Source organism: Perognathus longimembris, chromosome 13, assembly GCF_023159225.1.
Source record: "Perognathus longimembris pacificus isolate PPM17 chromosome 13, ASM2315922v1, whole genome shotgun sequence".
Taxonomy (NCBI): Eukaryota; Metazoa; Chordata; class Mammalia; order Rodentia; family Heteromyidae; genus Perognathus; species Perognathus longimembris.
In genome coordinates this window covers 14,299,105-14,441,451 of record NC_063173.1, presented here as the reverse complement: position 1 = coordinate 14,441,451, position 142,347 = coordinate 14,299,105, and the positions used below count along the sequence as shown (strand labels likewise).

The 142,347-nt window shown below is 42.9% G+C and overlaps 6 protein-coding genes and 1 pseudogene across 11 annotated transcripts; 3 read left to right on the top strand and 4 right to left on the bottom strand.

Moving 5' to 3' along the window:
• Positions 1-18,716: 18,716 nt before the first annotated feature.
• Positions 18,717-29,971, bottom strand: Cckbr (cholecystokinin B receptor). The gene is made up of 5 exons (XM_048360253.1): positions 29,794-29,971; positions 20,847-21,098; positions 20,422-20,671; positions 19,983-20,149; positions 18,717-19,813 (listed from the first exon to the last, which is right to left on the bottom strand). The coding sequence occupies exons 1-5, from the start codon at positions 29,948-29,950 to the stop codon at positions 19,275-19,277; spliced, it is 1,365 nt and encodes a 454-aa protein (XP_048216210.1). The 5' UTR covers positions 29,951-29,971; the 3' UTR covers positions 18,717-19,274.
• An 18,365-nt stretch (positions 29,972-48,336) lies between these two features.
• Positions 48,337-54,683, bottom strand: Cnga4 (cyclic nucleotide gated channel subunit alpha 4). The gene is made up of 6 exons (XM_048360796.1): positions 54,622-54,683; positions 54,389-54,490; positions 54,009-54,115; positions 53,126-53,771; positions 51,060-51,409; positions 48,337-48,983 (listed from the first exon to the last, which is right to left on the bottom strand). The coding sequence occupies exons 1-6, from the start codon at positions 54,681-54,683 to the stop codon at positions 48,541-48,543; spliced, it is 1,710 nt and encodes a 569-aa protein (XP_048216753.1). The 3' UTR covers positions 48,337-48,540.
• A 4,423-nt stretch (positions 54,684-59,106) lies between these two features.
• Positions 59,107-81,067, top strand: Fhip1b (FHF complex subunit HOOK interacting protein 1B). 6 transcript variants are annotated; one of them, XM_048359771.1, is made up of 14 exons: positions 59,121-59,215; positions 61,403-63,380; positions 67,114-67,151; positions 67,454-67,782; positions 67,914-68,555; positions 68,878-69,036; positions 69,218-69,304; positions 69,507-69,674; positions 74,179-74,258; positions 74,446-74,651; positions 75,061-75,852; positions 78,546-78,724; positions 78,887-79,049; positions 80,548-81,067. In XM_048359771.1, the coding sequence occupies exons 4-14, from the start codon at positions 67,645-67,647 to the stop codon at positions 80,904-80,906; spliced, it is 2,973 nt and encodes a 990-aa protein (XP_048215728.1). In that variant the 5' UTR covers positions 59,121-59,215; positions 61,403-63,380; positions 67,114-67,151; positions 67,454-67,644; the 3' UTR covers positions 80,907-81,067. The 6 variants fall into 6 exon arrangements, with proteins under 6 accessions (XP_048215727.1, XP_048215728.1, XP_048215732.1 ...); XM_048359775.1 differs by lacking the exon at positions 61,403-63,380 and having other exon boundaries at positions 59,124-59,215; XM_048359770.1 differs by lacking the exons at positions 61,403-63,380; positions 67,114-67,151 and having other exon boundaries at positions 59,107-59,215.
• A 234-nt stretch (positions 81,068-81,301) lies between these two features.
• Positions 81,302-86,401, bottom strand: C13H11orf42 (chromosome 13 C11orf42 homolog). The gene is made up of 3 exons (XM_048359777.1): positions 85,884-86,401; positions 81,793-82,602; positions 81,302-81,535 (listed from the first exon to the last, which is right to left on the bottom strand). Exons 1-3 carry the CDS (start codon positions 86,190-86,192, stop codon positions 81,407-81,409), a joined length of 1,248 nt encoding a protein of 415 aa, XP_048215734.1. The 5' UTR covers positions 86,193-86,401; the 3' UTR covers positions 81,302-81,406.
• A 4,565-nt stretch (positions 86,402-90,966) lies between these two features.
• Positions 90,967-92,285, bottom strand: LOC125361759 (olfactory receptor 52W1). The gene has a single exon (XM_048360362.1). It carries the CDS (start codon positions 92,270-92,272, stop codon positions 91,310-91,312), a length of 963 nt encoding a protein of 320 aa, XP_048216319.1. The 5' UTR covers positions 92,273-92,285; the 3' UTR covers positions 90,967-91,309.
• An 8,918-nt stretch (positions 92,286-101,203) lies between these two features.
• Positions 101,204-102,442, top strand: LOC125361560 (olfactory receptor 52B2). Its single transcript, XM_048360092.1, has one exon. It carries the CDS (start codon positions 101,379-101,381, stop codon positions 102,345-102,347), a length of 969 nt encoding a protein of 322 aa, XP_048216049.1. The 5' UTR covers positions 101,204-101,378; the 3' UTR covers positions 102,348-102,442.
• A 26,765-nt stretch (positions 102,443-129,207) lies between these two features.
• On the top strand, positions 129,208-130,136 carry LOC125362403 (annotated as a pseudogene).
• The last annotated feature ends 12,211 nt before the right edge of the window (positions 130,137-142,347 follow it).

The following is a 142,347-nucleotide window of genomic DNA, read 5'->3' as shown; positions in this document are numbered from 1 at the left end:
CGCTGCTCTGAATAGCTACATCATTGCACTCACTAAAATGTAGAGGCACTTTTTTTTTTTTTTTTTTGGCCAGTCCTGGGCCTTGGACTCAGGGCCTGAGCACTGTCCCTGGCTTCTTCCCGCTCAAGGCTAGCACTCTGCCACTTGAGCCACAGCGCCGCTTCTGGCCGTTTTCTGTATATGTGGTGCTGGGGAATCGAACCTAGGGCCTCGTGTATCCGAGGCAGGCACTCTTGCCACTAGGCTATATCCCCAGCCCCTAGAGGCACGTTTTTGATGATAGCTTTTTGTTTCCTATATAAGAAGCATGGAAAGAAGTTGGGGAAATCTGGAAGATAAAGAGATGGAAAATGAATGCTCTTGAAATTTGTGTCTGAATGAAAAGAATAATCAAGTGACAAAACTATTTACATAGCACATATTTATTTATTAACTTCAGAAGAGGATGGCCTGTATCATGATGTTTTACATAATAACAGAAAAATACCTATTTGTTTGTTTGTGACAAGGTGTTACTAAGTAATTCAGTCTGGCCTTAAACTATTGATCCATCTTCCTCAGTCTTTTGAGTGTTGGTTTTACCATCCCAGTTTAGAAAGTATTTTATAGGGAAGTGCTGTTTCACAAAGGAAAAACTTTTAATAGCTAGTTCATACTCCAAAATTCAATATGAACAGTTAAATGCTGTATCATTTTAAAAATGATATGAAAACATCTGATGTCTGAGATTAATGAAATAGTATTCTTGACTACCATCGTCATATTTTCTTGGCTATGTGAGGCTTTGGTTGTGTAACCATTTTCCCCCAGCTATATCTACCAAAAAGGAGGATTACATATTATTGAGCCTGTGCAAATAACAATATTGCTGTTAAAAGTAACCATGTTTAATAAGAGTTTCTGAATTTTGTGGGAATAGGGCAAGAAGAATATGATATCACCTACAGTGTTCCATTTCAGTTTACAAAGGCAAGAGGCATTAAGGTATCTCGGGTATTGGTAAGGTAGAGTGGTAGAATGTGCCTAGCACGCCTGAGAGCCGAAATTTAATCCTCAATATCCCTCCACCTCCATCACCACACCAGCTACAAGGAAGACAGTTAAAGTTTTGTAGGCCACATGACTTAAAAAGAGAGAGAAAGGTTTTCTTGTGTATTCAGAAAATCAGTCATCAAAACTCACCAGAATTCTAAACACAGCTGCAACCATCTCTTGTTAGTTAGTTCTGTCCTTGGTAATTAATTTTCCCCCTGATGGGTCTTGGGTTCGCAATATCATGAACCCCTTGTCTATGAAGTGTGTTGCAAACCCTGACTCAGCCCTAAAGTGTTTTAGGCAATGACGTCAGAAACGTGTACCCAAAATGCTCATTAAAGTGTCAGTCGTTTAAATCACTCGGTACAAACCTTGTTCACAGCTCTGGACTTTCCTGCTGGGTTGAAAACAAGATGAAAAGTCTGTAGTTGATTGCAGATCCTTTAAAGAGGCATTTCCAGCAGCACAAAAATCCCTGTAGATGTCAGGGACTTCAAATGACTATGGTTAATGGGTGATATTTTAAAAAAATAAATGGTCTGATGAAAGAAGGATGTTAAGTGACCAGAAACTTTCTTGTTTCTGTGGTTTGCAAGATAAATCTATCCAATCTCTTCAAAAAAGCTTTAGATAATGTGTTATACATTTAAGGAATATGGTAATTTTCAAAGAAGACAGTGAATATTTTACTTGATTTATGAAAATGGGCAAAGATAATTTTACAGGGGAAAAATTTTGAGATCTAGCATACAATTCTTGATTATATATATAAAACGAATGTGTGTGTGACTATACTGTAGTAGAAATATTCCAAGAATTATACTAAAAATACCAAGTCGAAAGGTACAGAATAGGTCCCAAGCATGTATTTTAGGGTAAAACACCATAGATAGCTCTAACATTTATTCCCATATGAAAACCATTGGCTTAGCATAAGCTGGACCAAATTAAAGAAGATTCTAATGAAATAAACATTTTGGGTGATAACCAAAATTATAACTGATGACTTTCTACAGTTGTTACTTAATATCAGACTAAGTACCATTGGACAACTATCATATGTTTGTCCTCATATGTGGAATGAATCTAGATTTAAATGCTAACAATAATGTGATATGTACTAGGTGAATTTCCTTTGGCATACCTCCTGTGGTCACTGTATATGATTTTGGTACACTGGATATTGTACATATGCTTATCTGAACTAGGGATGGGAAAGAAAAATGAGAAAGGGTATAACAAATAAGACAAGAAATGTACTCGCTACCTTATTGTGTAACTGTACCCCCTCTGAACATCACCTTGTCAATAAAATTTAATTAAAAATGATGTGTTATGACTGAAAAGAGGGACTATTTGTGAGGGAAAGGTGAGGGTGATAAGGAGTGAACATGATTGAAATACATGATGTACATGTATGGAAATAGCATAATGAAACCCACTAGAAATCACTCAAAAGGGAAGAGGAGGAGGAGGAGGGGGAGGGAGGCAGCTGAAAAGAATAATATAGAGGAAGTGAAACAAAGAATATCATACACATATATACATAATCAAAGAGTATTATATACATGTTGCAAATATCGAAATGAAATCCCTTTGAACAATTAATGTATGCTGATAAAACTGAAGCTGATTAAAAATGAGTTGAAAGTAAAGAGAGGTCAATGAACTGAAACACTGACAAACTTCCAAGAACTTCCAATTAAAACATATAATTTTTAAAAATATTCACATTAATAAAATTCTGCCTATGTAAGTTTAACCTAAGGAAAATGGAACATTTTTTTCTGGTTTGAAAACTTCTCATAAAACATTAATGGTAATACAATAATAAAATCTATTTTTGTGTGTGCCAGTATTGGGGCTTAAACTCAGGGCCTACACACTGTTCCTTAGCTTTTTCTGCTCAAGGCTAGCACATTACCATTTGAGCCGCAGCTCTACTTCTGGCTTTTTTACTGGTTAATTGGCAATAAGCCGTCAGCACCTGGTAAACCTAACTATTTTTAATTCTTTTGTTTTTAATACCAGTAACTGGAGTCACTAGAGATCCTCAGGGGTATTGCAAAGAAAGTTTTACAGGGAAGGAAATAACTTTATTTTATTTTGCAGAGAAAACTAGAGGTGGTGGCAGTAGATACCATTAAATACACATCAAATATCAGATTTTTTTTAACAGGCCAGCAGCTCATAAATACATGCAACCCAACATTTCATAGCCACACATAGCTCTTCCAGTTCCACTTATCAAAGGCCTTAAGGACCTCAGGGATTGGCTAGATTCCACCTAGCACAGTATCAAGGGTACAGAGGAGTCCGTTCATTTGAAAAACTTTGCTTTGAGAAGAACGCTCTTTAAGAGTGCTCTGTAACACAGTGATGTCTAGGAAAATATTTCTCCCCTGTCAGAAGCTAAGCAGGTAACCCAGAGGCTAGTGCAGCCCGTTGCTCCAGGGCGCCCGCTGCTGGCACACCTAGCACTATCCATGCAAGGCTGGCTTCATGGGCATGACAATGCAAGAGGTATAGGATCATGAAGGCTATCACCCAGATTTCAAAGAAAAGCCCATGAGTTCAGGCACCAAGTGACACGTTTAGAGCACCAGCAGGCATTGGGACAAGTTATAAAAAGGAAGCCTAACCTTCAATAGAGATCAAAGGAAGTCAGAGATGTCAGGAATGTGGAATGTCTGCTGAGGAAAGCTGCGGTCTATGAGAGAAACCATGTGGGCTGCAAGTAGCCAACCCATAGGGGTAGAGCTCACATCACAACACCACCTGCCATAGATGGCCAGACACAGACCTCAGTGATTTAATGTTTGCCCCGCTGGGTGTGGGTCTTTTTTTTTTTTTTTGGTTGGCCAGTCCTGGGCCTTGGACTCAGGGCCTGAGCACCTTCCCTGGCTTCTTCCCGCTCAAGGCTAGCACTCTGCCACCTGAGCCATAGCACCCCTTCTGGCCGTTTTCCATATATGTGGTGCTGGGGAATCGAACCTAGGGCCTCACGTATATGAGGCAGGCGCTCTTGCCACTAGGCCATATTCCCAGCCCCTGGGTGTGGGTCTTGCTTTGGTCTCCTTTGCCCTTTTTATGCCCCCATTGCTTCCTTTGGGGGTAGGGTTGAGGTCCTCCTGCCCCATGGCCAACTGCTCAGCCTCCAAGGATGCTTATACAATGAAGAATATTTCTTAAAAAGGGAAGAGATGGTGCTTTGGGGGACTGAAAGTTAACTTACATATGAATAAATTGGAGAAAAGTAAAAAAAAAACCCCAACAATCTTACATATGAGTATTTCTCAGATGTGCACTGGGGATGGGATTCAAGTGCAGGTTCTGGTTTAGAAGGGCTGGGATGGGCCTGAGAGGCCTGACAACCTCCCAGAGGAGTCACACTTGGAGAAAGGGTAATCACTGAAGAGGAGACAAAAACAGGGAAAGTGGAATGGCAGTGGGACAGCAGATTCCAAGCTCCAGTAGTCTCCTAGGACCCCAATACTAAGGCCACTTCCAGAGATGGGCTTCATCAAGCGGATCTCCTTAGTGAGCCCTTTGCAGAAGAACTCTTAGAGTAACCGTAGCGCTCGATTGATCCTGAATCTGTGGCGTAGAGTGGAGGTGCTTGTATGGGATGGGGAGGGGGGTAAGTTTGTTCTTATCACACTTGGGGGAACCATGGCTCCAAGGTAGTATGCTCACTCACAGACACCCCTAATCTTCCAGATCATCCTATGAGGTAGGGAACTGTTCTTGATTTTATAGGAAAAGTAAACTGAGATATAAGGCAATTTATCTATTGCAGCACTTCTGGAGAATGTTGACTGACATCAGGATTGAACCCAGGCACCAGCTCTGGCAGAAGACAGGAAAGGCAGTAAGGGGTTGAGAATGCTGAGCATCTTGGAGAAGGAGGTGTACTAAAGCCTTGAGTTAGTAGTTGTTAAGGTAGAGATTTCCTCCTCCCTAACTTTTAAAAACAAACAGTAACGGTAACAGAGTGCTGGGAGAGAGCTACTGATTAAAGAGTGACAAGGACACAAGGTCATGGAAGTTATGGTGTAAAGGGAGAGAGCAAAACCACAAATATGTGTCTTAGATATTTTTGGATATTATTAATCTAAAATATTTTAGATATTTTTATGGTCTGGGAAGAAAACCTAGAAAGGAATATATGAGATAATGCTTGGAGAACAATTTAAACTAAAGGAATAGGAAGGGATTTTTTTTTTTTTCCCCAGTCCTGGGCCTTGGACTCAGGGCCTGAGCACTGTCCCTGGCTTCTTCCCGCTCAAGGCTAGCACTCTGCCACTTGAGCCACAGCGCCGCTTCTGGCCATTTTCTGTATATGTGGTGCTGGGGAATTGAACCTAGGGCCTCGTGTATCCGAGGCAGGCACTCTTGCCACTAGGCTATATCCCCAGGCCCAGGAAGGGATTTTTTGAGTAAACTCTATTTAGATACAGACCTGTTACCTAAATGAAGAAGAGGGGGAACCATTTTGGGTAGCAGAAGTTGGTAATAAGAAAAATAAATTGTTCTTAGTGAAGGAACTGGCAAGATTCTTGAACAATGGATGGTGTTGAGCTGGGCATTGGTTTATTTACACCTGTAAGCTTAGCTACTTAGGAAGCTGAGATCCAAAGATCTTGGTTGGAAGCCAAGGCAGATAAATCCAGAAGATTCTTATCTCCAATTAACCAGCAAAAAAGTTGGAAGTGGAGGTGAGGCTCAAAGGTTAGAGCACCAGCCTCGAGTGAAAAAGCAGGGTGAGAGTACAAGGTTCTGAGTTCGAGTTCCAGTACCAGCACAGAAGAAAAAGCGAGAGGAAAGAAAGAGAAAGAAAAAAGGCAGAAAGAAGCAAGCCAGAAAAACAAAAAGGAAGATGCTGGAGCCAAAGGCACAGGCTGGTGCAGGCAGAGAAAGCGTTAGAAAGGAAATTGAAGCGTGTACTTATCTGTGGATGGATTAGACAGGGTTTTCACCATTTTGGAGTTACATATCTCAGGATTTGTCAGGTCAGTTATGGAGTCAGAAAGCAACCCTTGGAAGTGTGTTGATTGTTGTGAGGTTGGACTTCCGTGTCTCACAGTAGAGTCTCAGGTTTCTACTTCCTTTCTTCCTCATCCCTTCTCTCCCCTAATTTGATCAGGCAGAGTTTTCAGAGCATCCACTCACCCTGGCCCTCCCTGCTCTGTCTCGCCGCTCTCCACCAACACCCTCCTGCAAGAATGAAGGAATGCTCAATTCTGTAGCGTTAGCACAAGGCTTGGTAATTCTTTTTTTTAACCTTTCTTCATTTGCTCAAAACTTTTCTTGGAATATTCTCTCTCTCTCTCTCTCTCTCTCTCTCTCTCTCTCTCTCTCTCTCTCTCTCTCCCTCTCTCAATGGACATGCGTCTGTGATACAGGGGGAGATTTCATTCCTTCTATTATTAAGGGCTGGGCAACCTCAGCAAAGAAAACATATTTTTTCCCATTGCCCACTCAATGGAAGTATAGCGTGCTTATCTAAAAGCATTTTTTTTTTCTGCCAGTCCTGGGGCGTGGACTCAGGGTCTGAGCACTGTCCCTGGCTTCTTTTTGCTCAAGGCTAGCACTCTACCACTTGAGCCACAGCGCCACTTCTGGCTTTTTCTGTATATGTGGTGCTGAGGAATTGAACCCAGGGCTTCATGTATGAGAGGCAAGCATGCTACTGCTAGGGCATATTCCCAGCTCTATCTAAAAGCATTTTGTGTATACTTGTATCTTCTGAATGTGAATGGATCTATCCTATGGATCTGTCCTGTCCAGGCATGGAACATCGTATATCTATCTTCATCCATCTAGCTCTTCACCTGAAGTTTCTTTGCTGTAGTAGGAAGCACTGGCTCAGTCAGGTAGACCAGCAGCTAGTTTGAGAACCCCTAGCCATTGTTTCAATTTTTCATGAAGGTAAGAGTTACCTAAGTATTTGTTAAAAGTCAGACTTTTGACTTACTTTAAATCTAAAATGACAGATTGTCCAAGGGAAGAGAATGAAAAGTTATATTAGTAGCAAATGTCCAGGTAATTCTCATCGCCGCTGAGTCATTTTAGGTGAGGGAATTATCAGGAACACTGTAAGCTGGATGTTTGCTCCGCTCCTCTATCTTCCTGCAGTGGAGCAGGTTTGACCGGAACAGCACAGCCTTTTCTGAGGTTCCCCAGCCCTTTATAGTAGAAGGAATGAAATGTATTTTTGATACAGAAAACATGTTTAGCACTGTGAAGAAAGTCTGGGCTTGCAGACCTCAATTATAGAGTAAGTTTCCATAGAACAGACTAGAAACCCAAATTGGGGGAAAAACGTGCTCGCTCCTAGAATAGCATACCTAGTATATACTAGGAGCACTTGTAACAGCTATCCTGGGAGTGACACCCCCTGGCTTCTCCATATTCTCTTCATTAAATGGGAGCCACAGGTGTCTTCTGCCAACTATTGGAGCGGACTTTATGCCTGCTCACTACAGCCTCCATATAGATTCCCAGCTGTGTGGTGGTCCACCCTTGTACTCTCAGACTATAGGAAGTAAAGGCAGGAGGAAAGCAGGTTCGGGGCCTGCCTACATAGTGAGCTCTGAGCTCCAGAAACAAAGCACAGGATACCAAAGACTAGACTTTAGGAAATAGATGCAAATGCCTCCAGAGTGGAAATATCTTCTTAAACCTGCTGTCTTCCTTTCCCACACAGCCTCGCCTCCACCCCTCCCACCACTGCTGGTCCTGGGGCTTGAGCTCAGGGTCTGGGCACTGTTGCTGAGCTTTTGTGTTCACATCTAGCAAATCCACCCCTTGAGCCACAGCTCCCCTTCTGGCTTTTGGGTTATTAATTGGAGATAAAAATTTCAGAGACTTTCCTGACAGGACTGGTTTTGAATTGTGATTTTCAGATCTCAACTTCCACTGGGTGCCCGTGGCTCAGGCCTGTAATCCTACATACTCAGGAGGCTGAGATCTGAGGATTGTGGTTCAATGCCAGCCCAGGCAGGAAAGTCAATGAGACTCTTATCTCCAATTAACCACCAGAAAACCAGAAGCGGCACTGTAGCTCAAGTGACAGAGTGCTAGCCTTGAGATGAAGAGCTCAGGGATAGTGCCCAGGCCCAGAGTTCAATCCCCACAACCGACAAAAACAAACAAAAAACAGATCTTGGCCTGCTGAGTAGCTAGAATTGCAGGTGTGAGCCTCTGGCACAGCCTTTATTTCACTTCTTTGCATGATAATTCCTTATTGTTTTGATGTCACTTCATTGATTTAAAAGTATATCTTATGTTTTGTTCAGTGTTTCTTTTTAAAATTGTTTTCAACAGAAGGTTGATCCATGTAATCTGATTTTAGAAATGTGAACGTTCTAAAAGCTTCTTAGACTTATGTGGGCTGATGTTTGGGAAAACAAGCTTATAAGGATAAAAGTAGGAGGGTAAATTAGTGTTTGAAATAACCCGAGTAAGAGATGAGGGTCTGTTTCTAAGGTGACAACACAGCAAGAACTCAGACAGAAAGAGTGAATTGTTTTTAAATAAACCATTTAAAAACAAATTTAAGCTGGGCATTGGTGAATCATGCCTAGAATCTTAGCTACTTAGAAGGCTAATATCTGAGGATCATGGTTCCAGGCCAGCCTGGATAGATAAATCTGAGAGAGTCTATCCCCACTAAGTAGCAAAAGCTAGAAGTGGTACTCAAATGGTAGAGCACTGTGTTTGAGCATAAAAGCTAAGCAAGAGCACAAGGCCCTCAGTTCAAGCCCGCAGTACCACCCTCTCTCCTTTTCCCTCCCCTCAATTAAGTAGGTTTATATCAATCATTTTCTCCTAAGTGACCTAGTGAAGATGGGGATGGAAGAGAGGTTCCTCAAAATTGTACAATTCACAGTGTCATGTTACATTCCAGGAGTGTTTGTCTCCAGACATTGCCCTCTGTTGAAACAATACCAAACGCCAAGCAATCTGTTAAAATCCTATATATATTCCAGCTATAGAGGTTTATAGAAATCCTATATATGTTCCAGCTATAAAAGTTTACAGAAATCCTGTGCTAGTGAGTGACAAACTGGGAATTAAAGCTGTAACTCTGAGTTCTAGATGTATGTCCCAACTTCAGGGGCTCTATACACCAGGTTTGGTTACATACTCATTCTAAGAAGAAAGAAAAGACACAGGCTTTATGGATAAGGGGGGATTTTTTAATCTGGAACTATTTTTTTTGAGGACTCAACAAGCCATCTACTCTGTGTTATCTGTCCTCATCGACATTAATTATCCCATTATAATTATCTTTTACTTTAAACTGACAAATATTGGCCAACCTACTAAATATTTCTTCGACCATTGCAGCTGTGACTCTCAGCTGGTCATTTCATCCGAGTTTTCAACTCTTCACCCGTAGAACAGGAACAACATGCTCACCTCACCGCTTTGCTGCCAGTACAGGAACTGAGGCTGGAACAAGAGGGTACTCTTTGAAAGGATGAAGTATTCTTTGACTAAGAATTCTTGCCATTAGAATTCATTGCCTTTCCCGGATTAGAGGCAACCCAACAAGTCCAGCTGTGGGTGACAGGTCTTGTGAATGACAGCCGTAACCTTTTTGTTAGAACATCTTGGAATCAAAACTTAAATGTAGGCAGCTCCTTCCCCACTGCACAACAAAGTGAGTTTTGTTTTTTTTTTCCTAGCCTTGATGAAAGTTGCTTTTTCCTGGAGTAGGTGAACAGACAGGCTGGCTCCTAGTCCTTTCTTCTCTCCAACATAACTTCCATTCCCGTATCTACTTTCTCTTTCACTGTCGTGCACAATCTCTTCCCTGAGTGATCTGGGTTCTACAAAGCATGTCCACTCCCCACCCCCTTCCTTTTGTGATCTCACTTTGGTCCCATGCTTCTGGTCCTCCACCCTCTTCCTAATCCGTTCACTCTGTTCGCTCCTCCCTCCCTCCCTCTCTTCCTTCCTTCCTTTCTCCCTCGCTTCCTCCCTCTCTTCCCTTCCCTTCCCTTCCCTCCCTTCCTCCCTCCCTCTCTCCCACCTTCCAGCCCTGAGACACTGCTGACTTTGGAGTGCCCATCTCCTCCCACCTTCCCTTCCCAAGAACTAAGGAGCTCTGGGTGCAGAGTGAGCCCAGCGCAAGCTACATACGTGGTTAAGGTGCTCCGCTCAGTACCCACAGAAATAGGAGGGTTCTGTGGAGCTATCTGGCTGGCTACCTTGAGCCCACGTTCTTGCACCACCGCCACTGAATTGGTTTGGGCCAGTACACCTTCCGACCATGACCTTGAGGTGACTTTTAAGGAGGAAGTCTTGACAAAACAGACCTGGCAAGCAAGACCTGACACCTGTTTGTGGGAGATTTCTCCTTGCCTATGCTCGCTGTATAATTTTTATAGTTGTTAACTTATGATTAAAAGAATTATTTGAGGAATGGACTGAATTAGCTGGTATTCAAACTGGACCCATCCCCCAGTATATTTTTCTTTCTTAAAAGCCAAACTTGAACTCTCAGAGCAGCTTTATTAACTAAGAGGAAAACAAAGAACTAAGCAGAAGCCTAGGGCACTTTTCAATAAAGATTACATTTGGAACACAGGCATAAAGTTTTTCTCTCTTCCCCACTGAAATTATAGTGATGGAAATTTTCTGCCTCCCAAAGCATTTGTGAGTGAAGGCAGAAGGAAGTTGACGTGGATGATTTCCTCATCTACCAGAGACCCCTGTGCTTCCAGCTCCTCATTAGGTTTCCCCTAGCATATGCCAAGGATTGCTGACCTCCTGGCTGTGTTTAAAGGATTTATAGTACTCATGAGAGTGGGACTCATCCTCAGAGCCTTGCATGCTAGGCAAGTGTTTTACCACTGAGATATATTCTCAACCTAGGGCCTGCTTGCTTGCCTTCCTTCCTTCCTTCCTTCCTTCCTTCCTTCCTTCCTTCCTTCCTTCCTTCCTTCCTTCCTTCCTTCCTTCCTTCCTTCCTTCCTTCCTGCCTTCCTTCCTGCCTGCCTGCCTGCCTGCCTTCCTTTCTTTTTTTTTTTTAAAGGAACAAATCCCAAGAGATGATAAGATAAAGGAGAGGTGACAAATAGCCAATATTAAATGACAGAACCCTCAAACTTACTTACCTCTTTGAAGAGGTGGTTTAAGATATCTCTGGAAGTGAAACTTTGCCATGGAGAAATAAATACAAAAGCAAAAAGATGGATTGGAAGAGAAGATGGGTTTCTATATTCTCTTTGTAACTCTCTACTTCTTTCCTCTCAATAGACAGAAAGCTGATGATCTCCTGTCTGGAGAAAATAAAATGGAAGGGATGTTAGGCACAGTTGTGAGCAGAGATACCCTAAACCACCTAGAAGCTTAGGTGCTAAATTCCCAGTTTCATCTTCTTTCTGAATTTCAGCATCATGGCTTTTACTGTCTACATAGAAGTTGGAAAAGCTTTCTGTAGGATATCTGAACTGCCCCAAAGGGAAAACTTGAAGGGCTTGACATTTGAAGTTCCTCCAAATGGTCTAGCCAGATCACTCACTACCTATAGTGAAGCTCCTGGTTGGCGGTCTCTATCTCTATTCAGACCCTCTGATCAGCTTTCCGTATTCTCGTGCTGTCAGACCATACACCCCACTTTGAACAGGGGTGACCTGTGCAACCACTAAGATTTCAAAACCGACCATGTGCATGTTATCATACAAAAAGACGTTGATAGACATGAACAACAAGAAATGGAAACAAGATTTTTTGTTGTTATTTTTCTCCTTTGTTGCTGTTTTTTATTTCTGTACCTTTTGTCTGGTATATAAGTTTATCTGTTGGAGGAGGGTTAAGAGGGAGCACAGAAATGGCGAGACAAAAGGTGAACAAATGCAGCGATGATACTGCTAGACACTATGGCAAAAATAAACTATACAACTTGTGGTGGAGAGGGGTCAGGAGGGAAAAACTGGGAGAAAATGAAGGATGAGGGGACACTGTTCAAAACGAAATGTACTTATTACCTTACTTAGGTAACTGTAACACGTCTGTATATCGCTTGTACAGTAACAACACAAAAGAAAAGGATAAGAAGCCAAATATTTGACTTTGGATCTCATAAAAATAATACTTTCTAGACATTGGAGGAACATATTCTACTCTAGAATTATTATTTTTTTGTGCTGGTCCTGCTGTTTGAACTCAGGGCTTCGTTGCTGTCCTTGGGCTTTTGTATTCAAGGCTAGTAGCTCTCTCCATTTCCAGCTTTTTCTTTGTTTCTTTCCTTTTTTTTGGTGCTTAATTGGAGATCAGAGTCTTACAGATTTTCTTGCCTAGGCTGGCTTTGAACTGCCATCCTTAGATCTCAGCCTCTTGGGAAACTAGGATTACAGGCGTGAGCCACCAATGTCTCACTGTAGTCTAGAATTCTTGAATCTAGTATGAGGTTAGAATTAGATATATTTATACTTGCAAAACTTTAAAGATTTACCTTTTATGCACACTTTCTGAAAAAAGTTGCTAGACTTTCTGTGTGCCAGACATGTAAAATTAGTGAGATTCTTGCCTTGGCTATACAATTTATTGGGCATCTAAAACCTCAGTAATCAAAGTGTAAAGTATTTTCATAAATGTTCTAAGTTTCCTTTTCTTTCTTTATTGTTGTGGTGCTAAGAATCAATCCCAAGATCTTATGTATGATCTACTCTTGAGCTCTACCCTGAGCTCATATGTATACCGATACAAGAGATGCTGGGATTTGAATTCAGGGCCTTATACTGGCTAGGCAAGTGTTCTCTCACTTTGCCATGCCCCTTGTCCTTTTTGCTTTAGCTATTTTTCAGATAGGGTCTAAGGCTTTTGCTTGCACTTAGATTATGACCCTCATACCTATACTTCCCACGCAGCTGAGAATATAAATATGAGCCATGACCTGTTTGTTGAAACGGGGTCTCACTAACTTTTATTTTTTTTGCCAGTCCTGGGGCTTGGACTCAGGGCCTGAGCACTGTCCCTGGCTTCTTTTTGCTCAAGGTTAGCACTCTGCCACTTGAGCCACAGTGCCACTCCCGGCTTTTTCTGTGTATGTGGTGCGGAGGAATCGAACCCAGGACTTCATGCATGCAAAACAAGCACTCTATCACTAAGCCATATTCCCAGCCCTCACTAATTTTTTACCTGGGCTAGCCTCAAACCAATATCCTCAAAGTAATATGCCTCCTGAGAGGGCTAGAGTGTTGATCTACCATATCAAGACCCTAATCAATACGTATAAAAGTCAGAAGTTTAAAAAATCCCTAAAAAACAAATAATCAAAATATTCAAAAACAAAATATAACAAAGTTAGGATTAATGTAAGATGAAGCCAAGTAGACCAAACTTAGCGTTGAATCCGGTTTTAATTAAACATTTGGATATTTGGTTGGTTAGAGAGGTCAGTCTTCTGAAAGTGGGCTGGAATAGAGAGACATGAACACAAAGAACAAAGAGAATGTCACTGGAGTCATTTTGGAGCCTGGTTTGCAAAATACCAAGACTTATGATGTAAGTATATTGGGAATAAAAGAGATTTAGAGAATTCAGGAATTTCTGACTACCTGCTAGATAGTCAATAGATAATGCTGTCAAATAGAGAAGGCAGCCAAACAGTAATGTTGTTATTTAAGTATATGGAGATAAATATGAAGAAAATGAACAAGGTGTTTCCAATTGGCAGCAGGGAAGTGTAGCAGAGCAAGATAGGGAGCTGGAATGCTGGAATTCTGGGGCTATTTTTCTTGCTGATGTATGATAAGTGGCTCTTTATGTGTATGCATGACTAATAAACTTAACCTGAGCAAATCAATGCTTGACATTTCAAGAAGAGGGTGAGGTACTCACAGGAAGGCACAGGTTTATCATCAGACGTCATTACATAGATACAATGACTTAGTATTATTGTCATACTTGCATAAGGGGACTGTCACTCCTGGACACTCTAAAGAGTCTTACTGAACTTGACCATTTTGCAAGGGAGATAGCTACTTCGTCTCATGTAACCATGACAAGCACATAGCCAGCCACATAGCCACAGGTGACAGCTACTGACAGCTGAGGAAAACCGAGTGACAGATCCTTGTCAGTGAGATGGATGTTGATATCAGGCCCCAGTGCTTGCTGTCTGCACTGTAGCTGCTTGTTAGATTTTCTGGCTAGACTCCCTCGCCCACATTTGCCCTGCCTCATCATTCCAAGTCAGTGGGTATAGTTGCTTCCTGGCGTATACAAAGGTCCTTCACTTCTCTGGATGAAGTACTGCACAAGCTCTTAAAGTCCAACATTCCCTGCCTCAACCACCCCATTGCACACGCTCTTGCCTTTTCTGAGATGAACTGCAGGTCCACATGGAAGATAACATGGACCCTGTCTTTCAAAGGACCCTGACGTGGCATATGTCTCCAGCAAAAGCCAGTATTGCTACATTAGGAAGAATCAGGAAATCATCTCTGGTTTAAGGCAAGAGAGAAACTCTCCCCATTGCCCACAAGCCAAATGGCCTTGGAAGGCAGGACTTACTTCTGTCTGGGTAGGGCCTTCACACGGGCTCCTCCTACCTCTAGTGCTATAACCTTGTTTCTTGAAACATAATTGGGATCTTATATCCCAGTGGGGAATGTCATGAGCTTCTGTGTCTCCCATGTTGCTCCCAGCCTGCTCATTTTGCCTGGAGAAACAGGCCTTATCTTTCAAACCACCCTTACCACTTAAATGTATGCTGCTTCTTCTTATCTATTTCTCTATGCCTAGAGTTCTGAGGACAAAATCCATTTGATTAAGATCAAGTTTGAATTTGATGCTTCTAATTGGTTAATTATTTTCTGCCCTCAAGCTGTGACTACGTGGCTAGGCTAAAATTTTCTTTTCTTTTTTTTGCCAGTCCTGAGCCTTGGACTCAGGGCCTGAGCACTGTCCCTGGCTTCTTTTTGCTCAAGGCTAGCACTCTGCCACTTGAGCCACAGTGCCACTTCTGGCCGTTTTCTATATATGTGGTGCTGGGGAATCGAACCCTGGGCTCCTTGTATGTGAGGCAAGCACTCTTTCCACTAGGCCATATTCCCAGCCCTAGAATTTTATTTTCTAAAACCTGGATCCTGTACAGAGGGACGTGCTTAAGTTTTGTGCGTGTTGCTAAGGACAAACCAAGAACTGGGCTGAACAAGTAAGTGCCTTCTATACTTGGGAAACAGTGAGTGAACCTCAGAGAGCAAGCAACCAGAGGAAGAACCAGAGGAAGAATTTGCAGCCTGGTCTGCGGTTTCTATTGTTTCTAGGAGGGCCCCACTTCTAGGTATTATGTTTCAGCAATGATGCTTACGTACCAAATGAGACCTGCTTTCTTCCCCACTACTTTTACTTTCTCTCTTTCCCTTCCATCTATCCTCTCCTAGAGACAAAGGGACAATCCGTAAATGCATTAACCCCATACAAATCAGACCTAAGTAGAGCGTATGATTAGCTGAGATTCTGGCTGGACATGCTTATAAGAGGAGCCGGCTTCTGGCTCCAGGTGAATCTCATTCATATTCAATGGGGGTACACTCCTTTCTTTGGTTTGCCCCCATGTAACCTGGAGGTTTTGAGGCAGTGAGAGTTCCAGGGCTCCTTCTGTACTTCTGTTTTAGCAAGCTCTCCCAACTAGTTCATTCATCTCCAGCCCTGAATCATCCCTTTGGGAAATCAGAATCAGGATATTAAACACACACACACACACACACACACACACACACACACACACACACACACACGGTCCCTGGGGTCAAAAACCTGACTTCACTTTCTACTATCATTGTATAGCAGGCCTTGAACCTCTGCTTGAATTCAGACTTTTGTCCCTCTCAGTTATGGGTGTTAGCTTCTTGTTAACCATAACACAATACCTGATGTTATCAGCTCACAGGAAGCTCATAAGGATCTGGCTCAGAGTTGTGGAGGTTCTGGTCCATGATTGAAGGCCTTACTGCTTTTAGGCTGGTGATGAGGCAGTCATGTCATGATGGAAAATTCAGGGCAGAGCAAGGCTGGTCACCTCATGATGAAAGGAAGAAAAAAGGATAAGGGTCTGGGATCCAAATACTCCCATGCAAAGGCACACCCCAATGACCTAAAGGCCTTCTACTAGGGTCTACTTATTAAACTTTCTACCACCTTCCAATATCACCAAACTAGGGGCTAAGCCTTTAACACATGGGACTTTGGGAGAGAGTTCAGATCCACTGTCTATCTGCAAAAGACCTTATTTCAGCATTATTTCCTCCTGGTCTTGAAGTAATCTCCAGTCTTGCCCTTCTGATGCTAGGTCCCCAGTGCAATATCAAGAGCATCTTTCAAAATGACAATGTGAAGATAATGTAATTGTTTCCATTTTATAGCTGAGACAGCAACTCACTAAGATAATTTGCATAGAATCCCATAACTTTTCAAAGGTATGGAAGACAAGACTGGGCCCAGGTCTTTAAGCCCGAAAGAAATCATGACACCCGATAGAAGGAGAAAAGGTTTTGGAGTCATATTCTGGCTGAAAGAAACTTATTTAACTACCTAAGATTCTTCAGCTTCCCATTCCTTATCTGCTGAAAGAAGAGGAATGTTCTGTGGATGTATCCCAAGAATAAAATGGATTTGTGTATATAAAACACCTGTCACCAAGCCCCCAGGGGCGTCTCATCACCCCCTCACCTGCCTCAGCTGCTATATCATCCTATTCCAAGCCCAGGAGGAGCAAAAGCACTTGCTAGAAGAGAGAAAACAATAGGTGCTGTGCAAGCACATGAGCTTTCCAGAGTTACTAGGCAAGAACAAATCTGAAGCTGACATACTATGTCAGGTTTTAAGAAATGAAAAACAGATGGAAGAAGCCCAGGCTTCCACATCTGGCATTTGGATAGGTCAGAGAATGAGTGATGGAGGAAGAGGTAAGTTAAAGTTCCAGGTTAAGCTTGGCCCTTCGTGCTTGGGCTCCTACTCCGCGTTCAGAGAGAAGCTGGACTTAGCTCTCCTGCTGCCTCTGGGTGGTCACCAGGAGTCAGGCCTCACCGGAAGGGCTACCACTGGGGCAGCCTTCATCATTCTTTTAGAAAGGGAGCCTTGGGTGTGCTTGGGAGCCAACGTGCAAGTCTATTCCTGCCTTCCAGAAAGCTAGCATGACAGGGTAAGGCCAACTATCTCCCTTCGGCTTCTGAGACCAGCTGGGATTCTATTTTTAACCAGCACTGTCTTAGGTTGACAGCTTGGAACGCCTTCTCCCTTCTTTTCTTCCTTCTTCCAGCCTCTTGCAGCCTAGAATCCTATCGAAATGATGGACGGGGAGCAACACCAGAGCTGGTAAGCAGAGGACTCGCTCTCCTTTCCCCTGTCCTTTACTCCATCTAGCCTTTCTCCCAGAGTAGGTGGTGGGTGGATTTTGGAGGCACGTTGGCTGTGAAGCTAATGAGGCTTACATTTCAGGGATCTTGATTTGCATTTCCTATGCCCTGGTCAAGATCCTAGTCATTTTGAATTTATTAATTTTGTTTTCCTTTTTTAAACAAGGGCACCAAAGTTTTGTAGATTTTGGAGTTCACAAAACTGAGATTTTTTTCCCTCATGAGTGTGGTGGCTTCTTCCTCATATCTGTGTCTGTGTCATGTGGCTACATCTATTTTTCCTTAACTTATTATGGGACCATGGCAGCTTTCTTTCTTTAGGGCTGCTTTTCCTATCTCTTAGTAGAGGAAGTGTCAAAGACTACTATCTCAACATTTGTCTCTATCTCTGTCCCCTCTTGCTCTTCTTTGTCAATGTGTTGTGTTTGTGGATTTTTAATATATAAGTTTATTGTTATTATAATTGTATAGCAGAACCACAGTTTCATAAATCAGGTAGTGAGTGTATTTCTTATTGGACAATGTCACACCTTCCTTTGCTTTTCCCCAGTTTTCCCCTCCTGTCTCTGTCTACAAGTTGCCTAGTTCCTATTTCACACAGTATCTACTGTGTGTAGCTTTTCTGGCCTCTACCTCTCTTGGGGGCTAAATAAACGTGTTTTTTTTCTTGTGTGTGGTATTGGGGCTTTGAACTTAGGACTTTATGCTTGCCAAGCAGGTACTCTACTATTTGAACCACACTCTTAGCCCTAGATCAGTTTTATAGTCAAATGGGAGGCTTGGCTCTGAGACTCCTATCCAGTCACCCTACCCCCCCCTGCCCTCCAGACCTCTTTGTTGTTGTATTCATTAAGGGTGTTTCCATTTGGCAGAACCTTGACCAGGTTCTGACATTGCAGAAGAGCAAGTTTAAATATGTAGCTATTATAGTCTGATGCCTGGTGTTTCATATGCACACGGAAGAATCCAAATCTTTTCATGTAGTGTTTCTTCCTTTATCTTTTCATCACCATTTTAACAAGTACCCATTAATATAGTACCTTACCAATGCTACCATATGGGAAACCGTCTTGGATATTCCACCTTCCACCCCCCACTTCCAGCCACAATGGCACTGGAGTGTGGGCAGACCAGAGAGAACACACCCACTCCACCGCACTTCTGTCATTGGCTTTCTGGAAGAGGTTTGTATACAGGAGTAGACGATCATGATAGGGTCTTGACAGGAAGGATCTTGTTAAATCCCACACCATCTCACTTGCCCTCCCCCCCCCCAAGAAAAGCCCAGAAAGAAGCCAAGTTATTTATTAGTTTTTGAAGAGGTCTGCTGAGGGAGGAGTGGACAGGGCAACTGTCCTTAACTGGGAAGAGATGAAGGGACTTTTCAGTGCTAACCAGCTTGTTGGTCAGATAGGTATGAGATTAGGCCTGTTTTTATTCTCAATGCTGGCAGGGCAGAGTGAGGTCAAACGGGGGGGAGGGGCATCCTGAGTAAGTCCTGTGGCAGGCTCCATAGACCCTAAAAAAATCAGTGCCGTTAATGCATGAATAAATGCAAGGAACAGGTCCGCTTTTGCCAGAATCCATATTGTGTCCAGATAGTTCACTGCTAGGGATGCTGTGTGTGTCTGACCAAGATCAGTGCAAAAGTTTTAGGGGTACAACCTCAGTTCCATAATGGAAGTATTCCTCCTTCCCTGGGCTAGGTTCCATTCTTGTTTCCTCAAGCTACCTTTTCCCGTCTGCTGGGATTCATCCGTGCTGTTGGGTATCAGATGGAGTTTGTGTTTCTTGTGTGTCTGAATGAGTCTGTGCTGGTAGGGATGGTCTGTCCTACCTCATCCTCCATTCCCCCAGCCCTCAGGGAGGCCCCAATGTACTGATGGTGGTGTAGCTCAGCCTGGACAGTGAAGCAATGGAGGGGGTGGGGGGATCTTCATCGGGAAGAGGTCTGGGGCGAGCTCGTGGAGGCCTCGGACAGCAGCGGGCACATGTTTCTAAGCAGGCCTGGCGAAAGCGGCGGTGCATGAAGCAGTAGACCAGGGGGTTGACACAGGCCGAGGCATAACTCAGCAAATGGATGAAAGAGATGGGGGCCCCTGAGAGTGCCCGGTGTGCACCTGGGCCGTCAAAGGCACGCCATGTGTTGGCGCTGTATACCGGCAACCAACACAGGAAAAAAAGCACAACAATCACCAGCAACATTCGCACCACACGCTTCTTGGCCAACAGCTTGGCCTGGGTTGGTCGAGGGCCAGATCCTGGCCCAGGAGTGGAGGCTGTTAGTGCTGTCAGCTCCAAGGCAGGCCGGGAACGTGGAAGTTGTACATAGCAGCCATCGCTCTCCTCACCAGCCAGGCCAGTCTCAGGTTTGTTCCGCCCATTTTGGTGGACAAGACCTGGGCACAGAGGGTTCATGGTCAGGGACATCAGCCTTCTTAATTTAGAACCCAACCCCCACCTGACACCTGCCCCAGCCTTAACCCCAGGTCCAGCCTTCTTTCCACATCCCCCTCAATCGAGTCGCAGCCCTCCCCCCGAGCTCAGATCATCTTGGATTTCACTCACCTGGTGCAGCTCCACCTGACAGTCCTCCTTGGATCCGGACCCTGCTTTCACTGTCATTTTCACTGTCGAAGCGAAGCCCTAAGTAGAGTTCTCGGGAGATAAGCCCATAGGCTACAGCCATAACCACACCAGGGACAAAGAACAAGAGCAGGAGCAGCAGGACAGACCTAGAGACAGAACATAAACCCACCACACAGGTCCAGACATGCTCACAAAGAAGAGAGCCAAGGGGATGAGCTAGAGTTAGAATTTGGGGATGCCACTGCCTAGAACGTGAGAATACCCAGGAGAAGGGTTCCCAAACTGGAATTCTAGGGTGGTGAGTGCAGAATGGGGGTAATTCTTGGAGCAGCAGGTAGACTGTTGTGGGGAATGGGCATTAAGCATTTGATGGAGATGGAGGAGGGATTTCATAAGAAAAGGTCACGAGCGCCCTCACCAGGTCTGGCGGACCCGTGCGCTGGGCCAACGATGCACGCACTGCAGCACGCGAGGCCCCACTGGCTGCACAGCAGTGTACACGGGGTAGGGTACCATGAGCAATCCAGACAGCAGCCAAGTGGCTAAGATCACACGAGCTGCGTGGGAACGTGTCTGCCACACCCGCGCTTGCAGTGGTCGGCAGATGGCGCTGTACCGCTCCAGGGCGATGGCCACAAGGCTTAAGGTAGACACACTCACAGACACCCCTAAGGGAGGGAAGATGAACGGGTCACCTTGGAAAGTTGCATTACATACCCGCTCGTGTGATTTCCTCACCCGTCGTCCTCCACCCTCCTCCCCCTCCACCAGCTATGAGGAAAGATCCCAACATTTGTCAAAGACTGCAAGGAGGCCCGAGGGGGCCCAAGGGGTCTCACTCACCCATGAGGTAGGAAACCGCCTTGCAGATGACCGTGCCAAAGATGAATGTGCCCATGAGATTGGGCAGGAGAGTGAAGGGCATGCAAGCCACGGCCAGCAGGAGGTCGCTGACTGCCAGGGACAGCAGGAAGGCATTGGTGACCGTTCTCAGCCGGCGGCTCAATCCCAGGACCACGATGATGAGCACGTTGCCTCCGACGCTCATCAGAAAGATCACAGCATACAGAGTGATTCTAACGGCCAGTTCCAGTTCTGGACAGAAAAAGGGAGTCGTGGCAATAGGAAATCCGGCTTCCATTTAACCAGAGCCCATTCTCATTTATCCCCAACCCTCATTATCCGAAAAGATGCCTCTATCTGGAGAGCATCCCCTCCCTCTCTCAGCAGACCACTTTGTATGGAGACGGTCAGTCCTTTATCACTCTAAAGCTTAGTTAATTAACGTAAATCTGCCCTTCCTTATGAGAGCCTCTCCTGTCAAGGTTTGTTCCGAATGCTTGCTTCTCCTTACAGCCACACTTAAAAGCATTATTTTGGTCTGCCCAGGTAATTCGATCTACCATTCCATCTCTATCACTGTTTGGATTCAGATCACTGATCTATCACTGCCAAATCTCAGCCTACTCTATCAGATCTCTGTAGACTATTTGACATGGTTGGCTACCCTACGCCTTGTGAACTGTATCAGATGATGTCTGTATTCTCTAAAATATGTGGCTCCCCACCCGCTTCACCCCCCCCCCACATCAAATAGGGCGAAAAGATTCTTCACTACTCTGTGCTGTCTGTAACCTCTAAGCTTGTCATTGAGATCATCCCAACTGCCCTTCCTCCACCCACATTCCTGAACTGCACCCACTTAAGCCACTGGATGACTCAGTTGCTTGAATGCAATAGGTGCACTAGTGACTACATCACTGTTCAGATGGGGTTCTCAGCCCAGAATTCTGTCACCAACCCCCTACTTCCACATTCATCACCAACTTATTTTCTGTATCTGGGAAATTTCTTATTTATTCTTTATCTGTCCAGACTCAAATCTATTTTTTACCTCTCTTAAAAGGCCTCTCTGGACACTTCATTTGCTATTAACCTTCCCTTCCCTCTAACCCATGTATGTTCCCTAAACATCTATTAGAGCCTCATTTGCTTTCTGTTTTGTATTTTAATGATCTCCAAACAATCATTCATGCTCAATAAACATTTACAGAGGACTCTCTTTGTGCCAGGCACTGGAGACAAACTGGTGAATGTGACTAACTCCTTGCCACCTGACAGTTCACCAGGGACAGGGCATCACAGGAATGTAAACAACGAGTTGGCATGCTGCACGATAAGGAGTGAGGTTGAGAGGTATAAAAGGAGCTGGGGAAGCTTGCAGGAGAGTCACTGGTGCTGATGGGTGAGTCAGAAGGGCTGGGAGGTTGACCCCATTCACTTATGGCTTTGTCTATTGCGAAGTGGATTCATCTCTAGCCCTCCATATCCCAGCCATGCAGACCTACACAATGCTGAATTGAGTTGAACTCATCAGAGTCACCTGTACTTATGGCTTCAGTGTGAGGAAGATGGACCTTAAAGGCAGAGAAGGCAAGGGGCACAGCCTCCCAAGTTGTTGGGTAAGAAGGGCCAGAAAACACAGCCTTTTCGTTCCTAGCCCCATGCATTGGCTGATGGTTGTCTTAGCCCTCAAATGTTATACCGTTTTCTCACACCAACATGCATCTTATTTGGAAATTGCTATAGGCAGTGAGCAGGCGCTATTTATAAGAAATTCCCAAGTTGCACTCGGCAGTAACATTACTTTTTCTGGACCACACAGCTTGTAAGGGGCTGAATCAGAGCAGAAGCCAAGTCCTGGTACGCCCCCCCCCCCCAAATGCTTTGCCTTCCACAACTCCCTTATTGCTGTCATTCACCATACTGTTTTCTTCTCCCTGTCAAATTTCAGTCTAAGTACTTTTCTTCTTCCCTGCTTCCATGATTATGCTGTCTTTCCTTCTTTATCTTCCCCACTAGACTATGAGCTTCTTGGTGAGAGGAACAAGGTCTGCCTTATTCTCCACTGTATCCTGAGCACTCAGTCTAGTGTTGGGGACATGGGAAAGTCACCACATGCTGCTGAATGAATCTTAGAGGAGTCTGTATTTCAAAATAGAAATGCATCCGATTTCTCCCTCCTCACCATCCCTTATTTCTATAAAGATGCTCCAATACACTTTTCTACCTTTGTGTCTCTGGAAACACATGTACTTAGATAACCAATAACTGTGATCGTTAGATGCATTTCTTTTGTTATTATGTGTAGGTGATCTATGTCTCCTTTAGGAAGAGAGTCTCTGTAAGGATTACAGAAAGTTTATGTGTAACAAATTTGAGGGGTGTGTGTGTGTGTGTGTGTGTGTGTGTGTGTGTGTGTGTGTGTAGGAGGAAATAAAGAATTTCTGGAAACTGTCAGAGAAAGCTGGTGGTTTTTCTTGTATTCTCAGTGTCTGTTCCTAAATTCACCATGCCTCAATTTCTATCTTCTACCCTCCTCCTTAATCTCTTTAGTTCAGTTATCTGACTCACATATTCCTCTGGGTCTCCCTTCAACGAATTCTTGATGTAATTATCACACCTCAAGTTGGTATAGCATTTAGAAGCATGGAAAACAAAATTTTCATTCATTCATCCAGCTGAGGTATCCTGCAAGTGTTTCTTCTGTTTGTCTAATTGTAGTGGATCAGAAAGATAAAGCTATTCTTTACCTCTATGACATTTTTAATACGTGTGAGAACGCCTGCAAACTGGAAGTCAAAGTCTCAGTAAAAGGGGCTGACTATTGTATAACATTTGCTATTTTACTAAGCATTCCTATTTGTTATCTTGTCCCTAGTCATTGCTATTTCTCCAACTGCTTGCTTTTTATCAATTAGAAGACATGAAAAATTCTAATCAAAATCAATCTCAGAGCCACGGGCTTCAGGAAAGGAATGGAAGGCTAAATGAATAGAGCACACATTACTTTTTTTTTTTTTTTGCCAGTTCAGGGGCTTGAACTCTGGGCCTGGGCACTGTCCCTGAGCTTTTATGCTCAAGGATAGTGCTCTTCCATTTAAGCCACAGCTCCACTTCCTGCCTGGGTAGACTTTGAACCAAATCCTCAGATCTCAGTCTCTGTAGTAGCTAGGATAACAGGTGTGAGATACCTTGCCACTGGTACCCAGCATAAGTTATTTTTAAAGCACTAAAATGATTCTGATGCTGTATTGGTAGACACATGTCATAATACATTGTCAAAACCACAGAGCTACCCAACACAAACTACATAATTTAGTTAATGTGTATTAGTTTGGGCTCATCAATTACAACAAATGTGCCACACGAATACATGTTATTAATAATAAGGTAAACACTTCTGTTTGTGTATTTTAAATAAATATGTGAAAGCACTGCTTTCTGCTCAATTACTCTGTGAAATTATGACTACCAAATAGGTCATTCATATGAAAAATGTATGTGGAGCTGGGTATGGTAGCAAACATGTGTACTCCCAGCACTGAGGAGGTTGAGGCAGGAGGACTGAGACTTCCAGCCTGGGCTGCAAAGCAAGATCTTGTCTCAATTAAAAAAAATAGTATATACATACAAAATAAATCAGAATTAAGAGGTGTGTGTGGGGCTGGGAATATGGCCTAGTGGCAAGAGTGCTTGCCTCATATACATGAGGCCCTGGGTTCGATTCCTCAGCACCACATATACAGAAAATGGCCAGAAGTGGCGCTGTGGCTCAAGTGCTAGCCTTGAGCAAAAAAGAAGCCAGGGACAGTGCTCAGGCCCTGAGTTCACAGCCTAGGACTGGCCAAAAAAAAAAAAAAAAAAAAAAAGAGGGGTGTGTGTGTGTGTGTGTGTGTGTGTGTGTGTGTGTGTCCACCTGTGTTTCTGTGACCACAGTGGTTTCAGTGCCCAGAAACTGAAGTTGATGGAAGGATGAGAGATGGCAGATCCTGGCCACTAGCACTTTGATGGTCTCCAGGGAGGGACAAGCTTACTGGGGATGAGAGCAAAGGAGAAATCAGACCAGGAGTCTCTGAAGACTGGAGCCATTTAGTTCTTTTTCTGAGACCTAGAAGATCTGTATTCATTCTGCCTAGAAAATGGCAGAGAAGCAAGAGTACCCAGACACAGTTAACGTGACATAAAACAAAAGCAAGGTTTTCTAAGAAAGGACTCTACAGATGACCAAAGCTGCTGATGTCTCCAGTCCTGCTTTTCATTGGTGTGTTGGATCTGGTCATCCCTAACACATGGATATCGTCTGTGTTTCTGTGGCAAATGTGGATATAGCATCCAGTGGATTGTGGGTAATAGCTTGGAGACTAGGAGACATCTAACTGAGAAAGTGGCCGTAACATGCAAGAGCCTATAGCTAATACCACAGTCATCACTGGGTAATGGGTTAGCATTTGAGGTGGGTTTTGAGAATGTTATGAGGATGGGTGAAACTATCCTTTACTTCTCTCTGGGCAATATCTAGATGATACCATCTACATGTCAATAGGGAATATCAGACTGAGTGTGCATTACATTTAAGTTTAGAAAATATGCAAGCAAGTGCTGTAGTGCTGAAATAAGCCAAGACAATGTCGATGCCTATACACAGCATCTCATGTGTGGGCAACATCTTCAGGAAGCAGGGATTCTGTTTGGAAGTCTGTATGTGGATGAGGGGATATCCATTGAATGATGGTAATAGTGGAGAAAGTGGAATACTATCCATGTACCTGTGGGCAGTACATAAAGACATCAACATACTAACATGAAGTCCAATTCCGTGAAGACATTTGTCCTGGCAAGGTAAAACTACCCAGCACCTGAGTGAACGTGGGTAATACTTAGTTCTTTGCTGAGAGTATTTCTCTGTGGTTTTCTGGGTCAGATCTGGAGAAGAGTTACTTAAGCAAGCATTGGAAATATGCATTTGTGTGTCGACAGTAAATAAATGAAAGTGAGTAGAGTTTGACAGGTGGCTAACAACATCTAAATAAACAATCTTACAGGTAGTGTTGGTTATGTCTGTCTTTCTGGGGACAGTATCTGAGTGAACACAGGTAATACTCAAGTCTGCAGGTTTAGCATCATTTCAGTTGTTATTGGTAACACTGGAATGATCCTGAATAATATATGCACCTGTGGGGGTGACTCTTGGGTAAGCGTGGCTAATGGAGTCTTTGTGCACAATGCCTTACTGCTTGGGAAATATGGCAACGTGTGTGATCAACATCTAGCTAAGGGTAGTCTGTACTTGTGCCCAGGCTGTGGATCACTTCTCATGTATTTTATTCTCAGTGACCCTTGCTCTATTCTTCCTCTTTCTCACCAAAACTTTGAAACTTCTCTCTTGGTTCTTCCCCAACGATTTTGTTTTTTAAGCCAAGGGTAACACAAGCCAGTAGTCTCGGAGACTCTGAAGGCTGAGATAGGAGGGTTGCTCCAGTTGAGGGGACTAGCCTGGGAACATAGCCAAACTCCATCTCAAAAAAGTATTTATCTGGCATTTTTGAGTTGTCATATATTAGTAACACAAGGCAGTTTTATTGTGATAATTCCAAAGATGCATACAGTGTACTTTGAACAAGTTCACCCCTTCTGTTATATTCCCATAGTTGTCCTCTTTACTCTTCCCCTTTTCAAACAGTATTTGATGGGTTTCATTATGCTATCTCCTTATATATTTCTGTATCCATTATCTATCTATCCATCCATCCATCTATCTATCTCTAATGTACATTGAACTTCACCCCTTTTATCTTTTGCTTCCCTCTCTCCATCCCCCAACAGGTCACCTTTTACATTCCTATCCCATTATTATTATTCATCTCAAAATTATTTCAATGCTCTTATCTTTAGTAAATTGCACACACAGCACACACAGCACTATAGTATTTTCTAGCACTAGCCTGTTTTTCTTTTCTTTTCTCTCTCTTTTTTCAATCTCTCCCTTCCTACCACACTTTTCGGAAGTTTTGCCTACACACTCCTTTTCATTTCTCACTTCATTTCTCCCCTCCACCACGGGCCCAATCTGCAACCTATTGCAGCCAGACCCACAAGTCTTCCTAAGGCCTATCCTGAACAATGCTCTTCTGGATGTTTGGTTCTAATCTGATTTGTATCAGCACCATTTGACAACAGTTGTCCCTGTCTTGCTTGAATTCTCTTTTCCCTGGCCTTCTAGAATGACACAGTTCCGGTCTCTCTGACTTTTTCATCTGAATCTCCGTCATGAACTTTCCTTCCTCCGTCTGGCTTTTAAATAGTGGTTATCTGCAGGATCCTCACTCCCAACTTCCCCATGTAATGCAGTCTTTCTATGGTTGTATCTCTTGCCATGGCTTCTATTTACTACCTCCTCTAGATGATGACTTTTCAAGTCTGCATTTCAAGCTCAGACCTCTAAGGGAAGTTCCAGACCTGTGCACTCAACAGCTTGTTGGGGAACCCCACCTGCCTGTACCACCAGCGTTTCAAGTCAGTGGGTTCCAGATGGAGTTTACAATCCCTTCTTTGAAACCTGTTTCTGTTTGTTTACTATCTTCCTCATTACGTAGCACCAATGCACACTCAGTCCTCCAAGCAAAAAGGCAAAATTTTATCCTCTAACTGTATCCACCTCCTCCACTTCTAATCAAGCACCTCATCAAGTTCGGTCGAGACCACTTTCACAAGTGGCTCTCAGATCCATCCACTTCTTTCCATCTCACTGGCAGCACTGTAGTCTAAGCGAACATCATCTTTCACCCAGATTTGTGTAGTGTAAGAAGCTTTCTAAAGTATCTGCCACCTTTCATCTCATCCTTAAAGCTACTCTTTACACTACACAAGGAGTCCTGGCAGTGTAAACGAATTTTTCAGTGGTTTCCATTGCCCAAGGGATAAAATCCACACTCCTTAGCTAGGTATATAAAACTCTGTGTAAATATTCTAGGCAGGTTCCTGCCTTGGTACCTTTTATTTACCTTTAATGAGATGTGTTCCAGCCACCCAGAAATGGTATTCCGTTGAACAAAAGTGCAATGGATTAAAATTTTTTAACCCATCTATCCCTCTGCTTAAGATGTTTTGTACGTCTAACTGTTCGCTTGGCTGGCTCTTGCTATTCTTTTTATTGATGCGTCACCTCTTCAGGAAGCCAATCATCACTTTTTTTTTCTTTTTTGGCCAGTCCTGGGGCTTGGACTCAGGGCCTGAGCACTGTCCCTGGCTTCTTTTTTGCTCAAGGCTAGCACTCTGCCACTTGAGCCACAGCGCCACTTCTGGCCATTTTCTGTATATGTGGTGCTGGGGAATTGAACCCAGGGCCTCATGTATAGGAGGTAAGCACTCTTGCCACTAGGCCATATCCCCAGCCTGCCAATCATCATTTCTAAGAGCAGGTTAGGCTGGCAGTGTCCCTCTTGTGTCCCTTTTGTCTTCTTCTGTCAAGGCCCTTCCTCTTTGTGCTGCTGTTTCTTGCTCACTTGTCTGTCTCTCCCTCTAAACTCAGAGCTCCAGTGAAGTAGGAATTATGTCACCTTTGTTAAAAACCCCTGCTGCCTAGCACAATCTCTGGTTCTGTAAATATTTTCGGAATGAAAGAATCTAAGTGACAGTGTGTAAATAGATTGCTTTTGTGGTGTAAATACTTGGATTATGATTTATTCCAAATTTCCCTTCTTGAGTTTAGGATAATTTTCTTTTACTTAGCACTGTTCTCTCCTAGAATCCCCCACTCCTTTCTCTTTTGCTCACTGAACTCTAACTTCAAGACACAGCTCTGAGGTTCTGTTCTCTGTGAGATTGTTTTAGATCCCCTCTATATCCTTTGGGTGTTCACAGTTTAGAGCCTTTAGGGTCCTTCCAGGCTGATTGTGATTTTTCCTTTAGCCTGTCTCTCTGCCCTTGACTGTGGATCAAGAAGAGTGCAGACTGAGTCTAATTCATTCCTGTGTCACTATCACTAAAGCTAGTGACGACAATGGCAGTAAGCAGTGAAAGTAAAGAAAGGTGCAGGATGGAGGGCAAAATGTATTTGGAGAGGTTCCTTAACATAATGAAGATACTAGCTGAAGAGTGAAACTCACTCTGAGGACAGGACTGAAGTGGAGTGAAGGGGGAGAGAAGATGGTGACACAGAAAGTGGATAAAGAGTTCAGCTGACTCTAGGAAGGGGAAACCTAAGAAAGTCAAGCTGGAGACAGGCTTGGGAAAGGACTCAGAGGCATATTCTGAGAAAGAGGAAGGGCATAACGACTTGAAAAGAACTCTAACTCAGGAAGCAGATGGGTTTGGAGATGAGTGGAACAGAGAAAGGTGGATAGTCTAAGGAACATCCCCCAATATCTAGCCCCAATATCAGATTTTGTTTTTTTAATGCAGGCTGGGATTAGAATGGGAGATGCTTAACTTTTTATTCAGACCTTCCAGAGTACTCTCTCTCCCTCAAACATCCAGTCTCTTTCCTTTTCTCTCCTTTCTGTCTTCCTTCCCTTTTCTATTGTGGCTCCAAGAATATGAAAGAGGGTAGGGAAGGGAGAGGGAGGGAGGGAGAGAGGGAGAGGAGAGAGAAAGAGAGGGGTTGAGGAAGGAAGGGAGGGAGGGAGAGAGAGAATCTGGAAGGTCCTGTGTTTTGGGATGACCAAAAGGTCTGAGTGTGATGGGTTGGGAGGAACGGAACATGTGAGGGTTCTGACCAGGTAGTGTGTGTGTGTGTGTGTGTGTGTGTGTGTGTGTGTGTGTGTGTGTGTGTGTGTGTGTGTGTGATGTGTGAGGGAGAGAGTTGTTTCTGGGTTGGGGAAGGACTTTGAGGAGTGGGCACACGGTGCATGTTTGAGGAGGCAGTGTGCATATCGCCGGGGGAGCCTTGGTTCGTGTTTTGGGGTGCAGAGAGAAGGAGCTGGGGTGGAGGGTTTGGGGTGGTACCCACCTCTTGTAGTCGTTCCTCGGATGCGCGGGAGCTCACAGCTGAGGTTGCTGGGACTGCTGCCGTTGACGAGGGGGGCATCCGGGCGGCACAGAGTGGCTCCCAGGCCGGGTCCGGCTTCGGATGCGTGCAGGCTCCGGTTGGGCTTGAGCAGTTCCATGGCCCGGGTGGAGCCCGCCGGCCGTCGCACTCCTCGCCGCCCGCACGGCGCGCTCCCACCGCCGCTCCACCTGCTCACGCCGCAATTCAGGCTCGGGCTCCCGCCCACCCCATTCCTCCGCCCTCCCCACCCCCCGCCCCGTCTAGTCCCCACCCCCGGCCGGCCCCGGCTTCCGCCCCTCGGGTCTGATCGCCCCGCCTCGACTCCAGTCCCACCCCGCTCCCGACAGGTGACTGGGTGACTCCCCGCCCTCCTATCCGCCCGCCCGCTCGCTCGCTCGGGCGTTCCGCGCCCTCCAGGGTGACAGTCCTCCGGTCTCGTCCCCTCCCCTGATCTCACCCGCCGTCTCTCGGAGATATCTTTCCTGCCCACTTCTTTACCCGCGTCTCCAAATTCGGTGGGGGAGGGAAGGGGGGGATGCTCGTGTTTGCGCACGCACGCGCGAACGCGTGTCTGGGTGCCCGGGCGCGCTCGGGGTGAGCGCGCTGGGAGACCGCGCTGGGTGGGCGGTGGGGTGCCCGACAGCGCAGTAGCTAGGGGGGTGTGGAGGGGCTGAGGGGGGGGGGGTTCCCCGGCACCTTGTTCTGGGGGATCAGAAGATGTGAAGGCGACGATGTGGATCAAGGGTGCATTCCCCCCCACCCCCCACCCCCGGTCACCTTCGGCGGCGCAGGTGCCTGGCGCCGCGGTGACCTCCGTGTGCCGCAGTGGCCGCGGTGACACGCGACGCGGTGGCTCCGGTAGATCCCTGTCGCTCCTCGCGTGGGCTGGGACAGCCTCTGCATCTGCCCACGTCCACGCCTCCTATACGAAGCCCGGCACCCAGACTTCGATCCAAGGGTCCCCTAGAAAATGGGGCGAGCCCGAGGGGGGGGGGGGTGCGAGGGTGGCAGTGGCGCCTGCTGGAAGAACTGCCAGGTGGAACAATCTGGTGTGTTGAGGGTGGCGTGGGATGAAGTGAGAATGGTTTGGGATAAACCCGGCGGGGGTGGTGGTGGTGGTGGTGGTGGTGGTGGTGGTGCAGTGTGGGGTAGGGTTCCAGCGCTGGCTTCGGGCCAGGCAAAAGCCGGGAGGAGGCAGCTGGCGGTCTCCACGGTCTCCAGGCAGCGCCCACCTCCACTTGACATGCTCGCTCCCACTCCCTGTGTGCGCCCCGCTGGGCCGCCAGTGGAGCGTGTCGGGTTCCCACGGGAGGGGGCCCGGAAGGGGGCTGAGTCACTGGGGTTCAGGGAGCAACCGAGCTGAAAGCTGAAAGGTGCGTGTGGAAGACTGAAGCGGGTTCGGCCTCTGGAGGCAAGCCTTGCCTCCGCTACAATTTCAGCTAAGTTCTCCTTAGCTCCAAAGAGAATCTAGTGTGATCTGAAATCTTCCGGCCCCCGGAAGCAGGTGTAAGGATGGGAGGAGAAGATCAGAATAAGGACGAGCTCTGGATTTAGGGAGAACCCAGAGAATCCTTATCCTAGCAGTCTTGCAGAGACAATTTGGTCCAAGTAGCACGGTGTTTAGAGGGGCTGAAGCCCTGGAGGAAAGTTGAATCCTGGGAGCTATGGTGTTGTCATCATCTATTCTCCCCTCCCTTCCTCCTGGCAATGCCTGCCTTGCTCAGCGTCCTGGACCACAGCAGCTCCGGTTGCTGTTTGTTCAGCCCTAGCACAGGTGGAGCCTGTGATAACCTCCTAAACTTTTCCCACATTGGATGATGGTAGCGAGTAGACAAAGGAAATGTAGGGAGAGAGGGTTGGAAATGGAAGCAGAAGAATATTCACTTACCACATGACCGTCATGGCATTATATACTAGTTGGCCTACATAGTCTGTCCCTGAGCAATTGCCACTCTAATGGGGGAATTCCCCCAAATAAGCCAGTAATTGCAAATTATAGTTGGACGTGGGTCCATCAAGATGTACGAAGCAGAAACTAAGGGATCATCTTTAATGTCTTACTTCCTATGCTCTAAGCCCTATAGTGGAGGAGGCGCAGCTTCCTCTTCAAAAAAATAAAGGTTTTATTCTCCAGATTTTGAGAGTGATACTTAAAGATAATGCTCAACTGTTAGCTCTCTTCCAGGGTCCTCTGATCAGATGAAAACCAGTGTATCCAAGGTCAGATTGGGTGCATCCTGCACCCAATGCATTGGGTGCATAGAGGTATAAAGGTTCAGTTCCCTCACCACAATGAAGGAAAAAACAATTTGTTTTTGTGCTGGTCCTGGGGTTTGACCTCAAAGCTAGTTTCCTCAAGGCTAGTGCTCTACCACTTGAGCCACAGCTCCACTTTGAATTGTGATCCTCAGATCTTAGCCTTCTGAGTGGCTAGGATTACAGGCATGAGCCACTAGCACTAGGTTATCTTTTAAAAAAATTTTAAATAATCTAATGTCATCTTTTAAACTTCGTTTTAAAGCTCTTTAAAAATCTTAAGTAGTTATACAGAAGGGTTCCAGTTCAACAAATCAGATTATGAGTACAATGCATCTTGATCAATGGAAGGACAACTTAAGAGTTGTTTGTCCTCAACCCCCGAGCTCCTCATGGGATTGACTAAGGTTTGTGTTATGGCTCAGCTTCTCCTTTTGCCCAATCTTATTTCCATCCTTTTTCTGGCACAGGAGTTGACTCAAGTGCGTTCCTTAGTAAACATCCATTCTAGTAATCTCTGTTTTAGAGTCTGCTTCCTGGGGATAGCTACATCACTACCATATTCAATCCATCATGAAATCCTTGATTTTAGCTACTGTGTGCTCCTTGACTCTGTCTACTTATGTATCCGCAGACATTACCCTACAGTCTCTTACACTACACTTATTATGTTTTACTGATGCCTCTTCCATATTTGTCCATCCTCCACTTAATTGCCAGAGTGCCATTTTCACAACACAAATCTTATTACGCCAATCTTTTGATTTTGTTTTTTAGAAAAGAGAGAGAAAATGGGATCTATGATGCCTTTGTGACCAGGAGCCAGTTTAGTTCACATCACTGAATTTTTGCTTTCTTCACACCAGTCTAGACTAACTGGTTTTCTTTTAGCCCCTTCTTTACTATGAATCTCTTAGTCACATAGATTTTGTACATGCTTTCTGGAATCTTCTCTCTTCTTTCCTTCCTCATTTGTATGACCTCAGTTCAAGCAGCAGTTTCTCAGATATGTTTTCTCTTCTGGGGTAGGTACAATTATAGGATATTCCCCACCTCTCTGTGATTCTCATCCTTACATAATATTCTTGAGTCTGATTGGACCTGTGAATACAACAAGGCAGTGCTTTCATGATTATTTTGTGTGGTAAAAGGGATTTACCTAGGCTTAATAATACTCATCACTTGATTTCAAGATAGAGAAATTAGTCAGATAGTCATACCCAATTCATACTGGGCCCTTAAAAAGCCAAGAACTTTTTTTCTGGCTGGCTAGAGAGCAATAGAAATTAGAGAGATTTGAAGTCATCAATGCATTGTTGAAGACTTGAAGACAGAAAGGACCATGTGGAAGAATATGGCTAGCTGTTGCTAGCTAGAAATGGAGGAAGAAGGAAGCCAGTAAGGAAAAAGGGATTTTCTTCCCAGTGTCTCCAGAAAAGAATTCAGTCTGAGTGGTACCTTGTAAAACTCTGAGCAGAAAACCCAGCCACACTGCTAAGAGATAGGTTTTTGCTCTATAGCCCAGGCTGGTGTTGAACTTGAGATCCTTTTGCCTCTGCTTCCTGAGTGCTTGGATTATAGGTATGTGCCATTACAACCTGGCTAGAGAAGACATATTTAGAGAAAAATTAGTCTGTTAGAAACCAAGAAAGAGCAGGTAGAGGCAAAGAAGATGAAAACAAGAGAGGAGAGCATCATAAAGTGAAATAAGAAAGGTTGAGGGCTGGGGATATGGTCTAGTGGCAAGAGTGCTTGTCTCCCGTACATGAAGCCCGGGGTTCAATTCCCCAGCACCACATATACAGAAAACGGCCAGAAGTGGCGCTGTGGCTCAAGTGGCAGAGTGCTAGCCTTGAGCAAAAAAAAAGCCAGGGACAGTGCTCAGGCCCTGAGTCCAAGCCCCAGGACTGGCCAAAAAATAAAAAAGGTTGAAAGATAGGGCTGAACGAATTTAAACACTTTTTAGCTGAGAAAAATGAAGGTGGAGAAAAGTTCTCTGACGTAAGTGACTTGGAGATCTTTCCCAACCATTGGCAAGAGCCATTTTAAAGAAGTCTTTGCGGCAGAAAACAGGACGGATCCACTAAAAACTGAATGTGACTAGAGGAAGTAGAGTGACTTCAGGCAATTATTATTATTATTTATTTTTATTTTTATTTTTGGCCAGTCCTGGGCCTTGGACTCAGGGCCTGAGCACCGTCCTTGGCTTCTTCCCGCTCAAGGCTAGTGCTCTGCCACCTGAGCCACAGCGCCCCTTCTGGCCGTTTTCCATATATGTGGTGCTGGGGAATTGAACCAAGAGTTTCATGTGTAGGAGGCAAGTACTCTTGCCACTAGGCCATATTCCCAGCCCCTCAGGCAATTTTTTTATTTATTTGTTTATTAATTGAACACAAATTTTTTGACAAGGTGTTGTGCAAAAAGGGTACAGTTACATAGTAGGGAAGTGTGTACATTTCTTGTGATATCTTACGTCCTGTTTTTCTATCTCTTCTCTAGGTCAGGTAGACATATATACAATATACAATGTATCAAGAACATATACAGTAGCCACGTGGCCACGCCCAAGAAAGTTCACCTAGGGCTTTAAATGTAATGTCGATATTAGATCATATGTCGACAGTAGTCTTATATGAACGTATATACCTAGCTTTTGAGCTATTGTATTCCCCTGAGAGGTCAATTTTTGACCTTTATATGTTGAGTAATTGTTTGGTTTTAGTTACATACTGTTGGGTCGCTGCCCCAATCCTGTGGGGAATACTATTTGACAAGCAGTTTTTGGTTTCACAGGCTTGGTCTCTACTGTCTCTCCGTCTCCCTTTGTTAACAGTCATATATCAGGGAGATCATGCCCCTTTGTTTTCTGTGTTCTAGGCTTGTCTCACTCAACATTATTTGTTCAAGTTCTGACCATTTCCCTGTGAATAACAATATTTCACCATTCCTAATTGCTATGTAGTATTCCATTGTGTATAGGTACCATATTTTTTGGATCCATTCGTCTGTGGAGGGGCATCTGGGTTGTTTCCATATTTTGGCTATTGTGAATTGTCAAGCAATTATTTTTAAGGTATTTTATTTTATATTGTATTATTTTATTTGTGCTGTTGTTTATTGACAATGTGTCCTCTTTACATGGCCCAATTCCAATAAACTTGCTTTTAAAGATACTTACTTAAACCAACCAACAAACTAGCAGGATAAAGAGTTAGGAGGGAACCATCATAAGAAGCAAAAAGTTTTAGCATTTTCAACAAGGAGCTATATAATAGGATCCTGCCAACTATCTCAAATAAAGTTTATGTGCTCAACAATGTACTTCTTTTCATCTCTTCAAGAAACTTAGCTACCACTAGGCAAGTCTTTTAAATATCTGATTATTGCAGAAAGGAAAGAAGGTAGGAGAAGATTTGGAATGAAAAAAAATTAAGATGAAAGAACTTGAACTCTGGAGCAAATTTTTCATATGGAATTACTCCAATACATACAAAAGACTGAAGATAAAGGAGAAGAGTATGTTGGGAGGCGAGGAGGTAACGAATTCAGGGCAGAAGGGCAGGATCGTAGTTTTTAAAGGAAGTAATTTCAATTGTAAGCAATTAGTGAAGGAGGATAATTGTAGATGAAATTATGGCCAACCAGATATAATACTTGTAGATCTCATCCTAGCATTTAGAAATGCCGGGGCCATGGCTGTGATTGACAGTGGAAAGTACAGCTTCCAGGTCAAGGTTTTAAAGGAAGACACAGACTGTTATTGCTTCCTTGCCCTTTCCTGCAGGGTGATTGTGGATGGGAGGGCAAACCACCATTGATTATGCAGGGAGGGCAATGCACTCAAGGTGGAAGAGTGACAGGAAGGAATTTAGCTTGCCTTCCCTTTAACCTGAGATTTTTATTTTATTTTATTTTATTCTTGCCAGTCCTGGGGCTTGGACTCAGGGCCTGAGCACTGTCCCTGGCTTCTTTTTGCTCAAGGCTAGCACTCTACCTCTTGAGCCACAGCGCCCCCTCTGGCCTTTTCTATATACATGGTGCTGAGGAATCGAACCTAGGGCTTGCCTGTTTACCAGGCAAGCACTCTACCACTAGGTCATATTCCCAGCCCCCGCCCCTGATCATTTTTTAACTTGTCATATTTTTTTTAATTTTAATAGGTTCATTTAATTGGTTTAAATAGGTTCATTGTGATGTTTCTTTTTTCTTTCCAATTTTTAAAAATTACTTTTAAGTAGTTGTGCAAAGGAGTTGCCATTTAATGAAGCAGTTTATAAGTACAATACAATATGCACACAGTGCACATTGAACAAATGTACCCCCCCTTGTTCTTGCCATTCCTTGCTTTTTCACAGTGTTTGGTGGGTTTCATCACACTGTACTTTTACCCTCAGTATCCTTTTCTTTCCCTCTTCTGTCTCCTGCTGTGCCAGGTTTATTTCATCATTCTTAGTTTTTCTACATGAAAAAACCCAAAGCTACAATCTTAATTAAGTCTTTGTGATTTTATTTTCAATATTGTCATAGTAACCTAGTGGGCATCTTAACTAGGATTTTGAATTTGTAGATTTGGTGGAGAGTTGCAGTCTGAGAGTTTCTATTTCCTCTTTGAAGTTGGAGATCTGGTTACCACAGAATAAGTAAAATGCACGTGCATGTATGTTTGTGTGTGTGTGTGTGTGTGTGTGTGTGTGTATGTAGGACTGAAATTTTAGGAGTTAAGATGCTTCAAAGAAACTATAGTAGGAGACAGAAAGGGGGGAACAGAGAAATGCAATGAGATAACATGGAATTTATGGGAGACCCACTTGAACTGTGTTGTGGATGAATTTCCAGTGGCATCAGTTTTGTTTTGTTTTGTTTTTTTTGCCAGCAGAGCTCAGCTACTTGGATTCAAGCAGAGAGAATGTTAATGGGTAAGTTGGAAAAACAGAGGGACAAAGGTGAAGCAATGGGCCGTGAAATCTCAGCTGGACATGGAGGCGAGAATTACCAGAGCAGCAACAAAGCCTGACGGGAGTAATCATGGTCTCTGGAAGATTGGTGGTTATCAGCAAGAGAAGGGAAGAGGGTAACACAAGGGATGCGTGAGCTTTAGGCAACAGGGGTCCATAGAGAGCGAGGAGGAAACATTGGCATGTGCAGTGCCTGAACTCTGTGGCACAGGGGCTGTGAGAGATACAGATGGTCATTCCTTTCTACAGAGAACATACTATCCTTTAGGGGGGAATGCTGGTTTGAGTTCATACAAGATTTGCGAGAGTTTTCACCGAACTTGAGAATATAAGCAGATCCTGCTGTCAGAAAAGGTGATATAGGACAACGAGGCCCCTTGGAGAAGCTTTTATTTGATTACAGGTCTGGGTTTGGTGCCTCTTAGGAGTGTTTCTATAACACCCTGTACCTTCCAATATGCTAATGCCACAATTACATGTCTTGTAACTTTCTTTTTGCTTTTTTTTTTTTTTTGTCCATTAGCCTGGCTTCTGCTTTTGTGACCATTTGGAAATAGGGCCTAGAGGAGGTAATTCAGGTTAAATGAAGTCATAAAAGTGGGTCCCTAATCCAATAGAACTCGTGTCCTTATATTAAGAAGAGGAGACTCGAGATCAATCTGTCTCCCTCTGCCTTTGCACACATAGATCATATGAGGATACAGTAGAAGGCTTCTATTTGCAAGCAAAGAAGACCTTGAACTAGGACATTTGTGTCCGGCACTGAACAAATAGATTTCTGTTGTTTAAGCCAATTGTGGTATTTGTTAATGGCAACGCAGGCAGACTAACACATGCACCTTTCCCCAATAGTTTCTCAAACCATACTCCCACTTCCCTCATTCCTGAATTTCTAGCTTTTAATTCCCACATTCAGACTCTGCCTCCAGTTAGATAGTCAAACTTGGCTCCAGCAGTCTTGAATTGTTCACAATTCCTTGTATAGATCATATTGCTTGTCATATTGGGTCTTTGCTCATATTCGTTCCTCTAACTAAATGTAGGTAGGTAATGGAAGGTAAGGGCCAGGAGGTGGTAGGTGTAGAGTGATTTAAAAAAAATTGTTTAAGTAGTTTATTCATTAGCAGTGCTGGGGAAATCAAACCCAGGACATTGTACATACTAGGTTAATGCTCTACTATTGACCTACATCTCAGCCTGTGAAGATTATTTATAAAAAGGGAAAAAAATCCCAAGTAATAGCTACAGTGGAGAAGAGAAGATATCATGAACAGAAGAGGGAGTAGAGGGGATGAAAAATATAGTGCTAGAACAGTAGATGCCCATTTCTCAAAATCAGAAAGTTTCCCTTTGTCACTCAGCCTTTGGAGAGAATAGGATAACTTAGGGCCAGAAATCAGGGAGGCTTTTGATTGCAGTAAGGATGGAACTGAAAAATTGTTGTGGGCAGTCATAGGCAAGAGACCCGGATCATCTACTATGGATTAAGTCAGAACCCCAAGAGGGCAAGAAGCAAGTGCCAGATGTTCTGAAGTAGGACCAAGGTGCAGACCTGAGAGAAGCTGTCTTTCTAACTCAAGCCTGCACTTGCAAAGGTCGTGTGTTCTTTATGTTTTATTTTGTTTCTGGGCCATGAAACTCTACTCCCATGCTGCTGATCTACTGGCCCAAAGTTTGTGCGCATGATCCTTCTTTCAATATTCTCTATCACAACTGAGATAAGAGAACATTGAACACTTCCGTAGTTAGGAGGAAAGTAGTCTAAGAGAGGAGAATATGGTGACTAATGTCCAGTACCTAAGTATTGTTTATTCTAAATGGCTTGCAAGTCCACAAAATATCTACACTTTACCCAGGAAACCCAGTGTTCACACACACACACACACACACACACACACACACACACACACACACACACACAGAGAGAGAGAGAGAGAATAAGGTGAGAGTCTGGCAACAGGCTATGCCTCCTGAACTCATGGACCCAGAGGCCCAGGCATCCTCTTCTGCCATTGCCTTTCCTGTTTCAGAGCCTTAGCCTGTTTCCTCAGTGTCTCCCTTTACCAGCAGGTCATATAGGGCCCCAAAGGCTACTAGTTTGGTGGTAGTCACGGAAGCCCCTCTGGATGATCTTCCTTTGTGTCCTTTTTGGTGAGAGGGCAATGCTAGGGTTAAGCACAAGGCCTTGTACTGGCTAGGCAAGCCCCCTACTGCCTGAACTATGCCTCCAGACCTTTTCCACTTTAGTTATTTTTTTTCAGAGAGGGTCTCATGCTTTTGTCCAGGGCTGGCTTCAGATGATGAGCCTCATATTTACAGCCTCCTGTGGACCTGGGATGATGGATTTACACCAAGACACCCAACTGGATTGTCCAGACTGGCCTTCAACCGCAGTCCTCTCAATCTCTGCCTCCTTTGTAGCTGTGATTGCCTGCATGAGCGACTACGCCCAGTCTCCTTGGGCTCTTTGCGCCCCCTAGTGCAGCCCTGACTTGGCAGATCCAGGCTCCTCCTAGCTCACCTGTGAGAGGCCACAATGGAAACCAAGTCTGATCATCCGTCCAGAGCCAGCTCCTGGGAACATGCCTCTGCTCTCCCCTAGCACAAGACCCTGCTTTCTTTCCTCTGCTCATTATCCCTGCCTGCTCCAGCCTGCCTGTCTTCCCAGCCCATTCCTTCTTTGTTTAATTATCCCAAGAGAAGCGCCTCCTGCGTGGGCAGGCATTGTGTAGGCAGGAGTTCAGCACGGAAGCATATGTGCGCATCACAGAAAAGCAAGGAAGACCCTGAAAGCTGTGGAGGGGAGGCGGCTTAATCGGAAGCAGAGGGAAATGCCCAGTGCATGGGCATCCCAAGGACTCAACTGCAGCTGGTTTCTCTCCTACGGTGGATCCCAGCTCCACGTATGCTGGGAGTGAAAGCAGAAGGAAAGCTCTTCTGTGAGGCGTGTTCCTGAGTGTTCCCAGCCAGTCCATGGTGCTGACCTCAACAGAGCTGCTTTAGGCTCTCATTCAGTCATGTCTCAGCACCACCACTGATAGATTTCATTTTCATAGACCACTTCAGATCCCCATTTCCCAGTAGCATTCCTTTGTTAGAACCTTTGTATTAGCCTTGATTAGTTGTAAGGGAGAGGGCTCACTGTGATATTTCCATACATGAATAAAAAAGACCCTAATCAAACTCACCCCCTCTGTCCTTTTCCCTTATTCCATCTTTCCCATGTCTTAAAACAATTGCAACAGGTTTTGTTGTTCTAGTTTTATACGTGCAGATAAAGTGCTTAGGCCCCATTCCTCCTCACTCATTCTCTCCATTCTCCTTCCCTGGTCCTGTTGGTTCCCATCCCCCATCAAATCGGTTATACTTTCCCGTCACTCATTTCCTTGGTGAATATTAATGGTGCAAAGGAGTTACACTATGATATTCTACACCTGCACACATTGTAACTGGAGAAGATTAACCTTCTCTACTGTTTTCTTGCCTCACCCTGCTTTCCTCTCTATTATTCAATAGCTTCCAGTGACTTTTCTCCCACACAGATGCAATGCATTTCGATACCATTTGCCCTGTCTTGCTTTCTTTTCATCTCCCTCTTCCTCTCATCCTCCCAAACAGTCCCACATTATGGTTAGGTTCTCTCTCTGTCCTTTCACTCTCTCTCTCTCTTTCTTTCTTTCTTTCTTTCCTTCCTTCCTTCCTTCCTTCCTTCCTTCCTTCCTTTCTTTCTTTCTTTCTTTCTTTCTCTTTCTTTCTCTCTCTCTCCTTCCTTCCTTCCTTCCTTCCTTCCTTTCTGTCTACACATTTTTAAGTGTAGATTCTGCATATAAGAGAAAATATGCAATATTTGTCCATCTGAACCTAACTAACTTTCTTCAACATAATGATGTCCAGTTCCGTCCATTTTTCTTCAAAAGACATAATTTTATTCTTCTTTATGACTGAATACTACCCCATCGGGTTTATGTACCACGTTTGCTCGATTCCTTCATCAGGTTTAGGGGATCTGGGCTATTTTCATAGTGTGGCTATTTTGAATTGTGCTGCAAGGAACATGGGTGTGCAAGTGTCTTGTTTGTTTCCTGACTTACATTCCATCAGATATATGCCCTTGGGTAGTATTGCTGGATCATATGCTTATTTTTCACTTTTTTCAAGGAATTTTCATTCTGATTTCCATAGTCGTTGTACTAGTTTACATGCCTACCAACAAGTTATGAGTTTCTTCCCCTCCCCACACATCTTTGCCAGCATTTGTTGTTGTGTTCTTGATGATGGCCATTCTGACCGAGTGAGAGGAAATCTGAATGTTGTTTTGATTTGCATTTCCTTTGTAGGTAGGGATGGTGAATATTTCTGTATGTATGTATTAGCCATTTGTGTGTCTTTTGAGAAATGTCCATTCAGTTCACTTGCTCATCTATTAGTTGGGTTGCTGGTTCTTTGGAAGTATAGTCTTTTTAGCTCTCTGTATATTCTAGTTATCAATCTATTGCTGGATGTATAGTTGGCAAAGATTTTTCTCCCATTCTATAGGCTATTTACTTATTCTCATGACTATTTCCTTTACTCTGTGGAAACTTTTTTTGGGGGTGCAATCTCATATTATCACTATTTCAGATGATGAGTTATTGGAGTTCTAGTCAATTTTTTTGTCTATGCCTAGATCTTCTAGTGTTTTCCTGTAATACTTTCAAGTACTACATTGGTCTCCATTGAATTTATATTAGTACAGGATAAGAGACAGGGATCTGATTTCAGTCTTTTAGATGTGGTATCCAGTTTTCCCAGTACTGTTTCTTGAAAAAGCTGGTTTTTGTTCGTTTTATTTTTCAATGGATGTTTTGGAAACTTTGTGAAAAAACAGCTAACTGTAACTATGGTAGTTTATTGATAGGTGTTTTAGTTCATTAATCAAGTGTCTGTGTGCTAGTACCATTCTGTTTCTGTTGCTTGACTTTTGTAGTACAGTTTGAAGTCACATATCATGATATCTCTGGTGCTGCTTTTATTTTGCTCAGGATCACATTGGTTATTCATGATATTCTGTACTTCCATATGAAATTTAGGATTGGCTTTTTTGCCTCTGTAAGGAATTCCATTAGTATTTTGATAGAGCATTGCACTGAACATGTAGATTACTTTTGGTATTATAGCCATTTTCATAATACTGTTTCTGCTGATCCATGAGTGTGGGAGTTATTTTTTAATACCTTCTCATGCCTTCTTTGATTTCTTTCTTTAGTGATTTATCATTTTTTTGTGCCTCAGATTCCATTTCTCATTGGGTATTTCTGCAGCTTTTCAAAGCAATGCAATCCTAGTAGGGAGTAGGCAGAAGAAGGAAGGGTTGCCTTGCACCCTCTGCTGGCCAAGCCCGGCATCTCTTATGCAGTCCACAGGCCAGGAAAGACCTGGTCTGAGGAGCAGAAAAACCTATATGCCAGAACCCTCAATGGCAAACTGCAGCTAGAAGGATAAGAGTAATAGTCATAGATGCCACCATTATTAAGTCACTATCTCTAGACACCAGCAGGCAGTTTACATTCATTTACTCACTTATATTCAATCTCCAGCATTTGCTTACTCTCAGTACCACTACCATGTTCTTTCCCATCTGTCCTACTTTAAAACCAGCTGAACATTCTCTCTGATTTGGGCCATGTCTTCGATGCCATTTTTTTTTTTTTTTGCCAGTCCTGGGGCTTGGACTCAGAGCCTGAGCACTGTCCCTGGCTTCTCTTTGCTCAAGGCTAGCACTCTGCCACTTGAGCCACAACCCCACTTCTGACCGCTTTCTATGTATGTGGTGCTGAGGAATCGAACCCAGGGCTTTATGTATACGAGGCAAGTACTCTTGCCCCTAGGCCACATTCCCAGCCCCTACTTCTGGCTTTTTCTATATATGTGGTGCTGAGGAATCAAACCCAGTGGACTTCATGTATGTGAGGCAAGCACTCTATCACTAGGCCATATTCCCAGCCCTCTGATGCCATTTTTAACAGGCCATCTTTTGTTTTTGGCCAGTCCTGGGCCTTGGACTCAGGGCCTGAGCACTGTCCCTGGCTTCTTTTTGCTCAAGGCTAGCACTCTGCCACTTGAGCCGCAGCGCCACTTCTGGCCATTTTCTGTATATGTGGTGCTGGGGAATCGAACCCAGGGCTTCATGTATACAAGGCAAGTGCTCTTGCCACTAGGCCATATTCCCAGCCCCTTTAACAGGCCATCTTTGATCTTAGCATCAGGACAAATACCAGCTCACTCCCAATACCAGCTCACTCCCAAACCAGCCAGGATCCACCCACCTTGCCTCCTGCTCCTGGAATGCCCTAGCTCTCTCCCTGGGTTGAATTAGTCCCTCTTCCTGTGAATTTGATTTTATCCCAAGCTTGACACATTACTTCCATCTGTCTTCCAGAATTAGCATCCAAATACTAAGAAAGAAAAGGTTGGAGTGAGTCCAAGAAGCTTCTATAGGGGAGTAGCTAACTGGGAATGGAATATCCAGGAGTGCAAGTCCCAAATCCTAGCCAGGCCAAGGAATCCTGTAATTATAACCCAGGGAAGGAGTGGATGGGGACTTAGGAAGAGAGCTAAGCCTCAAGCTGCTGTGCTCTCAGCAGGAGGGCCTTTGAGTGGCCTGGATCCATTCCATGAAATCTAGCAGTAAAACCTCTGTTCTCTCACATCTGTGTGCATGGAGATGGCCCCAGCCTCCGCTGGAATTGGCAGCTCTTCCCCAGAGCAGCAGGTGGTCCCATGTCTGGCTTGCAGCCTGGAGAGGCACACTTCACCCCACTGGCCAGCCTTGTCAGTGACTCACAAACTTTGCCTTGCACCACTAGTTCCATCTCTCCTGGTTGCCATAGTTACTGCTCACAACTGTCATTCCAGCAGACAAAGAAGCTTGCCTGGTTCTGATCTCAAGCGGAGGCAGTCCTTTTCCTTATCTCCTTCCTAGAAAAATTATGACAGGTCTGGGTTTCACTGCATTTAACTTAGGAGCTCGATAACACTGAGCAAATGACAGATTCTCAGAGCCTCACTTTCCTCATTTCAAAATAGGGCAAACAATGACATCTTTCTCATATAGTTATAAGAATGGAGACAACGCACTGGATCCAGGAACTGGAACACATAAAGTTATTCTCAACAAATAAAATTCAGTGATTGTTTTCCCTCTGTGGGCTTCAGTTATTTGATTTGGGAAAAAAATGAGCATGATAATAATGGGAAACTTTCAACATTGTCATGAGAACCAAATGATATCATGTATGTATAAGAGTGATGAATGGTTTCATAACCATTGTAAAACCTTGGACATTTCTTGATTTTGCAATTTTCATTTAAGATTCTTTTATTTTTTTATTTTAAATTGTGCCCATCAGAGGGCTTGAACTTATGGCCTGGGTATTGTCCCTGAGCTTTTCTGTTATTATTGTCTTTTGGGTTTTTTTTTTTGCTCAAGGCTAGCTCCCTACCACTTGAGCCACACACAGCTCCACTTCCAGCTTTTTGGTAGGTAATTGGAGACAGGAGTCTCACACAGACTTTCCTGCCTGGGTTGGCTTCGAACTGCAACCCTCAGACCTCAGCCTCCTGAGTATCTAGGATTACAGGGGTGATCTTTGTGCACCTGGCTCTATTTAAACCCTTACCTACTTTTTGGGAGTGTTAAATCTCAATTGTGTTTTGTGGCATTTTTCAAGGGGGTGTTTGGGGGTGTTTGTTGAGGCTCTAGGTTCTGCTTTGGCATAGAGATCATTCTTCAGATTCCAAGGACTCACAGAGCTCTCTATCTTGAACTCACTGTGAAAGTGGGATCCAGCCTGTCTTCCCCACAGACTGTGACAGACAGAATTTTGGCTCCTATTACCTTTGTCTTCAGATGTGATTCTCATCAACATGGCAGTTGTAATTGAGGTTAATAGTTAGCTGACCTTAAAATAGAAAAACCATTATGGAGTATTCAAGTGGACCTAATCTAGTTAGATGAGCCCTAAAAAAGAAGAGGTCTTTCAGCCTCGCCATCGAAGTGGGACACTTGTACAATGAGAAAGATTTAATGTGCTTTGGCTGGCCTGAAAACGAAGAAACTGTATGTCAAGAAAGTAGGAAACTCATCTCTTCTATCAAAAGAGATAGAATTCTGGCAATGGATTGAATGGCCTGGGGAGCAGATCCGTATGTATGTATGTATGTATGTATGTATGTATGTATGTATGTACATACGTATGTATTTTGGCTAGTCTTGGGGCTTGAAACCAGGGCCTATGCACTGTCCCTGAGCTTCTTTGCTCAAGGCTAGCACTTTACCACTTGAGCACTTGAGCCATAGTGCCACTTCTGGATTTTTCTGTTTGTGTGGTACTGAAGAATCAAACCCAGGGCTTCATGCGTACTAAACCACATTCCCAGCCCAAGGGAACAGATTGTTCTCCAGAGGCTCCAGTTAAGAGTCCAACTTGCTGGACACTTTGATTTCAGTCTTGAGACATCTAAATAGAATCTGTGTTTGCGCCTCACAGAACTGACTGGGTGGTAATCAATTAACTTTTGGTAATATGTTACAGTAGGAAATAGAACAAAATAAAACACCTAATACCTTCAAGAATCTCATTCATTTTCTCATTCTTGGTATCCTTTCTTCTTAGGTCCATAGCTTGATTCTTCCATTCTAAGCCCTTGCAGATAGATATCATTTATCTCTAAATTAGTTGTTGGTGAAAAACCTAGGGTCTCTGGGCAGAGACTTTTTGATAACTTCTTTTGTTTTCTCTTCCCTCCCTCCCTCCCACCCTCTTTCTCTCTCTCTCTCTCTCTCTCTCTTTCTTTTCTTTCTTCTTTATTTATTTATTTATTTTTTTGCCCGTCCTGGGCCTTGGACTCAGGGCCTGAGCACTGTCCCTGGCTTCCTTTTGCTCAAGGCTAGCACTCTGCCACTTGAGCCACAGCGCCACTTCTGGCCGTTTTCTATATATGTGGTGCTGAGGAATCGAACCCAGGGCTTCATGTATATGAGGCAAGCTCTCTTGCCACTAGGCCATATCCTCAGCCCCCTTTTCTTTCTTCTTAAGCTGGTCCTGGGGCTTGAACTCAGGTCCTGGGTACCATCCCTGAGCTTTTTCACTGAAGACTAGAATTCTAACACTTGAGCCACAGCTCTACTTCTGTTTTTTTTTTGTTGTTGTTGTTGTTGTTGTTGGTGGTGGTGGTGGTTATTTGGAGATAAGAGTCTCACTGGCTTGCCTGCCCTGACTGGCTTAGAACTGAGATCCTTACATTTCAGCCTCCTCAGTAACTAGGATTATAAGCACAAGCCATTGAAGTGGCTACAATTTAAAAGAGTTTATGTTTAAGGGCTGTAAAGATTTAGGTAACTTCTCATGGTAAGGGGAGGGATAATATGTTTAAACCCCTAAATGACTATTTAATAAAATGTCTTGACGCATATTTCTGCCCATCCTGACTTAACTTTATTCCCTGGAGTAGCATTTTCTGGCAGAAAGAAAATGAATATCTGGCCTGGAAGAGTGTTTTTCTGTATTCTGTATATGCCAAGCAGCCAGCTGTCACTCAATTTGTGCCATAAACAGGGATCCTGAGGGGTAGGAGGTACTTCTTCTAAAAGAGCCCTCACTGGAGACAGATATACACCGTGCCATGTGTCAATAGAAAGTTTACTCTCAGTTCCATAAATTCTTCCGTATCATCAAAACAGTGTTCATAGTACACCCTTCTATTCTAGTTCAACAGGACTTGAAGGCAGAGATAGTAGAAAAAATCTCCTGAGAAATTCTCAAACATTTTCAACTTGAGGCATCTATCTGGTTCGACATTCCTCACCTTGGTTAACAAACAGTATTTGTTCTATTTTATGTACCTAATATGTGCCAGGCACAGTTTGGGCCCTAACAAGACATACCTAATGCTAGTCTTATAAATCTTACACCTTGTGAAGAAGATAGCACAAAAGAACTACATATTTTTAAATAATTTAAGAGAAAAGCAATCTCTCCTGCGACTTTTCATTCAGTTACACATATAAAGTTTAACTTAGAGTTGAACTGTTTACCTTACCAGTTGAACACCCCGGGGTTCTTTTTTAAAAATGCTACCAAGTTGGAAGTGGAGGTTTGGTTCAAGTGGTAGAGCATCAGTTTTTAGTGAAAATGCTAAGGGAAAGTGTCCTGGCTTTGAGTTCAAGCCCCAGTACTGGCAAAATTAATAATAACAACAACAACAACAATAATAAATAATGTAAAATAAATAGCATCCAGCATAGCTCAGACCTGAAGTCTTAGAAATGATGTCAAACTTCCTTAACATCTTCCCTGCCCCAAGCCAGTAACCTCCAAATGTATCAAGGTTACTCCAAAACTCCCAACACGTCCAACCTCGTCTTTAATGTCTTTGATCATGAACTCCTCTCCATGTAATCTATGTTCTCCCTCTTCTATTTTGGAATAACATTTTTAAAAAGAAAAGAAGGACTTGATGGTGGGCAGCCCCAACAACTGGGAGAGATAGGACAGGGCCAGGCAAGGATACAGAGAGCTATTGTCCCCCTGGAAATGACGCTGAATACAGGAAAACTTTGGCCTCGGGATCCAGGCCTGGGCCAGGAGAAGAAAAAAGAAGAGGTGTCTTCTTTGGCCCATAAATTATATGGAACCCTCAGAGTTCACCAAGCTGAAAACCTTTGCTGTAGTGTGGGATCTGATGGCCAGCACATGCATGTGACTATATCTATGCAAGAAGGTGCACATTTATAGCCACGACCAGAATAAACTTTCCTCACTTTGACTCAGTACGGATTCTCTATTCTCCAAGCTTTTTGGAACCTGTCCTATCAGCTACTACTCAGCTTGTACCCCTCACCCCATGACTCAGAATTCTGACAGAATTCATCTGGATCCACCGCGGGCTTTGCCTTTTCTTTCCAGTCCCACAGATGCTTTGTAAAGAGGCAAATACTTTATTGAAGTGCATCTTGAAGGGTACACTCACAGACCACCCACACAGGGAGTATTGAAAGGACATCTTGGACTGGGCAAGCTCTGGATGTGCGTTTGTGCCTTTATGAGCACCTGAACACGTGTGGAGGGTACCTGTGTGTCTATTGCTATGTGAGTGGCAGCAAAGGTGTGCTGAGGAGATGCATGATGGAATGTGCACATATTCTAGGCTCTGCGGGTATTAGACATGAATGCTCTGAGAGTAGGAACTGCAGAACACGTTGGTGGAATGCACAGTCTTATGTCAACATGTACATGTGAATCTTTCTCTGTCTGTCTGTCTGTCTTGTGTGTGTATGTGGTGACTGGTGAGTGTGAGATGAATGTGTGTTATATACTCACATCTCTAGCTGGGCATCTACCAAGCAATTCATTCAAGTCTCTATGACCTGGTGAAAGGATGGCAGAGTTTCTGTAGGAAAGCCTTCTTACAACTCTGGAGTCCCTTGGAGGCGGGAGACCTGGGGTCAGGCATGAATTTATTGCGGGCCTGGGGGTTTCTCTCCATCCTTGGAGGTTCCCTCCTCAGGCTCGCCCTCATCGTCAGCCTCTACCACGTACTCTGGCATCGGCCACTCTCGAGTTTGCCACTCCAGCCTTTCGATGCGGTAAGCGATCTTGAGTGCGCTGGATTCCAGCTCCGCCAGGAGGCGAGCAAACTTGGTCTGTAGATCATCAAGCTGCTGGTCAAGACCTTTCAGCCGGGACTCCGTGGCTTCCTGTAGGGCAATCTCAGCCGCCTCGGCATTCACATCCAATTTGTTCATTTTGAGCAGGATCTCACGGCCCTTTTCCTCCATGACAGTCTGGGCTTGTGGATACTCACTCAGCACCTCCCGCAGGTCCTCCTTGCTCAGACAGAACAGGTCAGAATAACCCAGGCTCTTGATATTGGCTGTACGGCGGTTCCCAGACATGTTCCCTGCGGCCCATGGACAGACAGGTGGGAGGATAGTTAGCAGGGGTGCAGGGAGGTGGCATTACATTCCACAATCAGGACCCCATTTTCTCAGTTGTGCTCTGAGCCTCTTTTTCTGCCTCATTAATTCTTTTATTCAGTAACGTACTGATGACCAGGCCCTGTGCTGTGTAGGTATCAGTAACCAGCCTTAAGAACTCACCATCTAGAGGAGATAGGCACTTAATGGGATAGTTACAGAAGAGTATGGCAGTTGCAGGGCAGACATGCAATGGGAACTGTGGGAAGAAGCCCTGTGCAACTGAAGGGCTGGGAATTTAGGAAGCCTGGGGGAAGGGATGCCTGAGTTAAGTAGAGGAAGTGGGTAGGAGGATGGCAATTGCATCACAGCAGCAAAGGGATACAGAAAAGGTGGATGTTAGCTGGATGCTGGTGGCTTATGCCTATAATCTTAGTTACTCGTGAGGCTGAGATATGATCAAGGTTCAAGGATCAAGGTTCGAAGCCAGGCAGTCAGTGAGACTCTTACCTCCCATTAACCACCAGAAATTTGGAAATGGAGCTGTGGCATAAAGTAGTAGAGTCCTAGCCTTGAGCAAATAACTCAGGAACAATGCCCAGGTCTTGAGTTCAAGACCCATGACTGACTGACCAAAAACAAAACGAACAAAAAAAAAAGAGAGAAGAAACGGTGCATATAGAAGACCTATGTAGTCCAGAGTGGCTTATGTACAGGGTGTAGGGAGAATGGAAAGACAGAGTTGATAGGTCTTCTGCCGAAGACAATGGAAAACTACTGGGATATTTTAAACAGGAGAGCTGTATGGGACGAGAGAAAGATGTTGGTGGGAATATAAGTTAGGCCAAATGACACACCGTCTCAGAGCTAGAAGGAGCTACTAGCACTATGTGGCAGGTACTATGCTAGGTGTCTCTCCAATATAAGCCACCAAACCTCACAATAACTCTGGATTTTCATATCATCCCCATTGAATAGATGAGGAAAGTAAGGCCTATAAAGAGAAATGACTTGCCCAAAGTCAAACAGACAGCCGCAGACCACATGCAAGGTGTGGAATCCGAGGGGTGTGGGAGACAGATGGAAGACCTGCAGAACCGCCTTGGGCTCGGAAACCCAGTCTAGAGCACATCTAGTCTCAGTAATGTGGGCTCATCCTTTCTCTTGTGGCCTCCGTTTCTTTCCCTATGATGAGATATAACAATTCCTACTACACAGGGTTGAAGAGAGGGGAAAAAAATGAACTACTGTATAGTATCTGGCCTGGCCTGCAGTTGATGATCTGTAAACAGGAATTTCTTCTCTTTCATCCTCCCCACACCCCCTCAGCTTGGCTGTGAGAAAGCTCTTCTTTGTACTGATCCTGGTTCTGTGTTCTTGATACTTTTGTAACTTTGAGCAAGTTACCAAGCCTTTCTAAGATCTTCCATTTCCTTCAAAATGAGGATTGCTAGTACCAAGTTTATAGAGCCATGTAAGAGTTTAATAAAATGATGCATGTGAAATACTCAGAACAGCGTGAGTGGTAAGCACGTGATAAATGGCCTGAGTCTGTCATCTTCCACTGGTTTGTTGGTGCCTCAGTTGTGACAGAACATACCTATTCTGTTTTCCTAGGTCCTGGCTTGCTCACTGACCTTGGTGCAGCTTCTTCTTGCGGAGCAGATCTCTCTCTCTCTCTCTCTCTCTCTCTCTCTCTCTCTCTCTCTCTCTCTCTCTCTCTCCAGTCCTGGGCCTTGAACTCGGGGCCTGCGTACTGTCCCTGGCTTCTTTTTGCTCAAAGCTAGCACTCTGCCACTTGAGCCACAGCTCCCCTTCTGGCCGTTTTCTATATATGTGGTGCTGAGGAATCGAACCCAGGGCTTCATGTATACGAGGTAACCACTCTTGCCACTAGGCCATACTCCCAGCCTGCCTCCTGAGTCCTGTTGTGACTCATATAAGGGGCAGGTTTCCTTACTTCATATGCCCTTAAAATACCATCATGTCCTATCATTGGGTTCTGCCATCCCCATTTTCTTCCCCAGTGATCTCCCTAAGGCAAATGCTCAGGGGCTTACCTTTGATGTTGATGATGCTGATCTCCCCAAAGTAGAGCCCTGCACCCAGTACAGCATACTGTGTGACACCGTCATCGGCTACCACAGCCAGCTGGCCCTCGCGGATGATGTACATCTCTCGCCCGATGTCCCCTTTGCGGCATACGTATTCGCCCGGGGAGTAGGTCTGGGGCTGCAGTTTCAGAACCAGTTCCTCCAGCAGGCTGGCCTCACAGTTCTGGAAGATCTGGACTCGGCTCAGAGTAGACAGGTGTACAGACACAGCCACTTCTGCTCTTAGGCGCTCAGGCAAGTGTTGTAAGATGGCTACTTCATTGGTCATCTTCTTGTTGATCTGCAGGTGCTGGTACCTGGAAGAAAGGCAGTGAGTGCCATTTCCTGACCAGTACTCTCCCTGCCTGCCTACCCTTTCCACCATGATTCAGTTCAGCCCAAAGCCCAACAATAGTGAGGCCTCCCAGGGGCCACAGGAATCAGTAAGAGCTGCCTGGTCTTTTCTTAGTCACAGACATGTTTTGACTTCTGCTTCACCTGAGGCATGGAAAACCTCTGTCACTTGACAATGAATAATATCATCATTGCTTCCCTAGCAGGCTCCACAGCTTCACAGTCAATGCCATACACCACCCCCACAGATTGCTGCTTCAGTCTCCAAGCTTCCATCCTCCCAGAAATCTGTTGTTCTGGCTCCCCAATTTTATGGCACTTCTTTTAATTCAGAACTTGGTATACCTTATTATCACAGAGTTAGCCATCCGTTGGCCAATCTCAGGGAACAGGGTACAGGGTTGGGGGGGTGGAGTAGGCACGGTAGTGGGATGAGGAGTGGGGGTAGGGTGGGGAGTGAAGAGTAAGGGTTGCAGGGGTGAGGAGTGAGGGGGTGGAAATGAGGAGTGAGGTGGTGGTGAAGACTGAGGAGTTGCAGGGGTAAGGGGTGAGGGTGTGGAAGGGTGAAGAATGAGGAAGGAACGGTGACAGTTGAGGTGGTAGATAATGTCCATTTTCATTAACTCCTTCCAGAGCCTTCTTTATGTTGCCCTTTCTCTCACATGAATTCCTCTCTGTATCAACAACTCACCAACCCCTCCCCCCAAGCCCAGATTCCCTTAGTGGGGGATATCCTTTTCCAAGACAGTTTCAGTAGATCTACCACTGACTATTGCTCCCCTGCCCACCCCAGTCTGGGGCTTGAATTCAGGGCCTAGGTGAAGTCCTTTAGCTTTTCACCTCAAGGCTGGTGCTCTACCATTTGAGCCATACCTCCTCTTCCAGCTTTCTGGATGGTTAATTGGAATAAGAGTCTCTCAGAGGGCTGGGAATGTGGCTTAGTGGTAGAGTGCTTGCCTAGCAGGCATGAAGCCCTGGGTTTGATTCCTCAGTACTATATAAACAGAAAAAGCCAGAAGTGGCGCTGTGGCTCAATTGGTAGAGTGCTAGCCTGGAACACAGAAAGGCTCAGGGACGGTGCCCAGGATCTGAGTTCAAGTTCCAGGACTGGCCAAAAAAAAAAAAAATAGGAGTCTCTCAGAATTTATCTCTCTGTGATTTTCAGATCTCTGCCCCCTGAGTAGCTAAAATTACAGGCATGAGCCACGTTGTGACCTCTTTGTGCTATAAGGTAAAGGGCTGGTCTGACCCTAAATAGGGTCAGGTTTGGGGGCAAGGTCACAAGAAGCTCCCAGTCCCAAGCACTTTACTGACAGGTTCAGTGACCTATAGACCAAGTGGCCACCCCTGTCTCCAGGGATTCAGGAACACCCATCGCCTGAGGGTGGGACTTCCCTTCCTCTGGGAATCCAGGCACACCCATGAAGACAAGCTGCCAGATCCTACAATTCATCCCCTAGGGCCCCGAGATGGCACTGGCCAGACCTGCCCTCCTTATTTCATCTGGAGGAGAGGCGGTAAGTTTGGGCATACACCTTTCTCCCTGGCCTGGGACCCTGCGGGGCTTGCTCTGGTTCTGGTGAACACACTGGCATAGACCCTCCAGGGTGTGGAGCCCTTGGTGCTCCAGGGCGCACACCTCCCAGCCTGGTCTGGGGCCCGGGGTGGGGCGCGCTCACCAGTCAATCACGCGCCTCTCCAGCCTGCGGTTCACGTGCTGGAGCTTCATGTACTTCTTGACCAGCGCGTGGTCGGGGTAGAAAGCCGCATCGGCGGTGTTCATGTTGTAGATGACCGAGCTCATGCTCCCCATGATGGTGGCGAACCCCATGACGGCCAGCAGGAAGTCGCCCACCATGAAGAGGTACTCCTCCTCGCGGGCGGGCAGCGGCGTGTCGCCCACGGTGGTGAGGATCAGGGTGGAGAAGTAAAAGCTGTAGAGGTACTGGCGTCGCAGGCGCTCGAAGCCAGGCTGAGCCGGGTCCGGGTACACCCAGGCATCGCGCCCGAAGCCCAGGTACCGGGACAGGGCGAAGTACAGGCAGCTGTTCCAATGGATGACCACGAAAATGTAAAGCATCAGCTTGGCGATGCGGAAGGCGTTGGGGTACGCCGTGCGGGTCTCGGTGCGGTCGAAGGCCTCGAAGAGACGGGGCACCCGGAGGAAGCGGTTCAGCCTCAGCGTGGGGACGTGCGGGCCCAGCCTCACGTAGGCCGCGTCGGTGGGGACCAGCGAAGCCAGGTCCAACAGGAAGCTCCAAGTGCGCACGTAGCGACCGGCGATCCTGCTCTTGTCCACCACGAGGATGCCCTGGTCTAAGAATCCTAGGGGAGAGAATGAGGGGATAGGCCTAGGCCAGGGCCGAGGGGGGAGGGAGAGGCAGGAGGAGGGGGTGGAACCCATTCCAGGGTTTGGGAGGCCAACAAGTGGATGGCAAGCACAGAAGAGGCCCAATGAAAGGCTGTCACAGAGGGGGACTCTCTCTCTTTCTCTCTCTCTCATTACTAACAGACTTTTTTCTTTTGGCTTGGAACAAAGGGTCAGGCCCAGGGCTCACTCACCCGTGTGGAAACGCACCAAGATATCGAGTAGGTACAGCAGGTCACTTGTGTAGTCCAGCACAAACCAGACCACAAGATAACCATGCTGCAAGTCAGGAAAGCAAGCTCTGCAGGGCAGGAACAGAAGGGACTGGCTTAAAGGTGGCCTTGGCCAGGTTCTACAGAACTCTGCCTTGGGCCTTTCCCTGGTTCCATCCACCTCCTTATGCCCCCCAAGCTTCACTTATAGCTTATCTAAGGCCCATTTAAGGCCTCTCCTCCAGTGTTCCATCCACCCAAGTCCCCTCCTCTCCCCCTGCTTCTCCACCCCTCAATTCCAGACCTCACTTTAGCCCTCACCCCCCCCCCTTTAAGGCCTCCTCTCTGGTGCTCCTCCAAACCTGCACACTATGATGATGAGGTTATACATTACTGGGGCGACCATGGTGTTCAGCCACCAGTAGTAGTAATCTCCAGAGGGGTCCAGGACAGGCAGTGTTTTCCTGTGGGCGAGAAGGTAGGAATTGCTTCATGTATTCACCAGATATTTCATACTGTGGTTGTGACTGGAGGCGCCAGGAGGAAGGAAGGGATGAGCAGACAGCACCCAGAGGACAGGATGATGACTCCTCACCTGGCTTTTGTTGGGGCAGAGGGGCTGGACTCTGTCGTCTTCACTTTGCTGTCCTGGCTCATGGTGGGGTCTTGGTATGCACACTACCCACCCTTCTGTCTCTAGGGAGCTTGCGGAGGTGGGAGCTGATGTCAAACTGCCTGGAACAGGCTGCCCTGGGGCTCCCGCTGTGACTTCTCTCTGTCTTTGAAGCTCTTAGCAACACAGCCAAGGCTAGCAGTTACTGAAAGGGTGGAGGCACCGTAGCTCTAGCACCTCACTCTTTTCCCTGTCTCCCAGGGCCTCGGCTTACACCTGCCCAGCTAAACATCGTTAATGAGATCCCTGGAGAAGTTGTGTGCGTGTATGCAGGTGTGTGTGTGTGTGTGTGTGTGTGTGTGTGTGTGTGTGTGTGTGTGCGCTATGTAGCAGGGGTGCATATTTCAGGAGGAAGCATGGTCTTTGTTTCTTCTATTGTTTCTTCCTTACTCTTTCCCTTTGTCCTTAACTGCAAGATGAGCTGACACGGGGCCTTCGGTGTGAGAGAATTGAGTTTCAATGTAGGTTAAACACTTTGTTTTACCTTGTACAAATTCCCTGCTTAGGCCTATTTATTTAACAACTAGTGGTTGAATGGATCCTGTGTGTCTGCTTCTCAACTAGTCTCCAGGGACAAAGAGATGCCTTGCATGCCAGACATGAGCTATGTTTTCATTACCTACTCCTAGGTCCACTTAACTTGGCTCCTGCTGGGTGGTGTGAGGTAGCCCATCCAATGGTGCCTTTGTCATCATTCTTTTTCTGTCATCTCTGGTGTCTGATGCCATGAGTGATTTCATATGATTTCTGGATCTTCGATTTCTTTCTTTCTTTCTTTCTTTCTTTCTTTCTTTCTTTCTTTCTTTCTTTCTTTCTTTTTTTCTTCCTTTCCTTCTTTTTTGCCTTTCTGTGAACATCTTCTTCATTCTTAAGCAAAATTCCTATAATTTCTTCCCCAAGTTGATATCTCTCCTGCAGGTGGCAGGTCACCGTATGCCCTCCAGAAGCTTATAGTACAATAAAGCGAGGTGGGTAATTACATATGAGGTAATTACACAGGGACAGTATTGCCAGTACTGATAAATGTTGTTAGGTAAATGTACAGATGGCTTATTCTTATGGTATCAGGACAGTTCCCAACTGAACTAGGCTCTGTAGGATGAACAGGAGTTAGGTATACAGATAGGAGAGTGAAGAACATTACAGACAGAGGGTATAAAGTTTGGACACGTGTAGACAAAAATTATGGTGGCTTTTTTTTAAAGGCAGGGAGGAATAGTGGCCAAAAGATAAGGCTAAATGATGGGTAGAAGCAGTTTAGGGAGGGCTTTGTCAGCCACATAATAAAGCTCAGATTTTACCCACAAATAATTGGGAAACTGAAGTGTTTTGCACAGATAAAGGATGATATCAGATTGTTTCTGGAAAGTTTCTTAGAAGAAACACCTGTGGTCCTCCATTTTTTAAAACTATTTTTTAATAGCTGTTATGTCTTCATTTTACCCCTCTTTTTATTTGTTCCTGGCCTCTTTTATAGGCTCCACTACCCATTCTAAGTTTGTCTTTTAAAAAGACTCTGTTCTACGCCCCCCCCTTTTTTTTCTATTTTCTTGACTCCTGGACAGTCTTGGTCACCCACAGGATATCCTTTGCCATTTAGAGCTCTCTGAGAACTCTCCCTGAGCTGTGGTTATCCACGTGACTAACTGTACACTATAGGTCACTACTGGGATATCCCAGAGTCCTCTTCAGCACATTGGATCTGTAACTGAGCTTATTCCTTCTCTTCTTTCTCCTACTCTGCATCCTGTCATCTCTCTCTGTCCTTTCAGTCCCAAACTTAAAACTAGTATTTATTATCATTGCATAACATTGTGGAAATGAAAATAAAATTCTCTGATGCACATTTCTCTGTGACTGGTTTGACCAATAGATAGAGTAAGAGTGATGTTGTGTGGCATCTGAGGTTAGATCATCAAAGTCCATTCTGCTTACTTCTGGCACTCTTGGAATTCTTGTTTTCCAGTAGCTCTCTCTCAGGAGGTTCTCCCTGGAAACCTTGCCACCACAATGCAGGCTCTGTTTGACTTCAGTCTTTGCGTTGCCACAGCCCAGACACGATAAATGTGGTTCCATATGATTCTAGCCTCTAGCCTCAAACCATACAGAGACATCTGAGTTTCCTAGATGAGGCTCCGGAAATCATGAACCAGACAAACTATTCTTGTCATATCTTACTGGAATTCTCAGAAAATGATAGCATAAGACAATGGCTACTAACTCCTTTGTACAACTATTTAAAGATATAAATATATAAATAAAAAAGAAAAGTAAAACAGCAATTGTTTTATGACACTAAGTTGAGGTGGTTTGTTACACACAGGCTATGGTTTGAATCTGAAATATCCTTCCAAAAGTTGTATGTTGAAGGCCTGGTGAACATATGATGGTGTTTTTTAAGAAGTGGTAGAATCCTCACTTGGTGGGGCCTAGTAGAAAGATGTTAGGTTTTTAGGGCATGTCCTTGAAGAGAAGGCATTAAGACCCTGGCCCCTTCCATTCTTACTCTCTGCTTCCTGAAGGGAACGGCTTTTCTGCCATGTACCTACTCCCTGCCATGACAGTCTGCCCCACAATAGGCTCAAAGACATTGGGGCCAAGTGGCTGTGGACTGAAACCTGTGAAATTCTGAGCCAAAAGAACCTTTTTTTCTTCTTTTTGTCTGTCTCAGGTGTTTTGTCACAACCATGGGATACTAACATACTTAGCATGGTAACTACACCCCGATAAATATATTGAAATGTAAGCATTTCCTAAGTAGGTAGCTTGATAAATTTTGACAAATGAACATGCCTGTGTAATTAGCACTCACACTGAGAAACAAAGCATTACCAGTCTCAGAAGCTCATACCCTTCCCCCTTCTAGTCAGTGTTTGCCTGACAATGTTTTACCCTGACTTCTAATAACACAGTTCAGTTTTGCCTGTTTTTGAATTCATATAAGCTACCCATGTTTAATACTTCTTTCCATTCATTTTCACCCAGTTATAGAACCTTGCTAATGTCTACATATCTACTTCTCTACATTCTTATCATCCTACTTAGGCCTCTTCAATGACCTTCAGCAATGATCCCTTACTAGCAATCTAACAATGTATAAAATTCTTTAAATCCCTTGTTCCAAGGATAAAATCTAAACCCCTTCCATGGCCTACAAAACTCTCTAGTACCTGACATCTGTTACTGTTTTCAGCTTCATCTGACCTTTCCTCTGTGTATTCCCTAGGCTCTGAACACAAACTGTACTGACTGCAGTGTGTAGAGCACCCTGTACCTGCTATCAGTTCTATTTTGCCTTTATATATGTTAATCCTTTGGGCTGCCACTTAACATTTCTCTTTTTTCTTTTACAATGCTTTTTATTTTGACCTCATTCTAGACTTAAAGTTGCAAAAGTAATACCCTTACCCATATTCTCCCAATGCCATCATCTTATATAACCCTAGAGAAAAAAACAAGAATCAAACTACAGACTTTATCTGAAATTTCCATTTAAGTTTATGTCAGCATCTGATTTAGACCAGACAGCATCTCCTGACAGTCTTCCCTAAGGGCGGTGACCCTTCCCCGTATCCCTGGGCACACAAATCATGCTAAGTGCTGATGTGACTTAGCTTCTCCTACTATAGATTTTACTGCACTGTGTTGTAATTGCCAGTGTCTGGTTTAAAGTCTGAGGCTCTGTAGGCGAAGGCCGGTTCTAATTGATCTGGAATTTAGACTTGTCATATAGGCACTTACTTAATCCTTGATTAAAACAGCACCCAAGGGGTACAGAGCTGTTGGAGGTAGAAGGGAAGCTGTGCACGTAGGTAGGGCAAATGAACTAGTGCCCTTGCAGTTCTCTCTAGAGTCCGCTTTTCCACAAGCCCTGCCCACCTGCTGACTCCGCCCCACGACCTACCCCTTCAGGGCAGCCACGCCCACTGCAGTCTGCTCCTCCACACCCCCCCCCAGGCACCGCCCAGGGCTCGTGGGACCGCCCCTTGCCCCGGACCCCATCCCTCTCCGAAGCCCCGCCTTCCTGGTCTTTCCCGGCCACGGGAAGTCTCCTCCCTCTGCCCTCTGGTTCGACCTTTCCTGGCCAGGCTCCGCCCCCGCCCAGCGGGCCGCCTCCTCCCTAGAGGTCTGCTCCTACGACACCTCAAGAGTCCTTTTGGTGGGCGGGGTTTCCAGCGAGAAGGGGCGGGGCCTGGTGTGAGGGGGTGGGGAGAAGGAGGAGAGGCGGTATTCCTTCCTTGGAATGCCGTCGGGACCCCGCCCCGGCGCTCCGCCGTTGCTAGGTAACAAGCGTCGACGCTCGGGCTTTTGGCCCGGTTCAGCCAATGAGCGGGCACGCCATTGCCCAGTCGTGCGTCGCTGGGCGGTTACGTGTGGTGCGCGGGGGCGCGGGCTGCGTGTGGCGCGGGGCGGGGCGCGGCTGGTGCGCCTGAGGAGCGATGGCGGCGGCCTGAACTCACCTAGCACCGCCGGGACGACAGGCCTTTGGTCAGGGTCGGCGTTCTGGGTGTGAACGGTATGCGTGGGCCTCAAGGCCCGGAGAGACGTTTCAGGGCATGAAGGGCTGGGGAGTGGTGGCACCAGATTTGGTAACTACTGGTTGTGAGGGCGCGGGGTGCAGGGTTGGCAGGTGGTGAGGGTCCCTGAGTGTCTGAGGTAGGGGCGCGAGGTGAGAGCCAAGGAAGGGGTGAATGGATGAGTCGGAGACGCCCACGAGCCAAGTTGAAGGAAACTCGTGTGCAGGCTTTACATAGGGCCGGGGCTGTGGAGGGCAAGGGTGAGGGACAGTCCTGGGACAAGAGCTAGGGGGTGAGGCCTATGCGAAGAGGGGGAGGCTAGAAGGGCGAAAGGGGGTGGGGGGCTGTGGTGGGTAGAGGCGAATCGACGAGAGGAGTTGAAGGCGGGACCAGGGGGGAGATGAGGATCTGGGGTTGGTTTTGGGGCCTCCTTAGGTGGACTGCCTTGTCCATTGAAACCCATAGTTTTAGACCAAGTAGGACAGTGTGGGTCAAGTGTTGTGCATTAGGCTCCCCTGCTCTCGTGGACCATATATGCCTTTTTGGGGGTGAGGTGGGGTGGATTGGTGAGGGGAAGAAAGCATCAGGAGACTCAGTCATAAGCAGAATGATCATTGGAACCTCAGATCCTCAAATGCTTCCTTTTGACTGGAAAAAAAAAAAAGTGGGCCCTCATGAAGGTGGCCTCTCAAAATTCTTCCCCTGTTTTTAGCCATTGACTGTGTTTTTTCTCTCCACCTGCTTCTGGATACTTTATTCTACTGTGGCTCTTTTTCTGTAGTTATAGGTGTGTATTGGAATGATCACTTTCAATTGCTAATTCCACTGTTGTGGAAGTTATGTGGTTTGTTATATACAGCACTATGTTTAGGCTCCCAAACAACATTGCCCACTCTCCTTTTCTTTCCGGAGTAAATTTATTTACAATAAACTGCTCCTATCTAAAGTGTACATTTGATGAGTTTTGACATATATACATATTTGTGAAACCACCTCCAAAAGTTTTCTCCTATTCCTTGCAATTCACCTCTCCTACTATACCCTGTAATTGAGTTCACTTAATTAATATTTTACAAGTCCCCTCCTCCACCAACCTACACACACAGGTTGTAAATTTGGGGAGGTTGGATTGTCACTCAGTGATAATGGTCACTTTCATACCAGTAAATTTTCCTTTCTACTGACAGCCTGCCATGGAGCTGAGGCATCTTGATTCTCTCTCTAATCTACTCAGACTATTCTCTGCCTCTGTCCTCATTCTGTTCTAGAGTCTCAGCCAGGTTCATAAGGACTTATTCTGTCCTGTGGTAGATTTTCATTGCTGCTGTAGAGAAGCCAGACAGATCTTCACATTGGTAGAACCCTTGGCATCCTGAACTCTTGGCATCAGAACTCTGTAGAATCTATGTGTATAATACAGGGCCTATAAGTGGTTTCTAAACACTGGGCCAAGGGCCAATTTATGATAGTTTTCATTCATACAAGGTAGGAAGCAGAGCAATAAAGACAGCATAGTGAGTTATTAAAAAAATAAGTTATTTCATACTGAAATTATCTTTCCTATTTTTTTATGTGACAGTACTGTTTCATTAATAGTGACAACAAATGTTAAGTTTTTTTGCCAGTCCTGGAGCTTGAACTCAGGGCCTGAGCACTGTCCCTGGCTTCATTTTGCTCAAGCATTCTACCACGTGAGCCACAATGCCACTTCCGGCTTTTTCTATGTATGTGGTGCTAAGGAATCAAACCCAGGGCTTCATGTATATGAGGTGAGCACTTTACCACTAGGCCATATTCCCAGCCCCAGATGTTAACTTTTTTAAAAATAGGTTTTTTTTAACTAAAACAAAATGAACAACCCTCTTTTTAATTAAACAGTTATTTCTACTGGTTCATAAAATCCTGAAATTTAGATTGATGGTGATGCGATTGTTTCAAATGGAGAAAGCCTGCAGTTCTGCCATAATTCTGTATAGCTTCTGAAATCTGTTCAGCATTCATGCTTTTATAGTAATTATTTGCTGTTTAATCAATTTCATGTTTTCCAAAGCATGACTGGATTTTCATTGATACATTTTGAAGTAGGCAGAGCAGGAATTCTTTATAGATGAAGAGTCATATTCAGAAGCTAGAGGTTATGTAGGGATAGAGTGGCAAACTAAACTCATGTAATTTGCTTTCCTCAGATTATCAGTGATTTATGGGAGGAAGATTTGTAAGGAAAGGAGCAAAGGCTTGTGATGTATAGAAAGGGTTGTGATGTTACAGAACATCTTATTCCAACAAAACTTTTTTTTATGATATGTAATTGTTTTGTGAATTAAAGAAACATATGGGCATCATAGGGATGGAGTTATGTTTAATACAATGACATGGTAGCAGGTATACACAGTAACTTGATTGCATCATGATCGTGGTAGGATGTTAAGCCACATGTTAGAGAGCTCTAGAAACTATCCACATTCTTGGCTCTACTGGGGAAGGAAATGGATTTGGTAAGCTTATTGTTGCCATACTAAATTCATTGAAATAATAGTGCATTAATTAAAATGGATTTTTATGTGTGGCTTATAGCCTAGTTGTAGGTTTGAGAGGATGAAATATAGATGAAGATGAAGATGTAGAGATAGAAACATGTTTAGGGTGCTATGTGTAACCATTCTATCTGCTGTGTGGTAGGCACTATGTTTAAGTGTTAGGAGAATATATTCATTCATGTATCCATTTAGCAAGTATTTCTTTTTCATAGAGTCAGTCCTTGTGATACATTTTATAGAATAAACAGATAAATAAGGAAAGATTCTAAGAAGTCTCAGAGTTCTCAGTTTAGTTGGGAGAGATTGACATGTGAAAAGAGTTAAAATTTAGAGGGAAACAATGTGAAATACTTATCATAATGAGGCTACTACTTCTCTGCATCTAGTTTTAGTTTCTCTTAATGTTCCAGAAATGTCCGCATACAATAATCTATATATCACCACAGGTATCTCAAAATTATCATGTCTAAAACATATGCATTGTTTTTGTCCAGAAAACCTGTGTTTGCACTCTTGTGCCCAGACTCAGTTCAGGCAAGGACTTCAGGGTCATTTTCCATTCTTTCTGCACCTTTGTGTGAATTCAGTCAGTAAAATCTTAATACATTCTCCTCTCTAGTTTCTGTTTATCTCTATTTCTACGTCTTCAACATTAAAGCTTTAGCTTAGTTCCTTCACAGCTCTCATCTGATTTCTTATTTAAATAGTCTTCCTGCTTCAAAACTTGATCTTCCTTAGATCATTCCTAGAATGATCTTTCTAAAAATACAAATCTGATCATGGAACGTCTGCTTAAAAACTTTGGCTCTTTGTATGCCATAGGACAATATCCAAATTCCTTAATATGGCCTCATTTGGCCTTGGCTCACCTCTTCAGCCTCATCTGCAACTCCCTACTCTGCCTGCATAGTTCCCTAACAAACATGTAACTTTTTTGAGCCTTGATATCTTTCAATAGCTGCTTCCTGTACTTGGAATGGCTTTTCTTTGCCCAGTGAACTTTCCTTATCCGTTAGGATCAGTTTCATTTTTGTCACCCTCCAACAGCAGAGGTAGAGCTAAACCATGTGTCACATATAGGAATCACTGTTTAAAAGGCAGTCACTGTGTGTTACTAAGGTTCACTTTGGGAGTCCACTCAGATAAGGAGATGCCTGTGAGAAGCAGAGGTGATTTGAGAGGAGGAGAGAGGATACGTTGTGACCATATCTGGATACAGCAGAGAAGATGTATGTGAACTGAGCTCTAGATTGGTAGGCAGTTAAGTGTTTTTTTTTTTTCTCTTTTTCATGCCTTTGAGATTTAATCAGGTATTTAATCAGGTATTTCTACTTTCATTTTTAAAAGTAACACCCCATTTGTTCCTCTTATGTCAATAATCAGTCTTTTTGCCTACTGAGAGCCAGTGTAGGGAGAGGTAAACCTCAGGACTTTACTCCTAGGTTTTTGAAAGGTCATTTTGGTCTCTCACTTCCTGATAAAGATATAGCAAGTATGTGGCTGCCACTCCTCCTTCTTTTTGCCTCTCCCAGGGCAAAGGTTTCTAAGTGAGGCTGAGCCATTTCCTGCCTTGTGTCATCTGCAGTTCTGAGGTTGGTTGACACCTTTGCTGTGTGTGCCTGTAAAGGTGAGTGCTTGGCCATGGCTATTTGTGGATCTGAGATCAGCTTCGTCTCCTTTTTGCCCTGTGGTTGAGCCTGAAGGTAAATCTGGAAAGGGAGAGGAAGGAATCTATTTTATTTTGGGGAATTTGTTAAGGGAAGAAAGAAAAGAGGGTAGTGCCTCTGCCCTTTTTCTTTGTCTTGTTCGAATCTTTGCCAGGAAGGCTACATGCAAGGTATGGCCTTTTATATTTTTAAGTAAATAAATACAACTTAAGTTAAATACTGACTTTTGGATTCTTCGGTGAGGATTCCAGTATAGCTCTTCTCTTAGAGGCCTACAGTAAAACCATCTTCTTTCCCGGGAGGTGATAAGTAAAGGTCCTAGGGGCCAGTTTTTCTGGGATCTGTAAGCAGTGTTCTTTGATGGTTAAGTGGTGGAACAGTAGTAAGGCACCCCAGGTATACTGCAAGGGAGAAACAATTTGTTAATATTTGGAGGAAGTTTAGTTTTGGACATGCGAAGGCCTTATTTTACTGGGATTGGATGCTTGGCCCTTCTTTACTAGTGTGAGGTAGACAGACACATCAGAACAGGTTAGATCTCTCAGAAACATAGTTAACAGAGCTTTGGAGTTAACAGCACTTGGAGTGCTGCATAGTTATTTAATTCTTAAAAATGAGTAATTACTTAATTGGAAATTTATTCATGAGAAAACTAAGGTTCAGATCTGTGAAGTGATTTATTTATAGTCACAGAGCTAGAAGACAGTGAACTGAGGTTTAAACCTTTGAGGGATTCCAGCGCTTAAGCTTTACCTACTTCTTTGTGTTATTCTTCTTTGACTCCATGATTCCTATTTGTTTTCAGTTCTCAAGGGAGGTATGATGGAGAAAGTACTCTGCAAACAGTAATATTCCTGTATCAGTCAAGCTCCATGCTGGTGGTAGGTGGCCCAAGCTGGCTTTGAGAAGAATTTAAACTCTTTATGAAATTTGATTATATATTTACAAAGTTATGGGAAAGTTTTAAATGAACCAGCAAGGAATATATAGTGTAGTGTGCATAATATCCGATAATGGGTATAGATAGTATCCCAGGTCTAATAGCAGTAAGAGGGGCAAGTAATAGGGAAAGTTATTAGCACTTAACCTTTTTTTTTTTTTTTTGCCAGTATGCTCAAGGCTAGCACTCTGCCACTTGAGCCACAGCACCACTTATGGCCATTTTTTATATATGTGGTGCTGGAGAATGGAACCCAGGGCTTCATGTATACGAGGCAAGCACTCTTGCCACTAGGCCATATTCCCAGCCCAGCACTTAACCTTTGACTTTTCCTTCCTCAGTCTATGCCTTCTTGGAACCTTTTGTACTTGGGAATGTGGCTAAGTTCCTATTTCAGTGCATCCTTGCTGGTGATAGCTACTGTTCTCTTTATGATCATGTTTGATAGTGGATAGGAAAGCATGTGTGAAAGACTAAGCATCCATTCTGTGGCTCTTCTGTTTTCTCACCTCCTTACATCTCCTCCACTGTTACTCTTCTGGGTGAGTGGCAGAGGGAAGGCAGGCTAGAGAAATGGTAGTAGATGTAAACTTCCCTCTATCTTGCTCTTACATTTATTTCAATTTGCATCCGTCCTTTATTATTGTTGTCCTACTTTCTCAAAGATGGTGGATACCTCTTTGCTCTCAGATTAATCCTTATACTTTCATTTTCTGTCAGTTATCTTAGTCTTATTTATCTGTTGAGGCTCATTTTATTACTTGACAGAAACCCTCCAAGCTTTCCATACAAAAACAAATCAAAAACAGGAAAACTCTTGACCTCATTCTGGTTTCTTTAAGCTATTTATCCTTCCTCATATCACTGGATTTCCTGAAGTACTGATTGTATTTGGTTTACTTTTTAGCCAATTATTTTCCTAAGTGTATCCCAAACTTTTTATTTTCTTTTTGGAACTGGGATTTGAATTCAGTGCCTTGTGCTTATTAGGCTGGCATTATACTACTGAGCCATGCTTTCAGCACCTGTTACTTTTTTAAAAATTTTTCATAAGAAGCTTTTGAAAAGACTTAAAAAAATGGTACATTGTCATCTCTCTGTGTCACCTTTTTTTTCTTTCTGGCCTTTTTTTAAAGGCACATCTAGTCTTGTCAATTCCTTGTTTAAAAATCTCCTTGTCTCTAGGATATCTATAGATAAAATCCAAGTTCCTTAGTATTCTTTAGTATATGCACTTGTGTTTCTAGCTTCCATCTTTACCCACCATTTCACTGTCGAGTCTCTTCTCTAGATAATGATTGTCACACTGAACCTGCAATTGTTTTTCAAGTCACACCCTTTCCCAGTGCCATATTTTTTGTTTGTACTGCGCTAATGCGAAGAAAGTCTTCCCCTTTGCTATCTCCGTAACCAGTATGGCAGGGGGTTCTTCTGTAGTCTCTCACAGTATCCGGGCAGAGCCAGTTGCTGACTATGACTTTTATAAATATTTCTATTTATAAAGTTTGTGGGAGTTTATGTTTATATGCCTGTCCCCAGCTTTTTTTTCTTTTCCTTTAAAATTCGTCTCTTTCTACTTAACAGTGCCTGGTACTTTGTCAGTATGGATAGACTTTGAGTTAATCACTAAGTTCTGCTTGCTCTTTTAGACAGTCCTTCCCAGAGTGTCACCTGTACTACATATTTTCTTCAGCAGTTTTTTTTTTCTTCCCTAAATCTTCCTGTAGTTGTGATTTGGTAGTTGTGAGAGGCTATCTGGACTAAAAGGGGTATTAGGAAAAACTTTACTACTGGTGTCAGTTTTCTGGGTTCCTTCATCCTGTTTGGAGTATAAAGAGGAAGGACAACTGAACTACATGATTCCTGTGAAGGTTTTATGTTCTTGAGAGACAATACTGTTAAAGAGATGGTAGGTGCGATAGAGAAGGAACTCTGGGCAGGTCTGGGGCAATGGGTAGTTTTTGTTTGTCCGTTCATCAAAACATTGAACAAATACTTATTGAGTCCCTAGATATTGCTCTAAGTACTGGGAATACAATAGTAAATTAGAGAGAAACACTCTCTTTAGCAATATATATATATATATTTTTTTAGTGGAGAAGGTAGATAAGTGAACAAATAGTTTTAGGTGGTGGAAACTGTTAAAGTAGGATTAGGAAGTGAGAGTGAAGGTGGGAAGATGAGTTGTGAAGATAAAATTGTTAAGCCTAGTCTCTGGAGAGATGTTGCATAAAAAGGACCGAGCAGTGAGAACAATGAGGAGAATAGGACAACTTTCCTGGCAGAGGGAACAAAAAGTGCTAAGGAAGAACTGTGTGACTTTGTGACTAAGTGTGTGTGAGAAGGATAGGTGCTCCTAGAGATCAATTACACAGGTTCCTGCTGGCCACGGTAGGGAATTGAGATTCTTACTAGTGTGGTAGTAATTCACTAGAGGGTGTTCAGCAGAGAAGAGATGAAATGTAATTTAAGTTAACATATATTCTGAATTCTGCGTGGAGAATAAACTTTCAGGAGGGTAAGAATGGAAGCTCATGTACCTGTAATCCCATTACTTCAGAGGCTAAGCTGGAGAATCATGACTGTGATTATGTTGTGAGATCCTTTTCCAAACAACAAAGATAACAACAAAAAAAAAATTACTTAAAACAAAAGTGGAAGTGTAGAGACCAGATTGGAAGCTATTGCAGTTGATCAGATTGGCATTTTAAAAATTATTTTTGCCTCTTTTTTTTTTTTTTTTTTAAAGACAGATCTTACTGTGTAACCAGGCTGGCCTCAAACTCTCAATGTAACCCAACCTGGCCTTGAACTTTAAATCTTCCTGTCTCTCCTTTTGCAATGTTGGTACTTGTTTTAAGGGTAGTGATAACAAGATCTGCTGATGAACTGGACTTTCTAAGATGCGGGGTTGTGGGGGGGCGGATCAGGTGTTTCGTTTTAGATGTGTAACATCCAGGGGCTGGCTGTTTCTGTGAATCTGTGTGAAAGTATGTGGAGTTTTCAGTCAAATAGTAGGACTGAGTTTTTCCACTAGGGTGTCGGGAGAGGTAAGCTTCTGTTTCTCCTTTCCATTCTTTCTTTTTGAATTAGATTTGCAAGTCTGGACTGGGCAGTGATCCCTGGGCTTGCTACTCTAGTCTGGTACAATCTCTGGCTCCATGGACAACTACTGGCTCCTACAGACCGGATGAAGCAGACTGGAGACACAAGTGGAGAAAGCCTCCAGCTGGCATATCCTCGAAGGATAGCCCTCTGGCTGCTGGCCCTGCCCAGCCTGCCTCATGGAGAGGATGAACTGGCTGAGCAGACTGGCTTCCCGGGGCCCTGGCCACCGTGTACCTCAAGGGGCCAGTCTGCAGACCCCTGTCATGGCTGACCCTGAGACCTGCCTCATGGTCTTTAAGAATCACTGGTCTCAGGTAGGTACTGTATGCTAAAATGTCCGGTCCACTGGCTACCTGTGTAATCCTAACTTTCCAGGTTCTGTGTTTTGACCATTTCAGGTAGTCACTTAGATTCCTCCCATCTTCTGTTTTTGTTTTTCTTATAGGTGGTAAGAATCCTGGAGCGACAGGGCCCTCGGGCAGCTCCTGGAGGTTCCGACGATCTCAGTGCTGTGCGCAACCATACTTATCAAATGTTAACTCTGCTGGCAGAGGATCGCCCCGTCTCTTCTTCAGCTCCTACTGGCCCTGGGCCCCTGCTGGAGTTTGCTCTGCGCGAGGATCTGCTGACCCGTGTGTTGGCCTGGCAGCTGCAGTGGGATGAGCTGGGGGATGGGGTCGAGGAACGGCGGGCTGAGCAACTGAAACTCTTTGAGATGCTAGTGAGCGAGGCTCGCCAGCCCCTGTTGCGGCATGGTCCAGTTCGTGAGGCTCTGCTCACCCTGTTGGATGCCTGTGGCCGCCCTGTGCCTAGTAGCCCAGCACTGGATGAAAGCCTGGTGTTACTTCTCAGCCAGCTGTGTGTTTGTGTGGCCCGGGAGCCTTCATTGCTCGAGTTCTTCCTGCAGCCACCTCCTGAGCCTGGAGCTGCTCCACGTCTTCTCCTCTTTTCTCGTCTTGTCCCTTTTGTCCATCGAGAGGGCAGCCTGGGCCAACAGGCGCGTGATGCCCTACTGTTGCTTATGGCTCTATCAGCTGGAAGCCCTACTGTGGGTCGCTACATCGCAGATCACTCTTACTTCTGCCCGGTTAGCATACCCTAGGATGGAGGGGAGGGTATGGCAGGTGGACATTGTCAGTACTTCCTTATGCAGGACATGTGGAAAGGTGAGGTATCAAGGCCATTCCTTCAGAACTTCATCCTCTAGATTTGAGAGCAGCTTCCTGGAATGGGGATGATACATGGGCCTAGATGATAGGGCAGGTACTAAGGTTCTGTTTGAACTAGTGTTCCAGATGAGGTTCTAGCACACTGAGTATCTTAATAGCTGCTTTGATAGTATCAAATCTCTCGACTCTTAGCTCCGTCCCACTCTTTATGTTGTCTGAGCCTCTGGTGATCTTCCTCAGGTGCTGGCCACAGGGCTAAGTGCCCTGTATTCTTCACTGCCCCGAAAGATTGAGGTTCCAGGGGACGACTGGCACTGCCTCCGACGGGAAGACTGGCTAGGAGTGCCAGCCCTTGCACTCTTCATGAGCTCCCTAGAGTTCTGCAATGCAGTTATTCAGGTAGGATGGGGGTTTCTAGGAGGTATGACCCTTGATCATTTCTGGAAAGAGAAGTGAAAGAGGGTACATTTCTTGGAGTTGTGGTATCTAGTGGACGGGATATCTGTCTGTGTTAAACCATTTTACTCCCGTCTAGACAATGGTTTCATAATCCCCTTTCTTCTCTTTCACATTGGTACAGGTGGCTCACCCCCTGGTGCAGAAGCAGCTGGTTGATTATATCCATAATGGGTTCCTGGTGCCTGTCATGGGTCCTGCTCTGCACAAGGTGAGGGATAAAGGTGGCAAAGCATATTAGGAACTAGAGTACAGATGGTGATTTCAGTGAAAGGACCAATCTGGGAGGCAGTCGGTGGGGTACTCCCTTTTTTCCTGCCTGTCCCTTGTTATTCCTTAGAATTGAGGGAAAATGACTCAGTGGGTGTGTAGGGAAGCCCTAAGTTTCTACACTTTCCCTTCCCTTCATCCAGACCTCAGTGGAGGAGATGATCGCCAGCACCGCCTATCTGGAACTTTTCCTAAGGAGTATCTCAGAGCCTGCCTTGCTCCGCACCTTCCTGCGATTCCTGTTGTTACACCGGCATGACACCCACACCATCCTTGACACTCTGGTTGCCCGTATTGGCAGCAACTCCCGGGTATGGCTCTTACCTCTGTCCTGGCTTACCTGAGTGAGCCATCTCTCTCTGACTTCTGCTTTTGGAGGATGTTCCTGCCCTTCTTTGCTTTTTTCTCTCTAACAGTCATTTCAAAATTAGGTGGTATTTTTCTAGCATTGAAATTTTGACCATTTGGGTGTGGGACTTAAACATATTCCCCTATTTTTATAGAACACAGTGATCCTTTCTAGGTGACTGATGACTTTGTTTACTTTGGCTATAGGATTTGCACTTGTGAAATGCTTGAAATATAACATTGCCCTGAGGTTCTCTTAAGCTGTTTATCACTCTGTGGCCTCCTTTGGGTGACCTGAGATTTAAGTTTTGTGTCTTTGTGAGGTGATCCAGCTGTTCCTAATGTGCTTGCTTTTTTACCTTTTGGATTTGCTGCATTTGAACGGTATCTGGAAGCACATGTGAACCTACTTCTCTGCTTACATTCCTTTCTCTTACATGTGACCTTCTGTTTGCTAGTACTGGGGTATAATGATACGCTAATCATTATTAATCCCTGGAGATTACTTTATGGATAAGGTAGACAAGCGAACATGTTAATAAAATAATTGAAAATTGTGGCTGAGTATCTTGGTTGGGAGCAGAGCTGGCCCAGGTGGAAAAGTCTTGAGAATCTTCTCTTCCAATAACCAAAAAGCCAGAAGTAGAGGTGGTTAAGTAAGACCTTTGAGGATGTGGCATTGGGTTGAGACATACAGGTTATGTGTAGTTAACAATAACAAGCGGAAGAAGAATCTAGGCAGAAGGAACAGCATGCAAGAGACAGAAAATAGGGCAATGGCTTAATGTATTTTAGAAAATGAAAAACTGGAAGTATTGTGAGCAAGGGAGAAATGGGGTAAGATGAAGGTTGAGAGATAGGTAAGATTCAGGATGTACATATAGACTGGTGTACCAGGGTAAGATGTTTAAATTGTAACCAATAGGAACATATATAAAGTAGAAGAAACTAGTTTTGAGGTAATAAAGATCCAAAGGCTTTCTAGAATAAAGTTTTAGGTTAGCTGTATACTTTAAGGAATGTATTTAAGCTCTGAAGCCACTTTTTTTTACTTCCTTTATTACAAATAGTTGAAGTTTCCTAAATCTTTGTGTTTAAAACAGAAGTTCTTCAATTATTAAGAGCTCTGGAGAAGTCAGGTATAGTGGCCCATGCCTGTAATCCCAGCACTGAGAAGGCTAAATTGTAGGAAGATTGAGAGTTTGAAGCCAGCCTGGGCTACATAATGAGATTGTGTTTAAAGACAAAATGAAAAAAACAAACAACAGTTGTGCAAAACTATTTTAGAATTAAGGTACCTACTAGTGAGTTTCTGAATCACTATGTTTTAAAGAATCATAATGTAAAACTGTCTAGGATTAGACCCAGGGTATACTCAGATTTATCTATTGAACTTTGAGGAGGACAATAACAGCAGATTCTAATCATATTCTTGAATTATGTTGTCTTTGTGGCCGAGATCATGTATATATTTTTTTCATGTATATTTTTTAAATGTTCCTCAAAGTATTCATGATACATGCGCTTGGTTAATTGGCATAAACCTCTAGGGAATGGATATCAAAAAAGTTTTCTCATCCTGAAATTAGGCTCCCATCTTATGCCTGTTTAGCCTCATAGAATGCTCTATTCATGTTTAGAAATATGATTCATTTCCTTCTTCAAGTTCATCCCCTACCACTTTGGGGATTTTTATCTGTTCTTTATCTTAATCATAGCCTAACTCCCTTCATTGCCTTTGGTCTTTAGCACTTCTTTTCTTCTTTTTTTTTGGTCTGAGACTAGGACTCAAACTTGGTATCTGCCACTTTCCCTCATTGGCTGGTACCTCCAATCCCCTTAGCGCTTATTTTTACTAGTCTCATTTGGTCCCTTCATTTTAGGAACCTTTCATGGGGAGTTTCTTCTTGGTTTCTAGCTCTTAGGTGAGGAATCAGATCTCTTGTGATGCTCATATGTTCCACTGTTGGGTCTTTTAATCTTTTTTTTTTTTTTTTGCCAGTCCTGGGCCTTGGACTCAGGGCCTGAGCACTGTCCCTGGCTTCTTCTTGCTCAAGGCTAGCACTCTGCCGCTTGAGCCACAGCACCGCTTCTGGCAGTTTTCTGTATATGTGGTGCTGGGGAATCGAACCTAGGGCCTCGTGTATCCGAGGCAGGCACTCTTGCCACTAGGCCATATCCCCAGCCCTGGGTCTTTTAATCTTGATATTGGCCTGACTTGGTATATCTTTGAGAGTTTGTCTTTTGGGTCTTGAAAAGTGAGTCATTTTGGCTAACCTGTCTGTGGGTCTGATTTTCTATGAAAGTTTCCTATTGCTGTCATAACAAATTACCACAAACGTAGTGGATTAAAACAAATTTATTTTTTAATCTTATATTGTTATTATTTTAATAATAGAATTTGAATTCAGGGTTTTATGCTTGCTAGGCAAGTTCTCTACTACCTAAGCCATGCTTTCAGCCACTTTTTGCTTTAGTTATTTTTGTCTAAGTTCTTGTATTTTTCCTAGGGCTTGTTTTGGACTGTGACCCTCCTCCCTATGTCTCCCTTGTAGCTGGCTTTACCAATGTGTGCCACTATCATGGTTGAGATGGAACCTGTCTAACATTTGCCTGTGTTAGTCCTCCTGATTTCCTCCTGCTGAGTAGCTGGGAATAAAACCATGCACCACCATGCCGCTTTCAGATTTATTGTCATGTAGCTTTGGACTATATATTTGAATCAATTTCTTTGTAGTTGGGAAATTGAGATTTTCATTTTCTTGCTCTGAGTCATCCCCATCCTATAGAGTCAGCCAGATCTTGACTCTGGGCCTTTTCTTCCATCTTCAAAGCTAGCAATGGTGGGTCAAGTGTTGGTGGTATTTCAAGGTTCTCTTCTGTCTGAGTCTGTGCCTGCCTGCTGCTGTCTCTCTCTCTCTCTCTCTCTCTTTCTCTCTCTCTCTCTCAAATGGTTTCCATCTTTGAGTGCTGAGTATCAAACTCACAGTTACATCTGTGCTAGACAGACAAGCACCCACTTAGCCTCTCTTCATTCTTTTGACCCAGCTGTAGAAGTTTCTCTGCTTCTGATGACACGTTGTTTGACTTGATTTACCTAGAAAATAGGAGTTGATCTCCTTATCTTAAATTCCATAATCTTTTTTTCCCCCCAGTGTTGGGGATTGAATCCATGGCCTCATGCATCTACTACTTATATGCACCCTCCCAACAAAAAACAAAAACGAAAACAAAAAACACTACACCCACAAAGTGTCCCCCCTCCCCCTTGAATTTAGGGCTTGGGGCGCTGTCCTTGAGCTCTTTCACTCAGGTTAGTGCTCCACCACTTTGAGCCACAGTGCCACTTCCTGCTTTTTGGTTGTTAATTGGAGATAAGGCTCATGTACTTTTCCTTTTTCCATGGCTTTGAACCATTGATCCTCTGATTGCAGCCTCCTGAATTGCTAGGACTACAGGCATGAGCCACCCTACCTGGCTTACAAAGTCTGTATTTTAATCACATCTACAAAATCCCTTCTGCTGTGTAAGGTAAAATGTTTACAGGTTCTGAAAATGAGTATGTGGGCATTTTTGAAGGAAAAACTTTGCTACTTTTCGTTGAGTCAGTTTTTTCATTGCTAGTTAAAGCTGTCATTTATGATAAGCCTCTTGAAGATCTATGCTGTCTCCCACTCTGCGGTTGACTTAATTTTTTTTCTATAGTCACTTAACAATTAACACCTAAACTATACAGGTAGTACCCTAGACTGATACTTATTAGTTGTCTTGCGGGAGCTTAAAGTGTCTGACATCTTTGCCATAGGGAAGTACAGAGAAAATGCTGTTGGGATTCAGAGATGAGGAGCAGTTTACTTGTGTTCTTTTGGCATAGCCTTTTCTAAAACAAAAGGTTTTCACTGCTCTGGACCCACCTATTTTTTCCTCTTCCTGTCAGCTGCCCTTGAGTTTTTCTGAGACACTGGGGTTGGAGAGGTGACTCAGATTCCATACTCACAGCTCCACCCTCTTCCCAGTTGGGATTCTTCCAGGTTCCCTCAGGTTCCGTATTGGTAGGCATTTAGTGTGGTTATAGTCCTTGCTAACAGGCATTTGCTTGGTTATCATGATGCTGTTGTTTCCTGTTAGTCATTCCCTTAGTTACAGTCTTTTTTTCTTGGGGTCTCAATGGAACACTGCTGGCGTATCAGCAGAGAGATAAATAGAGCCAGATGTCTGCTGATATGTCTGTAGTCTATAGAAATCCATTGTGTCTGAAGCAGAGTTCATTTCTATCTGTGAATAGTGAAGACCACAAAGATATGTGATCACCTGGTTAGTAGCCTCAATGGTTTTTGTGTTCCTGGCCCTGCCTATATTTGTTCTAGAAGTGATTGGCTAGACATGGGGTTGGGTAAGGGGGTTTCCATTTACTAACCAGTTTGGAGGGAAAAGAGCTCTTATTTTGATTCTCTCTCTTCCCCTCAGCTTTGCATGGTCTCTTTGAGTCTCTTCAGGACCCTCCTGAACCTCAGTTGTGAGGATGTCTTACTGCAGCTGGTTCTCAGGTACCAGTGGGGCAGAGGCTCAGGGCCCTGTGCTTTGCTGGGGGGAGGGGGGATGGGCTTCATTGGGATTGTCTCTGAGTATCCTCTTGCAGCCTGGCTTGGCCATTTAGTTTCATTGGCTGGTTGTTCTAAGTATCGTCTTTCCTTCCTGATCCATCCCATGTCTTCTTTCTGTTGTCTTTCCCAGGTATCTTGTTCCATGTAACCATGTGATGCTGAGCCAGAAGCCAGCTGTGCGTGATGTGGATCTTTATGGACGAGCAGCCGACAAGTTTCTCTCCCTAATCCCACGCTGTTGTCGGCACCGTGCCCCTAGCCCACCTCGTCCAGAGCATGCCTCATGGGCACGAGGTGGGCCTAGCAGAGAGGCAGGGAAAAGGGAGGACATCACGGGTATGGCCTAGGTTCTGGAGGAGCCTAGCAAGAAGGCAGGGCTAGGGTGAGGGGAGGAAAGCTGTCATGATTGACATTTCTTCTTTGGGGAGATTGATGGGAAATTTGCAGGAAGGATCCTTAACCTTCCAAAAGAAACTTGGGGTGAACTTCTGGGAAAATCTGTTCCTCTTCATTTTAGGCCTACACTCTTCCATTTGCACTGTTTTATTTGGTTGTGGTCATGGAGAAAGTGGGGGAGAGTGTGGATTAGAAAGAAGTTAATTGGGAGGCTGGAGGGGCATCTATTTAAATATGTTCCAAGTTTCTGCCTCTTTATTGCCTTCTCTCTTAGTCTCTCTAGGTCTCATATCTCATCACTTGTGCCTCTGTCACCTGAATCACATTTGATTTTTTTCCCTCTCTGAAGGCCCTGGAAGCCCGAGTGTTGATTCCTCTTCTGTGGTGACAGTGCCTCGGCCCTCCACACCATCCCGTCTGGCTTTCTTCCTTCGGCAGCAGAGTCTGAGTGGCTCTGAGTCCCCAGGCCCAGTCCCTCGCTCACCAGGGCTTGCTGCATCCCCATCCTCTAGCCCTGGCCGACGGCCCTGCCCTACAGAGGAGCCTGGTGAGCTGGAAGATAATTACCTGGAGTATCTGCGTGAGGCGCGCCGTGGTGTGGACCGCTGTGTCCGAGCCTGCCGTACCTGGTCTGCCCCCTATGATGGCGAACGGCCTCCTCCTGAGCCTAATTCTCTTGGCTCCCGGACTAAGAAACGCAGCCTTTTGACTGAGGAGGACAGGGACAATGTGGGGAAAGGGGAGGAGGAAGAGCTGGGGAGTAGGGGCCTCACTGTGGTTGTGGGGGAGGGCCCTGGCCATCTACCTCCACCCCAGCTGAATGGTGTGCCAGGACCATGGCCTGAAGGGGCTAAGAAGGTTCGTCTGGTGCCACGACTGCCCTTGCAGGAGGGAACTGGGGAACTGCTAGAGGGCACCTCCGAGGGCATGGCAGGACTAGAGAGCTTTGGGCAAGAGCTCCAGGAGCTGGAAGTAGCATTGAGCAATGGTGGAGCTGGCTCTGAAGTCCCCCTTGAGCCTCCCCTACCTCTTGAGGAGGAGGAGGCCTATGAAAGCTTTACCTGTCCCCCTGAGCCCCCTGGCCCCTTCCTCAGCAGCCCTTTGCGGACTTTCAACCAGCTGCCAAGCCAGCCCTTCACTGGTAAGCTCCTCAGCCTAGGCCTTCTTTTTCATATTACTTGCATGTTCTTGATGTGTTTGTGATGATTTTCGAGACTTCTTGGCTATGTCATTTGTGTACTTGCCTAGCCCTCATCTACTTTGCTTGGGTCCCTTCCACATTCATATCATACCGTACTTGTGTCATCTGTGCTTGTGCTGGTTTGAGTATTGACTGAGCTATGTCTGTCTGTCCTGTATGCATGTTCCTCCTCTTTCCCCCTAGCATGGCCATTTCCTGGGATTTGTAATTGGCATCACACTCTTATCTATCTGAACCATATGGAAGACATGGTATCTTTCATTCTGTGTGAGAGGTACCTGTCTGTGTAATTCTTACCAGTATGTATGTCTAGGTATGGAATCTTTGGTCAGCTCTCTTATGGTCTAGTGTTAGCTCTGGTAATTTTCTTTTCTGCCTAGCTCCTCCTCTGCCTGTCCAAGAAAGGCCCAATTTCAACTCTCTCCCATCCACTGTCCTTGTACTTTCTTGGTTGCATGACTAACCAATAAAGCTTTTGAGATTTGTGATGAGTAGTAAAGACAGATCCAGAGAGGGTAAACTGTTGTTTTTTGTTCTTTTCTGAGGCTTGAACTCAGGGCCTTGTGTTCTTGCTTTTTCTTTTTGTTCAAGTCTGGCACACACTACCACTTAAACCTCACCTCAACTTCCATCTTTTCTCTGGTTAATTGAAGAGTCTCATGGCCATTTTTGCTTGGGCTGGTTTCAAACTGCAATCTGCAGATCTCAGCCTCCTGAGTAGCTAATATGACCATTGTGAGCTACTGGTGCCTGGAGGGGATAGTGTTTTGAAAGCAAATGATGAAACAGAAGCTCACCAGATGAGCCCTTTTGAGTTCTCCAGGATGTTCCTGGAGCTAGACCTATGAGATGTTGGACTAGCTCTTCTTTTTGTTTAGAGCCATGCTAGCCTTTCTCTTGCTCTAATCCACACCCCATGCATGGAAAAAACAACAAAAATAACTCTGGGAGGCACTGTAGCAGCTAAAGCCCAAACCATAGGCCTTTAGACATTCCTTAAGTTGGCATCCCATCTCTTGCTGTTGATTCCTGTAAATGACTTACTGTAATATGACACATTATGAGAGCTCAGCAAATGGTAGCTTTCCACTATCATTATCTAAGTTGGTCATAGTAGCCTCCATCTTCTAGTTGTTTATAGTCAGGTTTTTTTGAAAAAAAATTAATTTTATTGTCAAGGTGATGTACAGAGGGGTTACAGTTACATACATAAGATAGTACATTTCTTGTCAAACGTGTTACTCCACCCTCATTTTATCCTACCTACTGCCTCCCCCTGCCCCCACCCCCACCCCCCTCCTATCAAGTTTTCATGCCTTAATCAGTTTGTGGCTTGACTGGGCCTGTGAAGTACTGACTATCCTTGTAGTGGAGCTTCTCATTTGTACTGCTGTTCTTGCAGTCTATAGAAAATATCTTTTTCATTTATTTAGCTACAACTCTTTTCCTTTCTGGTCAATACCACTAGGAAGTGGCATGCGATTTTTACCACAGACTTGACATAGTAATTTAAGTTTTGTTATTTTTCTTCTTTGTAAACTCATATGAGGGTTTTGCATTGTCTCTTACAAGATACTGCCAGGAAATGAGAGGAAAGGGAATGACAAGATTATATGTTGTTACCTTAGGACCTTGTTAAGCTAGAGTTATTGTTGAGCTAGGCTAGTCATGGGCACATTGAACAGATGTTCTAAGAACTTTTTCAGAACTTATCACCTTTTGTTCCTCATTGTTCTCTCTCCATTTGTCAGTATATTCTCTTTCCTCCAGAAATCCCTGATCAGAAAGTCTGGTGGTTCTAGCGCTGGTGATATGTTTATTGAGGTCATTTCTCTGTAGATAATGCTGAGCTCTTCTCTTACCTTCTCTGTCACTGAAAAGTCTTACAAATAAGTTTATTGTGCCCTTGAGCCAAGCTACACTTTTACTATAGATTATATTCCACCTTCTTTCTTCTTGGTTCCTAAAAGACAGAGCTGATGTTTTTTCCGTGTCCTCAAAGATTTATCCCCTAACTTTAAAGTTTAAATAGAAACTGTCTTTTCATTATCTTTGCTACATTATTTTTTTCTTTCTTTCTGACCAAGTTTAATGTTATTCAGCTTTATGTGAAATGTGATTCTGTGTTTTGGTCCTAGTCACTATCTCTGTCTATTCATTCTTCTGGTATACCTAGCAAATACAACTTTTCAAAAATGAAGAATTGTGTAACTTTTGGTTATAATTCAAAACAAAATTGGCCAGATCATAGGCTAAATGTTTTACACTGATTTATATTGATCTTCTTAATTACCTTATGAGGTAGGTATATTTTGTTATTTTACCAAGTGGGAAACTAAAGGTTGGAGAGCTTTTGCTTATTCAGTAATATTACTAGAAAACTGAAATTGGAAGAGCCTAAGATCTTTATACATATTCAGCTTGAATGTGTATAAAGCTGACACCTGAACTCTTGTGAGTCTATTTGGTATCTGCCACATTATTTGCTCCAGAATAGGCAGCCATGAGATATTCAAACATACTCAGAGTCTGACATGTAATTTTCACCTGTGGGTGGTCTCTTGTTTCTGGGAGGACTGCGTGCGATGTGCATTGTGTTCAGGCCTTATATCCTTGTGCCCACCCCTCCCCAGGCCCCTTCATGGCTGTGCTCTTTGCCAAACTCGAGAACATGCTGCAGAACTCCGTCTATGTCAACTTCCTGCTGACGGGGCTGGTGGCCCAGCTGGCCTGTCACCCCCAGCCCCTGCTCCGCTCTTTCCTGCTCAACACCAACATGGTCTTCCAGCCCAGTGTCAAGTCCCTGCTGCAGGTGTGCGGTGCATGTATGCATGGGTGCGTCTAGGCTCCATGTTGGGCTCAGCCCGCAGCCGGGGTGACTGACCCTGGGTGGGCTGGGAGCAGAGCCATTGGGACCGGAAAGAAACGTGTCAGCCTAGAACCACCAGAAATGTCATGAGGTTGTGCTTCATAGGTGCTGGGCTCTGTGAAGAATAAGATTGAGAGCTTTGCGGCGTCCCAGGAGGACTTCCCAGCACTGCTATCTAAAGCCAAGAAGTACCTCATTGCCCGTGGCAAGTTGGACTGGGGTGAAGGTCCCACAGCAGGACCTGCCCCACGCCGCTCCGATTCCCTAGGTGAGGCTCATACACCATAAGAGTTATTGCTCAGCTGTAAAGACTCTGCTTAAGTTCCTATGGTCTAGTACTGTGGTTCTTTCTTCCTTTCGCAGTTCTAGCCCTGGGGTTACCAGAAAAGCCAGAAAATGCAAAGAAAGAGAAGACATAGTCTAAGCTCTTAAGCCCAGAGATGAGTGCATGAGATATGAGACACGGAAAGAAATTATTAAAGTATACTGAAATAAGGAATGTGAAATAGGAAGTCAGAGGGAGGGTAAATCAGAGGTTCCCAGAGAGGTGAAGACAGTACAATTAAGCCAGCAAGGATGAAAAAAAGTAGAGAGTGCTAGACTTCTGGTGGCTCAGTCCTGTAATCCTAGCTATTAGGCGAGGCAGGAGATCACAGTTTGAAGCTAGCTCAGGTGGAAAGTCCATGAAAATCTGTCCCCAAAATAAAAAACAGGGTTTGAGGGCATGCCTCAGGGGGTCACAGTGCCGGCCAAAGAGGCAAGCCAAGTGAGTGTGGCCCTGAGTTCAAACTCCAGTATTGCCAGAAAGAAAGGGGTAAGGGAAGAATGTAGGGTTAGGGAATCTACAGACATCTACTGACAGACATGAAGTGCTTATTGGGTTTTAAGAAGATAGATGTGAAAGGTTCTGAATGACAGGTTAATGGATCAGTATAGCATCTCTGTAGCCAGTATTAGAGGTAGAGAACATGTCATGATCTAGAGTCTAGCTAGTGGCAATAGGTCCGGTCAAGAAATATGCCTGAAAATTGGAGAGAGGACAGTGTTTTAGTAGCTCATTTGAGTCTAAGCTGACACAATATTGTCTGGCCACACCCAGTAGAAAGGAGGGATAGGACAGGGACAGATAAACAGTGAACTGGTAGTACAGAAAAGCAGATCTTAGACAGTATGGCAAAATCTTAGATCTTAGACAAAGGTCTTAGACAGTATGACAAAAAAAATGAAAGATCTTAGTATGACAAAAGGGAATAGTCCTGGCACTATGATTGTGCCCCTGTGAGTATTGAAGGAGCAGCACATGTGGATCCGAATGTTACAGATAGGTAGAGAAAGGTAGAAGTAGTTATATCAGTTGTGGACACTGATGGGAATATTACAGGCAGAGAAGTCTCTTGTGGTAGAGTAGTGATTGAAAGAGACTTCCTCAGGGTAAGAGGTATGGAGAAGGAAGGAATCATAGCTGGGAATGAAGTGGCTCCAGTTTCGACTGGTGAAAACAGGTTAACTGAGGTCTGGATAGAGTGGTAAAGGTTGGCCAGGCAGCATTTTGGTATCCACAAGAACATATTCCCTCACTTCAGCCATTTTCAGACAAGATGGGAAGTGACACTTGAGATTCCTTTCTGGTTCATCTTGTTTTTCCAGTCTCTCAGAACCCAAGTGGACAAGTCTAAGAACCTAGAGGGATGGGGGAATCTACTCACCTAGACTAAGGCAGATTCCCTGATGCCCAGCACCTTCTTGATACCCTTGTTTATTCCCAGTGAAGAGCCGGAGGCCATCCTTGGGGGAATTACTCCTGCGGCACGCACATAGTCCAACCAGGGCCCGACAGGCGGTACAGGTCCTTCAGCCTGGGCGAGACGGAGCAGGACTTGGACTAGGTGGGGGCTCCCCTGGGGCTTCAACCCCGGTTCTACTTCCCCGGAGTGGAGCTCCTGAGCGCCAAGGTGAGGCTCTGCGAGTCAAGAATGCTGTCTACTGTGCAGTCATTTTCCCTGAGTTTCTCAAGGAATTGGCTGCTATCTCCCAGGCCCATGCTGTCACGTCGCCTTTTTTGTTGGATACTTCAGAGGAGGGATCAAGCCCTCTCATCTCAGGCTCTGGGCCCCTCAATCCTTAATTTTCTTCCATGGACAATCAGGGCCATAGGTGGCTTGGGCCGAGGCCGGGTCACGGGCTCCTTTTAATGTTTGGAGGCAGTGGCAAATGGACTTTTTAATTTATTTCAGATGAATGTTTTATGGAGAACTTGTTGCAATATGTATAAAAGGGAAATCTCTATTCTGTGCTCATTCTTATTTCCCACCCTTTGTCTGTGGGGTGGGGCCCCCAAAAGATTGTACATAGATTGGGGAATCATTGGGCGTTTTTTTCTTCTCGCTGGTAGTCGCATTCATGCTAGGGTTTCAAGATTTCCTTTTTTGCCCCAGGAGGGTGTGGGGACTTGAAGCCTAGGTGGGGGAAACAAAACTGGGGACTCTCTGCCTTCCTTGGGGCCCAGAAGAAAGAAGCACCATGGGCCCAGGATGGTTAGGGGGAGCAGCAGTTGATGTTTATTGGGGACCAGTACCCCTATGCCAGATCTTGGGGGTCTTGCCCCCCGAATCTCTTGCCTCAGCTTTAGTCGTCGCTGTCGAACTCCGAGGATAGACCCTGCAGCAGGGGCAGGGACATGGAGTGCCGGTCGGGGTCCCCGGGGCCCCCACCCTGGGCTCCTGGTGGGGGGCTGCGGGGGCTGAAGAGCCAGTTCTCTGCCAGGGTTGGGGATAGTCACAGCTTGACTCATGTCTTCCTCCCTAGTCCCTCTCCCCCTGGTCCTCTGTGCTATCCCCAACCCCTAACGAGGCCCAAGTTCGATTTCACTCTCCCTTGGCTCCTTCACTTTATCCCCTTCAGGGTCCTATGCACAACCTTGGATGCCCCTCACATTCCTGGGCTGTACTCTCCATCCCTTCTCCCTTCTCCACTTTGTCCCTCCCATCTGTCTCGTTTTCACTTCCCCTAGCAGTACCTGACAGCATCTGGGGCCCCCTCCGGAAGGGGTTTCGACCCTTGCAGGAGAATCTGGTGGGTCTGCCTTCAGGCCCTTCTTGGGGAGGTGGTGTAGGTGTAGGTGGGGCAGGGACAGCAGGGGGTACATCAGCATCCTCAGGGATATCAGCAGGTGCTGACGTGGGGGCCAGCGTTGGTGTGATGCTGAGGTTGGGTTTGACCCAGTGGACCCCATGAGGCAATGGGTCTTTGTTCAGAGGCTTCTGTGGTCCCAGAACACCCTTGGGCTGCAGTGAAAACTTGAGGCAGGAAAAGGCGACAGGCAATGACCGCTGTAATCGGAGCAGCTGAGGTTCACGGGCTGTAGGCAACAACCCCAGCTGCAGCCAGGAGCAGGAGAAGACCTGGTAGATGACATAGATGCTGTGGGTGCTTCGGAGCCAGGGAAGAGTCTGCTGTAGGCTCACCTGCCCCGGTGGCAGCAGCAGGAAGGCAACCTTCTTGCGCAGGCCACCCATATGTAGGCGGATCCGGCAGGGCTGCCCATCCAACAGTCGCATCTCTTCATAGGCTATCTCGGCTCGGCCATTTGGTGAGTATTCCCGAGTGCAGTGGGCAAAGGCACCTTCTGACCCTGCCTGTTCTAGAAGGTTTGGTAGCGGCCCCACGGGCTTGAGTGCCTTCCGGCCCTGCCGACCCGGCAAAGCCAAGCGGGTGTGTACTGGGCGGGACTGTTTCACTAGCACCCCCAATAGGTCATAGCAGGCTGCATCCGACAGGAAAGGTACTGCTACCACATTGGACCCAAAGCGCTCCTCGATAACCTGCAGGAGGTCAGTTTGTAAGTCAGGGACTGAGTTAAGATCAGGAGTTAGTTTGTACCTTATTCTAGATCGAACTTCCCATCATTTGTGTTTCATTACCTCTGTATAACATATCAAAAGACTTACACTTCCTGTTTTTCTCCCTGTTCCTTCCTATAGCAAAACTTTGAATGTTTACTATGAGCCAGAGTAGGTTAGCTACTGGGACACAAGAAAGAATGAAACTTTGTCCTTGTCTTATTTTCGCTTTGTCTAATGGAGGAGACAAAAATGTATACTATAGTCAGCTAAGTAAAATAATAGAGAACAAGGCATGAAGAAGTTATCCAAAGCCTTTGTCTTTGATAGAGGACCAAAGAAGGTTTCTAGGTGGTAATACTTGAGCTTCAAAAGAATTAACAGGTAGGAAAATGGTCATTCCAGGGAGAAGGGGCAGCCAGTTAAAAAAGAATTTTCAAACCACAAGAGTTACATTTGGGAACACATAATTTCCTATTAGTTACATGTAAGGTATGAAGAGGGAAAGGCACACAGGAACTCAATTGTGAAAGGCTTTGTGTGTGGGCCTTTCATAAATGATGGAATTGTATCCTGAGAACAATGAGAAGGCACTTGAAGGGCTCTGGGCAGAAGGAAAAGGACCATACAGGTGTTTAAGAGAACTGATTATTAACAGGAAGGCTTAAAAATGCAAGAGTAATACTCTAGGCAAAATGTAAGTCCCTGAACTAAAATAAAGGGATGGTGATATATATATATATATATATATATATATATATATATATATGTATGTATGTATGTATATGTATATATAATATATATGTATATATGTGCATATATGTATATATATGTATATGTATATAATATATATACATATACATATGTATATATGTTATAGTATTAGTAGAATTTGGCTATTGGGATGTGGACCAAAGAATGCTTAAGGAGCATTTCTAGGTGATTGGTTACATGGATAATATCATTAACCAAGAAAAAGTGGACAGAAATATGTTTATAATGTTCATTCTTTGTCTATATGCTGTGATGCCTCTTACTATATATACTTTCCACTCTTTCTGTAGGGGATACTTTCCACCCTTTCTCGTAGTGAACTTGAGGTCTCATCTTTGTAATAGGACTAATAATATGCTTTTAGGAATTCCAGTTCCCTTGTCTTTTGAACTTTTTTCTTGTTTTTGTTGGGGAGAGGCTGGGAGGGTGCAGAGCTTGGTAACCCAGTTGTAGAGATAACTGGGAATTCAGCAAAATTCGTTTTAGTATTTGGGTGCTATGATCTCATCTCATTCAAGATTTCATTGGCCAAGACTTCTGGCTCTTGGTTCTCCTAGGGAGCAGTGGCACACAAAAATTATTTGGACTGCTTTGAGCTCAGTGCTTAAGGTGAAATGTTATACTCTCTAGCCCCCAAATCCCACTTATCTGTGCCCCTACTGATGGTGTTGTCCATTTTCCTGGCCTTCTGGTAGAATTCCCCCAGTGGTCCCCTAAAGTGAATCTACTTTTTGTTATACGAAGCTGTTTTGGAAGTGCTTCCTTCAAGTATTAAAATAGGGTAGCTTAATGATTATCACCTTGTCATCTGGTCAAGAAAATAATTGTACTGTCTGCTCTACAAGGAAGAATTTTCCATCATTCCTTTTCCTTTGCTTCAGGACTACAGGAACACTTTAGTTAGGGTGGGAATACAATACTGAAGAGCAGAGCTCTGAGAGGGCCTAGTTGGCTTTCTAGGAGTGAGGGCAGTGCAGTGCACTGGTGACAGTTTGGAATGAAGTGTTTTGCCCCATAACAGTGAAAACATAACCAGCATGCATAACCTCAGAATTGCATCCTAGGTGCTCCCTTAGTCTATAGGATCCTGAACAAATGTGACAAATGGGAATGTGTCCTACACGTATCCTCCTGTCAGTGTGTGACATGCAAAACACATAGTGCATATAGTGCTTATTGTCTAGGGTTCTGCTAAAAGAATGAATCTCTGTCTTTGTTGGAGGCTCTTCCCTAATGTATAAACATTGTTTTTTCTGTGAGGCTTGTTATGCTTTCCTTTTCTTTTTTTTCATCTTTCCTTATAAAATTTGATATATAGTCTTACTGTTTAGACCATTTGTCCTTGAACTTGATATCATCCTGCCTTTGTCTTCCCAAGTGCTGGAATTGCAGGCGTGTACTACTACTATGCCCAGCTAGGCCTTTCTTTTTATGCTTGAGAGCCCCAGTGGTTATCCTAAAATAGGAATAATAGGTTGTTGAGTTGTTTAGTTCTTGGCTAGGGTGACTGTGCTATTGGTCTCAAGTTGCACTTGAGACTGTTGTCTGTTTCTGTTGAGCTTATACTTCTGCGCGCCTTTAGAGTTAGGTTTCGAAGAGACAGCCTTGGTAAGTGCTGGTAGATTATCTTCCTAGATAAACTTTGGTTGCTTTAAATTATGAATGTGGTAGCTCTTGAGCCATATGAGGGGGTTAGCCCAATGTTTTACAAAGTGCCCAGTAAATTATTAATAGACAAACCTGGTAACTCAAAGTTGCCCTATTCCTTGAATTTCCCATCCTGTTCATCTCCACCCTGTTTTTTTCCCAAAACAATATAGTGACTTTTTTTTCATACTCAGAGATGGTGTACTGTTTAGTGGAAGACACTATTTACTTTCATCCTAGTTCTAGCTGGTCCAGTCCAGGGCAAACTAATGTGCTGCTGGAACCAGTTACTCTAATATCTTGGGAAAACATTGACTTTCTTACTTCTGCCTTTCTGGCTTTTTGGTCTGATCGGCTTCCAAGAGATTAGACGTTATGTGCCATCACAGGTGCTTTGAGTCTGAATGGACTCTGCTTGAAGATGATGTGTTCAAGCCTGGAATTACACATTTTCCTTTTTTCTTGTTCTGACTTTTGCAGGATGTTACTTGTAGTGTGCTGCTTGCTCATCTATCTACTTGCTCATTAATTCATTCAATTGTTTATTACACCTTTTATGTACCAGCTACTTCTACCCCCTGCCCACCTTTGGTGACTTGATTCCTTATTCCTACTTCAGGAAGCCTTCTGGGCCGCCTAATTCTCTTTAACTTAACACTATTTCTCTCTGCTCTCATATGTTCCTTACCCATTGTCACTGCCTTACCATTTTTTTCCAGTTGTGGGTAAGTGGGACAGTTTGACACATAGCAGACACTGAATAAATATTAGTTATTATTGTCTTAAACTCCCTCTTCCTACTCACAGACTACTCAGGTCCATCCAGATCAGACTTTACCCACCTTATCTTTGATGAGAGTCCAAGTGGCATCAGCTTCATCCAGAGTTAGCAAGTGGGGGGTACTAACCAACATGGTGGGGTGTAGGAAGGATTGGGAAGGGCAGTGGCTGCTGCAAGAACCCCAAGCTGCCCAGTTAGGTGAGCCCCTATGAGTTGGTTGTGACCTGTTGCAGCATGAGGTCATAGAGGTCCTGCCAGGTGATGGAGGCCTGGGTAGGTAGAGGATAACAACTTTCCCAGCCTTCCTACAGCCTATGGGCCATACCTTTCTTTTTTTGTAGTGATGGGGATTGAGCCCAGGGCCCTGCATATGCTAGGCAAGTGCTCTAGCATTGAGCATATATCTCCAGATTACCTCTTCCCAATTCTTCCCTCTTCTCCCCTCTCTTCCTCTTCCCCTTCTTTCTCTTTCATTCAGCAGAAGAGTCTTGTTAAGTCACCCCAGATTGACTCAAACTTATAGTCCTCCTGTCTCAGCTTCTCCAGTGCTGGGATGTGGTTCATGTTTTTGAGCCATCTATTCATCATTCAGGTATGTGTGTGTGTTGCCTCCCTGAAACGATTTGCTGTGGCATTACCTATAGATGACGCCTTTGTAAGGGTGATTGGGGTCGTGAAGGACATGGAAGTATAAATGAACAAACATTTATACTGAAAATGAAGCAGTGGTTCTCAACCTTTGTTACACTTTGGAATTACCTGGGGGTTTAAAAAATTACTGGTGCCTGTGTATTTCCAAAGATTCTGATTTAATTGGTCTGGGGTGTGCCTAGCCATAGCAACTTCTAAGAAGCTCATTGGGCAGCTTACATTGAAACCCACTTTTAGAAAACAACTTTATTTGTGTGGTACTGAGCAAGTTCTCTGTTACTTGAGCCACAACCCCATCGCATCCCTTTTGCCTATAGTATGTTTTTCTGGCAGGGTTTTATGCTTTGCTATGGGCTGGCCCCAGGCTGTGATACCCCTACTTGGCTTCCTGGATAGCTGATACTATAGATAAGACCACCATGCTTGTCTTGGCTTTTTTTTTTTTTTTTTTTTTTTTGCCATATGGATGGAACTTGAACTCAGGGTCTTGTGCTCTCATTTGTCTTTCTTACAGCTGGTCCTCTACTACTTGAGCCACTCCTCTAGCCCAGCTTTTTTTTCTGGTTAATTATAGACAGAATCTCATAGGCTTTTCTTCTTGGGCTGGCTTTTTGGCTTCATCTTGCTTTTTTGTCATAGGGTCTTGCTATCTTTTGTCTGTGTGGGCCTTGAACCCACAGTCTTTTTCTCCTCCCAAATAGATAGGGTTACAAATAGGAAGCACAATGCCCAGTGAAGCCTATTTTTAACGGGGTGGATTATAATGCAGTAAAAGCAGGCATGTGTGTAGGAGGGTGTCATGCTGAGCAGTAACTATGTGGAGAGTAAGAATCTAATTGGAATAATGTTGCCTTAGTAACCGGTGAGAAATTTTAGGAAACCATAACATTTACTCAGGTACATTTTAGAAAAATTTTCTTAATTCCCTGTCTTAGTCTTATTTGTGTGTAGTAGTTCTCTCCCATTGCAGCTCTTATCTATTCATTATTTCCTCTGTGTCTCTGTCCAGAGATCTCTGCTTAATGTTTTTGTGGAGATGAGTGGTTCTTCTGAATTCTAGAGAGCCTTTTTAGGAGCCATTTTCCCTTGTGTGGGGCCCGCTTGTAGAGCTATCTGCAAAGCTAGTTGTCATCTGAACAAGAAAGTATGAGTGTGGGCCACAAAGAGTTCTACAGTGATGGGAAAGAGTTGTCAAGACTCTTTTCCAGGAGAAGAATTAATATCAGGTACTTGTTGAGCTCATATGTCATGAAGTCTGTGTCAGATACTGGATGCATTATCTTTAATAATCCTCTTAGGAACCTCTAATAATAGTAGGCACTGTTATTATTTCATTAATAAACTGAGGAAAAGATTCCCAGAGGTCCACGGCATACAGTAAGTTCATAGAGGATTCAAATGTAAGTCTGCTCGATTCCAGCTTTAATAATGAGATTTTAATTATTTTTGGTAAAGAGAGAAATGGACATGTTCTTTGTGTTCATTTAGTGTGTGGCAGAAGAGGTGCATATTAGATGGAAAGAACATAGTGGTTTAGTGGGAAGGAGATAGGGTGAAAGAGAAGCCACAGTGAGTCACAAACCTCACATTTCTTATTAAGACAAGTAAAACCAAGTTCCTTCCATCTTGTGCCAGTTAGTCTTTTTTTTTTTAAATGGTGCTAAGGATCCAGTCCATCCAAAGGCTTTATGTGCTCAGCAAGCATGCTCTACCACTGAGCTGCTATGTATACACCCATACATCTCTAAGCCTGGGCCTGGGTTGTTGTCATCTTAATATTCAGCACAGGCTGGCCTTGAACACACTACAGCTCAGGATGGCTTCAAATCCTCTTGCTTCTATTTTCCAAGTGCTGGGGGGATTTCTGGCCTGTATCATGATGCCTGGCTTAGCACAAGTTTTATTTTGGCTGGTCACTATACTACATGTAGTATAGTTGGCATCTCTGTTCTTTATAAAAGGGAATTCCAAGTAAAGAAGACAAAGGTAGAAGAAAAGACATCTATAAGAATTAGAACCAGAGGCAGTGCAAGGAGGCAAAGATGCAGAAGAAGAGAGTGGGGTGAGGAGCAGAGGCAGAGAATGATGTACATGCAGATGATGAGAGCCCAGGATGAAAGGGTGGGGGAGTAGATGGGGAGAAAGTGGGGTATTGGTGAAATAGGATGTACTTTGCACACAGCCCTTGGGTAGTGTAGAATAATGCTAACAAGAAAGACTTTAGAGGAAGTGGCTGTGGCTCACGAAGTAGAATGAGCAAAATGAGCCTTGAGCAAAAGGGAGTGCAAGAACAGTCCCCAGTCCTGTAACCCTAGTTACTCAGGAAATAGATCTGAGGGTTGCAGTTTGAACCCAGCCTAGGCAGAAAAGTCCCCATGAGACTCTTATCTCAGTTAACCACTCAAAGACTGGAAGTGGCGCTGTGACTCAAATGGTAGAGCACCAGCCTTGAGCACAAAGAGGTTCAGGGACAGTGCCCAGGCCCTGAGTTCAATCCCCTCAACAAAGAAAAAAAGAAAGAAAGAAAGAAAGAAAGACTTTAGAGTGATAAAGAGCTCTTAACAAGTCTCATCCGTCAGGCTGCAGGGATGGTCACACACATCTTTCTTCATACCTTATTTGAAACTTTTATCCTAGAATTGAGAACTTTTGAGATTATAGGAAGGGACTATATCATATATTAAGGAATACTCTAGTGGGATTCAGGGCAGTGCTCTGTAGTTAATCACATCAACATTTTTCTCCAGTTAATGTATGGATATTTGCATTAAAGGAGATAAAGACTATAAAGAGAATCATGATGGCTGAAGTCAGGTTTTGGACCAAAGTGATGGGGGTGGGGGGGAAACCTTATTTCTTCAGTTTTTTTTTTTTTCATTTTGAAATTGTAGGTAAATGGACTGTATCATAGAGTTAATTTTTCTCAGGCTTTGATGAGGAAGGAAAGAATGCTGGAATAGCTTTCTAATTGTATCATGTGGTAGGTATGTAATGCAGCCTCAATCCAGAGCAAAATATGAATGTCCAAAGTGTATAGTTTTGGCTTGAAGGGAGCAAGTTCTTAAAATTGACAACACACAGCTTTGGAGCCAGCTACCTTGCACTTGTGTACAACCAGGGGTTGAAGGTGCCTTAGAAGAATCTTCCTGTGGGGAGAGGAAGGCGGGATTCATTGCTTATGAACATTGGCTGCCCGTGATTTTCCTTTTCATATATGAGAGGGAAAAGCAAAAAAAAAAAAAAAAAAAAAGGTGTATGTATACATATGTGTGACACGGGATAATCACACAGGAATTTCTCTATATTTCTTTATAATGTTGTAATAAATATCTTACTGCATATGTGTTTGCTGACATCTCAGTTATTTCCTCAGGATACGTTTATTAAAGGAGACTCATGAAGAGGATATGGACATCTTAAAACACTCACGATCCATTAGGATTAATTTATGTCACAGGTATCCACAAAATCACTGCAGAAGTCCATGAAAAAATAAAAGTCTTGACAATGAATGAACTCACACTTGGGTTGCCTGTAGATATTCTCCTCATTTACTTGGGTTCAGTGTGACAACATCTGAAAACCATGCCGATCTTCTGGGCCATCGCTTGAGTTCCTTGTTTGTAAGGATCTGGTGAGACCCTTGCATGATCCCAGAGATGGCATCATCTGCTTTCTTTGGGTCTACAGTTGCCTCTTCTGTTTGGTGACCCGTGGCGCTCACCCCAGCTGCTTGCGGTGTATGAGCTGGGTTGCTCCTGTTAGGTTTTCATGGCTAACACAGTTATCGACATGTGGTAATAAAAGCTTTCTTGGAGCTTGGGTCTGCCTGTGCAGACTGCACCAGACCTAACAGTGACCTGCCTTCTATTTGAGTTTATACTCTTTATGAACTCCTTCCTGGTATGAAAGACTATTCTACAGTTTCCTTCCATTGTACAATCTTAGCTAAAACCCAGTGTTAGGCCGCACCCTGCCACTTCCTGTTTACTTTCTCTATACTTTGTCAGCTACAGCAGTGTGAAATATTCCTTTTTCACTATATTGAACCAACATTGATGCTTACAGTAACATTGAGAGGACAGATACAGGTGCTGATGGGGATTAGATTGGAGGCTTTTATGTTCTTGTTTGAATTGCACACAAAGGCAGTAGGGCAGTGGCTGGCAAGGAAGTGATGTGATCTGGGATATTAATTATTTTTTTCATTTGGGATTCTGTCTCTGAAGTTGCAGGCCCAGAGAAAGATGTTGTGGCTTTGGTGGGAGCTGGGGATGGGAAAAGAGACCAAGAGGATTATCTGAATGGGGAAGGTTTCCAACCCATGTTCTACTTAAATTGGTATGACAGGGTACACTTACCTAGAACACTGAGGATGGCTGAAAATGGAAATCTGGCCCCAAGCTAGGGAAAGCTTTGATCCCGGACTAGTACTCAAGTGGTTTACACACCAGAGGTAGTTTACCCTCTGTGGGAGTGCCAAGTCTCCATATTTGGGATTGATAGAGGAGTTAGGCAGATTTAAAATAATGGGCTGGCTGGGTGGGGGGTTATTAAAGAGATTTCAGTTAGATCTTATGATCTCCACTTTAGGGCCTCTATCTTCTTAGTTTCCCTGTATGGTAATGTGTAGCTCCCTACCTCTACCTCCTTCCAAGCTGGACACGTGGCTAGGATAAAGTCTACTGATGCCAGTATGGGTATCACAGCAAATATCTACTGAGTGATTACCACAGTCATACCCATAGAACAGATGGCATAACTCACATGTACACTCCAGACATTGCTCCAGGTAAACCTTTCTCCACCCCTAGGCCCCAGTGTTACCTCTGTCCACTAGAACTGGCCTTTTCTGAATGTGAATGTTGCCAGGAGCCGGTCCCTGATCTGCTTGGTGCGGGCACCATAGATGAGGGGGTTGAGGGCTGGTGGCAGCAGCAGGTAGATGTTGGAGAGCAGGATGTGCACAGGCTTAGGAACAGTGTGACGACCAAAGCGATGTGTGAGGTAAGAGAACAGACCGGGCACATAGAAGGCCAGAATGACACAGATGTGAGAACTGCACGTCCCAAAGGCCTTGGCACGGGCTTCCCGAGTTGGCAGCTGAAGCACAGTATGGGCAATGAGTCCGTAGGAGCCAGCGATGCCCAGAATGTCCACGCCTGACACAGCCAGTGAAAGTGCCAACCCATATAAGTTGTTAGCCCGGGTGTTCCCCACCACCAGCTCTACCACTGCCATGTGTGCACAGTAGGCATGGTGTATGATCTTGGCGTGGAAGTGCTCAAATCGTGCCACCAGCAGAGGGAAAGGTACCACAATGGCCACAGCTTTCAGTGCCAGTGCCAAGACAGCATAGCCCACGCGGGCTTTAGTGACGAGGATAGAGTAGTGCAGTGGGCGTCCTACAGCCACGGCACGATCACAGGCCATGGCCAAAAGCACACCAGACTCCACGGCGGTCAGCGCATGTACAAAGAACATCTGGATCAGGCAGGCAGCATAGGGCACAGGTCGAGGCCCAAGCCATAGCACAGCCAACAGCCCTGGGGCTATAGATGTGGCTAAACCCAAGTCTGTGGCTGCCAGTGTAGCCAGAAGTAGAAACATGGGCTGGTGCAGTGTGGGGTCTATCCACATCACTGTCAGCAGTGCTCCATTACCTAGCAGGGCCAGCAGATACATAGGCCCAAATAGTACTGTTAGCCAGGCCTGGGCACCCCCTAACCCTGGGATGCCAGTCAGTATGAAGAAAGCTGGGCGTAGGAAGGTAGAGTTGGAATGTAAGGTTTCTGCCATCCTTGGGGTGAGGGGATGAGGCCAGAGGGCTCAGGGGGGCATGATTCCTGACAGAGGAAGGACAAAAGGAGAGGCTTAGGGAGTGTCACAATGATACAAAGCCATTCATGGTGTTGGTATAGATGCAGTAAAGGGCCTGGAACATTACAGGAGTATAACTTGCTTGGGTAATTAAAGCCATCCTTTCCTTCTAAATCCCATGCATGCTATAGGGGAGATGCAGGGGCAGTGATAGGGAGAAGTAGTTAGGAAGCAGGTGACTGCGGCAGTGGCTAGAAAGGCTAGAGTTCTCTACTTGGAGGTCAGCGCTGAGGTCAATCCTCTTCTCCGTCAAGGTCTAAGTGGAGCCAGTCTTAGTGTTTATATATGGGTGGCTATCAGATTATGCTGTCCCATTGACCATGTACATTTAAAAGGACTCGAGTTGCAGCTTTCTCCCCCCCTACAATAAGGGTGGGTACAATGATCTTAAGTCTTTCTTAGCTCTAAGATTCTTGAGCCAATTTTCTAAGCAAAGAGGCAGAATAGAAAAAAACAAACAAACTATAACTACACCAATGGGATCTAGGTTGAAGCTAGGAGCCTAGAGTGACAGGAGAAAATAGGTGTGTTTGTAGGTGTGGGGTGCTTACATTATTCTGAAATTGATGCTGAAATAGTAAACTTAAACACCAGGCAGAGAATTAACGCTGGGATGACTGAGCAATGGAGAAAGAGATAGCAGCAAGAAAACAAACTTCCCTTCTTTGTCTTCTTTCATCCTTCACAATCCAGAAGAGGGTTCCACTAGAATCTCAAACCCGAGGTCACCAGAGAGGAGAGGTAGCAGGGAGGAAATGCCCTTGACCCAGAGTAGCAGGTACATGAAGAAGAAGCACCTCTGATGTTGGAGGAAGCAGGACGAATAGATGGATTCCTAAGTGTAGAACAAGGAAGAAGCCACCAACAGAAGGCCGGAGGAGTGATCCTGAGCACAGTGTGTTGGCCGTCTCTCTTCACCTTTGACCAAAGCCTGTGGGGCCATTTATGTGGCTGTTTTTATCTGTTTCCCTCAGGGTGCTCCTTCCTCCCACTTGTGCTATATTAACTCTTCCCTGTTTTCCCTTTGCTCAATGATGATGGGCTTAGCAACTAACTCAGTGAGCTCAGAAAGGAGGCAGAGAAATGGAAAAGCAAAGAAAGAGATGGGTGGAAAGATTTGGGAAAGAACACTTTCTCTCAGAGGTCTTTGCTGGGAAGCCTGGGAGAAAAGACTGCATAATTCTTTCACAGAATTTATCCCATTTATTTGTAATTTTGTCTCATCCCGCTGAATACTATCTTCATTTCTTCATAACATCTAGCACATAGTTGGCTATACACATAGTTTTTTCTCTTTTTTATTAGTATATAGTAATTGTACAAAGAGATTTCACTGAGTTATTTCCACACATGCATATAATGTACTTTGCTTAAATTCACTGTGAAGGTTTTGCATTTGACTGTGGGACAGAACTGCTAGGCCTATAACTAACATGGGAAGCTACAGTTTTAGGAGTCTCAGGTGTTCATGGAGAAGAGTTATTCAGTGTCAACTATACAGTGCCAAATGCAGTTTTTCCTACTACAAAGAAACATCTTTAAAAATACCACAGTATGTAAAAAAAAATCACTCAATAAAACCTAGGGGGCTTATTGGAAAAATGGGCACAATATTTAACTTTATTAATATAGCACTTTTGAAAAAAGGAGTGGAACCTAATAAAAATAGAGGAATTATTTTACACAGGTGAAATGGTTAGAAAACACACAAATATGACATCTTGCCTTGAAGAAGACCTGAGTCTTCTTTATTGAAATGAGTGATAGAAGGATCTTGTAAATGAATGTGAAGCAGAATGGAGCTTAAAAGAAACTGAGGGCTGTACCATCAGAAACAGATGGGTGGAATTCATACCGTTACGTGATAGGCTAAGGTGAGCATGGGATGTTTGAAGTGTGTACATGCTGGGCTTTCCAGCTTGGTTCCCTATGTGCAGTTTTCTCTGCGTACCTTGGTTCTCAAAAATGTAAGCAAACCTGAAAGCCACATGACATTCCGTTTTCTAATATATCAATTGTGTTTGAACTGTTCTCTGGCAAAATGTGTTGAGTCTCTTTGGTGCCTGGCCCTGTGCCATGTAATGGAGACAGTGGCATGACCGTTCATCCCTATTGCTTTCCAGAAGCACATGGTCTGATGGGCAGAGTGATACCAACAATTTGTTGGAGGAAGATGCAGACAATTACATCAGTTCAGGGCCAGTTACAATGGCAGTGAGGGAAAGCAGTCTTTGACTTTTCTTGGGAAGGTCAGTGGAAATGTTCTCTGATCAAAGTAATGACCAACAGTCCCATAGCACTTCTTCTTCTTTTTTTTTTTTTTTGGCCAGTCCTGGGCCTTGGACTCATGGCCTGAGCACTGTCCCTGGCTTCCTTTTGCTCAAGGCTAGCACTCTGCCACTTGAGCCACAGCGCCACTTCTGGCCGTTTTCTATATATGTGGTGCTGGGGAATTGAACCCAGGGCCTCATGTATACGAGGCGAGCACTCTTGCCACTAGGCCATATCCCCAGCCCCCCATAGCACTTCTTATATATTCATGTAACACTTAAGGCCTAATCTTTTAACAGTCATTCAGGGTAACTTGAAGGAGACAAAACTTTTCCCCATTTTACAGAGAATTTAAATAACTTGCCCAAGGTCACACCACTAGTAAATAGCAAGAGTTAGAATACTAATTCAGTCTGGCTTTAGCATATTTATGCTCAGACATTATTACTAAAAGCATTTCAGATTTAGTGCATGGAGTAGTAGGTTTCTATAATAGTTTAGGGGAAAAATTGTACCTGTTTCTGGGATAAAGAAAGCAAGAAACTTTAGAATTGGCCGATGGCTCCCAGATTGCCAACTGGGAATATGTAGGAAGAACTTTTAATTGTTGGGCTGTGTGATCTCTCATGGAGTGAGGAAGGAATGGAACACTCAGAAAGTAAGAGCAGTAGTGAGAGCCATGAAGGAGAAAGCTGGAGGAAAAATGCTTTGGGCCACAAGAGAATGCTAATGAGACTTTTGGCTGTCTTGCACATTTGCTTAAATAAATCACAGACCTTCAGTCCAACGTGGCCAAAAAGGAAGTAATTAAGTTCTTAGAAATCTGCTGTATTTTGAGTACCTCACTCTCTAGTGATCTAAGATACATTGAGAGCTTGATCTCTAGACATTTTCTCGGTCATTTTCTTAGGCTCTACACTTCTAGAAGCTGTCTGAACACAGATTGAGGTTCTCTGGCTAGTCTTTCCATGTGATATTGGAGGAGGTGATTTGACAACATCACTGTCACCTTGTAGAACCCTGTGCCAGAGCCTGTACCTTGCAGTATGCCAGACTGGTGCAGTGGTGGGAGGTGTGGTGGAAGGAGGAGAGGAAATTCATTGCTCTTCTCAGGTACTTCTAAAGCTGGTGTGAAAAGTAAGAAGGCTTAACTTGGGGATTGACTCTGCCTTTATCACTGTGGTTAACCCAGCTACCAAGACCATCTCCCATGCAATGGAGTCCTCAGATATCAACTTCTGTCCTTGTGTCTATGTTTTTCTGCTTTCAGTGGTTCCTGAGCAACAACACATTGGAATGCATTATCCTCTTACACAGTAGATTACACCGACCACTGAGTGGTCTCACCTTAACACTGAATCCTTTTCTGGAAATGTTGGAAGGCCAACTCTCAATGGTCAAATCACAATTCTCTGGTCACTGTGAGAGCCCTCTGTAACCAGTGTCATCACAGTAGTTGAAGGCTTACCCTCTCTTAACTTCAGGAACTGCATCTGTGTCAGGGGGCTCTACTCTATGGAAATGTGGAAAGAGCCATGAAACCACCATTCTGTCTATAGCTTCACTTTTCTCTGTCTCAGGCTTTCTGCTCCTTCAATGTTTGGGTTCTTAATATTCAGTAAAGCTTTGGAGGTCTGGGACTCCCCCATCCCTGGCATAATAGTCTTACACCAAGGCTACCGATTTGAGAGAGCAACTGTTCTCCTTCTTCATTATAATACAATCTGATAAAACTCAAGTTCCAGTAGGGGGATGGAATAGATCTCATCTAGTGTTTACAAACTTCCTTGTGATTTTGCTCTCCTTATATATTTCTTCTTTCTTCACAAAAGAGTTATGTCACAGAATCTCGGTGACATAACCTTTGACCAAATTTATCCAGTCACCGCTTGCATGCTGAATTCTCAGTTGCGATCTCTGTCTCCTAGGCAACATTGTTACTGTGTGGTTAGATTAAGACACTGAAACCCCCTCAATGTATCCAATAATTCTTTGCCCTCAATGAAAGGCAAAGAAAAAATGTTTCTCTTTTTTTCTTTCATTTTTCTTTTTACTAAGTCCCTCAACCAATAGCGATGGAGGAGATGAGTTCTGGAATCATTTTCCAAAGGCTTTTCTTATAGAAAACAAGTAGTTCCCTGTAAATGTTCTACAGCATTCAGAAGTGAAGCATTCCAAAGCTCCTGAAGTGAGACTGGATCAGTCCATCTCTCACCAAATGACTTTCTTGGAGGTACTACATAGTACCTTTATCTTTTCTCTTCCCATCTTCCTTCCTCTCTGTGAGCTCACACTGCACTGGGGGAGTCTTGCAACCCAGAAAGTACTAATGCTGTTCACAGGATTCAGCAACCATTGCTGAGTAGTCATTGCATGTCAAATATAGTCCTGTGGATACATAAACAGACTCACTACATTTATTAGGGATTGCATGTTTGTATCTTCCTACCCCAAATTGGCATGTTGCAACCACAATCTACAGTGTCATAGTATTTGGAGATGGAGCCTTCAGGACACAACTAGAATTAGATAAGATCATGAGGGTAGGGTGTCCTGAATGAGATTAACGTCCTTGTAAGAAAAAGGAAGAACACACACACACACACACACACACACACACACACACACACACACACTTCTCTCTATGGTATTGTGTAATGGCACGCGACATGGACTAAGACAATATTGAAATAGCCATTAAGACCTATCTCATTAGGAGCCTGTGTATCTGTCACTTCTTGATCTCCATTGGCATGTATCTTATTTCATACCTCACAACCTTATTCTGGAATATTGCAGCAGCCTTATATAACTGATTCCCTTACCTTCATTCTGTATTCTTTGTATCTTTTTAAACCATGCTTTCATTTGAGAAGTGACTGAATACGCATTCATCTATTAGAATCGAATCTGCAGTGTGATGGCATTTAGAGATGAGGCTTTGGGAGCTAATTAGGTTTTGAGTGTAGAGCTCTCATGAAACCCCAGAGAGTTTTCTTATCCCTTCCATCATATAGTAAAACAGAAGGAAGATAGCTGTTAGGAGCCAGGAAATAAGCCCTCAACAGACCCTGCCACTGTTCACACCTTAGTTTTAGGCTTTCAAGAATTGTGAGAAATAAATTTTCCTTTAATGGTGCAAATATTTTAACCAGCTTTTTATTTACTCTGTTCCTTCTTTTCTTGAAACTATATTGGGTTACAGGCCCTCCAGCGTGACTTTGGTGTATTTCTCTTAGTTCTATTTCCCTTAATTGGAGACTAAGTTCAAGACTAAGTCTTAAATCTTGAAATGGCTTTATGTTTTTTTTTCCTTATCAGCTGTGTAGTTCTATCTAAGCCTCTATTTTCTCACCTGCAAAATAGATATAATAATAGTGCCCTTTCTAACTGTTCTAAAAAGTGAGATAATTTATGTTGAAAGGTTAATATAGTGATAGGGATGTAGTAAAGGCTTAATAAGTACTTATTGATAGGACTTACCACCACCTTTATGTTATATCTCAAAGTACAGTACATATTTTTTTTGTCTAGAGCTACTAATTAGTCTTGGAATTAGTGCTACCTCTTGGCACCAATGGAAGGCTTTTCATTTCTCCTGTGGTTTACTGACCGCATGCTCAGTGATCCCAGGGGTGACATTGGCCCCTCCTTCTAGAAGATGGGAGGCAATGGTCTCCCAGACTCTAGATATAAAGTCCTAACTGGGGTTGGAAAAGTGATCTTCCCTCAGGCCAACATGACCAGTCTTCAGCCCTCTCATGTCTTATCATTCCTCCTCTTGCAGAATAAGCAAAGTGTTTTTTTTTTTTTGTTTTGTTGTTGTTTTCATTTCAACCACTTTCTCAATCAATGCAATAGGTAAGTTTCAGGTCACTGGTGATGGCAGAAGGAGGGACTGGCAGCAGTGTGTGTATGTGTGTGTTTGTGTGTGTGTGTGTTTAGGAATATATTTGTAAAGGCCAAAGACTGAGGCTGGGAGAGGGAACAGAACACTGCATTGACTGAGGCATCAGTAGAACCAGGTAGTGGACACTGGTGGAGCTAGAAATGGGAATAGGGAAAGGGGCCAGGAAAAACACCGAGGGGATGTGATGAAAAAAAAATGCTTGATTAAAGGTTGGAAGTCAGTGTATGGAGTTTTCAAAATGATATTATACAAGAGAAGAGGATTAGTCATAAAAATTATGTAGATTTTTGGTCATAATCTTGTGTGTGGTGTAACAAGCAAAGCTACTGGAGTGAAAAGGGAATTTAGTAATCCCATGGTTCACTTGTTCAAATATTGCAAAAGTGCTTGCCATGTTCCGGGCTCTCTGCTTAGCGCTATGACCTCTTCAGTGACAGAGTGAGGAGAATTCTGGGAGACTAAACTTGAAATACCATCTGCATTCTGCTTCATGTCCTGCATTTTGCAGAAAGGTTATTAATGGAGCTGTGGTTCTCCGTAGGTTTATACATCATAAGAAAGGGGGGTGATATTTACATTTGATAAAATACCACCTGTTCCTCAAATTTGGAAGGAATCCCAAAAATATTTAGAAGGCATAAAAGAAACGAGTAGGTGGATATTTTCTTGAGTCATAATAACTGCCAGAGGCTGGGGCGGGGGAAGATTGCAGACATGTTGGACAGGACACATAACGTTTCAGTTAAGCAGGAGGAATAGGAGATCTATTTTATATCATAGTGACTGTAGTCAATAACAGTATAGTATTGGCTGAAAATTGCTGAGTGTAGACTTTGTATTTCCCCCATCAAATGATAAATGTGTGAAATAATATACGTGCTAACTAACTTTGTTTAGCTATACCACAATGTATTTTACACATATAAAATATCATTGTATAGATGTATTTCTTATTGGGTAATTAAAATAATTTCAAAACATTGATTCATTATTAAGGGTATGTCAGTTAAGGGAATCTTAGTGCCTCTCAGCATGAGTCACAGTAGTTTTAGGTTATGAAAACACTTTAAATACTGCTTTTAAGTGCCTGTGATCAAGAGTGAGAGATAAATCTGAATTTTCTCTAATATATAAAAAGGTAAGCCATTTACAAGTTTTGGTATCACACTATATACATATATGCTATTACACGGAATCACTTTAATTTGTACAGTTAATATAGGTTAATGACAAAAAAAAAATAAGCATGGTTGTGCTGGTGGCAGTGTCCTGGTTTGTAATCTTTTGGGTAAATGCCAAGGAGTAGAATTGCTGGATCGTAGGGTAGTTTTGTGTTTCATTTTTTGAGAAACCTCCACACTGCTTTCCAGAGTAGCTGAACCCACCAACAGTGTATTAGAGTTCCCTTTTGGCTGCATCCTTGCCAGCATTTGTTATCATTTGTTTCTTTAGGCAACTCCCTATTGAAGGAGTTGGCATTACCAAAAGTGACAGCTGGGTAGGACTTGCAAGAACTGAAGAAGATACTAGAAAGAGAAAAAGAGGGAAGAAACAGGTCAGGGCTTGTTTTTCCTTAGTCTGGTCTGAAATTGCTCTGTAGTTCCCACTTCAGGTTCCTTGGTGGTTGTGCCTGAAGCTACTCCTGTCACACCACGGTGTCCCTGGAGCTTCTCTAAATAACAGAGGGGGGTTCTCTTTGTTTCTGCTGAAACCCGGGGGGGGGGGGTGTTTTCCAGAGCACTTGCCGGAAGCCTGATGCGTAGTTCTGAGCCCACTAAGTGCATCACTGGTGGACCTTTCCAGTGTACCTGAAGGCCTTTGGGTCTAGGATCAGAGACACCAAGTTCATCTGAGAGACCTGTTCTCAGGCTACTTTTTTCTCCTTGGATACTTCTTTCATTTATGTGTCTCCTCTTAACCTCTTTGGAGGAAAGGAGTTTCCTGGGTGAAAAGTAGGACTCTAGTATAGCTAAATATTCATTAAGATGTTTTGCTTACTGGAAAAAAACATAAAATGGTGGCTAAACAGTTAAATAATCAGGATGATGAAATAACAGTAATCCCTATTTCTGAACACGTTATATAGATGGATGTACTCTGCTAATTCTTAGAATTACTTCCTGTGGTTTACTATTGTCTGTGTCATGCAATTGAAAAAAAAAAAAAAAGAGGAAGGTGTGTAGAAGGAAAGTACCACTTCTGAGCTTTCCCCGCTAGTCAGGAATGCTTTTTCAGTTGAGATGAGGACCTTACAAACATACTTTTTCCCCTGCGTAGGCTGTCCTGGTACCCAGATCTTCTTGATCGCCACATCCCCAGTAGATACGATGACAGGTATGCGGTATTAGTGCCTGGCCCTTAATGCATTTCAGTAGCAGGGAAACCTGACTCTTTCTGAGGGTTTGAGAAAAAAATGAGCTGGAAAGGAGCATGTGTTAGTAGAGCAAGTAGAGGGAAGGGGAACAGAATGTATTGATTTCTCAGAAGGTATCTGAGGTACTGTTGTTTGAATAGTTTCATGGAGAAGTCGATCTAGACACAATCAAGAGCCATTTATATGGAACTATCTGGGAATGATTGTAAGGTGATGAATACAGGCCCTTATCAGTTTCACCACCATCACATTCAAGCAATGTGACCACAAAAATTCTACATGCAAATGAAACACCAAGGGCCTGAGGTGATTTCTACCCCCAAGTGTGCATTCTCTAGGGGACTCTGGCAGTTTGTTTTTAGAAATCAACACTATCTTTTGTGATTTCTGTATGCCCTCAGAGGTGCTTTCCTATCATTTTCAGTGGACGTGTCAGCTTCTGAGCTAGTGCAGAAAACACAGTATACATCATGACTGATGCCAACATTACCATCTTCCATCCTGCTGCTTTTGTCCTACTTGGCATCCCTGGGTTGGAGGCATATCACGCGTGGTTGTCTGTACCCCTTTGCTTCATGTATGTCACCGCAGTCCTGGGGAACAGCATCCTGATAGTGGTCATCGTCACAGAGCGGGGCCTTCATGAGCCCATGTATTTCTTCCTCTCCATGTTGGCCATCACAGACATCTTCTTATCTACCACCACTGTGCCCAAGGCCCTGGCCATCTTTTGGCTCCATGCTCACGATATTACCTTTGATGCCTGTGTCACTCAAGTGTTCTTTGTGCACACGATGTTTGTGGGGGAGTCAGCTATCCTGTTAGCCATGGCCTTTGACCGATTTGTGGCCATCTGTGCCCCACTGAGATACACAGCGGTGTTAACATGGCCGGTGGTCCGAAGAATTGCTCTAGCCATTGTCATCCGAAGCTTCTGTATCATCTTCCCAGTGATCTTCTTGCTGAAGAGGCTGCCGTTCTGTCGAACCAACATCGTCCCCCATTCGTACTGTGAGCATATTGGAGTGGCTCGTTTAGCCTGCGCTGACATCACTGTTAATATCTGGTATGGCTTCTCAGTGCCCATTGTCATGGTCATCTTGGATGTGATCCTCATCACTGGGTCTTACTCATTGATTCTCCGGGCAGTGTTTCGTTTGCCTTCCCAGGATGCTCGGCACAAGGCCCTCAGCACTTGTGGGTCCCACCTCTGTGTCATCCTCATGTTTTATGTTCCTTCCTTCTTTACCTTACTGACACACCGCTTTGGGCGTAACATTCCTCGACATGTCCACATCCTCCTGGCCAATCTTTATGTGGTGGTGCCCCCGATGCTCAACCCCATTGTCTATGGTGTGAAGACAAAGCAGATCCAGGAGGGGGTGGCCCACTGGTTCTTTGATATCAAGACTTGGTGTCGCTCCTCTGCCCTGGGCTGATGGTCCCCAGGAGTCTTCATGCCCAGCGTCATCAAGGAAGGCAGATTTCCTAGACTTAGATGCATTTCCTTTCCTTCTTTGTCTTCTATCTCTTTCTTTTCATCTCATTGCTTTTCCTGTGTTCTCCTCTAGTTCTTTCACTTTGTTTCTTTCTCCCAAGCCATTGTTTCCTCTACTCTCTTCATTTATTCCTTTCTAAAATGCAGAAATGACAACTATGTGTACATGCCTCTGGCTTGAGCTTTTGGGGTTCTAAGTAAATCAGTTTATTCTTCAGAAGCATGGAGAACTGAACTTCACACGAAGTGAAAGTTATAAACATATGTATAAAAATAATTCTTATTTAACAAGGGAAGGGGTCCTTTTTGTCTTCCTTTTTAAATCCCAAAATGTGCTTGGATTCTTTATACAAAATTAAGTAGCTCTCCACTACATTCTATAATTTCTCCAGAGAAGTTAAGGATTCTACCTTTGTATGTCTGGTGTAGTCTAAACAAATTTGTAACTATGTACAGTGAATTGTAATGAGCTTCACATTTATTTGTAGCCTCAACTGACTGTAAACTCTTTGAAATCTTTCATGTTTGTACCATAAATACATTAAAAATACAGTAACAAAAGTGTAACAAATGTAAAGACTTCATTAGCTTTTATTAATGACTCTAGAATTGGGCAGCTCCTCATTGTGAACAATAGAATAAATGACTAATAAGTCAGTCAAAGAAGATTGGCTTTATAACCAGAAGAGGGCTAATGAAAACTAAATCAAAACGAATAGTAGGTTGTCTGGCCCAAAGCTACTTTCTCTAATGAGTTAAAACAGAAGGGACTTGCAAAGGTGTTTGATTTAATTCTTGAAATCTTCTGACACTGCAGATGGAAAAAAAAGTTTCCCCCATCCCTCCTCCTCAAAAAAGATACTTGAAATTTCTTCTATTTTTTTTTTAAAACTAGGATACTAGGTTCCACCTCTGATAATGCCAGACAGGGTAATTCAGGTATTCCCAGATAACAAGTAATAATGATGTACATTACAAAATAGGCATGAAGATATCTTTTTAAACTAGTCAATTAGTATCTAAGACCTGACTGAAAAGAAAGCTTGGAGAGATGTCCTTTCAGTTCCAACGTAGAACAAGAATTTAGAAGAATTTAGAAGAATTAGAGGCCTCAAATTCTCTAGAATCTCCTTTGTTTTGAAAAACTTACCCATTACAGCGTTTAGTTAATTACATAGGAGATTTCATTTTACTGTGGTCTGATCTGCAGTCTAATGCAGGAGGCTAGTCCAAAACAATGGCCTCACATAGACTATGTTTAACTGCAGAAAACTGTGTCAAGACAAAGGCAATATGTATGGAAATACATATATGCACATGTGCACACACCCAAAAGATAGCAACCTTTATTCATTCCATGACTTCCTCTCTGGTTTCAAATAAACATCTTTCTACTTCTTGAAGGAGAGATGGTTTTTTGTTGGAGGAAGTAGGTGATGGGGGGGGTGTGTCTTCCAGTATGCATCCTAGTTTTGTTATCCTAGCTATTTGGAGGCTGAAAATAGAAGGATTGCAATTTGAGGCCAGTCAGAGCAGAAAGATTTTTGAGATCCCCTTCTCAACCCATACTTGCGTACCAGTGGTTCATCCTTGTCATCCCAAGCTAAGCCATGTATGAGGCTGATTGGAAAGATTGCAGCACCAAGCAAGCTCAGGCAAAAACATCTGTGAAATTCTATTCCTAAGTAGGGAAGCTGGACATGGTAGTATGCACCTATGATCCCAGAAATGACTGGAAGCCTACTATTGGCAGATTGTACTTTAGGTGTGTGCCCAGGGGAGAAGGAAAGTTATTATTTTTAATAACTAATGGAAAACAGGGTTAGAGGCATGGTTTAGTGGTAGGTAGTTCACACCCCCATTATTACACACATAAAAATGTTATTTAAGTTGTTTACGGCAAGTATTTTCTCAGGCAATGGAGAACATTGTTACTGTATCTAACCAATATCTAGTGTAAAATTCAGTTAGATTCAAGTTATTTCCTAAGGTAGCAATGTTTCTGGAACAGGTTTGTGTGTTTAAAATGAGTGCTGTAAAAGCAATTGTATCCTTTCTGTCTTATTTTCAAGCTTCTTCCTTTCCCATCATGACTGTAAGTGTATGAAGTGATTGCTTAAGTAAAAGGCATCTCCAGTTCACCTATTTCTCCTACAATTTTCCCTATAACACCCTTGTATCCCTTTCACTGCTCAACCTCTTATAAGAGATATCTTTACGTATCACCTTCACTTCCTCAGCTTTCTAGTCTGTGGGCATCTATCTGGTGCTGTGTTACCATAATAAAGTTGCTCCTTCTAAGTACCTCTGTGTTGCAAAATCTAACCAGCGTTGTGTTACGGGAGTCTCACTTGGGAACAGATGGCCCATTCAAATCAGAATAATTTGAGAGGGGCTTCTTTACAAAAGTACATCGATAAGTGTGTAGTCAGTAAAAGCTCCGAAGTGACAGCATGGTGTCCTATGGCTGGTAATAGCAATTGTCACTCCCTTCAGACCTAAAGGGGAGAGCCCCTGGAATCTTGAAGCAGAAATTGAGATAGAGCAGCTTACTTTAACAGTGTTTTTGGTTTAAGTTGTTGAATTTATCCTAATTCTTCAGAAGTGAGGGTGTGTCTTAAAACTAACAACATGATTTTCATGTTGATTTTTTTGAGATGTTTAAATGTGTATGATGTTAAAATTGTTCTGGACAGAATAAACAAACACTTGACTTTTTGTCTCCCTGATGCTATTCCTATTAATAGAGGAGAGAGCACATACCAATTATGGAAATTCTTCTCTGCTAAAACAAAAGGCAAGCATGAGCTTGGGTATGGGAATGGGGTGGTATGGGTCCAGGCTGGGAAAACACTGAAAGTGGACAGAGTGATTGATGGGGTATCTGTGGAGCACATTAAGTTATTCCTGAGGTTGTGAATGTTTTTCTCTGAGATTAGGCCATCTGTGTCTGCTAATTGGCGTTTATAAAAGTCACCCACACTTCCACAGACACTGAGAGGTGGGTGCTATCTCCTTCAATGTCCATATTTCAAGAGATGTTTGCCAGGTCCTTGAGAAAGACATTACCTGGCCCATAAAGTGGTTAAGAAGCTAGGAGATGTATGTGTATTTCACAGAGGCAGTAAAAGTATTTATAATGACAAATGATTTTTGAAGCAGATGCCCTAAGAAAAGGGCCAATAGCCTGGATGAAGCACCTTTAAAATTTAGTCAAGCTGAGGGGAAGATTGAAGCTATGTTATTCACTACATGGTTGCTTTCCTTTCTAGTGAAAATCTGAGCATACCAGCAAGATGTGGTGGTACATGCTTAAATCCTAGCATGTAGGAGGTTGAGGCCAGAGGATCACAAGTTAAAAGACATCCTAGACAATATGGTCAGGTTTTGTCTTGAAAGACGAAACAAAAATAAATCTTGTTGCATGCAGTTTCTAGGGGAGACATGGAATGTGGCAATACCATCATTTATGTTTGAGCTTGTCTCCTATAGCTCGTAGGACATAATGGCTTATAGCTATGTGACTCAGTCTCCAATATTTTGAGGTTACCTATGCATGTGCTTGATTTTTAGCCCAACCCTTTAGGCTTGCCTCGATATTTCTACTGTACTAATTTATTAATTACCTTCTGCCTTTTAAAATATGAAATAACTCTGAATCACTAGTATTATTATTTGTAGCAGTTCTCTTTAAAAAGCTTCACCTTTAAGTTTCTATTTTCTTTTTCTGGCCATTCCTGGGCCTTAGACTCAGGGCCTGAGCACTGTCCCTGGCTTCTTTTTGCTCAAGGCTAGCACTCTGCCACTTCTGGCTGTTTTCTATACATGTGGTGCTGGGGAATCGAACCCAGGGCTTCATGTATATGATGCAAGCACACTCTTGCCACTAGGCCATATTCCCAGCCCCTGTATTTGTATTTTTATAATACTATGAAAGCTGCCTCTCATCTGCTGAAGACTTCATATTTTCTGTCACATTAGTGGCCCTACGTATCGTCAGTGATGTGTGGGCTGTGGAATGCGTGGGGGTGGGTGGGTAGGAAGTGGGGATGCTCAGTCCCTGCTGCTTCAGTAATCTTTAGAATTGATTCACTTTGGGATTTTGTCAAAACTTTCTTCCCAACTGAGCATTTGATTGATGTTTGCAAATGTGACGCAAGAGGAAAAGGACACATATCGTCAGTTTTTACTGAGTGATTATTTAGCACTCACTCAAGGTTGTCATAGATTTCCTGTATCGTAGAGGCTAGGAAGTGGTCTGGGCTTCCTAAATGAGTTAGAGTTGAAAATCTGATTCATTTCTAACTAATCAGATGTGAGCAAAAGTAAAGTCTGGGTTGCATTTCTTTTCCATTTCTTCATTTCACTTGTCTGGAATATGGAGTCGAGTGTGAAGTAGTCTTAGTTCAAGATGACAGCAGAAAGACAGAAAGAGCTGCGAGGTGGAGGTGCTATAACAATGCCAAACTACCAGATTCTCTCTCTCCCCCTCTCTCTTTCTCTCTTGTATGAGCTATATAAAGTCTAGTTTTTTTTAACCTTTGTATTCTAGTTCTTTCTTATACAGCTAAGAATAATGCAAGCTGATATTTTAGCCAGCATGATTATACGTATAAATCAATAATGGAATAGGATTGAGAGCTGATGAATAAATGCTCAGATTAATGGGTTTTCAAGAAAGTACCAAATCAATTAAATGGAGACAAATAATTGTCTTTTCAACAAATAAATGTTAGAACAATTTGATAATTACATTGTAGTTGGACTGATTCTTCACATCACACACAAACATTAATTAAGTATGGATCATAGACCTAAATGAAAGGGCTGAAACTATAAAGCACTTAGAAGAAATGGGAATAAATCTGTTTTCAACTTGGGTTGGTCAAAATGTTTCACCAAAGCACAAGCAAAAGAAGAAGAAAGGTAAAGTGGACTTAATCAAAACTCAAAGCACTTAAGCTTCAAATGATTCCCTAAGAGAACATATGGGTCATATATAGAGCCAAGATCTTGTATTTGGCATGGTGCTGGTGGCTCACACCTGTAATCCTAGTTACTCTGGAGGCTGGGATTTGAGGGTTGCAGTTTGAAGTCAAGCAATGCAGGAAAATCTACAAAACTCTTATTCCAATTAATTACCAAAAAACTGGAAGTGGAGCTGTGGCTCAAGTGGTAGAGTGGTAACTTTGAGCACAAAAACTCAGAGATAATGTCAGGCCCTGAGTTCAAGTCCCAGGACACACATACACACACACACACACACACACACACACACACACACACACACACACACACACCAATCTTGTATTGGAGCCAGATTACACCTGAAAGCCCAGATATTCATAAGGCATAGGCAGGAGGATGAGAAGTACAAAAGCCAGCCATGGAAAAGTTGGCAAGACCTGTGTGTTTACAATTAGAAATAGCAGAGAAAAAAAAAAGAAAATTGATGCCACAGAGCAAACTGTTATCCAAAATGTGGAGACAGGTGAACACAGAGAATTACAGCTCTGCTCAGGCCACAGGTGTCAGAAACAACTGGAGACAGAAACTGAGAGGGAGGACAACTTCAAGGAAAATTTCAACAAGTTTCTGCAGGATAAATGGTGCCAGCATGAGAGTAACGCATGTTTGGAGGTGGCCTCGAGGAGGTCCACACTTATTCCCAAGTGCCCCAGGCAGTGTCGTGGTCAAGGTCCAACCTTTGAGGCTCCTACAATTTCTTTTAGGAATGGGACAACCTCTAAATTCTTGTTCTACGTTGGAACTGAAAGGACGTCTCTCCAAGCTTTCTTTTCAGTCAGGTCTTAGATACTAATTGACTAATTTGCTAGTTTAAAAAATATCTTCATACCTATTTTGTAATGTACATCATTATTACTTGTTATCTGGGAATACTTGAATTACCCTGTCTGGCACTATCAGAGGTGGCACCTAGTATCCTAGTTTAAAAAAAAAAAAAACAACAGAAGAAATTTCAAGTATCTTTTTTGAGGGGGAGAGATGAGGAAAACTTCTTTTTTCATCTGCAATGTCAGAAGATATCAAGAATTAAATCAAACACCTTTGCAAAAAAGGAGGTCATTTTATTTGTCCATTTCAGGTGGTTTTTATTTATTTTTCTTGGTCATGTTTCTGTTCTTGAAAGGTAGGATCACTGTTAAAAACAGAGACAAAAATACATGGTCCGGTTCTGCTTTATCCATAGACAGAATCGTGTCTGTGCCAACTGGTTGACTCTGTCAAAGGGAAGATAACTCACATGTATGACTTTCAGGACCTAAGGTTCTCATACTTGAGTTGCCTTTACCAGGGTCTACCATAAGGCCATGTGATTGGGTCAGGAAGTTTTCCAACCTTATCTGCATTACTATGAGCTAATATTCCATTCCTTAGACCCATTCTATGATATTGAAATCAATACAATTTTACTAACTTCCTCCAAATATGCCATTTCTCTTAGGGGAAAATTTTCCTTTAGAGAGCTTTAATGCTGCTGGTGAACTATAAGAACTCATTGTATTTTTCTTAATTCATTAGAGAAGTTTAAGTAGTGTTGATTTGGTTTTTTTTTTTTTTAGTTTTAGGATGTTTCTTTTAGGATTTTACTGCAAATTAATTCAAAAATTGGTAGAGAGTTTGTGAATCGACACAATATTTTGTACTATTCTCTTAACTAAAAAGGCCTTCTGAAGTGATTCTGTGTAGAGGGTTTCGAATTTACTGTATTTATTATTAGACAGGAAAAATTATGAACAATTTGTAAATGGGATCTTACTAACATAGGAAGTAATATACAATTTCAACTGCTTTTATCATAATAATTTGACCTTTTTCAAGTCAAATTAATTTGGCTTTGTGGGGCTGAATTGAGAGAAAGGGTTAAACACAGAAGTCTGGAAGATTAACTTCATGGTGTCAGAACTCACTCTGTAACTTCCTGTTCCACCATGGAAAAGTTTCTCAGATTGGTTGCCACAACTGTACAATGTATAAATAACTGTAATTGCTTCATAGGATTGTTATAGGAATTGACAGTTAATATTTGTGACATGCCTAGGGTAGTGCCTTGTAGATATACTGTCAGCTATACAAAAAATTAATTTGAACTGATGTTGCTAGGAATCTGGAGAAATGGATTTTTTTTTTGTCAGTCCTGGGGCTTGAACTCAAGGGCTGAGCACTGTCCCTGGCTTCTTTTTGCTCAAGGCTAGCACTTGAGCCATGGTGCCACTTCTGGCCTTTTCTATATATGTGGTGCTGGGGAATCAAACCCAGGGCTTCATGTATACAAGTCAAGCACTCTTGCCACTAGGCCATATTCCCAGCCCAAGAAATGGAATTTTCACTTGAGTCATATTGGCTCCCAAGCCTGTTTTTTTTTTCTTTTTTCTGCAATGCTGCCTTTAATCCTCTTTCATTTCAAATGGGTTCACCTGCACAGGTTCATATCTTCATCCCACTAAGCACTCCCCGGAACGCCGCTCTCAGCTCCCGTGTCCTAAGAGCATACACCAGAAGGTTAAGTGATGGGGGCATAACAACATGCAGCACACAGGAATGGTGGAAACCTTTCAGCACACAGAGGAGAACAGGAATGGCCGAAACCTTTTCTCCTGCTAGGCTGGGTGACAGATGCTACACAAACAGCAGTGGCAAAGGAGAATGCGGATGAGGTAGGAGCTGCAGGTACTCGAGGCCTTAGATGTTGCTTCATCAGGGGTTGGCTTCAGCACTGAGTGAGTAATCAAAGCATGGAAAAAAAAGATCAGAATCTTGTCACCCCCAAGCACAAGCCAGACCGTGCCCAACTGGTAAAACCTGTGAGTAGTAAAGTCATCACAGGCCTGTCTAGTGACCTCGAAGTTAGAGCAGGAGCAGTGGTCAGTTTCCTTGCTGGGGCAGTGTTGCCTCTGGGCAGTTAGGACAAGGTGACTAGGACAGTCAGCAGGCCATGCTTTTTTTTTTTTTTTTTTTTTTTTTGCCAGTCCTGGGCCTTGGACTCAGGGCCTGAGCACTGTCCCTGGCTTCCTTTTGCTCAAGGCTAGCACTCTGCTACTTGAGCCACAGCGCCATTTCTGGCCATTTTCCATATATGTGGTACTGGGGAATTGAACCAAGGACTTCATGTATACAAGGCAAGCTCTCTTGCCACTAGGCCATATTCCCAGCCCTGCAGGCCATTCTTGAGCATAGCGTTTGGCTTTGATGTAGAAAGCTTCAGTGACTATGGAAGGACACTGAAGGGAATAACAAATGGCTGCGTATCTATCCACTGCCACACACAGGAAGATGCCCGACTCCATGCACAGAAAAGAGTGCATGGCATAGATCCGAGCAAAACACTCAGGGAGGCTGGTGGTCTTTGCACCAAGTCACATGATTGCCAGGGCCTTGGGCATGCGTGGGGTAGCCAGGCCAATGTCCACCACAGCCAGGATACTAATTGCCTATGCATGGGCTGGTGATTAAGATAAGAAGAACATTAGCAACAATGGAGGGACAAAGGGTGAGGAAATGCAGCAGTGGTACTCAATAGACACCATGTTAAAAATGAATTACACAGCTTGTGGGTGGGGATGGGAGGGAGAAGCAGAGAGAGCGAGGGAAGGGGTGACACTGTCCAAAAAGAAATGTACTCATTACTTGACTTAGGAAACTGTAACCCCTCTGCACACTTTTATAGCAATCACAAATTCAAATTAATAAAAGAACATTGGCAACAAGAGGTAAGAGACAGAGCAGAGCCATGGGTAAGGAGAGCCAGTGCTGCCACTCATAAATGCCTGAGAACCTCATGAGGATGAACTCAGACCCTTGACATTCCCAGCTATATCTGGCAATATCCATATTACAAGTTGTGCTCAACATCTTCCTGTGGATAAAGCAGAATCATAATGAAGCCATGATTAGCTTTTCTGAGTGCTTTTCTTCCTTCCTTCCTTCCTTCCTTCCTTCCTTCCTTCCTTCCTTCCTTCCTTCCTTCCTTCCTTCCTTCCTCTCTCTCTCCCTCCCTCCCTCCCTCTCTCTCTCCCTCTTCCTTCCTTCCTTCCTTCTTTCCTTCCTTCCTTCCTTCCTTCCTTCCTCTCTCCCTCCCTCCCTCCCTCCCTCCCTCCCTCTCTCTCTCCCTCTCCCTTCCTTCCTTCCTTCCTTCCTTCCTTCCTTCCTTCCTTCCTTCCTTCCTTTCTCTCTCTCTCTCTCTCTCGCTCTTTCTTTCTTTCTTTCTTTCCTTTCTTTCCTTCTCAGGGCCTGAGCACTGTCCCTAAGCTTCTTTCCACTCAAAGCTAGCACTCTACCACCTGAGCTACAGTGCCACTTCCAGCTTTTTCTGTTTATGTGGTGCTGAGGAATCGAACCCAGGGTTTCATGCATGGTAGGCAAGCACTGTACCACTCAGCCACATGCCCAGCCCATGAGTGCATTTCTTTATAAACACTGTTACCCCTTCCTTCATTTTCTCCTGCTTGCTTCTCCCCACTCTCCTTCCCTCCAAGTTGTAAAATTTCCAACCTAGTGTGTAGTGAGTATCATTGTTGCATTAGTTCATCCTTTGTTCTTCTATTTCAGTGTTTCCCTTCCCCTTCCATGGATCAGATAAGCTTATATACAAGACAAAGGGTACAGAAAACTAAAACAAAAAAATAGAAGTAACTGCAAACTGATCATAATAAAAGAATCTCCTGTTTCCAATTCTTGGAGTTCATTTTGAACACTTCATTATATATGGTCCTATACACTTAGTGACTGGGCTTATTGTGATCCCCTGCTAGATATATTATAGACATATTCTAGTTATTGCAAATGAGGGAAACCATGCAACTAACATTTTTTGTGGTCTGGATTGCTTTGCTTCATAGAACTTTTTTCAGGTCTTTCCATTTCCCTACATCATTTTTAATCTCCTTGATACCATCAGAAAAGTTCAGAAGAAGATAGTATGACCAAAATAAATTCTAAGATAAAGATTTGAATAGAATAAAACCCAAAGAACCATTTATCTTTATTTTCCTGAAATTCTGAGTGAATTTAAAAAAAATATAGTGAACACAGGTACAAAACAGCACTCTTTCAGATGGTAAACTTCTATTTTCAGAAAGAAAACAACTAGCCATAATGAAAACTCTGCTGATGTTTTTGTTCCAGATAGTGCCTTGTGGTTGGCATATGGATTTTTTTTTTAATTATTAATGCCGGTTCTGAGGCTTGAACTCTGGGTCTAGTTGCTGTCCCCCTGAGCTCTTTATTTTGCTCAAGGCTAGCTAGCATTCTAACCCTTGAAGTACAGAGCCAACTTCCAGCTTTTTCTGTGATTTAATTGGCGATAAGAGTCTTACAGACTTTCCTGCCTGGAGCCGAGATCCTCAGACCTCAGCCTTCTGAGTAGTTTAGGATTCAGGCGTGAGCCATTGGTGCCTGGCTGCCATATATAGAGTCTTGTGCTCATCATCTCATTTAATCCTCACCATTCAGGTACTCTTTTCTTTCTTTTCTGTTTGCCATTTTATTTTATCATATATTTATTTATTTTTCTTCTTTATTGTCAAAGTGAAGTACAGAGGGGTTACAGTTTCATATGTAAAGCAAGTACATTTCTTATCCAACTTGTTGCTTCCTCCCTCATTTTTCCCATCTCCCCCATCCCCACTTCCTCCCCCCCCATGGGTTGTACAGTTGGTTTACACCAATTGGTTTTGTAAGTATCACAGTTGCAATGGTTTGTCTTTTTATCCTTTGTCTCTTGATTTTGGTATTCCCTTTCCCGTCCGTAGTTCCAATACACGTGTATTACAGTATCGGGGGTACTAAGATCAGATACAGTGATAGCAGGGGTAAAACCACGGGAAGGGAATATGGGAGAAAAAAATTAAAGGTACAGTTTCACATGGCATGTTGAAAATAGCAATGACAATGATATACCACTTGTTTCCATAACTTGGAGCTCATTTCACTTAGCATCATCTTATGTGCTCATAACGGCATAGCTATTGAGCTATTTTGATCTTCTGCTATGACTATCCTAGCCATGTACTAATTATTCCCTATGAGGGAAACCATAGAGTCCATGTTTGTTTGGGTCTGGCTCACTTCAGTTAGTATGATTTTTTCCAAGTCCTTCTTCCATTTCCTTACGAATGGGGCAGTGTCATTCTTTCAGGGGGCGTCCAACTCTTACCAGCAAGCTGCTGTGAACCACACAGCCAGCTCTGCCCAGGAGAAGGTCTCCAGTCCAGGTGGGAGGAACTTCCTCCTGGGTGCACGGCTTTCAGCCTCAGGTGCTCTTCATAGGAGGAAAAAGAATCCGAATGACTTGCCTAGATAAGAACTATATACTGGAAACACTAAAAACTGACTAAGCCACAGCAAAAAAGCCCTTTTACATTTAATGCCAGCTTTCCTTTCTTCAATTATAGTCAGTATGTCAGTACCCTTTAGCACAATAGTTTGTTTTCTCCACTGATTATGAAAGTAATGCTAAATGACCTCAGAGAACATTGTGTTAATTGAAATATGCCAGACACAGACAGCCCCACCCATTTCATCAAATGATCTCACTCATTTGTGGGATCTACAAAATGTTAATCTCATAGAGGGAGAGAGTGGAATTGTGGTTACCAGAGGCTGGGGAGGGCAGAGCCTGGGCTGGGGACACACAGTGGTTGATCAATGAGCACAAAGTTGCTGTTGAGTACTAAGAGTAATTTCTGCTGTGCTATTTCATTAGTACGGTATATTTATAAATAGCCGGAAAAGAGTATTTTTTTTTTTTTTTGGCCAGTCCTGGGCCTTGGACTCAGGGCCTGAGCACTGTCCCTGGCTTCTTCCCGCTCAAGGCTAGCACTCTGCCACTTGAGCCACAGCGCTGCTTCTGGCTGTTTTCTGTATATGTGGTGCTGGGGAATCGAACCTAGGGCCTCGTGTATCTGAGGCAGGCACTCTTGCCACTAGGCTATATCCCCAGCCCTGGAAAAGAGTATTTTGAGGGTCCTTATAACAGAGATATGGCCAATGTTTGAAGTGACAGATATGCTGATTACCTTGCTTTGATCACTACATAATGTATACCCGTAGTAAAACATACATAGTAGTGCCATAAACATGTAAAATGATTATATGTCAAATATAAAATAAAAAAACTACAAAAGGTTATCAGTGCAGTGCAGATGGTAGGTATGTAAAGGTTTACTTCAAATGAATTGTAACTTATGTTTACAAATGTTCATGATGTTGCAACAATGAGAAAAGCCATATTTTAAATAATAATTTTTATTGTAAAAGATGTAAGAGGAAAAGACAAACTTCCAACTACTTGGAGATTTCTATACGAATCAAGTAGAAATAAAATAGACATTTTTGCATACATTTAAATGTTTTGGTTGAAGTCACTTCATGACTGTTTCTTGTTCTTTAACATTTAATCTTCTTCCTGTTTTTTTTTTTTTTCTTTTGTTCCAGTACTGGAGTTTGTTCTCAGGGCCCGGGTGCTGTCTCAAGGCTAGGACTCTACCACATGAACCATAGCTCCATTTTTTTTTTTTTAATTGGAGATAAAAATCTCACAAACTTTCCTGCCTAGGCTGGTTTTGAACTGCAGTCCTCTGATCTCAGCCTCCTGAGAAACTAGGACTTTTACAGGCGTGAGTCACTGACACTCAGCTAATCCTCTTTATTCTTGATATTGTTGATTGTTTGAATTGCTGGAGAATATTTTCAAGTAATTATATAAAAGTGTACTTGAATATTATGTTTGGTGTTCCTTGAATATCTGAGATTTCACTTTATTGCCTTTATTTATTAATAATTTTTTCTCATCAAACATTTAGATATTGGGTTGGAGATATAGTTCTGCAGTAAAGTGTTGGTTTGCCTAGTTTCTCGGTTCAAGCTCCAACACTACAGAAACAAAACAGAACTAAATAAACAATAGCTATCAGTATTACCTTTTACATTCCATTATCCAAGTAAGATATACTTAAAGAATATTATTGCTTATTTCCCCGTTGAACCAATTTATACTTTCCTGTGAGTTTTTACATTTTTAACAATTGATTTTTGTTTTGTGAAACAACTTATTTACAAGGAATCAATTTTTCTACTAAGAGATATGTAAATAAATAGATTCAAATAATTAAACAATGCATTCTACATTCCTCACTGATTAGTATACCTCCTTTGTCAAATAGAGAATGCATACCAATACACAATCCCATTTCTAAGAATATACTATTGTTTATTTCTTTCAGTGATTTTTGTGTCAGTATCAGTAACTTTAATGCAAAGAAGATTACTTTATTATTCTTTTCAGCTTCAAACTCTTTCTATGTATATGTTCTCCAAATTAACTTTAGAATTTTGGTGTTGAATATTAAAATAGCATGATTTGAGAGTGGGGTTATATTAAAACTATAGATGAATTTTGTAATATTCATCTATAGTAAAATAGTAAAAACAGTCAACATCTATATATCATATCTTCTCATTCACAAACATGAATTCTCTCTGCATTTACATGAGTCCTAAAAAAGTCATTAAAATTTTGTATTCTGCTGTTCTAACTATGATGATTAGTAGTTTGAGCTGCTTTGATGAATCTGTTTGTTTCTTTGCATTATGTATTTTAACATACATCTCTGGCATCTGATAATGCATTGAACTGATCTTAAATTGTTTCTTTTGTATTCATCCACTTTAATTAATTTGTACTTCTTTTAATGAAGAATTTTGTAGTACTATGATTTTTATCTTGTCTTTTCTGTTTTGGTATTGGGGATTGAACCCAGGATGTTGCTCTTGCTAGGTAAGCACTTTGCCACTGTCCTGTGATTTTTGTTTTGTATCCTATCAATCAACTAACTGTTGCTGGTAAAGTAAATGCCTTCCATTTATTATTCCTATTATCATTGCTGTTGTTTTTGAAATATTCTTTCTATGTATCCCAAGGTGGCCTTAAACTAGAGAGCTTTCCTGTTTCTGCCTAATGCTGAAGAAGTATAGGCATGGATTGCCATCCAGCTCTATTTATTATTTTATGTGTTGTAATTATGTGTTGTTTTTCTGCTTTATCCCCTTTGCCAAGCTACTTTAATTTCTAAAATTTTACCATAAATATTTGTTTTGAAAAATTTTCCAGTTAGAACAAAAAGGCTAGTGTAAGACATACTTTTTTTTTTTTTTTTTTTTTTTTTTTTTGCCAGTCCTAGGCGGTGAACTCAGGGCCTGAGCACTGTCCCTGGCTTCCTTTTGCTCAAGGTTAGCACTCTGCCACTTGAGCCACAGCGCCATGTCTGGCCATTTTCTGTATATGTGGTGCTGAGGAATCGAACCCAGGGCCTCATGTATACGAGGCAAGCCCTCTTGCCACTAGGCCATATTCCCAGCCAAGACATACTTTTCAAGATAAATATCAACATCCTTTCACTTTCATGTCATGTCTTTATGAAATGGTTGGGAGTGTGTGGCCACTGTTAATAATGCAATGATATTCATCTTGACTTTTTGGTTGACTTCAAGGTTATGTACCTTTTATCAGACTTAATGATCAATCATTTGCTCAGAGTTAGTTTTAGTTCTAGCAAAGCTGGGCTTAGAGTTTATTAATCTAGTTCTCTTGGTTATCACTTTTTTTTTTTTTACTATCTCATCGATCAGATTCATTTCTTTCTGATTTCCTGATCACAGATTTTGCTTCCTGCAAAGAAAAGCCAACTGTAGAAGTGAAAGGTAAGTTATGTAATCAAACTCAGAGATCAGGATACAGACTTGCCTCTCTGCATGCAGGTCATTGGACTGGATGACTTACTGCTTCAGTAGGGGCAATGAAGGGGCTCAGTGGCTGGTAATGTCCTTCTCTGCTCAATGACATAGAGCCCTATCCTTGCTTGTCACCCCTAAAGTGTGGTGGCTTAGTAAAAATTATATCCCTAAGAGGCCTGGCTCTGGTGTCCTGCTTTTGGGGCCCTATTTAGTCTTTTCTAAGTATCCTCAAGGGCTTGAGGTTTTACACATTGCTATGGGAATTGATACACAAGTGTTCTTTGATGTTAGCCACATAATTTTCTAAGAATATACACATTTACCTCTGGTCCCAGGAACAGCCTACCAAATAGCTTTTTCACTCCAGGTTCTTAAGATATGCATTCACCCCCATCTGATGACTCATTATAGAAAGGTTCTGAAGTCTTCATATGTCAAAATTTGTTTTTACTCCATCTCTCTTTCAGAGACAAAAATAAAATAAAAAATGGAAAAAAAAACTCAGTAAAAGAAATAATCCACAGAGTAAAGAGGTAGCCACAGAATGGGAGAAAACAATGGAAACAAATATTTGCCAACCATTCAACTGATTTGGAATTAATATTAAGAATAACGAACTAAAAAGATATCAAGAGAGCAAACAATCCAATCAACAGTGGGAAAATAAGTTGAACAGATACTTTTCAAAGGAAGTAATACAAATGGCCTATAAGGAAATGAAATAATTGTTCAACACAGCCCCCATGGAAATGTGAATACAATTACATTGAGATTCTATCTCATATCAGAATGGTGATTATCAGGAAAACAAACATGTTGGTGAGGATGCAAGGGAAAAAAGAATCCTCTATACTGTTGTAAGAATGTAAATTAGCCACTATGGAAATCACTAAGGATGGTCCTTAAAACCTATGGCTAGAACTACCAATGATCCAACCAAACAATTTCTGGCCATTCTTCAGAAAGAATCAGTCAGATTTCTATAGAGGTACTTGTGTACCCAAGTTTATTGAAGTACGATTCATAAGAGCTAAGTTATTGGATCAGTCTTGGACCTCATAACTCGATGAATTGATAAAGAAAACAATGGAATTTTACTCAGCCATGAAGAATAACATTTTATTATTTGCAGGAAAAGGGGATGGAACTGGAGATCATCATGTTAAGTGAAATAAACACAAGTATCATAAGTTTTCTGAGTTGGAGGAGGAAAAGGACATGGAAGTAAAACGAGGGATGAATATTGATGTGTAAAGGATCATTTTTTATCCACATAAAAATGTCATAATGCATCCATGATACAATTAATATAATTAATATAAATCACCTTCCTTGCTAGAAACATATTCTGCTTTGATAGATGGTTTTCTATTGAAAATAGAAATAGTGGAATTTTACTGAATTTGATTGTTTTCACCAATCAACTTACTTAGAGAAAAGATAAATCTACTCAGTGGGTTTCTTCACGACACTGGCAGAACTAAATGGCAATAACAATATTGTAGAATAGAATTATACTTACTCTTTTTTTTTTTTTTTTTTTGCCAGTCCTGGGCCTTGGACTCAGGGCCTGAGCACTGTCCCTGGCTTCTTCCCGCTCAAGGCTAGCACTCCGCCACTTGAGCCACAGCGCTGCTTCTGGCCATTTTCTGTATGTGTGGTGCTGGGGAATCGAACCTAGGGCCCCGTGTATCCGAGGCAGGCACTCTTGCCACTAGGCTATATCCCCAGCCCTATACTTACTCTTGGATCAGAGACAATGTATTGGTGATATAGTTGGAAATGAGCCTTGCATGACTGAATAATAAAATGAACCCCAGGATGTAAGACTATGTTCCCAAAACTTTATGAGCTTCAAGAGGACCATATTGGTACTCATTAGATAAACATTCTTCCTAATATAGGGCTAGAGTCAACAAATCAATGCTCTAATCTACTTCCTGGAGGAATCTTTTTGGGTTCCTATGATGGATGGTCATGATGCTATTTCAACCATTTCAAAGTTTTCAATTGTCTGGATTCTAGCATAATCATTGTTGTGTAATTATAACCTCTAACTAGTCATCATCTCCAAAAGAAACTAGTAAGCAGTCTTCCCTCATTTCTCCTTTTCCCTGGCCTCTGAAAGCTACTATTCATCTTTCTAGCTCTATGGCTCTCCATACTTAGAAAATTTCATAAAAATAATAGGAGATAATATGTAGATTTTTCCTTCTGTGTTTTTAAAATCTATCACAATGCTTTCACGATTCATCCACGGGGTAGCATATGCCACTAATTCATTTACTTCTGTGGCTGAATGATATTACAGTGTATAAATGTGCCAAATTTTGTTTTTCCATTTTTCAGTTGATAAAATTTGTATTGTTTTCAGTTTTAGGTTATTCTGATTAAGGCTGCTATGAGTTTTCATGTACAGATGTGTGTGTGTGTGTGTGTGTGTGTGTGTGTGTGTGTGTGTGCACGTGTGCAGATATATTTTCAGTTCTCTGGGGAATCTACATTGGAATGGAATTGCTGACAGACCTGACAACTGTATGGTTAATCATTTCTAAGTGATTATTTCCCAAAGCAGCTGAGCATTTACAATCTGTTCAGTAGGACATGAGTTTTAGTTTCTCTACATTTCACTAACATTTATCTGTTTTCAAGTAGAGACATAATCATCCTTGAAGCTATGAGGTAATATCTCACTGTGGCTTTGATTTCCATTTCTCTGATGATTAATCACCTTGGGCGTTCTTTTCATGCACTTGTGGAGCATTTTAATAAGTTATTTGGAGAAATGCTTCTCATTTCATTCTTTTATTTTAAGTTGAGCTTATTTATTGAACTGAGCTGTCATTTTATTATTGAGTTGTAAATGTTCTTTTTTCATATGTACACATATAAACACACATAAAACTTTGGATCCTATCCTCTGTGTTGTTGCCTTATTTTTTGGTGCTATCCTTTGAAGCACAAAATATTAAAAATTTCTGAACTCAAATGTATCTATTTTTTCATTTCTCTTGTACAGTTGGTGTCATATCTAAAATGTCTTTGGCTAACTCAAGTTTATGAAGATTTGTTCTTATTTCAGTTCTAAGAATTTTAGTTTTAGCTTTAACATTTGCATCTATTAAATTTTTTAAAATTTTTGTTGTCAAAATGATGTACAGAGAGGTTATAGTTTCATACGTTAAGCATTGGATACATTTCTTGTACTGTTTGTTACCTCTTCCCTCATTCCCCCCTCCCCCCTCCCCCTTTCCCTTCCCCCCATGAGTTGTTCCGTTGATTTACACCAAACAGTTTTGCAAGTATTGCTTTTGTAGTCATTTGTTTTTTTTTTTTACCATGTGTCTCTCGATTTTGGTATTCCCTTTCAGTTTCCTAGTTCTAATACCAGTATACATGGTTTCCAATGTACTCAGATAAGATACAGATAGTGCAGGTACAACCACAGGAAGGGGATATAAGAGGATCATCAATAATAGAAGCTAGGGTTTCACATGGCATGTTGAAAGTAATTACAACAGTGATATAACAGTCATTTCCATAACGTGGAGTTCATTTCACTTAGCATCATCTTATGTGTTCATAGGGGTATAGCTATTGGGCTCTTGTGATTTTCTTTAAATATTTTTGAGTATGGTGGGAGAGGAAGTTTATCTTGCTTTTTTTTCTTTTTGTGCCAGTCCTGGAGCTTGAATTCAGGGCCTGGAAGCTGTCCCTGAACCTTTATGCTTAAGGTTAATACTCTACCACTCTGAACCACAACTCAATTTCTGGCTTTTTTGATTGTTAGTTGTAGATAAGTGTCTTATAGACTTTCCTGCCTAAGATGGCTTTGAACTATGATCCTCAGATCTCAGCCTCCTGAGTAGCCTGGATTACAGATGTGAGCCACCGATGCCCCATAACTTCCTCTTTTTTAAAAAAAATGTAGATATTCAGTGATCTCTTCACCAATTTATTGAAGAGACTATCTGTCCTCATTGAATGATCTTGATACCCTTCATGCTACGAGCAAAACATGTTACTATTGGGGCCTCTATTAATTAGGCTAGTAGTTATCTTATGATTTAAAAAACAAAACAAAACACATTTCTTTAAATTCCTAGAACAACAAAAAATTCCAGTCTTCATGGGTGGGTTCTGGGTCAGCAATTTAAGCATATCTTGAACCATACAACCAGGCAGTTCACAGCTTTGCTTTCATCTTCATTTCCTGCCTACACAGAGCACAGTCGTAAGTGAGAGCAGGGCTTTCTCAGGTCTTTTGTGAGGTGCAGTAGCCCTGGATATGCTTGTGGTCTTGTAGAGCCCTAGAATGGGACCTTTCAAAGGCCTTAGTCTCCAAGGTATCACACTCTCAAGTTTTTCCTCTTATTTCCATATGACTTTTATTTCCCCCAAGAGCCATTTCTTGTCTCATGTGGCAGAGTAATATATTTGTCTAAATGTTTTTTAGATAGGCCCCCAGGTAGTTACTTGTCTGCCTTGCTCTACCACTTGAGCCACAGTTACACCTTAGCTTTTTGGTGGTTAATTGGAGATAAAAGTCTCACAGCCTTTCCTACCTCGGCTGACTTTGAATTGCCGTCGTCGGATCTCACTCTCCTGAGCAGCTAGGATTACAGATGTGAGCCACTAGTGCCCAGAAAGCCTTTTACATCTATCCTCCTGTGAACTACTAGACAGGTCAAAACAACCATATATTTAAGAAGATTTATTTGGCAACATTATGATTTGTAGTTAGGACCTAATGTTCACTAGCCAAATGATCTGCATGAGGTACACTCCAGACTTTTTGTTTTATTTTCAGAGAAGTTCTTATGCTTTTTGCCCAGGCCAGTTTTATACAATGATTTCCCCATCTTTGCATCCTACATAGCTGTGGCTACAAGAGCAAACCATCACTCTTGCCCCACCCCCCTTTTTTTTAATGGTAATGGAACTCAGAGCCTCAAACTACCTAAATAGATGTACACCAAATAGTGTTAAGATTACGATTTGAATTACAGTCACAGAAATGGAGGGACAAAGGGTAAACAAATGTAGTAATGGTACTCACTGGTTACCATGTTGAAAATGAATTATACAACTTGTGGGTGGGATGAGAGGGAAAAATTGGGAGAGACAGAGGGAAGGGGTGACATTATCTGAAAGGAAATATCCTCTTTGCCTGATTTATGTAACTGTAATCCCTCTGTTTTCAGCATTTTCAAATAAAAACAAAAATAATGAATAAATAAAAAAGACTGTAGGTTTGAACCATTGCACCCAGCTCCACTAACCTTTCTCAAGAGCTGGCCTGAAACTGCAATTCTCTTATCGTTGCTTCCCGAGTATTCTTGAGAAGACATTGGCTCTGCTTACACAGGCCACCTAAGAGATTGTTTCTCCAGGCTTTATCTCATTGGGCTCAGTCGCCCAGGCACTGAGAGGCCACAGCAGGCCTATTAAAGAAGTCCCAACACCATGTAGTTCTGGCAGCAGCCCTTGGCATTGTCTATGTGATTCTAGTTTTGCAGGCTTGCAGAACAAAAGTGTTACAGGGTATAATGCCTTCCACCTAGATTCCAAAGGAAGGCCTGAGTGGCCAGATATTTTCAGTAAATTTGGGTTCCTTGTGGGAAGCCACTGAGATGACTGAGAATGGAGCTGAAGCTATAATGGAGACCCCCAGGAAGTAAGAGATGCCTGGAATGTGAAATGTCTGCCAAGGAAAGCCTCAGCAAAGAGAGGATCAGCCCAAGAGAAAGGTCACGTGTCCTGCAAACAGCATGGCCATAATGGAAAGCTTGCCTGAGACTTCTTGAGTCAGAGCACATCATATGTCAAAGATGGAGCTAGAGGATTTACTGTTTGCATTGGTAGATTTCAGTCTTGCTTTGGCCTGTTCCCTCTTTCCTATGATTTTATTCTTTCCTTTTGGAATGGGAATGCCTCCTTTGGGACATTGTGTGTTGGAAATGAGGAAGTTGCTTTTGATTTTACCTGGCTCACAGCTATTTGTATTGGATTTGAACTGTTGAGCAATGCGGGAACTGCTAAGAAGGGACATTTGGAGGTGGACTAAGGACATTGTGCGTTATGAAATGGACATAAGCCTTTGAATGTGAGGTGTGAAATGTTATGGTTTGAATAGGAGGCAGGATCAAAGGCTTGGGTGAATATTTCGTCTCCAGTGAATGGGAGTATTTTCTGAAGTGCTATGAATTGGGAGGTAGGGCCTAGCTGGAGGAAATGGGTAATGGCAAGCATGTCCCCAGGAGTTACATCTTTGCCAGCACCCTGTCTGCCATGAGTTGAGCAACTTCATTTTAACACATGATGTTCTGTTTCACACAGCCTGGAATCCATGAAAGCAGCTATTCATGAAACCTTTGGAACAGGGCTCTATGATACATCTCTTCTTCCTTTGTTTCCTTTGTGTTTGTTAAAACTACCAAAACAGATGAACACAACACATTCTTCCTAACCCATTTAAGCTACGTCTTCTTTATTAAAGTGTAGTAATTTCATGATGCATGTGCCTCACTAGAAGACATTGTGACAGTCCAGGATATGTGAAGCTTACTATGGATCAAAACCTGCGCTAAATTATAGAGGAAGAAATACTGAGTAGAAGGAGAAATCAAACTGCAATATAGTTGTTACAAAGCCTCAGTCAACCTGCTATGCAGCTTTGGAGCAAATGTCACCTTTCACAAGCTTTTCAGATTAGACTTCCATGACCAACTATTAACCTCTCAATGTGATTGGTTGGACATTCAAAACATTTTTTAAAAATAGCTAAGTCTATATATCAAGGTTGTGCTCTATGTGTGTCCTATGAGTGCTTCATTACCTTGCATTTTTACTCACCTTCTCTAGATCTGATCTTTCTGGACTTTATCATTCTAGGTGAGCTCATTTCCCAAACAGGAATCTTCTTGCCCCTGGATCCAGGGCCTTGGCCCCTCTTGGCACCTGGGGTATGCTGTTCAAAATATTCCCTGCAGGGAATTTTCCCTGGGGTACCAATAAAAGGAAGAGACCTTGTTAGAATTTTATCTGAAGAGCAAGAAGAAGTACTAATTGGGATCTAGGTTGTAGGAACTTCATTTTGGATCCCTACAGACAGTATTTGAAAAGGTGCCATTGAATACTAACCCCATTCTTGGGACCTGGCTAATACTTACCTTCTTCTCTGTTGGTCATTCAGTGCAGCTCTTGGGTGAGTAATGGCTGAGGGTAGGGTCAAGGAAGATAGATACATACTGGTGACATCTACATTTATCCAACCTTCTCAAAGTTGAGCAATCTGATAGCTTATCTTGGGTGAATTTGTATGTTTTAAATACCACTAAGAATTTTTTTTTAAAAAGATAGGCAGTACTGTGTGAGTTGTCAGAAGGTTACCTTGAACAAGCAAGGGAGAAATTGAATATTTGAAAATTCCTCAATCCAGAGGAAAGAAACATTCTTCTAGTCCTGTGTTAGGAATAGACTGTTTGGAAGTCTGGTTCACAGAAAGACCAGAAAGTAAGTTATAGGAAAACACTTATGAAGGCAGCTCTAAGTCAAGTCTCCAAGTTCTCTGGCTTGATGCCCATTACCTTTCTGTACCTATTTCCTTGATAGCAGTATTTCTGTCTGTCTATCTATCTATCTATCTATCTATCTATCTATCTATCTATCTATCGACATAGACTATATACTTTACACAGTATACTATATAGTTATTATACTATATACTATATAGTATGCTATATAGTATATAGTATAGCATTTATTGTATAGTATATAGATGTATTATATATGTATATATATATATAAATAGGCAGAAAGAAAAGGAAAACATCAGAAAAGAAAAAAAACTTCTTGTTTCCATTTCTGAGAGTTCATTTCAATAAGTATTATTCAACAGATATATATATGTATATATGTATATATATATATATATATATATATATATAGAGAGAGAGAGAGAGAGAGAGAGAGAGAGAGAGACCTAAGCTTTCTGAGTCAAGATTTTTCCTTTGAGCACAGGAGTATACCTAAGAGTAATTTTCTGAGTCCTGAGGGGATAGTTGAGACAGGTGCAATTATTTCTTACAGTGTTCTGAAGATAGGGACTTAAGGATGGGTAGTTTTAAGGATAATCTGGGACAGATGTCAGGTGATCAGGGCCACAATTACTTTTTCTTTCTTCTTTTTTGGAAGAACAATGAATTTTGGAAGTTAGTGTGTTTTGTAGCTTTTTAAAAATATAATTTTATTATTATCATTAAGATGTTGCATAGAAGTACAGAGGAGTTAGAGTTTCATAAGTCAGGTAATGAGTACATTCCCTCCCTCCCTCCCTCCCTCCCTCCCTCCCTCCCTCCCTCCCTTCCTTCCTTCCTTCCTTCCTTCCTTCTTTCCCTCCCTCCTTCTGTCCCTCCCTCCCTTCTTCCTTCCTTCTTTTCTTTCCTTTCTTTTTGTCAACTGTGGGACTTGAACTCAGAGCCTAGGTGCTCTCACACGACTTTTTTTGCCCAAGGATAGCACTCTACCACTTTAAGCCACTTCCAGTTTTCTGGTGGTTAATTGGAGGTAAGAGTCTCTTGGACTTTCCTTCCTGGGCTGGCTTTGAATTGTAATTCTCAAATCTCAGCCCCCTAAGTAGCTAGGATTAGAGGCTTGAGCCACTGGTGCCTGGCTTGTGAGTACATTTCTTTTTGGACATTGCCACCCCTTTCTTTGCTTTCCCCCAGTTATGCCCTCCCATCCCTGCCTACAAGTTTCATAGTTCATTTTCCACATAATGTCAACTGAATACCATGCCTGCATTTGTTATGTCTCTCTGTTCCATTTCTGTATCCCCTCATGCCCCGCCTCCAAGGCAGAAGAAAAACCCCAAAGCAAACCAAAACAAAAAAACCAAAGAGCAAAAACAAGCACCACTACTACTACCACCAACCCTCCCCCCCAAATGTTTGCATTTCCTGGAATTTGTTTCAATGAATAGCATTTTAAATGTTTAGAGTTTATGCCTTTGAGTTCCTCCCCTAATTGTATCTTCCTTTAGTTTCACTATTTTTGTGTGAATGCCTAGAGTCCTGTATAATTTATCATGCCCTGGTGTATTTCATTTTTTGAATATTTTTACTATTGTTAGGTAGTTGTACAAAGGAGTTACCATTCAACAAAGCAACTTAGGAATACAGTGTGTCTTTATCAATGTTAGCCCTTTCAATATTCTTACCCACCCCCTCCCAACCCAACCCTTTCCTCAATTTTCTTAACTTTTAGGGTATGTATTGAATTTTTTTCCATTTACCAAAGCAGTTTATATATACAGTGCATCTTGATCTATGTCATCTCTTCAATAGCTTCACCCCGACCTTTGACCCACCTCTTTCCTTATTTTTCTCACTTCTGTGGTATATATAATACTTTCTTGTCTGCATTCTCCACTCTTCCTCTAGCTTTTTTTTTTTTTTTTTTGGCCAGTCCTGGCCTTGGACTCAGGGCCTGAGCACTGTCCCTGGCTTCCTTTTGCTCAAGGCTAGCACTCTGCCACTTGAGCCACAGCACCACTTCTGGCCGTTTTCTGTATATGTGGTGCTGGGGAATCGAACCCAGGGCCTCATGTATACGAGGCAAGCTCTCTTCCCACTAGGTCATATCCCCAGCCCCTTCCTCTAGCTTCTACATATGAGAGAAAACATCATTTCTCTCTCTGAGCTTGACTTACCTCACTTAATATGATTTATTCTAACTCCATTCATTTCCCTGCAAATGATATAACCTTATTTTTTCTAATGGATGAGTAAAATTCCATTGCATTTAATTACCACAGTTTTTGATCCATTCATCTATTGTAGGGCATCTGGGCTGTTTCCATTATTTGGCTATTGTAAACAGTGGAGCAATGAACATGGATGTATCCAGACTTGTGCCCTTTATGGTACCCTAACTTGTAATGTCCCAGGTAGATGCCCAGGAGTTGTATGGCTGGGTCATAGGGGAAGTCTGTGTTTAGTTTTTTGAGGAGCATCTGCCTTCTAGAGTAGTTACACAATTCTTTTAAAAAATATTTTTTGAAAGTACTAAAAACAGAGGGGTTACAGGTACATAAGTCAGGCAAAGTGGACATTTCCTTTGGATAATGTCACTCCTTCCTCCTCTCTCTCCCATTTCCCCCTTCCATCCCATCCATAAGTTATATAATTCATTTTCAACATACTGTCCAGTGAGTACCATTGCTGCCTTTGTTTACCCTTTGTCCCTCAATTTCTGTGCCTCCCCTTATACCCCCAAAGATAGATAAATGAACAAGCTAGACAAAAAGAAAAGAAAACAAAAACATCAAAGAAGAAAAAAAATCCTCTTGTTAGGGCTGGGATGTAGCTCAGTGGCAAAGCGCTTGCCTAGCAAGTGCAACGTCCTGGGTTCGATCCCCAGTACCAAAAAAAAAAAAAAGAAAGAAAAAAGAAAAGACAAAAAAATCCTCTTGTTTTCATTTCCCATTCATTTCAATAGCTATTTTGTATGGTCAAATGTACATGGGCAATGGGCCTGTCTGCTATGTGTGAATGCCTAGAGTCCTATATAATTTACCATGTCCCCATGTATTTTAGATCTACTGGTTGCACAATTCTTGACTCTTCCTCTGCCCCTCTTAACAGTATACACTGGAGTTCCAGAAAACAAGGTGTTATTGGGAAGAAAGAAGGCAGCATTGTCGGAGAAGAGGTAGTATCTTTGATTGGGTTGTTCCTGTTCATCCACTCATGGAGGTGCTGTTTATTTCTAAATGTTTCTTAGTCTTCCTGCTCCCCAATGCATCACTTATTACACAAGATAGAGTGAAAATAATGATCATAGTTTTTTAACATTTGACATTAATATTTATATGTTATATTTCATGCAGCTTTCAAATGACATAGATATTGGTATGGCTAGATGCTTTACTTAGGCAAAAAGTGCCCTGTACCAGAATATTGTCTCTAGGCCTTGGGTCTGTTCCCAAACCCCAGAACTTTAAGTCAGTGACATCACCCTTCATCCTTGTCCTCACATCTGTTATCATCACATGGTTTCCTTAGCAGCCATGCCTGAAGCTATAGAAAAGACTTATGTAGTATCTCTTAGGAAAGCAAACTTTCTCGGTCATTTAAAAACTCTCTATGTTTTGGGGCTGGGAATGCGGCTTAGCGGTAGAGTGCTTGCCTCCCATACATGAAGCCCTGGGTTTGATTCCTCAGCACCACATATATGGAAAAAGCCAGAAGTGGCACTGTGGCTCAAGTGGTAGAGTGCTAGCCGTGAGCAAAAAGAAGCCAGGGATAGCGCTCCGGCCCTGAGTCCAGAACTGGCAAACAAACAAAAAACCACCCCCAAACCAAAAATCAAACCAAAACAAAACAAAAAAATCATCCAAAACTCCTATGTTTCAAATGCAGTAGTGATACTGGACACTAGGTTGAAAATGAACTATATAACTTGTGAGGGAGGGGAGTGAAGAGGGGAAAAACTGGGAGAAAAAAGAGGGAAGAGGTGACACTGTTCAAAAAGAATGTTCTCATTACCAGACTTATTTAGCTATAAGGTACACCATCACCTTTATAATAAAAAAAAAAGATAGGCTGGGGATATAGCCTAGTGGCAAGAGTGCCTGCCTCGGATACACGAGGCCCTAGGTTCGATTCCCCAGCACCACATATACAGAAAACGGCCAGAAGCGGCGCTGTGGCTCAAGTGGCAGAGTGCTAGCCTTGAGCGGGAAGAAGCCAGGGACAGTGCTCAGGCCCTGAGTCCAAGGCCCAGGACTGGCCAAAAAAAAAAAAAAAAAGATAAATTAAAAAAACCATGTGATTCCGCCTGCCCCCCCCCTTCACCTTGTTAAAAAAAATTAACCAAAATGAAAGCTGTTGGCTCTTTCCTGAGACATGTGGATGAATGCAAGTGAGGTGGTGGTTGGGTGTGAGTGAGACGGCGCATGCCCAGTTCTCAACCTCCACATCACTGACTCTCACCAGTGTGCTCTCCTTGGCAATGGCTTCTCTCTTTCCCAGTGGACGATGACCATGGCTCTTCCCAGTAGCTCTCATCTCTTCCCAACTGCTTTCTTCTTGACCGGTGTCCCAGGACTGACTGCAGCCCATCTTCCTGTTTTTCCTGGCGCTCCCTGGGAATGAATGGAGCCCTCGTGTCCCTCATCTGGACTGACCACAGGCTTCCCCAGCCTGTGTTTTTAATTCCTTGCCATGCTCTCCTTTGTCCATCTGGTTCTCTCCCTCTCTACTCTGCCCAAGATGCTGGCTAATTTTCTGGCTTGGTGCTACCGCCATCCGTTTCCACCTCTGTCTTTTCCAGATGTTTCATTCTCAGCCATGGAGTCAGGGGTGCTGGTGGCCGTGGCCTTTGACCGCTTTGTGGCCATCTGCAGTCCACTCCATGATACAACCACCCTCACCCCTGGTGTTGTGGGCAGGATTTGGGGCCTGGTGGTGCCTCGAGGTGTGGGCTTGAGCGTCTTCTTCCCCATCCTGGCCCGTCGGTTATGGTTCTGCGGCTCACACGCCATTGCCTATCCGTACTGTGCGCCTATGGCCTTGGCGAAGCTGGCCTGCGGGGACACCGCGGGGGACACCCTCTGTGCCTTTGCGGTGACACTCTTCCTTGGCGTGGGGGATGTGGCTTTCATTGCCTACTCGTATGGACAGATTGTGCAGACTGCCCTGCACTTTTCCTCACCCCAGGCACGCGCTACAGCGGGCAGCCCTTGCACGGCCCATGTCTGTGCCATCCTTTCCTTCTGCGGACCAGGCTTCCTTTCTGTGGTCATGCAGCCGCTTGGGGCCGCCCACTGCTTCTTCTGCCAAGGTTAGCCTTGCGAATCTGTACCTGCTCTTCCCTCCCTGCATTGGATCCCATTGCCTAGGGGATCAAGACAAAGCAGATCCGGGAGCGTCTATCCACAATGATCAACCCGAAGTGGAACCAGTCTAGTTGAGCATACTTTTCATCAGCTGGTCCTCAAATCTAGGTGGTCCTAGCTGTGGGGTAGAAACACCACTGCTCAGGTTAGTTACCTTGTGGGGAGATGGAAGAGAAAGCTCCCCATCTGATTCTGCCTTTTCAGTACTGTGGTATTTAGATATTAGGACAAAAGACAGAAAAGTTGGAATCCCTCAATGGATTAATAAACATGTAAGGTTTTATACTTTAAGAAATGTTTTATTGTTATTATAAAGGTGATGTGCAGAGGGGTTACAGTTACATAAGTCAGGCAAAAAGGACATTTCCTTTTGGGTAATGTCAGCTCATCCCTCACTTTCTCCTTGTTTTCCCCTTCCATCCCCATCCACCAGTTATATAGTTCATTATTAACAAGTTGTTGCCAACATTATTAACATAACATAACATAGTATCACTGCTGCATTTGTTCTTTCTTTGTCCCTCCATTTCTGTGCCCAAAGACATATGGAGGAACAAACAAATCAAAAAGAAAAGAAAACAGGAACAGCAACAAAGATAAAAACCGCTTGTTCCCATTTCCTGGAATTCATTTTGATAAGTATAATATTTTATACGATCAGATGCCCATGGGCATTGCATCTTTGTATTCCTCTCCTTTTTGTACTTTTATCTTTTTTCTCTTTTAAAGGTTTACAACACATATATCTTGACAATATAATTATATCAGTTAAGTGAGAAATAGGATTTTGAGAGACCAGGTTTCCAGTGACCTGGGAATTCAGAACAAGACAAGCTGAAGGGACATTTTGGACATTTGAAAAATACAGAATTAACACCATGATGGCTACGCATGTGTCAGAAAAACTGGACTCAGAGAAAGATAAGTAGTGAATTTTTGAGGCAGTTTACAGTTCAAGTTAATAAGAGAAACCCTTTCAAGTATTTATACACCACCTGGCACTAAATTACATATGAAAGTTTGCATTCTTTCTTGTTCATATTCTTTCAGACTATTTTTGAGATGAAGGGCCTTTGCTGACACCTATAGTGTTAGATACTTTTGATCCTCGAGGACAATGACAAGTACTCTTTCATTTCTTTTATTTCAAGAGCAGAAAACTTGGGTTAGCAAAGAACCAATAGCCCCCTCATCAAGTGGGCTAAAGACTTACAAAGAAACTTCTCTGATGAGGAAATGAGAATGGCCAATAGACATATGAAAAAATGCTCTACATCACTGGCCATAAAGGAAATGCAAATCAAAACAACATTGAGATTCCATCTCACCCCAGCAAGAATGTCCTATATCAAGAAAACTAATAATAACAATTGTTGGAGGGGATGTGGCCAAAAGGGAACCCTACTTCATTGTTGGTGGGAATGTAAACTGGTTCAGCCACTCTGGCAAGCAGTATGGAGATTCCTCAGAAGGCTCAATATAGAACTCCCCTATGACCCAGCAGCCCCACTTTTGGGTATCTATCCAAAAGACCACAAACAAAATCACAGTAATGCCACCAGCACAACAATGTTCATCGCAGCACAATTTGTCATAGCGAGAATCTGGAACCAACCCAGATGCCCCTCCATAGACGAATGGATCAGGAAAATGTGGTACATACACACAATGGAATTTTATGCCTCTATCAGAAAGAATGACATTGTTCCATTTGTAAGGAAATGGAAGGACTTGGAAAAAGTTATACTAAGTGAAATGAGCCAGACCCAAAGAAACATGGACTCTATGGCCTCCCTTATTGGGAATAATTAGTACAGGTTTAGGCAAGTCATAGCAGAGCATCACAAGGCCCAATAGCTATACCCTTATGAACACATAAGATGATGCTAAGTGAAATGATCTCCATGTTATGGAAACAATAGTTATATCACAGTTGTAACTACTTTCAACGTCCTATGTGTATGTGTAGTTTCTATTATTGATGATGTTCTTGTATCACCTTCCTGTGGTTGTACCTACACTATCTCTGTAATCTTATCTGAGTATATTGGAAACCGTGTTTACTGGTATTGGAAGTAGGAAATTCAAAGGGAATACCAAATTTGAGAGACACCGGGTAAAAAAAGAGAAACAACTACAAAAGCAATACTTGCAAAACTGTTTGGTGTAAGTGAACTGAACACCTCGGGGGGGGGGGAGGGAAAGGGGGGGAGAGAGGGGGGCATGAGGGACAAGGTAACAAACAGTACAAGAAATGTATCCAATGCCTAACGTATGAAACTGTAACCTCTCTGTACATCAGTCTGATAATAAAAATTTGAAAAAAAAAAACACAATATTTAAATTAAAAAAAAAAAGAAAACTTGGGTTAATCATATTCCCAAGTTCACCACCCATTATTTTTTTCCTTTTGTTCTTGTTCATTTTTTCCCCCTAGTTCTTACCATTGACATTCACTCTGCTGTATTTGTGATATATTCTTAAGTTCTCACATATTGAAATCAGGGTTATGTGCACTCCTTTTCCTGGACTGTAATGTCATTTCTTTATAGTCAACACTTTTACTCATCTCTAACCATAGCTAAAACACTATCACCCTGCAGATGACTTTTCTAGCTAAGTCACATGCACTTGTATGATGCTCTAAGAACTGAGTTACTTACATTGCCCATTGTAATTTGCAATTGTACATATTTGTATAGTTGATTGGATATATTACTTCTGAATATAGTAGACAATGAGACCCTAGTAAACAATCATTTCTATTGTATTCCTAGCCTAAGTTGTGGCATGTAATATATTCTCAATACATTTTTTATTAACAAATAACTCTTCTTACATTTATGGCCCGTTTTGTCACAAGCGCATTTCCTCATCAGTGACTCCTGTGTCTCCATGGAGACTCTGCTTCAGATCTTATTTTCTAAATGGTTGCTACTTTATTCCACATACTAGGACTCCATTTTTCATCTGTTAAAACATTAATATCCAATATTGTTCGTAAGAAGACAGCTCTCCATGTTGATCAGTGACGAGGTGGGAGCAGAGAAATAGACTGAAGATGGGTGGGAAGTGAGAAGGTTTAGGGCTGACAGGGAGCATAAAGGCAGTCCAATACTGGTGAAAAAGATTATTCCTTTCCAACTATGAAAAGGAAGCATGGATTCATTGTTGGGGGGGGGCTAATGTTTTTTAGAGGGAGGGGGCCAGTGAGTGTGATACAGTGATTGGGATTCAGTGTACATAAGTGTGGAGAGGTAACAATGAAATCCATATCTATAGAACTAACACAGGCTAATAAAAATAGAAGATAGCTCTTCAAATAAAAAGGAGAACGTGGAAGCTTCTCCTGTCCTTGTCCTGCTCCATGGGAGGGAGTGAAATAATGACCAGAAGGAGAAGAGCAGCCACAAGATTCCCCAGAAAGCTTCACCTACTGTGGAGGATTGATTGATAGTCACCTATCATGGACTTAAAAGTCTCTAAGTGCTTTAGGCAAAATAATTTTGTGCAATCCTATCCTGAATATGATGTATATGTGAAAAATCTTGTTGATAAGGGTAACTTCTGTGTGTTCAACTCTTATTTCATGGCACTGTAAGTCCTTGAGTTAAATAGATTTCACACATTCTCTCTCATTTAATATCTTCCAAGTGCAAATAAATCTGGTGTTATCATTAGGTGTATTTTATTTCTGATGATAATTTCTAACTTCCTAGTAAGTGAGGGCCATTTGTTTTATGTGGGTTTTTTTGGTCCCATTTGGCAAACCATTTTGTATGTGGTTGTTTCCAATTACCATTTCCAATTCTTTCTTGTGAAAACACACAAGCAAATAAATAAGCAAGCATAGACTCGTGCCTCTTTGAAATTTGTGATGTCTATGTAGACTAACCTCTACCATTCCTAGTTTAATGTCCTTTCATAATATAGTCCATTTAATAACATGTGGTCAAAATCTGTTTTTTGGTCACTTACAATACTGGTTGGAGACATTAATATTCTGTGGATGATCCATTGGGCAGTGACTTTTCACAGTCCTCATACTTTTATTTCCGAAGAGTCTTGTCCCACCTATACATTCCAGTGGTGTATTGTTCCCTGCATTTGCTTTCCTAACGTTTATCAGTATCTTTGCTTAGCCCCTTCCTACCCATTCTTGTAGTATGATATATGGTTGGATTCAAACCATGTCTTAGTTCTTTCTTAGAAGTCATATCTTCCACTGCCTTGACTGGGCAGAGAAGCTCCTGTCTGGACTGTGACCTGACACTCTTAACACTCTGGACGCTATGAAATTGGTAACAACAACAACAACAACAACAACCAAATAAGAACACAGACAGATAGCCAAGTGGGCATAAAATAGGTCCACAGTAATGGCCAAATGAGGGAAGATAACAGAAGTCAGTTACTGAGAGGCAGTGCCTCTCAGTACAAATCTAAGACCCACAGATAGTCAAGTAATACTTGACAGGATGCTCTTTTCCTTCCTGGTCTTTGGGCTATTCTTTGATGATAAAGCCTTTAAAGTCTTGAGTCAGTTCTGAGAACGACTCTCCAACAGAGAAAAAACTTGGAGAAAAAGGAAAACATTCAGACTCAGAAAGGTTCCATAACAGCCCTTCTGCCCAGCCTTAGTGATTCCCTAGTGCCGAGGGTAATGAAGGCTTCCACCCACATTGCAAAGGAAGGCCTGAGAGGCCAGAACTACACACCTGTTTTGTGTATCCTAGGGGCACTCCCTGAAAAGGCAATGTATGAAGCTGTGAGAATGAAATTAAAAGCTACAGTAGAGGCCCCAAGAAATTAGAGATGTTAGGAAGATGAAATGTTTGTCAAGGACCTTCTCTCCTGCCCCCACCAGAGTCGAGCCATTCCAAGAGAGAGGCCATTAGGTCTGCAAATAGCATGGCCATAATGGCAGGCTACCCAATGCACTTGGGGTCATTTCACACCATAAGCCCCAGTTGCTAGACAGGGAACTATAGGACACAATGTTTGCTTTTCTAGGTTTTAGTCTTTCTTTGGTCTCATCTTTCCTTTCTAAGCCTTCATTAGCCCCCTTTGGCAGGGGAATGAACACTTTGTGGTGTGGTATCATGGAAATATGTAACTTGCTTTTGATTTTACAAGGGTTCACAGTTATTTGCTTTGGACTTGAACTTTTGAGCAATGTTGAAATTACTAAGACTGGAGGCTCTTGGAGATGGGCTAAGTACATTTTGCATTATGTAATGGACAGAAAAGAATGAAATGTTATTGCTTGGATATGAAAAGTTCCCAAAGATTCAGAGGGTGAAGGCTTGGTCCACAGTGCTTGGAAGTACCTTTGTGAGATGATAGAAATTAGGAGGTAGAGCCCAGCTAGAGACGCCAGGTAACTGTTTGTATCTCCTAGGAATCTTGCTCTCTCTCTGTTTCTGTCTCTCTGTCTCTCCCTCCCTTTCTCTCTCTTTTGTGGATAATGGCTGAGAGTAGGCTCAAGGAAGAGAGATACATTCATTTACAGTCTGCTAGTTTTCTCGAATCTGGGTCATCTGGTAGTTTATCTTGGGTGGAATTGTGCACTTTCAACACCACTAAGGAAAATATGAAAATGAATACAGGCAATACTGTATAAGTTGTCAGAACACTTGGCTAGAACAAGCAAGGAGGGAATTATTTGAGAATTCCTTACTCAAAAACCGACATTCTTCTCATCCTGTGTTGGAAGATTGGCAATTTATTCTTCTTTGAAGCTCAAAGGGTGGGTCATAGGAAAACACATATGAAAGCATCTATCAAGATTCCACTTTCTCTGGCTTTCTGAAGCCCATTACCTTTCATTTCTTACTTCCTTCATTAATAGAGGATCTGGGCTCCCTGAGTCAGACTTTTGAGGCATAAGTGTATGCTAAGAATCACTTCCTGAGTCCCAAGGACATAGCTGAGATGTCAGGTGCAATCATTTCTTACAGTGTTCTGAAGATAGATGCTGGAAGCTGGGGAGTTTTGAGGATCATTTGAGGCAAATGTCAGGTGATCAGAGCCACATTTCTAAACTCTGCCTATGTCTCACCTAACACGACACCATGGGGTTCTGGAAGAGACTGAGATACTATTGGGAAGGAAGAAGGGAGTGTTCTGAGGAAGGGGATAGTGTATTTGACAGGGTTGTTTCAGTTCACTACTTAATATTGTCCACCCACAGAGCTACCTATCTGGTTTTCTTTGTATTATGTCTAAATTTCTCAAGGTTTTATGATTCTTAGCTGGAATCTTCTCCATATACCCCTATTTCATATGATTAAGTAAAAACAATATTTGCAGTATTTGACAGTAATTTTTTTAATATTATACCTCATTGGATTCGTAAAATGCCCTTGACAAATAGGTATTTGCAAGCAAGGGAGCTCAAGAGCCAGAATTGTGATTCCTTGTCTAGAGTCCATTCCATAACACTAGACCCAAGGTCCATTTCTCCCTTCATCCTTGTCCTTACACCATCATCACAATCGGTTAGCAGCTGCACCTAAAGGATTAGGAAATAATGACATTTCTCTTAGAGAGAAAAGAAAACTTTTTGACCATATTATAACTCTGTTTCTTCTTTTTTTGCACGATGTTCCTCACAGCTTTCTGCTTCTTTCCCTCCTGCTTAGACTTCTTCATGCTGTCATTGAGGTTGTAAGATCATCCTGATAAACTTTTTATGCCCAGATTGTAAATCACTTCTCCTACATTTCAAAGCCTTCTCAAACTCTAGTTTCAAGGGTCTGTGTGTCTGTGTGTTTGTTTTCCACAGATGAGACTTGTGGTACTTGAGATGTTGAGGAGATGCCTAGTCCTCCTCACTGCTCTCTTGCTCTGTTATTTGGCCCATGTTTCTTGCCCTCCCACTGGGAGCAAAGGGTCCTGGGGTTTCTGCTTTTGCCTGCAGGAGCCACTGCTAATTCAGAGACAGAATGATGCTCTCTAGTTTAGGAGTTAGTGGATGTGAACTATGGTCTGACTCACTAATGAAGAGCTGGCATGCTGGGTAATTCACTTCTTTCCACCCTGTGGAATGATTTTTGACATGCAGCATATTGGGGACAAGAATAATGTAAACTGATACTATGATAACCTGAGAAAATGGAAATAAAAGACCAATTTGCCAGTTTTCTCTCCTACTCTCAGCAACGTGGTTGGGCTGTATAGTGTTCTTTGGCCTCTTAAATCAAGAGCTTCTGTTTACTACATGCCACACTCAACCCTAAACTTTCTATCTCAGTGCAATATCACTTGGAAGGAGAGGGAGAGAGGGAGGAAGGTAAATGCAGACAGCCATGGAGATGTTGGGCAGAGAAGCAAGTCAAATAAATAGACATGTCAAAGGAAAAGATGAGTCAGTATTGGAGTCATGAGGGAACCGTATGTTATGAACTTGGCAATGAAATAAAGAGTGGGATATCTCTAAAGAGTCTTCCAGAAGTCAGTATCGTTGGCAGTTTGAGATGCAGTTTAGTGGGTAAAGGCTAGAAGACTGTTTGAAGTCAATGCTGATCATATCAAGTGCCAGCATTCACAAGTGCAGAGCCTGACCAAGGAGAGTGATTCTTATCCAGCAACAATTCCTGAGTCCCAGCTTCAATATAGTTAGGTGCATCACCTATGATTCAAAGTGTAATGTGATACCTAAGTATTGGAACTTGTGATTTCTGAATTTGTCAATATGTGACTTGCCATGCTTCTGGTTTAAAAATCTGACAGAAATACGAATTAAACTGAAAGTTATTGTTGGCTTTTTCCTGAGAAGTATAGAGGGAGGGAGGTGGTGGTTTGGGTGCGAATGAGTGAGTATGGGTATGCAGAGTTCTCGGTCTCCGCACCACTGAATCTCACCTTTCTGCTTTGCTTGGCAGTGGCCTCTAGCCTTCTGTGTGGATGCTGACCAGGGCTCTTCCCAATCATTCTCATCTCTTCCCTCATGCTTTCTTCTCAACTGGTCTCCCAGGCCTGACTGTGGCCCATAGTTAGATGTCACGTGAGATGTTCAGATGATACAATGAACGATCATGAGGGCTGGAGTGTCTCAAATGATAAATAAATCACTTTTGAGTCTTTTCTAAAAATGTGTTTATTCACAAGACAATATAAATGTATCTGTTAAATAAGAAATAGGATTTTGACAGAGCCAATTTCAAGTGACTCAAGAGTTTAGGAAGAGAGAACCTGAAGGATCATTTGAAAATATGAAGAAAATGTACAGTTCACATCAAAATGGTACTGACATGCCATCTGTGCATTAGAATGAATAGGCCACGTGTATCAACGTGTATCAGAGAAACTGGGTCTAGAGAAAGATAGTAGAAAAATTTGGAAGTAGTTTAGAGTTGAAGCTTATGAGAGAAGCTCTCTAAAATATTCATGCATCAGCTGACTCCAGAATATTTATAAATTTTGCTCTCTTTATTATATATACTTTTCTATCTGTTTTTGAGATTAATGACCCTTGATGATTTCTATAATATTACGTAGTTTACCTCTGAGAATAATGAGAAATATTCTTCAGTTTATTCATTTTTAGTCAAGAAATAAGATTTGATATAATCATACTCCCAATTTCAATACATATACACAGTATTTTTTTTCCTAGTCTTCTTCTGTTTACTTATTTCACTTCTCATTCTTATCTTTCTTGCTCATTTTCTTTCCGGTTACTATCACTGGCATTAACTTTATTGTATTTGTGGTATGCACAAGCTTCTATATATCATTAACATATATTGTGTTGCCTCTGTTACATATTCCTAATAGTTACAAATGCCCTTCTTCACATTATCCAGATATATATGTTTTCTCCAGGGTTATTAGTCCTCTTCTCCTGGGAATGTAACTCCATTTCTTTATACCTACCACTTCTACTCATGTCAAACCTCAGTTCAATCATTACCCCTTGGAAATGACTTTTCTAGCTATGTCAAATGAACTTATATTCTTCTTGGAGAATTGTGTGTGTTTCTTTCATTATCCATCATAATTTATAATTGTACATCTATCTTTTTGTTTGTTTGTTTTGCTGGTCTGGAGGCTTGAACTCAGGGCTTGGGCACTGCCCCTGAACCTTTTTGTACTCAACATTAGCACTCTACCATTTGAGCCACAGCACCACTTCTGCCTTTTTCCGAGTAGTTAATTAGAGAGAAGAGTCTCACGGACTTTTCTGTCCAGGCTGGTTTTGCATTGTGATTCTCAGATCTCAGCTAGGATTACAAGGGTGAGCCACCTGTGCCCAGCCATCTATGTATATTTGATTGAATGAATTATCTCTGTCCTGCATTCCAACTAGACAATTATCTCTTCTGTATTCTTAGGACTGTATTCATGGGCCATGATATACTTGAAACACTCATGTGATGAATAAATAATCTTACTTTAATGGGCCGTTTTCCAATGAGCACATTTGTTCTTCAGTGACATCTGTGTCTCCACGAAGACTCTGCCTCAAATCTTATTTCCTTCTATGTGGCTTCTACTTTATAACATACTTTATGATCTCATTTTCATCTGTTAAGTATTTGTGTTCAATATTATTCCCCAAAATAGCTCTTCAACTAAAGGGGACAAAGTGTAGACTCACTTTTACCTGGTCCCTGCTCCATGGGAGAGAGTAACACAATGATCTGAAGGAAATAAAGAGCAGCCACAAGATTGTCCAGAAAGCTTCACCAAGGGTCAAAAATTGAGTTAAGGTCACCTACCATGGACTTAAGTCTCTTAAGTGCTTTAAGCAAAATAATTTTAAAGAATCCTATCCTGAATATGTTGTATACATGAATAATCTTGTTGATAAGGGCAACTTCTGTGTGTTCCTGTGGTGCCTCAAGTCCTTGTATTAAATAGATAACACACATTATCTTTCATTTATTATCTTCCAAACGCAAACACATCTGATGTCATCACGATTTCCATTTTATGCCCAATGATTGTGTTAATCTTCCTGCTAAGTGGGAACTATTTCTTTTCTCTCCATGGAGAAAATTTTGCTAATGATTTTTGTACCTATACCCAAATACACTTTTTCTGTTCTTTTTTTCATGAAAACAAAAGCAAACAACTAAGTACAGACAGGTGCTTCTTTGAGATTCATGATGTTCATGTAGATCAACTTCTACCACTCTCAATTATATTGTCTTTTCAAATTACTCTCCTTCAGTAAATGATGTCGTGGTTACACTCCGTATATTTTGGTCACTCATGATCTTGGTATAGACATCAGTATTCTTGTGCATATTCCTGGTGTCTTTATCTGCAAAGATCTTCACCTCTACACATTCAGCCAACCTTAAGATGACATACTCTTGAACCCCTTGAAAATTCCCTGCATTTACTTTCCTAAAGTTTACTGTTTTTGTTGCTTAACCTCTTCCTACTGATTCTTGCCTGGTTGGTATTTTGTTAATGAGATTCAGACCATGTCTTAGTTCTCTTTAGAATACTTTATGACATTGCACATCTCTTTAACTTCACTCAGGAGGCTTTGCCTGCTCATATGTCTGCTTACACTCTGCATCCAGCTTGTAGCTTCTAAAACTCGGAGGCACCAAAAACATCTCAAGTCTTTGAAAATACCAAGTTCCCTTTCTTCTCCCTATAGATTTAGTACACTCACCTTACCACATCACTCACTTTTAACCAATTCTTCGGGCTTTTAAGTTGAATTTGGGAAATATCTCCTGAGTTCCCCAGACTATAAAGGTCTTCCACTAACATAGTTTTAGCATCTTACAATTTTAATTTATAACTTTTAGTACTTTTTATTAAATATTTATATAATCACAGACTTAATATATATCATTCTGTAAGCCACAGGATATTTTGTCATATTATTTACCAACATCATGTTTTTCCTTATCATGTATTTTCTAACATCTAGAAGAGCTCCCTGAACCAATAGATGTTTAGTACAGATACTTTACAATGTATGATAGGCTTAAATCCCAACAAATCCATCAGAAATGGAAAATGTCACAAGATGAAATGTGCATCTTCTCCCTCCCTCCCCGCCCACCGAGTATCCTTGCCTACGAACACAGTAGGCTATAAAGTATCAGTTGTTTATTCTCACAATTGTGTGGCTGCCTGGGAAATTCAATCAATGCCAGGGCCCAACATCACAAGACAGTAACTTATCACTTATCACAGCTTGGGAAAGATCAAAATTCGCTGTCTTTTCCCCCTGCTTTTAGAACATTTTTGCATCATTGTAAAGTTGAAACTTGTAAGAATCGATCTGCATTTATGAAAGAAACGAATAGAGACTTCCTCACTAGCTGTGAATTAAACATTCTTGACTAGACAACAACAGGACGGTGTTCCTAAAACACAAGTTTCCAAGGAGCTACTCTGGAGTGGCAAGTACTTCATTCAGAGATGTGACCAAAGGGAGGGTCTTCTTTGTGATGGAGAGAAATGGTAAAGGAGGGCTCTCATTGGGAATTTTTCTAGGATGGGCTGCATTTATTTATTTATTCCATGTTTGCTCTGCAGTGGGTTGAAGCCCTTGAATGCATTCCAGTCCAAAGCAGGCAGCATTTATCTTAGATTGGGCTCTCCAACAATAGATTCAGAAGCAGAAGCTAACGTGCAGGGAGTTCATTGTGAAGTATCTATGGGGACAATGGCATTCAAGGAGTGAGAGAAGCAGCAAGGGTAGATAGATGAAGATGTTAAATTATGCTGTCTTTTCACATAGCTCAGCTAACCCTGTGGCACTTGCTGAGCTGGGATGTCTCTTCAATAGGGTTTGAAATGGAATAAAGTGGGTTAGGTCCTTGTATCTTATTTCTCTAGTCATTGAATGTGAGCTGGACAGGAGTGGGAAAAGTAACCTTGGATGAGGCAACCCTCTTTTGCCACGAAAATCACTCCATTATGAATTTCTAATATCCAATATTTTCAGCACTCGAAGACATAAATATTTCATAACAGCCCCCGCTAAAGAATTTCCTGGGCTTACAGGTAAGATTGTTCTGTGCGAGTGAGAAGACTGAGTCGTAGACCAATTTTAGATTTCCTAACTCACAGAGCATGAGGATTCCTAGCAGAGCCACTAGGATGTACAGGGCTGGGGTGATGGCCTAGGAGAGCGATGAACCACTTGGTTAAGTGAAGGTACCATTACTTGCTCTGCCTCACTGTCCAACTTCCCATCTCTGTGGAGGCTAATTTGGCTTTGTCCAGGTGTGTCTGTGAGTCCTGTGGGACCTGGCAGTTGGCAATAACATCCTCCCTTCCCTGCTGTGCCTGCTCACAGTCACCA

What these genes read in the sequence shown, in the direction of transcription:
- Fhip1b (XM_048359770.1), top strand. Translation starts at nt 67,645, where the DNA reads ATGGAGAGGATGAACTGGCTGAGCAGACTGGCTTCCCGGGGCCCTGGC. An exon ending in GAAAAGGGAGGACATCACGG is followed by an intron (nt 74,652 to 75,060) that starts GTATGGCCTAGG and finishes CCCTCTCTGAAG; the next exon opens with GCCCTGGAAGCCCGAGTGTT. An exon ending in GTGTCAAGTCCCTGCTGCAG is followed by an intron (nt 78,725 to 78,886) that starts GTGTGCGGTGCA and finishes TGTGCTTCATAG; the next exon opens with GTGCTGGGCTCTGTGAAGAA.
- C13H11orf42 (XM_048359777.1), bottom strand. Translation starts at nt 86,192, where the DNA reads ATGCAGGGCCCTGGGCTCAATCCCCATCACTACAAAAAAAGAAAGGTA. An exon ending in GGACTCTCATCAAAGATAAG is followed by an intron (nt 82,603 to 85,883) that starts GTGGGTAAAGTC and finishes GACCTCCTGCAG; the next exon opens with GTTATCGAGGAGCGCTTTGG. An exon ending in CCCAGATGCTGTCAGGTACT is followed by an intron (nt 81,536 to 81,792) that starts GCTAGGGGAAGT and finishes ACCCTGGCAGAG; the next exon opens with AACTGGCTCTTCAGCCCCCG.
- LOC125361560 (XM_048360092.1), top strand. Translation starts at nt 101,379, where the DNA reads ATGACTGATGCCAACATTACCATCTTCCATCCTGCTGCTTTTGTCCTA.
- Cckbr (XM_048360253.1), bottom strand. Translation starts at nt 29,950, where the DNA reads ATGGAACTGCTCAAGCCCAACCGGAGCCTGCACGCATCCGAAGCCGGA. An exon ending in GGCGGTTTCCTACCTCATGG is followed by an intron (nt 20,672 to 20,846) that starts GTGAGTGAGACC and finishes TCCCTCCCTTAG; the next exon opens with GGGTGTCTGTGAGTGTGTCT. An exon ending in GTCAGGTGGAGCTGCACCAG is followed by an intron (nt 19,814 to 19,982) that starts GTGAGTGAAATC and finishes CTCTGTGCCCAG; the next exon opens with GTCTTGTCCACCAAAATGGG.
- LOC125361759 (XM_048360362.1), bottom strand. Translation starts at nt 92,272, where the DNA reads ATGGCAGAAACCTTACATTCCAACTCTACCTTCCTACGCCCAGCTTTC.
- Cnga4 (XM_048360796.1), bottom strand. Translation starts at nt 54,683, where the DNA reads ATGAGCCAGGACAGCAAAGTGAAGACGACAGAGTCCAGCCCCTCTGCC. An exon ending in CTTGGTGCGTTTCCACACGG is followed by an intron (nt 53,772 to 54,008) that starts GTGAGTGAGCCC and finishes TCTCTCCCCTAG; the next exon opens with GATTCTTAGACCAGGGCATC. An exon ending in GAGAGGCGCGTGATTGACTG is followed by an intron (nt 51,410 to 53,125) that starts GTGAGCGCGCCC and finishes CCTTTCTTCCAG; the next exon opens with GTACCAGCACCTGCAGATCA.